Raw genomic sequence first — 144,179 nt, 5'->3', positions numbered from 1 at the left:
ACATTTACACAGAGACAATTGCTGTTAAACATTTATTAAATGATTGTTTTACATTGAGGTAGCATGAGCGTTGAAAAATTAAAAAGGAAAAATTATATATAATGTTTTTGAAACAATTTTATTTCACAAATTACTAAGGTGTCAAATGCCAATAGAACAAAACTCAGCTACAGTTTAAATCAGACGAAAAGTTGTCATTGCAGAAATAGAGGTTCACTGATTTATCTGAAAAAAAAAAAAGACTGAATTAGATAATCGTTGTTTCATTTACATTGAAACAATTAAGTTAGTAAGACTACCATATAAACTGTAATAAAATCTAATGGACTGCTATTATTTATTATAGAATAGAAATGCGAGGTAAGACAACTTAATTGTCGGAAAATCGGTGAGGTAGCGTTTCGGTGTTCAACAGTCATTTCTAATATGCCCATGTTTAACATTGGAGACTACATTTACATTTAGAGAAATTGCAGAGAAATTTACGTTCAGCAAAGGGAAGGGAGAATTGAAATTGGACAATCGAATAAATATGGTTCCATATTTGCCAAAGAATTTTGCTCCCCTCCCCCCAATCTACAAACTACCTAATAAAACTAATTAAACTACCTACATACTTTTTCTTGGTGGGATCACAACCCATCCCGAATCGTTCATATATGTGATGGATAGGAATGGCGAAAGAAGCCTTTAGGAGGAAGAAAAGTCTGTTTTGTGGGACCTTGAATAAAGAGTTGAGAAAAAGACTCATAAAATGCTTCGTGTGGAGTGTTGTAGTGTATGGGGTGGAAACGTGGACATTACGTAAAGGTGACGAAAATCGACTGGAAGCCTTCGAAATGTGGGTGTGGAGAAGAATGGAAAGAATTAATTGGGTAGAGCGGAAAACGAATGAGAGAGTGTTAGAAATGGTGGGTGAGAAAAGAACACTTTTAGATATTATTAGGAAGAGGAAGAGAAACTGGTTGGGACATTGCCTAAGAAGAGATTGTATCATGAGGGACGTCCTAGAGGGTATGGTGGGGGAGGAAAGAGAGGGAGGGGGCGAAGGAGACTACAATTAATGGATGATATTAAAACAGAAAGATCATACGCGTAGACGAAAAGGTTACCGGAGGACCGTGGAGCATGGAAGCTTCTCAGCTGCGGCAAGTGACCTGCCAATAAAGGCAGAATACCTATGATGATGATGATGATATATATATATATATATATATATATATATATATATAGGGTGTCCCAGATGGAAGGAGCAATAGTTCGGAAAGTGATAGGATGGATGATTTTTAGCACAAAGTTCATATGAACATAGGTCCTAATCTCAATGGTTTGAGAGCCACAGTTTGTGAACCATTTTTTGTTTTGTATTGATTAGTGCTCACCCTGTAGTTATTCTGCAGATGTCTTACATAGCGGATGTGAAAGGTGATGAAATGATCTTTCCAATGATATGCAATATGTGGCAGTGGTATTTTTGGAAGAGAAGTTATTGAGGGATATTTGGAAATCAGTGTTGCCATCAAATTTCTTTAAATAACTTTAACTTTACCAAATTTCCCTCAATAGCTTCCCTTCAAAAGACAACACTGCCACGTGTTGCATACCGTTGGAAAGGTCATTCCATCACCTTTCATATCAGCTATGTATCACCTCTGTAGAATAAATACAAGGTGAACGATACGAAACATTAAGTCAAAAATGGTTCACAAGTGAAGCTCTCAAACCTTTGAGATTAGGACCAATATTCATATCAACCTCTTTACTTAGAATCTCCCATTATACCATTTCCCAACATGCAATTTTGAACATTGTCAATAAACGTCTTCGATGTTATTTTGACCCAATTTAAACCTATTGCGATAGGTTCATTTTGCCTTATGGGGTGGATAAAATGATCTCTCCATTGAAGATAATAGAAAACTCCTGTGAACTTACAAAAATGGTTATATTTAAAAAATGGAGTGCAGAGTGTAGTAATATTGTGGTCAAGTATGTTATTATTAATAGTATTTATAGTTTGTTAACATAGGCTAATATATTATTCAATATAGAAAACGTTTTTTGAACACTTAGTTCTATTCTGCTTTTTTGGGATCAGCTTTCTTGTAGCCTAAGTGGCAGAACACATGTCACACACAAAGATATCTTTATCTTCATTAACACCAGCACACTGATCGTGGGCACATTCTTGGAACTGCTGACCTCCACCAGACTCTGAATAAAAGTCATGACGACAGATACCCTAGGTATCTATCATGGATTCATCGTCAAAAGCAGATGATACTTGATATTTCTTTTTTGCGCCTTGCAACTTCTTCGTATTAGAAATCATTGCCTTCCTTTTGTATTCCCTTAATTTTGGAACGCAGCAGGTTCCAGACCAGCAGGCCTAGAATGGTTCCATGGATTTTGCTGGACATCACTTAAAGTAGGCCTATTAATTATCCAAGGATTTCATTATCATGTTCATCTGGGTTATCTTGAGCCAAATAAACAAAAAATGGCCAAACGATCTCTAAGAAAATGGAATAATCCTAAGGTAAAATGATCCCGGGAACGTTTTGCCTTTTCATGTGGCTTCCATTAAATACGTTCTTGTGTGGGGTCGCGGTGAATCCGTGGTAGAGTGTTCACATCTGGTGCTTGCGGTCCCGGGTTCAATCCTAGCTCCCGCCAAGTGATCTTTGTAGTGGATAAACACCGTGTGTGAGGGTTTTCTCGGGGTTCTTCCGTTTCATGTCACTTTGTTCATTCCACCATTTTATTCATTATTTCATCATCAGCGTCTCCTTTAGCCTAACGTGGGACGTAAAACTCAAAGAATTCATTTCATTTTCATTTACGTTCTTGTGTGACAAATCACGAAAAAGACTTCCACCTCCATTGCTAAATGTATAGAGTCAAGAACTGACTTTTCAACAAATAGTGTCTCATTTACATTCTAATTCATGCGTTAGTACAAATACAGGAAAACAATGTTATGAAAATGTTATTTTTTCGTCTGGAAGACACAAGAATTTCTCATGCAAAAAGAACTGATGAACAAGGACATCTTATTTTGTGTGACCTAGCAACCACGTAATACAACAGGCAGTTTCGGCTGTAGGGAATCATTTTACCTGCAGAGATCATTTTACTCACCTCTCCTCTATATACAAGTATGTATAACGGGTCCTCGGACCTTCAATACCTTTATCAATAAGCTAAATAATTAAAATAATTGAATAAAATTAGAAATTCCGTGATATCATTTAGAAAAGCCAAAATTCAGTTGAGTTGGGTTGATTTTGAGTTTAAAGTCCCTTTCAGCAGTAAGGTTATATGAGACGGGACCGATCTCATATCAGATCTTCTGTATTAGCCCTTTGTTCTGTTCTTGTGGAGAGGGTAAATAATCTTCCAGCACACAGTAAAAAAATAAAACAACATTCAAACACTTTTAGTACAGATATTCAGGGGAAATATATCAAGTGTGTGTTTGTAAAGTGTGCTTCGCGTGCCCAAAAGCGTTCATTGACCGAAAATACTATTTAGTAGGACATATTTAAAACATTTCTTCTAGACAAACAGTTCTAAAACAATGTGATGACATACATTTTACACATTTTATACATACACATGGGTCATACTTGCACAACACAGTATCTACAAGAGGTGAAAATGTGCCATCTAGAGGTGTTCAAATAGTGTCGGTAATGTGTACAATGTCCTATTATGTCTAAAAGTACTGTGTATCCATCCAAAACCGAATATTACCGATTCAGATATTTTATCTTTTCGTTTATGTAGAACTGAATTCTTAGAAATCTCAGAACAATATACTTGCTGATCTGAATTTTTTTTAAAAACTGATCGTCTAATACCGGATTAATAACAACGGATTTAAAGAAATGAAGGTTGTATACACGTTTTGTGAAGCATTTCTTAACAAAGAAATAGAGACTGAAGATTGTACGCAAGTTTTTCGTTCCGAGTTTGTGTATTATAACGTCCATCACACTCGTCGGACGTATCCCAACACAAACTACAATATACAGACCGCAAACTCAGCGAAAAACTGGAAACTTAGCGCCAATAGCGCCCCTAACACGCGACGGCGGAACTAACAAATTGATCTGACGTCATCTACGTGGACATTTTGAAAGCAACCACAGACTAGATTTTCGTTCCTTTAGTTGCATTTGGGGAACAGCTTTTTCTGTTGACGTACTTTGCGGTACTTAGATATTTTCAAACTTAACTCTTTAAAAGAAAGAAAAACCTATTAATATTTAAAAACAAAAAAAAAAAACTGTAATTTAGCATCCAGTCCAGAGACAGTACAACAAAAAGTGAACGTTAGCTTATGTTTCTGCACTACATCTAACACTGAGATGCGAAGCAGACGAAAACAGTCCCGCACGTTACTATGACAACATATGACGTCACGTTCCAAGAGCGATGGCAGAGCCATTCACACACGACGATACTGATCCCGCCCACCGAGGGCGTTGATTGGTTCTTTCGCTGTGTAGATAATCCAAACTAATTTCAATAGCGCATATAAGAAGTTGCTCGTCTGTGTGTACTCTAGTCTGTATATCTCCATGTGATTACTTCCTTTTCCTCAAATTAAAAGCACCAATAAGAAATTGATGTTTTTGACAATATCCACCATTCAGATAGCAGTGGCGAGAATCTTGAATACAATTACAGTCCAGGAGCTTAAGAAATCATTCAGTGACTTCCTATATTATACAAAGCTTTATGTTGGCAAGGAGGTTCCTATCTTGAAAAAAGTAATAAAACGAACAAAATTGATTCCAACTGTTTTTCATTTAGTTCCTACAGATGCAGTCTTGTTTCCTGCCACAATGTGTATACAAGGAGAAAGAAACAAGGAAGTAACACACTATGTTCCTTTCTTCAGAGTTCAAGCAACATATTCTAAGAGAGCAGAAAAGTAGTTTAAAAGTCACCTAAGATCTGAATATTTTTTTCTTTATGCCCGACTTGTTGCGAGAAGTACAGGGTGGACATGAAGTCTCTCCCTGAAAACAAACATTAACAATAAGAAAACAAAAAATGATAGAAGCATGCGGTCTGAAAACATCGCTTGTATGAGACTTCAAGATTTTGCCACATTCTGTGCTGCCATCTACTGCAGTTGACTGCAGTGCGATAGTCATTTGTTTAAAAATGGCGTCAGTACAGTAGAAAGTGAAGTTTGTGTTGTGGAATAATGAAACAAAATCTTCCGTCACACTTCAACAAACATGCAGGAAAGAATACGAACAGCAGCCAGCAGATGTTAAGAGCATAAAGGACTAGTATAGCAAGTTGATTGGAACAAGAAGTGGTTTTGGTTCGTGATAAAGCGGTAGACCGATGAGGAATGTGTGGAAGCTGTTCGTGTTGCTTTAACCCGAAACTCAGTGAAATCCTTGACTTGCGCATCACGGGAACTGGACAACCCGAAGTCAACTCTGTTTAAAAAAATATACACAAACGCTTGAAGTTATAAGGTGCAGATTGTTCATGCGTTAACACAAGACCACCTTCCCCGACGCATAAGTTTCGCGTATGACATCGCATTTCCAGATAATGGAGCACTTGTGGAAATTCTCTAAATGAGGTAAAAAAAAAAATTCAGTTTTCCTATTATTTGCCTCAAAACCGCATGCTTGTATCATTCTTAGTTTTACCTTTGGCAATGCTAGACGATAGACTCGAGTTAATTTTGAGTTTAACGTCCCGTTCAGCAGCGAGACTAAATGAAACGTGGGCCTACTGATTAACGTGGACTCCGAACCACTTGAGCTCCCGCCGAGAATCGAACCCAGGTCTCCCGCGCTAAAGGCGCGTACGCTAACTGCTTAGCCACGAATGAGCTCTGCTCCGCGATAGATGTCAATAAAGTGTAAGAGTCTTAGGTTACTATGTTATTTCCCGACTATGGTCCTTGATCTTACTCCGAAAGTGAAGTAGCTTTTGCATGAGAAAAGCTTTGCCACCAAAGAGGACATCGTAACGGCGTGGTTGTGCGCATTAATGGAGCACACAGCTGACGTTTCCAACGCCTTCCGCAACGTTGATAAAGATGTGTATATGTCACGGGGGACTATTTTGAAGAATATTAGCTATTTGGTGTGCACTCTGCACCTTTCTTCATAGCTTTGTACTTTTTGCGTTGATTTGTGCTCATTAGATGATAAGCCATCAATGAATTTGTGTGTACACAAATTTCTATTGACTCTTGGCGTGAAATCTTGGCCACGGACACCACCATGTGCTAGTAGCATAGCATTTTCTTGTAAATGAAAAGAAATGAAATGTTTCAGTTTAGCGACCCACGATTATGCAGTTAGGATAAGTTAGACGAATGATTAAGGCAAGGAAATAATGATGGAATATTTGGTGGAATGAGATAGTGGGAGAAAACGGGAGTACCCCCGAGAAACCCCACGAACACGATGTTTTCCACCACAAACTTACTTGGCTTGGGATTGCGCCAGGGACCCCACACACCAGCAATTATGACTCTATCACTGAGTCACGGTACCCTCTCCCACGCATCCTCTTCTGACCTTCAAAAGCATATAATGGATTTCCATTGGTGTAAGCTTTCTGTCAACTGCAGCACAGTTAACAAAAAATATGAAATTACCATCATGTATACCCAGTGGCGTATTTAGGGAGGCTATCGGGCTCAAGTTTCCCCCTCGCCCCGAAATTGTTAGTCTTTCGCATTCCACGTAAACAATAATGCTTCTTACAATTTCTAAGACTCTCATTGACTTTTCAATTTTCTCATGCTGTTTGTTCAGAAATAATACTGTATTGCTCAGATTTCAGTCCATTCAGTTATTTCAGATCCTCCCCACTCTCACTCATACCCGGAAGTATCATTATACAAATATTAAAGGAAGGAAAATGAACTTCATTAAAATTTGTAGGCCCTCAAAAGGAAAAATGTAAGTGCTTATTCATATGTTGTGCATAGGTTTCCTGGAAACGAAATCCTAAATATGCCACTGTGCGTACTGTATTTATGTGAAGATAGAACAGGAAAAGTACTCAGTGAAGATTGCTATTAAAGTATACGGACAAGATATAGGGAATAATAAAATACTGCACAAGCAAATGAAGAATCTAGTTTATCATAGGCTAAGCCAACAGGGAAAACAGTGACCAAAGGAGAGTACATAACTTGATTGATTGCGTTTCCTAAGAGTAGTCACATAAGTGAAAATTTAAATGTTGTCGCTACATTTAAGGGAAGAAACTTTGCCTAATACATTCATTGTGGTATACAGCTTTCTGAAGCTATATAAAAATTTCTTCCCGTAGTCAATAACGACGAAATCTAATTTTTACCCCGATATAGCTTCCCTCAATAGACCCACACAATTTGATATAAAAAATGCTTTGAAAATATAAATTAACAAATATGTTAGTATTATAAAAAACATACAGACGTACCCTTCACGTATTATTTGTAGAAATTCCAGTTCTATGGGCTGCACAATTAACAGTCAATTACTTTTTCTTCATACTGTACATTGATAATCAATCAGATACATATTTTCCCCTTATGCTAAAGTTCCAATTCTAATTCTATTGGGTGCACAAGTTAGAGTCAACTTTAACACATACTTTTTCTAACGTTCCACGTTCAAAAACTAGTTCTAAGAGCTACACAGGTATTAGATATATATTTCTTTTCCCTATATTTTATGTCGAAAGTGAGTTCTGTGAGCTGAACAAATTACAATTAATTAGATATATATTAACATCATATATTATGTTGTGTCTTTATAATGGGATGTAGAATGTTGATTGATATGATATTAGTTGTTTTCATTTCTTATTTAGAATAGACAGGAGAGGTTGTAGATTAATTATGAGCTAAACATTATTGTTAAATTAGATATTTATTGTTATTAATATTGTAGAGTTATGTGTATGGTGTGTGTTAAGAGTAGTTAAGTTAAACTGCTTGATTGCATTAGGTAAATTGTTGGTGGTTTATTTATTTGAGAGTAATTAGAGATGTACTATTATATATTTTGATATTATTGGAGTGGTGATGAACCACAGTAGAAGGGTTTTCACTGAGAATTTGAAGTTGATTTTTTTGACTGGTTTTTAAGTATGATCCTTGAGAACTGATTTATTACGGATTTTTTGCAACTGATTTTGATTTAGTTTGACATAACCTTTTTATGTTATTTATTTTATGATGATTTTGTGGGTTTTTTCTACCAAATTTTGCAGTTAATATATTTTTTGCTGAAACTGTAGTTTTTACATTTTTTTAGTGACCAAATTTTTAGACAGTTTACGTTTGCGATTTTTATAATTTTATCCAACTTTTAGAATGTGTTGGTGTGAACATAAAATATACAAAGGTTTACATTTTCGTCTTGCTTTAATGTTTGTTTACAATGTTATGACACGTGCAGACTCGTGTTTGGATTGTTACTTAATTTAAAACAAACAATCATAAGCACAATGTAATATTATATATTAACTCGTTTGTGTGCATGATTTCTAATTTTTGAATGTAAGTTAATTTTTAAACAACAATTTAATTTTTATTTTCAGCCAAATGAATAAAATAAATTTTAATATAAAAATTTATATCTGAATTTGGCGTACCCTAACAATATATATATATATGTTTTTCTTATATTCTACGTTGAATTTCGAGCATTATGAGCTGTAAAAATCAGTAGCGTAGCGTGGTATTCCGAAATGGGGATGCCAAAGTTAGTCACTTGTACACAGATACAATACTACTGCAATCAGCAATACATAGCTATTTCGAGGGAAAATATAGGGTTATGAAGAAAATAGGGTGGCAGGCTCCCCTAATTGTGGGCCTAGTGGGGCATACATAAGTAATTTAATGGATTACGTTAGAAGCCAATAAGCAATTGTCTCAGCTTCTTCTTGTCACTACCGTTGTGATGAGAAAACTCTTCCCCACTGTTGTAGGAACATTGTTTCCAGTATAGTTCCCTTTACTTCTCTCTCATGAGCAGCTTACTTCTCCGCATAGCATACTTCAATCTCTTTTTTTTTTAAAAAAAACAAGATGCCCCTAGAAATTTGTCATCTTAGGTCCGGACCTCAGACGTCCGTTCGTGAATATGGGGCTGAAGGTATATATCATTTGAAGATGCAAATAGAAAGAACTTAAAAAAACTCTAGGGGCCTGTATTTGTATGCCTATTTCTTTGTCAGATATCCAGATACTGAAGGGCTCAAGCAATTTTTGCGAGGGGCGGAGCGTGCTGGCTCTCTTGACCTACAAGATCGGTGACCTTGATTATTCTTGGCTTTATATTAACGGTATGCTTGTGTGTATGAGTCCTCTCAAAGAGTTTCTGGCTACGCCACTGGGCATACAAAGTATTTATGATCAAGATTAATAGTTTAGCTTTAATTACGATTACAGTTACGATGTACGTATTTAATTACGATTAAAGCATAACTATTTTCATACTATCATTTACATAAGCGACATACTTCAAAAAGGCGTTGAACTAACAATTTCTGTTTTGTTCTATTTCCTTGACGTTAGCGCTCGTACGTTCTGTACAGAAACCATACCTTGGTTCTAAATAGAGTTGGTAATACTTGCGAATACGCCAGCTTATATCTAAAGCAAATGTAGGGGTGTAAGGGATACAGAGGGGTAAGAAACAAGTAGTTGGGCATGGGCATTCGACAGAAAGCAGACGAAAACTCTGATGCTTGCAGTAAGCCTGGATGCCAAAAGAACATAGCATATGACAAGAGGAAAGACAGAAAATGTGCATCTGAGTGACGCGCATGCGCAGGTTCCGCTTGTCAAAACAAGACGAGAGACCACATACAGAAGATTGCACTGAAAATAATTGTGATAATTACAAGCAAACAATTTATATATAATGAAATAAGAACTTTCTCTTATTAAGAGGGGATGCCGGGCATACCGGCGTTCCCTTATGCTACGCCGCTGGTAAAAATAACAGCTAATCAGGTACATAATTTTTCTCATGTTCTATTCTACACTGAAATTCCGAGTTCTATGAAGTGCAAAAGTAACAACCAGTCGGATGCATATTTTCTTCCCCCATATTCTACGTTGAAAGTCTTGTTCTATGGAATGCAAAAGTAACAGCCAATCAGATTCGGGCAATGTCGTGAAAGAGTGGCGTTCTTTGTGCTGTGCATCGTGACATCAAGAACAAAATATCAGTTGTTTTTTTAGGCTTAGCAGCTTTACAGGGAAAAAGAAGAAACTTAAAATATCATAATGAACAAACTCCATGGCTCTGGATAAGTAGAGTAACAAATAAAACACAGTTCTGACCAGAGCAGAATGAAATATATTAAAAACTATACTTACAATGTGTTACAGTTTCAAGGCCCTAACGTCCTCTTCATCAGACACAAACACTCATATTCTGTTTGTGTCTGATGAAGAGCACGTTAGGTCCTTGAAACTGAAACACATTGTAAGTATAGTTTTTAATATATTTCATTCTGCTCTGGTCAGAACTGTGTTTTATTTGTTAAAATATTATAAATACAGTAAGTTAATAAGCTGAAAACATATAGATCATTTCTATAAATTAATTGAAAAATATACTAAAACACTTTCCCTATAGCTTTTTTTGTACACTCCAAAAGATTTCTTTACGTCTATGGGGCTTCTTGTATGACTGCCAACCGCAGACAAGGTATTTCTTGCTCTGCGTCTTCAGCCGCCGTCCAGTCCCGCCCCTTAATATCAACTTTCTGATAGAGTATACTGATTGTATATTCTTTCTAATCGAAGGCTACCGGCTTCCCCAGGTCCTGACTCTTCCTAACTGCAGGGTATTAGAAAACTCAGACAAATGTATCTTATTGTACTCCTTTAGTAAATAAACAAATAAAGTTTGTAAAGACTTACTTGCCTTCGAAACTTATGAACACAGCAAAGTGATTTCTGCGCTGCTTACTCAGACATCTCTTATATAGCTCGCCGTTTTCTTCCACTTCCATTACCTTCTGAGCTATTATCGGCTGTTGAATCATCATCATTACCAGTACTAACGTCACCTCCTCCAACTTCAACCTTACTTCCCTCTTGTTCACCTTTGTTGTCTTCAGAGTTTCCTCCTTCATCTTTATTCACTTCTACATCTTGCCGTTTTCTTCTACTTTCTTTACCTTCTGAATTATTATCATTTGCTGAATCATCATCATTACCAGTACTAACGTCACCTCCTTCAACTTCAACCTTACTTCCCTCTTGTTCACCTTTGTTGTCTTCAGAGTTTCCTCCTTCATCCACTTCTACATCTTGCCGTTTTCTTCTACTTTCTTTACCTTCTGAATTATTATCATTTGCTGAACCACCATCATTACCAGTACTAACGTCACCTCCTTCAACTTCAACCTTACTTCCCTCTTGTTCACCTTTGTTGTCTTCAGAGTTTCCTCCTTCATCCACTTCTACATCTTGCCGTTTTCTTCTACTTTCTTTACCTTCTGAATTATTATCATTTGCTGAACCACCATCATTACCAGTACTAACGTCACCTCCTTCAACTTCAACCTTACTTCCCTCTTGTTCACCTTTGTTGTCTTCAGAGTTTCCTCCTTCATCCACTTCTACATCTTGCCGTTTTCTTCTACTTTCTTTACCTTCTGAATTATTATCATTTGCTGAACCACCATCATTACCAGTACTAACGTCACCTCCTTCAACTTCAACCTTACTTCCCTCTTGTTCACCTTTGTTGTCTTCAGAGTTTCCTTCTTCATCCACTTCTACATCTTGCCGTTTTCTTCTACTTTCTTTACCTTCTGAATTATTATCATTTGCTGAACCACCATCATTACCAGTACTAACGTCACCTCCTTCAACTTCAACCTTACTTCCCTCTTGTTCACCTTTGTTGTCTTCAGAGTTTCCTCCTTCATCCACTTCTACATCTTGCCGTTTTCTTCTACTTTCTTTACCTTCTGAATTATTATCATTTGCTGAACCACCATCATTACCAGTACTAACGTCACCTCCTTCAACTTCAACCTTACTTCCCTCTTGTTCACCTTTGTTGTCTTCAGAGTTTCCTCCTTCATCCACTTCTACATCTTGCCGTTTTCTTCTACTTTCTTTACCTTCTGAATTATTATCATTTGCTGAACCACCATCATTACCAGTACTAACGTCACCTCCTTCAACTTCAACCTTACTTCCCTCTTGTTCACCTTTGTTGTCTTCAGAGTTTCCTCCTTCATCCACTTCTACATCTTGCCGTTTTCTTCTACTTTCTTTACCTTCTGAATTATTATCATTTGCTGAACCACCATCATTACCAGTACTAACGTCACCTCCTTCAACTTCAACCTTACTTCCCTCTTGTTCACCTTTGTTGTCTTCAGAGTTTCCTCCTTCATCCACTTCTACATCTTGCCGTTTTCTTCTACTTTCTTTACCTTCTGAATTATTATCATTTGCTGAACCACCATCATTACCAGTACTAACGTCACCTCCTTCAACTTCAACCTTACTTCCCTCTTGTTCACCTTTGTTGTCTTCAGAGTTTCCTTCTTCATCCACTTCTACATCTTGCCGTTTTCTTCTACTTTCTTTACCTTCTGAATTATTATCATTTGCTGAATCATCATCATTACCAGTACTAACGTCACCTCCTTCAACTTCAACCTTACTTCCCTCTTGTTCACCTTTGTTGTCTTCAGAGTTTCCTCCTTCATCCACTTCTACATCTTGCCGTTTTCTTCTACTTTCTTTACCTTCTGAATTATTATCATTTGCTGAACCACCATCATTACCAGTACTAACGTCACCTCCTTCAACTTCAACCTTACTTCCCTCTTGTTCACCTTTGTTGTCTTCAGAGTTTCCTCCTTCATCCACTTCTACATCTTGCCGTTTTCTTCTACTTTCTTTACCTTCTGAATTATTATCATTTGCTGAACCACCATCATTACCAGTACTAACGTCACCTCCTTCAACTTCAACCTTACTTCCCTCTTGTTCATCTTTGTTGTCTTCTGTATTTCCTTTGTCATCTTTAGCTGGCTCTGCTTCAATGTCTCCTCCTGCTTCGCGTTGTTTCCGGCTTCTTTCTTCTCTACCTATAATAGTAGTAAGAATAAAAATGAAAATCAGAAAGTGAAGAAGAAAAATGTGGAGAAGATGAGAAACAGTAGAAAAGTTTGTTATCAAGAATTAGAAATGGAACATAGGTAAAGTAAAGTGAAAGATATACATGATCATTAATGTTCATAAGTACATGAAAATGAACGATTCAATCTTAGGTTTTCCACATATTGTTAAACAAATGATAGATGGAGAATCAAATGATAGTCCAAAGACATTCTTGGGGTTATACCACAATTAATGATTTCTAGCAATATATTGTCCTTCTTTATATATTCGACATTTTGTAACATTTCTGCAGCCGTAAAACTTAGAACAAATCAATTTTTTTTTCAGTTTAGTAGTATAATGTTGGTGAAGACTAATGGAATTATAAGTAATTCTATACAGGGCTGACCATTAATCTTCAACTGCTGTTGTAACTTCTAAACTAATAGATAAAATATAAAATGTAACCGAGTGATTCCCAACCTTGTTTACCTCGCGCCCCTCTTCAAATACCTTGCATACTTCACACCCCCTTTCCAGTCATTTTTGCTCGTTGGTCATACATTGTTTTTGTATGCCTTTTTTGCGACTTCAGATACCGTTTTCAGTTCTCAAATATTCAATAATAATAATAATAATAATAATAATAATAATAATAATAATAATAATAATAATAATAATAATAATAATCTGTTTTCACGAGTTTATATTTTTTCCTAGCAAGAGTTCTGCATACCATTGTAGTACATTATTATTATTATTATTATTATTATTATTATTATTATTATTATTATTATTATTATTATTATTATTATTATTATTATTATTATTTCAATCTCTAGACTTTAACATTGCTTACTATAATAGACGCATTTTTTAAAATGTGACTTTATTTTAGAATTGTAATTATATCTTAGGAGTAGTTTTTATCTTTACTTTTAATTTTTAAAGTGTCAGTGTTTTAGGAATTGACATAAACTACACTGTCAGAGTTTACATTACTATCAATACATGTTAAAAGATTACTCATTATTTATCTCTTTTACTATATTATAGTGTTAAAATGATGTTAAAAAATATGACGAAGTGCTTTGTGTTTGCTACATTTCAGTTGGTTCTTGCATGTAAAATTTAATTTATTATTATTATTGTTACCAAATTTGGTCTTTATGATACCACAGCTTTTACTTAATAGCTATTTCGCATTTGTGCGATATTTAATTGAATGCCTCTTTGTTATAACCTTCATAATATTTGTACGTAAAATAACCTATGAAAAACCGTAATTTAGCATATATCGTTGGTTCCTTGCATATTAATTATGAATTGTTTAAATATCGCTTTTAACTTTCTTTTCAGTACTTTCAAACACTCCGACAACCTCTTCGAGAATAAAAAATGTTTACTTGTTAATAAATAGCTTTTAAAACAAAGAGTTGCAGGTAATGTCGAAAGAGAGCAGATTCAGTATTAGTTTTTATTTATGGCACTGTTAGTAACAATTAATAAACGAAAAGCATACGTTACTTAGTTTGAAACTGATTAGTGATTGATTACTAGCGGGTCTTTCTGGTTGTTTCAATAGTGTCACAATTGTATCCACATTTGTAGGAATATGTACTGATGGACCTCCAGTAATTCTAGATTCGCTGTCTGGATTGATAAAACTGGCAAAGAACAGAAATCTCATAATTATTGGTTCGCACTGCTTAATTCACATATAAGCCTTAGCTGCAAAACCTTTACCACAAAACCTGAAGCAGGCATTAGCATTGACTATTAAAGTGTAATTTTGTAAAGACAAGTGCTCTGAATACTCGTCTCTCTGGGGGTTTGTATGATAACTTCAGTGCTAAACATAAAACTTAACTTTTCCATACCGAAGTTCGCTGGCTGTCGAAAGGTAATATATTGAGTAGGCTGTACGAGCTTAGCCAGATATGAAAATATTACTTCTAAGTGTAGGAAAAGATTGAATGTATATATCTTTTACTGATGATATATTTGTATTTTCTCTTTAAAATATTGCTTACTTTTTCCGAAATATGAAAGAATTCTATCTCAAACCCCAAAGTAGAGCGAGCATACTAACTTTTTGGAAACGATAAGAGCTTACATGAAAAAGATTCTACTATGGGAACGTCACCTGAATGCTTCGACGCCCAACTTTTTATCTTTTCCTCGATGGATTGAACTTTTTAGAAAAATAACTGTGATTTAACAATGGAGAGAAAATATCAACTCACACCTATACTAAATCTATGATGAATTCAAGCTATATTTTCCTGATTTTTGTGAATAAGATTGGTAATGCAAATTTACTTCCAGATGGTTCACCAATGATGTGGATTTACTTCCAGAAAAATTTCACGCGGAAGAAATTGAATTGAAGTGCAATTCAGGTACTAAAGAACTGTTTCAGTGAACGTCTTTGGAAGAATTTTGTTTCTTTACTATCTGTTTCGTTTCCTGTCTGCCTGCCTGCCCGTTTCTGTACATGTTTAATTATTTCATTATATCTTCATGTTTAAATAATAAATAAAAAAACATCTAAGACCTAGTTTCGAATTCTCGACCTTCAAGTTTCACAAGTACTTTAGGAAGACTTAATGCATGAACATGTTCGGCTACTGACAGTACAAGGACATTTTGCAGCTAATATCTATATAAGGGCAGAGAGAAAATGAAATTCCCTCTGTACATATCTGCGGGAATAGCAATGGATCTAGGCTCACGTTTTTGGAGTTAGTCTCTGAAGAGGTTACTAAATTATTCTGAATAGGAGTGTACTCTGGTAACTACTCCCCTGTATGTATAACGTATAAATACAAATACTTTCCCAATATCATAATGGTTATAGTGATTGAATGAAACACAATCTATGAAGAAAATTTTACCATCGCACTACTTGGCAGAAGTCACTTTGCTAATTTAACCGAGTGGATGACAAAATACTTTTTAACCAAGAATTGGAACAAACAGAAACTTTATCACCTCATTTTTCTTGCCTAAGATAACCGAGTAAATTGGTGAAAACATTTTTGCAAATTTTTCTTGGTAACTCGCGTCACAAAAATAGGTTACAAGAGCAAAGCATGATTTAACCGACTACTGCTCCGCTGTTAGTTTCCAAAGGGATGTCCTAACTGAGACTTGCCGACTTAAACCTTCATTCGGAAAGCGAAACGTGTCTTTGTTTATTTTTGTTATTTTTTCAGTCAAACAATTTTCCATTCTCTCTCTCTCTCTCTCTCTCTCTCTCTCTCTCTCTCTCTCTCTATATATATATATATATATATATATATATATATATATATATATATATATATCTGATCTACATACATTTTATAGAGATAACTGTGAACTTAGGAGACTTTGCCAAAGGTGGAAGAATAGAATAGAAAGAATAGGTATTATAGGCGCTGGTGTGCATGGTAAGCTCAAATCCCGTCCACTCCATTGCACTATACATTAATACTTTTAAATTTAACTTGTTCTTACACAGTGAATGATAAATTCTCTTTGCTGAAATTTCTCCATCTCAAGATGAGATGCAATAATCATGCACATATTAACCGACAGAATGGAGATACATCTTATTGAAATATTACAAGGATCAGTAATCCATATTCATATTTGGTTATGTTTTTTTTCTTTATTCTTCTTTACTAAATTACGGTTCTCGTTTACTTAGAATGCACCAAGGGATAGTGAATGATATGTTATGGTTTTCTACAAAAGAGAGCTTGTGTTCCTTTGCTCTCGTAAATGCTTGTAATGGAGACATGTGTGTGTTATTAACTGAAGATAAAATTACAGAAACTCATATTATGTGCTCACAAATACTCAAAGATATATATTTTTTTTTTTACTAAATTAACAGACAACTTCTGACCAAAGGATATATTAACTAATAAATAATAGCGTTACAGTTTCGGCAAATTAACTTTGCCTTCATCAGACACATTATGAAATACAATTTCTAAGATTACAGCTTATATACTACTCAAAATCAGAGGAGGTCATTCCATGAACCAATCATATTCGTCCTTTCCTTTAACAATTTTTAATTAATACATATGCAACTTTTAATGATCAACTTTCACTTAAGAGCTAAACTTTTAATTAGCACACCTGTGTATGAATAACTTTCTCTTTTGCAAAACATAAACTTTTAATTGTCTATCCGTTGTTCAATACACCTGTTTTTACCTCTTCTTTCTTCTCTGATTTATCCAATATCTTTCTCTATACATCATATATAATTAGTCCGCTATTCCAATTCATAAGTTTCTCGCTTCCTTCCTTTCTTATCCATTCTACCTCTTTCCATTTTCTTATAATGCTTCTTTTCTCCTTTTCCAGCCCCTCTACGCCTTCCCAGTCTATTTCATGTCCTGTCTCTCTTACATGTTTATATATAGCGTTACTATCTCTCTTCAATCGAACGTCGTCCCTGTGCTGTTTAATCCTTTCTTGTAACCTCTTTCCTGTTTTCCCTATATAACTCATATCACATTCTTTGCATTTAATTCTATATACAACCCCTTCATCACTTAATTGAATCTCTGTTACCTTCCTTTTCCTCGTTCGCAACGCATCAAACATTCTTTTGTGTACGTTCTTACTTCTTTTCTCAATATTTTTTAAAACTTCCGTTTTTTCTCCTATGCTCTCTATCCCGAACCATCTTATCTTTTCTTATTCTCTATCTTCTATCACTTTCTTCTGCCTTCTACCCTCTTCTTTCTTGCTATCCTTTTTCAATCTATCCTCACTATATCCATTCTGCATTAATTAACTGTCAAATTGATCCATGTCTTCTTTTCTCTTCTCGTCATCACTGTCTATCATTTTTATCCTTCTCTCCATGTTTCTAATAAAGTTCCTTTTAGTTCCTTCATCTACATCACTTCTTCTATGGTAGTACACACCTGCTGAACATTGTTTCCTATACCATGTTGTTTCGAATTTCCCTCCTACTTTCCTTATTGTCATATCTTAAAAAAATATTTTCCCCTTTTCCTCTAATTCTACCTCCAGGCTAATTCCTTTTTCTTTATCTTCTATCCTTCCCACAAATTGCTCGAACTGTCTCTTTGTTCCTTTCCAAATACCTAAGCAATCATCCACATACCTGCAAAACATAATCAGTCTTTCGCCTCCTTCTTCTTTAACTTCCTGTTCCCATTTATTCATCACAATTTCTGATAACACTGGGCTTAGTTTCGATCCTATACTTAGTCCTTCCTTTATTTTCACTAATTTTTCCTTCTATTGTACATACACTGTTCTCCCATATCAGTTTTAATGCTTTTATCACTTTCTCTTTCTTCCATTTCCTTATTGTTCTATTCTCCATTTCTTCTTCCAAGACCTTCCAAATATAACCCCTTCTTAAGCTGGAAAACATTGCTTTGACATCTACGCTAAACATCAGTGTTCTCTCATTTCTTCTTCCTACTTTCTCTATCATCCTCTTGACTTCTTCTGTATTCTTAACTCTATTACTTACTTGTTCCCTCCTTATTTCTTCTGCTATTATATTTATTTCCTCTTCTAATGGTTGAAAGATATTCTTTCTGCAATCCATTACTGGTCTGAACTTTACCTCTTTTTTGTGTCTTCGGGAATCCTTTCATATCCGGAATTCTTCCTTTTTCGTCTAATAACTTTCTAAAGCCGGCCATCTTCGCATTCATTTTCATCTCCTCTTTTACTTCTTCTTTCATCTTTCTCTCACCTATCACCTCTTATGTCTCGTCGCATAATTCATCTAATTTCTCTTTGTACCATTTTTCTTCCTTACTACTACTGCTCCTCCTTTATCGGCTTGTTGTATAACAATGTCTTTCCTTCGTCTCAAGCTCTTCAATCCTTCTTTCTCTTTTTTGTAAGATTCTCTATTTGCTTATCCATATTCTGTCTCACTATAACAGCAGCTTTTCTTCTTATCTTGTTCCTTTCTTCCTCTTCTTTTATGTTCATAATTGCTTGTTCCACTGAAAAAACTAATTCTCTTGTATCCGTCTTTCCTTTCCTTCACTTTGAACTTGTATCCCAAATCAAGGAACTTTTCTTCTTCTTCCTTTAATATTACGTTTCCTATCTTCACAACTCTATTTGCTTTTCCCTTTTTTCTTTCTTTCCATCCTAAATTCTTCCCTTTCTTCTCCAATCTTTGCCACTCTTTCTCTTCAAACCTTAGTTCTCATTCACTTAGGCTTTTCAATACTTCTTCTCTCACAAACACTAACAATGCATCTTCAATTTCTTCCTTTATCCTGTATATAGGGGAAGCAGGAAAGAGGTTACAAGAAAAGATTAAATAGCACAGGGACGACGTTCGATTGAAGAGAGGTAGTAACGCTATATATAAACATGTAAGGGAGACAGGACATGAAATAGACTGAGAAGGGCTGGAAAAGGAGAAAAGATGCATTATAAGAAAATGGAAAGAGGGAGAATGGATAAGAAAAGAAGGAAGCGAGAAACTTATGAATTGGAATAGCGGACTAAATATACATGATGTATGGAGAAAGATATTGGATAAATCAGAGAAGAAAGAAGAGGTAAAAACAGGTGTATTGAACAGCGGATAGACAATTAAAAGTTTATGTTTTGCAAAAGTGAAAGTTATTCATACACAGGTGTGCTAATTAAAAGTTTAGCTCTTAAGTGAAAGTTGATCATTAAAAGTTGCATATGTATTAATTAAAAATTGTTAAAGGAAAGGGGACGAATGTGATTGGTTCATCAAATGAACTCCTCTCATTTTGAGAAGTATATAAGCTGTAATCTTAGAAATTGTATTTCATAATGTGTCTGATGAAGGCAAAGTTAATTTGCCGAAACTGTAACGCTATTATTTATTAGTTAATATACGCTTTGGTCAAAATTTTTCTGTTAATTTATACATTTTTACTATTTGTCAAATTAGGAACGTATAGTTAGTTCTCTACTGATGCAATTATTTTCATAAATTAAAATGTCACACATTGCACATCTCGTTTTTACTTTCTTAGATTGTCCTTTTTTTTTCGATCACATTTTTCGAACACCCTGGATACCAATAATAGAACAACGGAAAATATCCATGTTAGCCTTAATGTCTAAATGATTTAACAATAATACTTATTTAAAAAACAAAAATGAAAAAATATGATAGCATAAATAAAATTTTCACAAAACTAAAATGAGTCAAACCCCACCGCACGACGTGAGTTTTCTTCATAAAGTTTCAGTAAATATATTAAAACTGAAAACTAACCAAAGGGAAGATAATATAGAAACAAATTATGTAAAACCTTAAAAGATTTTATAAAATATTGTATGCTTTGAAGGAAAAGTAAAGTTTGAACAACATTGATTTTTCTGGGTATGTCTAAGGTTAAATAAGATCACTTTGTAACTCTCCCATGATATCATTCGCTCTGTAGATACTAAATGTTGTGTTCTCTATTGTTTATTCGTTGCAGAGGCACTGATTTTATTCTACTTTTTTGTAGTTAACTACACTGACATCTTTTGAACACACTAGGGCACTTGCAGAATCGCCTTACCTAGTTCTCAACCCAGCCAACATCAGTGCGAAGTTGGTTGTCTAATGTTGAAGGATGTGAAAATTGGAACCGTGAATGCCTTTTCGTTCACATGTATACGTTATGGCTACACAGTACTCTTAGCGCTTCTGTCCTTTTTGTCCAGCCTCTGCTAACTCTGCTGTTTACACTCATACCTGTATTTTCCTGCATATTTTCCTAAGTTTCTTCGTGTTTCACACTTCTTGTTTGTCTAGATATATTCTTGTATTCTCGATGGCATTTTTCACTAAATGGACAGTGTAAACGTTATGCCATGCTTTTACTAATTCTAAACCCTTTGTTCTACAACGTTTCCTCTCTAGGTATCTAATTTTTCTTCCAATGCTGCCTTGGTCTCAGTCACCAGTATGATATCGTGGGCAAATACCATATTCCACGGTGCTAAATCTTGGATATCCTTCGTAAATTAGACCATCATAATTGAAGCGCTTGGAGGATAAAGGTGATATGTTACAATTTTTCAGACGTTGCATTCTGGCGGTTCATGCACGTGTTATGTTAATCATGCCACGTAACACCTTATTTAGTGAGTCCTCGTCTGGGTGCAGGCATTTAGAAAGGATAAAGGCGATATGTTAAGGAACAAAGTTGTGAAAGTCAATTTTCCCATCATATTCAATTTGTTACATAACACCTTTATCCTCCAAGCGATTCAATTGTAAAAATGTATGTGGTAAGACTAGATCCCTGCTGAAGTCCCACTTTAACTGTGAAATCTGTCATTTCCTCCTACCTTACATCTATTATACATATCTGTAACGGTAATATCTCTACAAGAAATTCATTAAAGCTACAGATTCCACTGCACCCAGTAATTTTTCCTTTTTTTCTTTCCTGTGAAATGATTAATTTTCAAAAATTTCTCCCTTGTTTCTTTTTCTTTATAACACAGTAATTTAATAATTGTCTTGTCATAATGGAAAGAGAAAGGTGAAAGTGTTGTTATTCTTTCGTTAAAATTGAAATGTATAAAAAGTTAAACTAATTCACCCCTAAAAAAGGTCATGGGTAAAAGTTAGGCTTTCTTTAATGTTTTTTTTTTTTTTTTTTTTTTTTTGGATACTAGCATCTTTAACTATCAATTAGCCAGCACATCAAAAGCTATGCAAGTCAGAGACTTATTTCTCAAAACTACTGTAACAAGTTATATTCTTTTAATATAAGTGAATTTTAAGAATTTATGTCTCTCAAATATATAAGACTAACTCATTAACCTAAGAACTAATACTAAACCTAACAGCTAATAGAATGAAGTTGAAAATTTGAAAGTTTCAGAGGACATGGAAAGTTTGTGTATCCTTAAGATTGGATTAGATTTTGAGGTTGGCGTCCCTTTCAGCAGCGAGGCTATACGAGGACTATTAAATAGCATGGAATCCGAACCACATAGGCTCCGCCGGGAGTCGAACCCGGTCTTCCACGTCAAAGGTTTGTACGCTAACCGCTTAGCCACGAGGGAGCTCTGTCTGCTCTTAGATAGCATCTATATAGTTAAGATGGTTATTGATAGATTGTGATAGAAATAGACTAAGTTAAAGAAGAAGCTCTATTTTGTATATAATAGCTACAGCAAGGAAGCACTCTATGAAGATATTTACATGTAATAGAGATGTCACATGTTACTGTGAAGTTGAATTTATAGGTGCAACAGGTAAAATAAGAAAACATAATTTATGAATTATAGATGCAACAGATAAAATAAAGATAGAAGTTATGAATTTATAGATGCAACAGGTAAAATAAACAAATAGAAGTTATGAATTTAGAGGTGCAACAGGTAAAATAAAGAAATAGAAGTTTTGAATTTATAAGTGCAACAGGTAAAATAAAGAAATAGAAGTTTTTAATTTATAGGTGCAATAGATAAAATAAAAAAGATAGAAGATCTGAATGTATAGCTGCAACAGGTAAAATAAAGAAGATGGAAATTATGAATGTATAGGTGCAACAGGTAAAATAAAGAAGATGGAAATTATGAATTAATAGGTGCAACAGCTAAAATAAAGGAGATAGAAGTTATGAATTTATACGTACAAGAGGTAAAATAAAAAGATAGAAGTTATGGATTTCTAGGTGCAAGAGGTAAAATAAAGAAGATAGTAGTTACTTCAAGATGTATGATTGTAATTAAGGCTAGAGAAGATACCTGTAACATAATACGAAAATACTTTCTATAATAATGAAGGTGCTCTCTGCCACAGAGCTTAGTTTGGTGATTCGCGGAGCACAGTCGAAATATTTGTTTAGAAATATTAACATCAGATCCAAACATCCTCTAAATTTATTACAACATATACTTACATCTTTATCGCGTTTTTTCCCAACTTACCTCTATTTTCGAACACAGGAGCAGCCTAGAAAAGAAAGAAAGATATCCATAAATAAAAAATTTTACCTATCAAGTGTATGATCTGTAAACTAAGTTTTTGTCGTCTTAGTACGTCAAAGCAGTGGAGGTATTCTCTTCCCATATCACCTAACGGCTTATCAGCCACTGATTTCTTCGAGACAAGCACTTCCTCCACTTTAGGCGGGATGAGAATTCCTATGTTGGCTAATCCCAACTCGCCTAAAATAGTGACAAGGACATTTCCGTAAAGAGGAAGTTTCTGCACTAGATTATTAACCAACAATACTACGAAATCGTGAAATCATAAAACGACATCACAAGGATTCATTGTCCTTTTATTGCGGTGATGAAATATTGCTTACAGATCATACGTAAATACCACAAATATAGATCGTAGCCCTCTCGAGAGCTAGTGCTAACATTGATTAAGAAATAAGTAAGTGTATTATATTCACAACCTACACTTGATTAGATTCGATTCTCAGCTTAACGTCTCTCAGCAGCGAGGCTATGTGAAACGTGGACCTATAGCTTAATATGGGATCAGAACTACATAAACACCCGCCGGGAATCGAAACCAGGTCTCTCACGCGAAAGGCGCGTACGCTACATAAATAACCTCTTCCACAACCTACATAAATAACGTATTTTTTTATATATCCGAAATAAACAATAGTTCAAATCACAGATTATGTTTAATTACAGGTGTCGGGACTTAATTACCAGTAACTTACATTACTAGAAACTCTTTGCTGAAATCGTTCAAAGGAATAAACAGGCACAAAGGGGCAAGTTGCTCCAAAGCTCGAAGTTGCCTTACTTAAATAAGTGAGCCTGGTTTTACGTTTGTGAAACTGATCCCTTCGAACTTCTATATATTTGGTTTTCTCTGCACTTACTTCTAAACCCATGTCTCTGCAAGCATTTCATAAGACCTCTGCATTTCTTTCTATTGTTCTCATATTATCCATCTATTATAGTACACCAACAACATACGCTATAACTTGGTGAATACCATTTAGCTCTAAGTCCTAATTTCTGACTTTGATTTCCCACTTCAAAAACGTAGGAAAATGTGAAAATGGCTCCTGCCAGGAATCGAACCCGGGTCTTCCATACAAAGGCGCGTATGCTAACCGCTTATTCACAAGGGAGCTCTCGCTTTAATGATTGAGGGACGGATAAACAGAGATGATGAAATAAAGAAACTTGAAGCTAAGTGGGAAAACAGGGGACTATATCCATAATTAGAGCTGATAACTTTGATCCGCATTTAACAAGGTCTGGACATTGATCTGTGAGGAGCTATTAATATAGTTCACGTTTCGATATTATAGTATCCAGTAGGAGTTTTAAAGTACCGGTAAATTCTATAGTACCTATGTAGTCAGCAACAGCGAAAAACTTGTGTTGACTGTTTTCCAGTGTCAAGTTACAATAGATATTTCTTGACTTCTAAAACATTCGGTGAAAATTACTTTAAATTGGAAAGAAACCGATACAAGAACTCACTGAATCTACATTAACGTATACATACTTCAGGATATCGCGAATTAATGTGATATTGAAAGTAGTAGAACACCGTCAGGGAAACACGGCGACGAAGCATGAGATGGGGGAAAAGCAAGAGCTAAAAGGAAAAGATGATAAATCCAACAGAGAACGCAGGAATGTATAGTAAGAAAATTAAATCATAAATAGCTCACATAAGATGTACTTCCTACACTGAGAAAAACATTGCGGGTGGCGTACTTAAAAAGATAGGTTACATGCGTAATTGCTGTAGTTTTTGGACTTAACGTACAGCAGACGTATATCAAAAACTCATGTTTTATAATACTTTCTGTATAAGTGTTCCATCTATACGTACTTTCTGTATGAAACAATGTAGGCGATCGGGATCTCACATACAAATGGACGTATATATTTGGTCTAGGAATTAATTCGTGCGGTTGGTACGCACACATTGAAGCTGTAGTACAAACACGAAATACATAAATACCTTAAGAAAAATATTGTCCATCGCTAGCCACCACTTTCGCCCATCTGTCAGGCAATGTACGGATTCCGTGGCGTAAGAAGTCCTCATCCTTGGAAGCGATCCAGTCAGAGACCCATGTTTCGATATCTTCTGAAGAAGTAAACCGCTGTCCAATCAAATCGTTGTTCATGCAATCGAACAAGTAGTAGTCCGAAGGAGCAACGTCTGGTGAATACGGCGGGTGGGGTAAAACTTCCTATCCGACATTTTCTAAATAGGTTTTGACCGGTTTTGCGACATGTGGGCGAGCGTTATCATGATGAACAATAAGTTTATCATGTCTGTTCTCCCATTCTGGTCGTGTTCTGGCCAGAGCTTGCTTCAAACGCATTAATTGTCGTCGATAACGTTCTCCATTCATAGTTTCACCCGGTTGCAGCAGCTCATAGTACACCACACCTTTCATATCCCACCATATGCACAGCATAACCTTTGCATAGTGAATATCTCGTTTTGGTTGTGATGGACCTGGTTCACCTGGTTTCACCCAGGCCTTTTTTCGTTTAGGGTTCTCGTAATGGATCCACTTCTCATCACCCATAATAATTCGATGCAGAAACCCCTTTCTGCTCTGTCGTTGAAGCAGCAATTCGCAAATGGTTTTTCGTCTTTCAACGTCTCTGTCTTTCAATTCATGTGGAACCCAATGTGACATCTTTTGAATCATTCCCATGGCTTTCAAGCGTTTGGAGACTGTTGTTTGATCAACGCCTAATGCTGCTGCAAGTTGTTCCTGCGTTTGACACGAATCCTGCTCGAGCAATGCTGTCAATTCTTCGTCTTGAAATTTTTTTGGCTGTACAGCTCGCTCTTGGTCTGCCAAGCCGAAATCACCACTTCTAAACCGTGCAAACCACTTCTGACACGTTCGCTCAGCTAAAGCATGGTCACCATACACTTCCACCAAAATACGATGACTTCCAGTCGCACTTTTCTGCATGTTAAAGTAATGCAGCAGGACACCCCGCAAAAACACTTTATCAGGCACAAATTGCGCCATGTTCACTTAACTACAAACTGGTGTTGTTGACGCTTTAATCCACTGCCCTATACTACGAACGATACGCGATGACAGGGGTTTGCAACACATGTGTGGATACACGGAACTGTGGGACGCTCCGTTCGTTGCGCCATCTCATGTCCACCCGCACGAATTAATTCCTAGACCAAATAACATATAGTTGACGAAGGTAAAATAAGTATATGCATGTGATATACGGAAAACTGTTAGATGTCAGACATCCTGCAACGGCATGATGTAACAGCTAAAGGCAGTGCCTATGTAACATACGAATAACGTATGCTCCGTACAGATTTCTATAGTAAGCAAGAGGATACCGTATATTTATACATATACCGCTGTCCGGAGAACGGATTTTTCTCTGTGTACAAGGAGATGAGAAGGACAGCTGAAAATAGGAAGCTGTGGCTTCAAATACAAGGCTTAGCTTTTTGAAAGATTAAGAAGAAGAGTTCAGGTATCTAAACAAACTAAGGATAGATGCCACAATATGAAATGCGAGGACATTGAAATTAGTAAAATGTGATGGGTTGTTTGTATTACAAAAGCTGCAATCTTCCACGCCAGATATATAATGCAATTTTTTTCGTTAATAGATAAGTTATGCACTCAAACACTGTGTACATCACAGTTACAGTTTTTCTTCTAAGAGTTTATTATATACAGAAACAAAGAAGATTAATGAAATACCTTTCTATACTTGCCTTCTAACAGTGTTTTTTTTTTTTTTTTTTTGTAACTAACAATATACTATAATTTTTACTTATTGAACATTTTGTACTTGTTATTTTCTTCTCGCTTCTTTGACAAAAATATCCCAGAAATTTTACAATTTCTTTTGAGATTCTACTTATGCCGTATCTGTACCCTAAGAACTTGTGAATTAATGGAGTCTATAGCTAAAACATAATCCTTTTTAACTGCGTTTAATCCGATATTTTGCTTACGAGTTTTCGCATTTTTTTCCGACAAATTTTTGCTTGGTCTCTAAGTCAAAAAGAAACATTGCTCACCATACATTTATCAAAAAATACGTTCGCTAACATGGTACATATTAATATAATAATAATAATAATAACATGGTGGTGTCATTTGGTGGTTGCTGACCAGGAAGGAAAATCCGATAAAAAGAACAATGTACAGGAAAACCAAATGATGTGCAAGAAACTGAAGAGGAGCTATGAAGAGAAACAATCAGAGCATGTGAAGAATTAGAAGTACAAAAATTAAATGTGGAAATACAGAGGAAGTTGAAGGAGTTGTAACAATAATAGTAGAAAATGAAAAGCAAATCGAGCAGTTTTCAGAAGATGAAATGAGTATGTTGAGAACATGTAAGAAAAGAAGTATGTAACGCGAGAAAAGAAGGTCCGTTGCACAAATGTTAGTAAATAAATAAATGAATAAATAAAATAAGCAAATATGACGAAGTTGTGATACTTCGTTGTGAGTTTGGAAAAGTAATATGAGAGATGAAGTGTTTGTAACTGAGATAGACCTATTCGTTATATTAAAACGTTGGATCAAATGAAAATAAGTAATTATTTCGACACTACCTATGTTTAATGTAGTACATGATATGGAAAAGGTACCAAGATCTTTACTAAAGACAGGAGCGATCACATTGAATATGGAATTAAGTTCTGAAAGTTGCTAGGATTACATTTCATCGAATGCAGCAAAACTTATAATTCAAACGCTTAACAAAATGCTGCGTAGAAGAACAGAATGAGGAAATTTAAAATAGTTTGGTTTCAGAGAGTGACAGTCACAAGGGATGCTGCTAGCTTGTTTAAATTATCTATGTCGTGCACTAGCAAAATATTGTATTTAGATATTAGGTAGAAGGATTCGGTATATAGAGGGATACGGAGGTTTAATGATAGAGTGATAACCTCTGGTGTGCGAGGTACCTTGTTGAATCCAAGATCGATCATGTGAATTGCTGATGGACAACATCCTGTCCGTAAGTTTTCTTGAAGTTCTTGTGTTTCCTCCCACATATACATTCCATCAATGTTTCCAAAAACATTCACTTTCATTAACAATCCATCACATTTATCCTACGGAACATAACTGGGTAATATAAACTAGATTTTTCAATTTCTATAATAATGATTGGATATATAGGTGCTTTTCATAGATAATACTGTTTGTTTTTTTTTTTTTTTTTTTTTTTTTTTTTTTTTTTGCGAAATTTGAACCCAAAAGTATTGAAAAATAAACAAAACCTGTGACGAATTTTGATAATAATAAACATTATAAACACAAAAGAAATTGTGAGTTGATAAAAGCAGTTATTACCAACTACGGAAGTAAAAGAGAAGAAAGGACGGTAGATTACTTGTTTTCGATATGCTGTAAGCAGCAGTTATTACTAGTGAACGTTTAAAGTGTGAATACCAATAAATACAATGATAAGAATTGCAAAAAGATCTACTCTGTAATTTTATAAAGGGGATGACTATGATGTCCTCAGGGGTAGATAATAGTTAATTTTACCATGATGTAATGACCACAGGGAAGAAAAGCAGAAGGTTTCTGAGAAAATTAAATTGTAAACAGTGAAACCAAAGCCTCTCAGTAAACAGTATGAACAAAGAGTATAGACTGCAAATAACATGTGAATTATTCATCTACAATATTACGATAGCAGATAGTACTCCTAAAGGCAGGGGCGGATTAAAGGGGGGCGAGGAGGCAATCTCCCCCTTCCCCCGAGAGCCCTCCAAAATATTAAAATTACACACACTGTTGCTTGTAGCTTACCACCACACGAACGAAAGTTTGGTATTGTTCTTGCGTTATTTCAAAAGAGGGTTAATTCTTTAAATTCTATTTAAAATGGTGTCTGTCCAGCATGCCGCGTTTACGCTAACGATAACTCGAGGCATAATATCAGATAAATTTCAGAAAGGACGATTTTACTTGAGGCCATAACATCAGGAGAACTATCCATGGCTAGTTCTTTCCCATGAGAAGGGTCCTTTTTTTAAAAAAAAATATTGCTCATTTTTTGCAACGGGTTTGGTTGGGAGCTATCGAATAAACATGCCTCTCCAAACTCTTGTGACTAAACCTTTGAAGAAATTCGCTACTTTCTACGGTATTTTAGGAACTCACAACAAGTCATAGTAGTACATTAACGCTCTTGAGGTCGGAAAAAGTTTCTGAAAAACTACTAGGAACCAGTGAAACCAGTCGAGAATCAAATCAACTCGTCAAGAAGACAAGTAATTCTAAATCGCGACAAACTGAAATTAATGTTGTAGAATGTGATATTCCTTGGAAGCCAAGGCATTGCTTTTCAAGGCCACAAGGAAGATGCTTGTGCGGATAATTGGAACTCAGATGGTGACGGTGTAGAAACTAAATTCAACGAGGGCAATTTTCGAGAATTGGGCAAATTTAGAATGACTTGTTGTAACGATGTCTTAAAGAATCACTGGAAGAAAGCACCGAAAAGGACAATATTTGCCAGTAAAACCACACAAAATGCCCTCATTGTGGGTTGTGGATGAGAAATCACGTCTATAATATTGTCAATCGAGTGCCGGAGGGTCAGTTTTATTCTATTATGTTTGATGAGACTACGGACGTTTCGCACACATCTCAGCTGTCTTTGATTCTAAGGTACGAACACATGGGTGAAATAAGAAAAGACTGCTTCAGTTTCATTGATCCTCGATCAGCAGAGCTGAAACGTGAGGACATTGGTTTTCGAACTCGGAATCCGAAGACGCAAAACTGCCCGAACTCTCACTGACTGGAGGGAAAATTGGAAAAATTGCTCTATCTTTGCTACGAGACTTCTCACTCAACCCGAAAACCTGTGTTGGTATTGGTACAGATGGTTGCGCCGTCATGACCTCTCAAAGTCGCGGGGCAGTGCAGGAGATCCAGAAGGAGGCTTCAAACGCGCTGTACTGTTCACATTGCAATCACAGCCTCAACTTGTCCATCTTCATGTCATCGTCAGTATAGTGCGTGAGGAAATTTCTAGGAACAATGAAAGAGATCATTGTGTTTTTCACCGCATCGTCAAAACCTAATACTGTCAACCTTACGCTTGGTGGCCAATTGGAGACATTTTGTGAAACGAGATGGGTTGAACGGAACGACATGGTGTTACAATTTCACTTGAAATTTCAAAAAAAAAAGAAAGAAAAGAAAAATAAAAATAAAGAAAAAGTGAGGCTCTACATTGTGTTCCAAGTGATCCAAGTTAGATACAGACAAAGCACGGGCACTTTCTTCTGCCATGCATGACAGCGAGTTTATCGTAACTATTACTTGTCTTCAGGATGTTCTCAGGATAACTCTCTCTTTCATCGACTTTTGCAAAAGACAGATTTAGACATGAACACAGCGTCAGATGTCATTCAGGACACTATCGCAGCATTAAACAAGAAGCGTTCAAACAGCAAAGAAGAATTCAAGGTAATTTTCGAAGCAATATCCAGAATGGCTGCCAGTGTCGACGTACAGATTCGAACTCCTCATCTCACCCAAAGACAAACATATCGTACTCACTTCAGAGCAGATGACACGACGTCTTACTACTGAAGAACTGTCTACATTCCGTTGATAGAGTCGGTCGTAGAAGACTTCAAAATTTGTCTTGCGCCGGAAGTTTTAAACGTATACGGACTCAACATTCTATTGCCAACAGGTACAACAGACAAAAGTCTGAGCAACACCTCCGCGTTCTAAAACTATCGGAACGGAAGGGAAAAAAATGCTGTTTTCCCTCCTTAGTTCTGAATTTGCAATATGTACTTCTAAATGGAAGAGAATTAAAGAGGAATGTGAAACTCTATCACGGACTGCGTTGGAAGCCTTGGCCACCAGTGACGAAAATCTTCGCATGACTATTCGAAAACTGCTGTGCATACTTGTAACCCTGCATTCGAGTGTGGCCAGTTCAGAACGATCTTAATCCACATTGCACCGACTGAAAACGTGGTTGCGATCTCGTTCTGGCGAAAAGCGGCTGAATGGAAAAAATGAAAATGAAATTTTTGAGTTTTACGTCCCATGGTTATGCGGACTAGGCTAAAGGAGACAGTGCTGATGAGCAATGAATGAAATGGTGGAATGGAGAAAGTAGGAGGACTAGCACTTTTGAATGTGTCAGGAATATTGTCGTAGATCGCGACAATATTATATTGACAGATACGCCTTGGGTGGTATTCACCAAAAAGCGCGTTTTGCGTTGTAACTTGTAATAAGTTCTTTTGTCTAATTCATTTTACCAGCGAAATATTTAGTAAAGCATAGCCACCACCAGGCCTGTAGACAAAATATCGTTTTGGGGGAGGGGGCATTGTGGTGAAAATTCCGTAGCAATTATATATTTTACCCTCTTTTCCTGAATCCATTTTACCTTTCTTTTTCTTGGGGGGGGGGTAATTTATGGGAACATATTCCACTCCACAACAAAGAGCCCCCCCAAGACGTTTGGTTTATTCCGCCAGTGCCTAAAGGCGTACATACTGTTGTTATCCATAACTTAATTTCGACTAAAAAGTAACATTTCACATTTCTTCCCTGTGGTCTACAAATACTACCTATTGATGTAGCACTTACTAAATTATTTTGCTTTTAATTTATTTATTATTGTTGGTTATGACACATCAATGTGCTGAAAGTTTCTCGACCATATCATAAGTTAATAACGGAAACCCAATCTCGAACTTCCATAACCTGAGATATGAAATTACATTTTCAGCCTAATTTAGATTTGTCATTACAACAAATCAATCTATATATTAAAATGCTAAAAAAAATATAGGTATGTGGACGTTTATATGTTTGTGGACAATCCTTCCGACAGTGAGTTCTCGGGAACCATAGGCTCTAAAAAGATACCGTTTTCACTGACTGATTGCAAATTTTGTGTAGATTGTTCAATTCTAATTTAATATTTAAAAAGTATGGCCGTTATTTCTTTATTGCATTTTTAGAGGTACACTGAAAGTTTTGATTTTTTAAAAAGTGTCACCCTGCGAGTTATACATTCCAACACTACATATTTATATTCAAGGGTTGTATATCTCTCAGGTGTCTGTTTCATGGCCGAATGATCATGAAAATCGAAGGATAACTATTTCTGAAATCTAAGATGAATCTGTATTGTTTTGAGCCTTTTGCTCAATGAACAACATATATCACTGACATAATTAATTCTGTCTATAAATGTATTTGCTTATTACATACTGCATGCAAGAAAAAAGAAAACACTGATCATACATGAATTAGAAACTTCAACCGGAAGTAGGCTCAAATCTTGCAAATGGTGCGAGATATTGAAAAAAAATCCCCTTTATATTACCCCTTGCCGATTGTTTTATTGTGTCCTTCACTTGTAATCCTAAAGGGACATGTAGAGATTATGTGAGGAATGACAAGGAGATTCATGCTCATATGTGAATGATGCGTTGTGTAGAGAACGCAAGTTCAGCTAATACATATTTAATTTTCTGTTATGTGGTGATGTGTCTAGCATGTGTCAGTTCTTGCCAATCCTGATCTATCTGAATACTTCAATACCCAATTCTGTCTATAAGATTTGAACTACAAGAAACGATGTAACATGCTTACCAAAACAGTAGTGGTCAATACCGTCAAAACTAAAACCAAACAGAACTTCATCTTACAAGTAGTACTAGTAGCTGTAACAGATTGTCTTGTGATCTGCTAACAAATAAGCATAGGCTTCACAACTACAATCTTTATAGAGACTACAGATCGAACCAGAAACTAATCTAGTTTTGTTTGATTGTGAATGTATATATATACATGCAGCATATATAAACACGCATACGTAACAAATCTCCTCCCTCATAACATGTATTTACATCACATTTTATGTTGATGTCGTAAATTTCACACGACATTCAATCATTTGACAATAAACTTCCCTTTTTGGTGTTGGTTGGGTGAGAAACATTGATAAGGTCGATAGGCCATGGCTTTCGGATATCAGTAGGAAGACCCTTAATTTAAATTTATTGTTAAAAATCTTTGGGAACTATCACTTTGTGATCAACCTTGAAAATTCAATTTTATGCTTTTGTTATTGGCGTTCATATGCACGATATAGGAAGTTCGAAAAAGAGACATTGTATCTTATTGACAAATGTGTTTCTCTACATTGTTCATTTTTTCTTGCGGAGCACATTGCATGTGTTAACTCCACACACTTAAATTCATACTCATGTACATACATACATATAAAAAAACAACTTATCCATAATTTAAGTAATTACTTTCTTCTTTATTCACTGAAGTTGTGAAGTTACGTTGACCAATGTGACCGAAAGGAAGTTACGTTTATGACGACCATCAGCAAGAGTATAGTTGAATAAACACGCAAACATTTCAATTAATTACCGTCATATGTTAACTTCTGTTATTCTGGCACGTGACAATCTACATACGACGTGCTCAGTTGTGCTAAATGTATGTAGCACTACTGAAGACATTATAACAGAGAAACTATGATCACGCTTTAGTCACTATGGGAGAGTTCACATGGTTTGTGAGTGTCTGTATGTGAATTAACTTTAGATAACAAATTTTATAGCTTAAGAGGCTTAATCACTGCGAAATTAAAGTACCGCTAATTTTACAGTAGTTATATGATATCTTCAAATAGATAAAAAAAAAAATCAAAATGTGGAACAAGAGCGCGTTAGACAATATTATTTTGCATGATGTACCGTTATCACGAATCACCTAGTAGCTTTTCGTTTGCAGCCATTTAGAAACGCGGAAATAAATGCCGATTTTCTAAATGGTTGGAAATCGAATCCAGATAAGTGAATCGTGATAACGGTATCTCATGTAAAATAATATTGTCTAGCGAGCTCTTGTTCCACTTTTCGATTAACTTTTATCTATTTGAAGATATCATATAACTACTGTAAAATTAGAGGTATTATAATTTCGCCAACAAAAGATTGTTTTCTCCATTTCTCCAGTAGCAATTTGGTAGTTTCTGTCTTGGTGATGGAATGTGATGATAAATTTCAATCAATCGTAAAACCCAACTGATTGACTGATTCTTTGAGATTTAATTGAAATGTCAGCATCGAAGAATTTAATAAATAAAAACCTATCAAGAAATAATGAGAAGATGGGGCCATCGAAGAACATCTTGGGCTTAAACGTAACTAAATACCCTATTTATAATACAAAAATAGCATCTAACTCTATGAATAACGCTAATATGCAAACTTCAAAGCACTTAAGAGTTGTGGGTTGTATAAACGTCTAGGTAAACAAATCTAGAGATTTTAAACCTTTATTATACACTAAGCAGGTCTAAGTCTGTTAATCACGCTAATTTGTAATAATTCATAAGCAGGCTAATAGGTGGTGCTAGTTGTGCTACCTCCTACTTGACGCCAATATACATCGCTAGCTTGCAGGTAATTTGCAGAAGAGCCTAAAGCTTGGAAGGGGGAGGGCAAAACAACGAGTGTTGCCTAATAAAAAGATACAATTATGTTCACTATGTTACCTAACTGATTGAGGAAATGAGATAAAAATCTTCACCTGTTACAGATGAAGTTCATAATAAAATGACCTTGACTTTGGGAAGAAAAGTGTGTACACGCACTTTCGATGTATATTACACATCACGTTGCCACACATCAATCATAATATGGGACAGAAAGGATACAAGCCCACCTACACGTAAACAGCATTCGCTATTGTTTCCTTCCTCCTTTCAGATTTCACAACAGACTTCACAAACATTTTGCCTGGTTGGTTATAATTTTACTATATAGTGTCCTTCTCCCTGCAAAGGATTTCAAAGTGTATTTTCATCTTCCTTAGTTCCCGATTTCAATCCCTGATGAAACATAGTAATTTTGCTATTGAACTAGAATTGTGTACCAATTAAAAGCTACTGAAAATAAGATGTACTTTACTTTTAGTTCCTTTCCTAGGAAGATTTCATTAGAAGCAGATATGGCAATTTATTCGTATTTCAGACATGAATATTTCACTAACAACTTTACAATACGACACGACTTTTTTAATCCCCTTACTTTACTTAACTTCTCAGCAACCAAAACTTCTTGGGCCTTATGCAGAGTCGAATTGAAGCATGATTAGCGTCATACTAAAGGCCTGACTACTGCAGAAAACATATGTTAGTCGAACTCTTTAGTATGGCACTAATAACGCTTTTTTAATCCCCTTACTTTACTTAACTCCTCAGCAACCAAAACTTCTTGGGCCTTATGCAGAGTCGAATTGAAGTATGATTAGCGTCATACTAAAGGCCTGACTACTGCAGAAAACATATGTTAGTCGAACTCTTTAGTATGGCACTAATAACGCTTCAAAACGACTCTGCATAAGGCCCCTTATGTCTGAGTTTTAGTCGGTTATTAAATAGAAAAAGAGATGTGGACAAAACCTGTTAAAGTCACCGTTACCCGTGGCCATGTTAACTAATTGACTTCATTAACGAACTCGGCAGAAAGAATCAATTACAAGAAAAAATAAAGAAAATTAAAATTGCTTTCGTTCCGGTGTTATTGTGTGGAGTAACGGGTGTACTAAAGCTAAAAGTTTCATAACGTTCACTGACGTGATCCTAATATCATTAGAATCTTATAAGGTTCATTAGGGTAGTGGAGAGTCAGCAAAGTTTTGAATGCTACTTATTGGAATATTACACGATCCTTCGTGGAGAGCATTAGTCAGTTCCGTAAGAGAGGATGGAGTTGAAGAAAATGGGTCCAATTCGTGTCTTCGTAACGTATCACAGATATCCAGTTATGTTCAGTTCTAAAGTTTGGGCGGTTCAACTTCATCTTGATGATTCTCAAATGGTACGCAACAGATGGGTATATTGCCTTCTTGGAATTTGGTATTTTTGCTTAGAAACAGCATCTGGATCATATATTGCAATGACCCGGAATATAATTATACTGCACGGGTAAAAATGACACGAGCAGTGGCGCGACTGGTAAGTATGGGACCCATTCAAAACCAACATATTGCGGCCAGAGCATCATAGAGCCACCGCCATGTATCACAGTTGGTCGTAGATACTGCGGAATATAAACTTCTTTGGATGTCTATCACATGTAAACCCCTCTTAGTGGTTTGATATAAGATGGAAGATTACTCATCCGAATTTTTTAGTCATAAGCGACTCATGTTACATATTCGAGGCATCATTGGCGTCTTGCTACAGCCTCAGAGTTTCTTTTCGTCGGTTTCACCAATCCAATTTTATACTCGGTGAGATCTGTCACTGAGAGTTTACTTCCGACCATTCTTCTTCGCCGATGTGATTTTGCTATGAGTTTTGTAGACTGTGACTGATTTGGGCACTGCCCTCACACACAACACACTTAGCATTTTCGTCACTCTCACAACACATAACCAAACGCTAACAATTTGTCCTCTTTGGAGATCAGAGGGTTCGCTCAATTTATACTACCACAGTCTGCTCATTCACTGCACACTACGTTCCACTACTCTTCACGTAGTACGAAGTTTTTCCTACCAGACTATCAGCAACAACCTGTTGTGCTATCCCCGCCTGACAATGCTTAACCTAGATGACGTTTTCAAACTCTAGATATTTCCATAAAATTGTTGAATCTCTATATATTTAATAATGTTATTGCGTAGCAGTCATTATAGAACTTTCCTTTCAGTGATATTTTATCTGTCATTTCTTTACTTTAATTCCTATTTCCCGATTTATGTATACATATGTATTATACGAGGGGTGACTGAAAAGCTTTGAGCCTAACATAGAAAATGAGTATCTAGAATAGAATAATTATATGTATTAGAATAGTACAACATTTGATATTAATATGAATCAAGCTCTTGGTTCTAAGTAATTTCTTTTGTCTTTTACCCAACTTCTGCCATCTTAAAGTGAGTGAGATGGCAGAAGTTGGGTAAATGGGAACAATCGAGTACAGGGCAGTCATCAATTATCTGCAATTAAAAGGAATGTCGGCGTCTGAGATCCACCAGGATATGGTCAATACCCTAGGGGAATCTGCCCCTTCATATGCCACCATCAAAAGATGGGTGCATTAATTCAAGCATGGTAAGTAGAGTCTTGAAGATAAGCTTAGGTTTGGGAGACCATCAAGTGCTACCACCACGGAAAACATTGGCCCGGTACTTGATATGATCATGGAAGATCGCCGATTATAAATTCAAGAGATAGCAGACAGCTGAGCATTAGGGTGTCCCTTATGCATATCCAAAAAAACGAAATTCGAGATAATCACTGGGCCACCTCTTATATTTTTTCCTTTCCATATAAAATGAATTTCAGCAAAATTTCAGTTTGATACGATAATAATTAGAGGTCGCTCAAGCTCAACAAAGTTTATTAGCTTTTTTTCCATTATAAGCCATTCATACAATTACAAGAGAGCCTTACCTGCGCAGGTCTACGTAACCGAATGGAAGAAAACATTTTATTCGTAACACATTTGGTGTAAATACCACTTTTTACACATACATTATATCCAATACATAATTACACACACTCATACATCCCTAGTGATTTTCTTTACTAAGAGTTTCTGTCTTGCAGTTGGGGAAATTTCGTCTGTGTCTGGGGAAGTTTATCAAAAAATTGTTGTAATGTCTCGAACAATGCGACTTTGGGCCCAGTCGTTGCACTACCACAAACGCAAATTTTAAATACATTAGCAAGCTTTAATTCCAAAATGTGATGACGACATGGTAAGTTAAGAAGTTTTTTTCTTTAAAAGACGCTTTAAGTGCGTGCAGGTACCCGATACGTTCCCTGTATTATTCGCATATGTGTCAAAACACAGTGCAGTTACTCTGTCGGCAATTTTCCAGTCCTTTAACAATTCAACAACTGCTGTAGTTTGTGCAAGACCAGTGGTTCTTTCTAATTTTGCGGCTCCTAGCACTTTGTCTTCAGTTTTACCAGACAAGCCCCTAACAACCACAGATAAACGTTCTGTTTTCTTATTGTTGTACTCGTCATCCATTAGTTTGCTGTCCCACTGAACCTGAAGTGGCCCCTCAGGTTGAAATTTGGCTTTCAACATTTCCGCTGATGCTTTACGATGATGTTGCCGATTACGTGAAACTGTTGAGCGTTTATAGCTAGTTTAGTTGTATCATGTCCTAAGCTCTGCAGTAGCAGTTATTAAATACGTTGCTTTCTTACGCTCACTTTAGTTCTATCTAATGTTGCAAACAATTCAGAAGTAAACACACTCTGTCTTGCTCGTTTCTTTGGTGTTACCTTCTGTAGAGTTGGTTGAAAGTTGTGAGTAAAAGTGTCATTAGAAATTGCATCTGAGTCGTCACCTTCGATTTTATCAGAACAAATACTTGCATCCAAAGTCACCACTGTTTCCTTGCTTTGACGTTCCAGTTCTTTCTGTTTAATTTTGTTAAATTTTTCCTTTCTATCTCTAGATCTCGACTCTCTCACGGCAAGTATTTTATCCACACCACCCATTGTTCCTGGACGGCCAGGTTGTCGCTGCGCTATGAGGAAGTCTTTGCCTTCTTTATTCTTCATCACATCCAAAGCATTAGCACAAGCGATATCAAACATTTTTTCTAATTCACCCACAAACTGTTTTTCATTATTCACTTGTGTATTAGTTTTCCTACTGGCATTTTTCTTTAATTTGCACCACTTCTCAAATAACTGTTTAACTTCGGTGACCGTGTGCCTCCTCGCACGAATTGGGATGCGTGCTCTTTCCCAAAATTCCTCAACTTCTTGCATTACACAGTGTGAACTTCTCGTACAGTATTTTTCAATACTGTGATGATGGAGAAACAATTTCAGGACCTGTTTATTGGAAGGGAGTTTGCTACCTAGTATCACGTGGTCTGTGCTGCCCAGCAAGTAAATTTTACTATTATTCCTAGTCGAGTAGGAGGTTTTCTTTTTCTGTTCCATTTCTCACTCAAAGTTAATGCACCGAGGTCCTCTCAAAGGTCTTACTGATTGATGGTACACCAAACACCACGATTTACTAACGCACAAGATACAGTAAAGAAAGCCAAAGCTTCCTTAACCAAGTTTAAATTCCCAGCTTGCACCTATACGACAACGGTAGTTTGGTTATTTAATAAGAGTAAGACCTTAAAATTGATCTTTAAATACAAATTGGAACAAAATCCTGAACACGGATTAACAAGACGTTAAACAGCAAGGCAATTTGTGCACATTGCACAAGAAATTATTGTCAATGGCTCTTTTCTTTTGTTACAATAGTGCTGCTATCTGTTAGTCATCTTGTGAAGTATATACGAATAGCAACATTCTGTATACCTGATTTCAAAAGGCTTGAGCGACCAGTAAATATTTGAATATTAAAGAAATTTTTGATGTGTAATCTATTCTAACGAAAAAGAAAAGAAATAACGGGTGGCCAGATAATTTTTCCAATTTTCGAAAATAAGGGACACCCTACTGAGCATATTATAGGAGTGAGCAGATCATATTCTGAAGAATAAGCTTGATCTATCAAAAGCTTTTGCTCAATGGGCCCCACGTCTTTTGACTCCCGAACAAAAATGCACTCGGTACCTCCTATATGTGGACAATTTGAAACTGTTAGAACGTGATGTGGACGATTTTCACTGTCGATTCATCACTATGGACGAGTGTTTGGTACACCATTACCAGCCAGAAACAAAACAACAATCCAAACAATGGAAGCACCTCTCCTCCCCTGCCCCAAAGAAGACAAAGGTGATTCTCTCCGCTGGCAAAGTGATGGCCTGTGTTTTGGGGATTCCTAAGGTGTGATATTCATTGATTATGTGATTACCATAAGAGAACAATACTATAGTGACCTTTTGAAAAACATTCTAGTGCAAATTCAAGAAAAAAAGACCCCAAATTATGTCCAGCGGTGTTCTCCACCATCATGACAATGCTTCCGGTCACACATCAGCAGTTGCTATTTCTACTATTCACGAATGCGGCTTTGAACTCATTCCTCATCCACCCTATTCTCCAGATCTGGCCTCCTCAGACTTCCACTTGCTCTCTAATCTTAAAAAGGCACTAACAGGACCACGTTTTGTAAGCGATAATGGCGTCATGACAGCCGTGGAGGAGTTTCTGTGGTCATAACCTAAGGAATTTTTTCCTACTGGAATAAGAGCACTCCAGCACCGTTGGAGCAAGTGTGTTGCTGTCCAAGGGGATTATGTTGAAAAATAAAGGTATTAGGAAATCTGTACTTCTTATAGTTTCCTCAAGGCTCAAAACTTTTCAATCACTCCTCGTAAGTTCTGCAAATATACCCAGTATGTGCTGATTATTTTTAATCATTTGCTAAAACTATGAGAGGGTCGTTTTGGATTTGGAGTTTTCTTGGATTCTGAAATATCTTTCTTAAAATTAAATTAGGTTATTAAAAATTAAAATTATATTCATATATATATCACAAATGTAATTTGCACAAGTAATGGGGCATTTAAACATATTTGATAAGGAAATCAATAAAATAATGTAATTGAAATTCGAGTTCACTTGAAAGAAAACAGACAAATTTATCCATATAAATCATTCGGCTATAGGGGAAAGATGCCGTTGTCATTTACTATCGTTAAGAACTAAACTACGTAGAGCATGTTCTCTTTCGCTACTCTGAGCTCTTACGTGGCTAAGTGGGAGACCCGGGTTCGATTCCACGTTAATGAGTAGGTTCACGTCTCACATAGCCTTGCTGCTGAAAAAGGACGTCAAACTTAAAATCAATTCAGCTATTTCGCTACTCTCATGGAAATTCTCAATGCATTCTCTCTATATTTATTCAACTTTGCTGTTTTTGGTATTTTCCCATATTTGAGTTACTGTTTCCAAGTTAGTGCCCTTCCTTTCGTATTTAACGTGCTCGGTTCCTGCAGGCGTGATTACGGGTCGAATTTCTCATTATGCTTGTCTCGTAAGCATGTAAGTCCTTACTGTAGTTCTTGGCGCACGGTGGCTCAGTGGTAGAGGTCTCACCTCTGGAGTGGTGCGTGGTTGGATCCCCTTCCAAGTTAGTATGTGGTGGTCAACATCGTGTCCATGTGTTTCTCGGGGTGTTCCCGTTTCCTCCCATTTTTCATTTCACCAATTATTTCCATCATCATTCACTTGCCTTAATCATCGTCTCCCTTAGCCCAAAGAGCATAATTACTGGACGTTAAACTGAAAGATTTCATTATAGTGGTTCCAATCTCACTTTAAACAATGGGGTATCATCTCATAGAGACTCCATGCTAAAATGCTACTTTATCTCTAATCGATAAGTCAGTAGACATATTTGAGTAAGTAATCGAACTGCAAGATGTGTGCAGCAGTGAATGAAATGAGACACGAAGTTCGTGACCTGTGAGCCGGAAAAGCTGAAAAAAAAATATCCGTAACCGGAATTTATCCAGTGTGATCCAGAGATAACGAAATATGTTCATACATATCGAGAGTACGTGATGTTGCTAATTTAATTATAACAAAGACGATTGTCCCCTCTCCTCTCTTTCGTTCTTCTCGCAGAATCATTTTCTCGGTTGTCGTCTTGTATGCGTCTGTATTTGTAGAAATATTGCACTGAATAATAACTTCAGGCTATATCAGAATAAACGCGTGAGAGCCACAGCAAAACTATACATTTTTTTCTCATGATTGGTCATCAACATTTAATCAAGCAAGCTTCCGCAAAGATTATGCTTTTAGTACTGAGTAAAATTTTGTATTGGAGAAGAAATGAAAAAGTTGAGGGGCAACAGTTCAGGTTTAGGAAAGGTAAGCGCACAAAAGATACAATTGTATTCTAAAGTGTAATTGGTGAAAGTTTTAAAGGAAAAAGAAACGTACGTGTTGCGTTTATTGATCTAGAAAAGGCTTTTTACCGCGTGAACTGTGAATTGTTATCGGAAGTTCTAAAGTAGCTAGAATTGGTATGAAAAGTTCGAGTTGGAAGGAAAAGATCTCCTTACCATTCCAGGCTCACTTTCTGTGTTAAACCTGTTTACAACGCTGCAGTCTTCAATCGCATAGGTTCTGTTTGATAAAACAGGCAATTTCATTTGTTCACACAGTCTGTTGTCCCTATGTTTATTATCTGCTGGGCACTTTTCTTGAAGAAGGAATTCATAACATACATTTTTTTCGACCTCCGCAAATTCTACTCTAAGGTTTCTACGGTCCTATTCTGGCGTTGAAATCTCCCATGGTAACCTTTACGTAATTTTTTGCTGTGGGTATAAAATGTTAGTGTTGTTCGAAAGTATATTTATAGTGAATAAAACTGTTGCGAAAAGAAGTAGAAGTCAATGCATAAAACGCATGACTTGATTCAACAATTTAATCAAAGATTACCAGATTTGAAGCAGACTGTTTGAATCAATCTTTTAATAATTAACAGTTGGAAACGTGGATATGAAGAAGTACAAAGAAAATTAAAATAGGGTAATAATAATTAAATGAAAAAGTGTTACTCGAAACGAAGGAGAGAACAACACAGGCGAAGTTAAAGAGAGGAATAGGAATCGGTTTGAGAATAAATTCAAATCTTAGGTGTGTAATAGAAGGTATAATGGAATTTAAGAGAAAGAGGGAAAGGTTAAATTTAAAACGGCCTTTTATTGTTTGTCAAAATAAGATTTGTTAGCTACGTAGTGATAAAATTATGACATCATCATATTTGACACATTGAGCTACAGGGTACCTATAAAGTTTGAAACAAATTGAAAGCTCGAGACGAGAAATGTATCATGAGACAAAATTGTGAGAGAGAAATCAACCTCATATGGATTTTTATTTATAAAAAAAAAATGAGTACACCACACTGAAAAGGTGTTTATCAAACGTTAATCTGAGAAACATGATAAAGGCTGAATGAGCCATTTTTGAGAAAATTGTTTGACAAAACTGACTTAAAAAGAATAAACCATTGCTTGTGAATTTTTTTCATCACAAGTGATTCATACTATGTTGTAGGGACGTTAATGATGTATTTATTTATGAAATATGAACAAAATGGAATGAGTTCGTTTTGAGAATCACCTAAAAATATCAACCGCAAAGAGTAAATTACTCTTTCTGGATATGTTTCTTCAGCAAAATTACTTAGACTAAGTTAAAGAATTGTTTTATAAAGTAATGAGCAAAATCATTAAGACTAGTTTGTAAAAGTTGCTTTTTTTCATCCTTCAGTAAACTATCTTTATTTTGAAGGATAGCAATAGAATTTTTGAAAATAACACTAGAGAATCTTATAAAAATCTTAAGTTTACAATCTGATTTGGATTTGTTGATCATTGTGGCCTTTAGTCGAATTCACATACATCGGGTTAAACGGATGATGGACATAGAGAAATTATATTTTTGATATGAAACGTGTAAATTCTTGAAATTTCGAATTCGATTCTTTTTCAGCTAATACTATACTTTTTCCCCTCTTGTCCTCGAAAGGAAAACAACGCAAGAAATTTAACATAATACTTCTTTTTCAGCATAGAAATAAACTCATGACGCAACACATTTTTGGGACCCTAAAGTGGTCACGGTAACTCAATGGTAGAATGCTTACTTCTGGTGTGTGGGATCTCTGGTTCAACCCCCGGCCAAATAAGTTTGTGGTGGACAGCGTCATTTCCGTAGGCTTTTAGTTTATTTGAATTTATATTAACAACTATCACTAGATACAGCTCAGAGACCATTTTATACTGGATATCTTGCAACAACAACAACAATGGAAAGGATTTGGGAAGGTATTGGCCAGGGTCTATTTAGTAGGTACCATTCCGGTATTTACCTGGTAGGACTGAGGAAAGCCCTGGAAAACCCCAGTCATGATGATCGGCAGCTTGAATCGAACTCACGACCTCCAGAATCCGAAGCCAACGTTCTAACATTTGAGCTACATCTAAGAGTATTCCCGTTTCCTCGCACATTCCCATTCTACTAATTCTTCCATGATCACTTAATTGCATTAATAATTGTCTCTCTGATTAAAGAGCATAATCGTGGAATGTTAAACTGAAATATTTCATTTCATTTCATGGGACGCTGTAACTATTTTTCTACATATAGCAAAGGAATTTGTCGCTATCTCTCAACGTTTTTTCTTTTTTCTGATGGGGGCGCGGTGGTTCAAAGGTAGAACGTTAACCTCCAGTGCTTGGTGTCCCTGATTCAATCCCAGCCCGCGCCGTATGGAATTTGTGGTGGACAAACACCGTGCTTGTAGGTTTTGTCGGGGCTCTTCCGTTTCCTCCCACTTTCTTCATTCCACAATTTTACTCATCTCTCACGATCACGTCTCCTTTAGCTTAACCAGTATAACCGTGGGACGTAAAATTGGAAGATTTCATTTCATTTTTTTTTTTTTTTTATTTTCTCTGCTGATGGTGCCTGTCAGCTAACATGAGAGACAGAGCTCATGTTCTTATTTCTGTAAAAGCTTTTTTTTTTTTTCAGAGTTCTCATAACTATGTACAGTCTGAAACAATGTTGCGTATAAGCTGGAACTATCATTTCTTATACCTACAATCTATACTTTACATCAGTAGTTGGCAGCCTATAAAACAATTTTGATAAAGCCAAAAGTAAAGTTTCTGTTTATCTTGCAGTTCTTCTGTAGAACAATATAAATTACAGAGAACGTTTTAGAAATACGTAGAACCAGATGTGAAATTATTACTAGCATACACGACGGAAATTTAATCTATGTATACCAAAATATTAATTTTACCTAAATTTTATTCAAAGAAACTATAGAGTTTACTTTTCCATTTCGTGTATTCGTTTCGTGTAATATCTCAATTGTTGTTTAAACCATGCATGTATATGTCTTCCTCATATCAACGCTAGCCAGTATTAAACACACACACGCACTACTTCCTATATTTAGTTCAATGCACTTATAGTTACTTTCCTCATTATTTTGTTGTATTTCAATAGATATCCTATTTAGAGAGAGAAAAGGTAACTGAACTCATGTGAATTTATATTTTAAACATTTCTACTTTTGACCTCTCTGTGTGTATATGCTTTTATTTTGTCAGGGCGTATTTTTCTAGCATTGTAAACTGACGTCTTTAACCTTCAGTGGATGTAACTTTCGCATAATACATTTAATTGTTCAATAACTGAAGTATTATTATTTAAATACATTTTTATTTCTATTGAATATTATATAAGACAGTTTTAAGTTCACCATCGGTCCCCGAATATTATCACCGCCAATCATTATGAGTCCCAGATTAACGAATTAATTGGGTCATTTGAGTCAAGACTTTTTTCCGTGTCATCCGGGTCTGAATCTCACTTAGCAGACCCAATCTGACGGACTGACCCCACGAAAAAGGGTTTTTCCATGTGAAATCAACTAAGCTCAAAGCCTCATGGTGTCAAATTTCCATGAAACCTGATGTACATGTAGGCCCCTATGATAGATGATTATACACCAAATTGTAGCCCTGTATCCCCTGAGCCCAGGGTGGTAAAAAAATGGACAAATTTGATATTTTTTGTAGAATCTTAACAGGTTCAATTGGTCATATTTCCCATAAATATTGAGCTACAGAGAAAAATAATATACCATTTTGAAGAGGAAACAATATGCTACAGGATATGTCAGGAACATTTATTTGAAAATCAAATATTTTCCGGGAAATTTCGGGAAAATTTTGGATCAGTTATATCTCAGAAAGTACCCATTTGATTTCCTTAAAATTGGTTACCAAGGTATCCCCGTGTGTCCGATATAAGTGAGCCAAATGTCAACTTGGGCCAAAAATGAGCCTGGAATCTACAATGATTTTCTTGTGACTATGTCGGGAGAGACACTTGGGGTGCCAATGTGGCAACTGACCAATTTATCAATACTGGTGAAGGAAGGTATAAGAAATATTTAGCTATTACTGATCTGCTGGAAGTAATCAATTGTCAGTGGTGCTTGTGTTGAAGCAGTCAACTGGCTTTCTTCCATCTCTTTTTGTTGCTGTGCGTGTGTGTACGGCCAGTTGCAGTTATGAAAACAACAAGATAGACGCTGCAAGCAGGCAGTGAGAGTACATATGGTATATCTGAATATACAGAGGAATGTTCTGGTCCATGAGGTCCCAGAAAACACAACTTTGCTGTTTCCTGTGTTTCGTCTACTTGCAGAACACAAATTAAGTCCCCAGAAGCCACCATAGGTAAAAGTAAGAGACCGCCTGATTCTATCAATGGTAATATCAGCTTGTGAGTCATCTGCTGCAATTACTAACTCTTCCTTAAAGTCTGGTTTAGAAGAATATTACTTCATTTGGACCTTTGAGACACAGGAACCACAAAGTGAAATTTACTGGTTTCGGGAATCTGTCGAACTGCATCAAATCTGTCCTTTAGGAAGGTGGCTTCTTCTTCATGTTCTCCCTCTGTGCAGTGAATACCGGTATGCACCATTTTAGAATCCTTGTTGTCATTCGAGGTCCAGTAGTACAATTGGCGTGGAGTCATGACCTAATTTGTGTACGGTAATTGAAGACTTGCTTTTGCAGCATTCCTTTGCAGTGTACCACCTATACCATCAAACACTCCCTTGCCATGTGAGGTTGCAAAGAAACGCTATGTTCCAAAAATCCCCAGAGGATTACTGAATTATGGATTGCAACAAAAAAACATTACTGCTAGGTCAGTGACACCTTACTTCACAAGTATTGATAAATTGTAAAATTACTACATTAGCACCCCAAGTGTCTCTCCCGACATGGTCACACGAAAATCGTTGTACACTCGAGACTCATTCTTGGCCCAAGTTGACATTCATCACACTTATGCCAGATATATGGTGCCCAATTTTAAGGAAATCAAATGGGCACTTTCTGAGATATCACTGATCCAAACCTTTCCCGGGTTTTCATAGAAAATGATATTTGATTTTCAAATAATTGTTCCTGACATATCTTGCAGCATATTCTCTCCTCTTCAAAATGATATATCACTTTTCTCTCTATCTCAATATTTACGGGAGATATGACCAATCGAATCTAACAAGGTTCTACAAAAACATCAAATTTGTCCATTTTTACCACCCTGTAATCTGAAACTATAAAGGGTACAGGGCTAAAATTTGGTGCATCATCATCTCTCATAGGGACCTACATGTACACCAAGTTTCATCGAATTTTGAGACAACGAGGTTTTTTTTTCTTGAAAATTTCGTTGATTTCAAATGGAATGGCTCAAAAGGAAAAGTATCAGCTCTACAGTATTACTACAGAATTTTAAACTGAATTAATAATGCCCAAAACACGAGCTCGAATATGCACACGATCGATACCCAGTGTGCAGTACGTATTTTGTATTCTACTCAGTAGGGTGTAACAAAAAAATTTTTTTTTCGAAATGTTAAGGTGAATAGTGCGGAAAAGTGGTCATTTGTGACCATAAAGACGATTTTTTTTTTTTAGATCGCTTAGATGGTGAGCATCGACCTTGAAGTTTTGATAGTAATTTGACTATGAAACATGCACAACAATTTCTCAAAAAAAAAGTCATTATTTAACAATTTTATGTATTTTTTTCCTGTATCATGCTCGTTTATTGTCTTGTTTAATAGAAATATGTTAAATTTGTGCCTCAGAAGTATTTTCCTATGCCATTTACTTATGTCTGTGGTGAAAAATTGTCAATTTTAGGATAAAATGCCTTTTTTCTATAGATGTTCTCCAATTATTTTTGACTATGAGTTTTATTCGAAATTTTTCCAATACAAAAGACTAAATAAAAGATTTGAATTTCTAATTGCTAACTTTGGATCTTATGATACTTTGAAAATAACCCAGAGCTCACTACAAGCTAATGAGAGTAGTTGCCAAAGGTGTTCCGTGCGATTATTTGCGTTCAAGTGTTCATCGAAAAGAATGGAACGCAAAATTTCGCACGGAACATCTTTGGCGACTACTGTCGACAAGCCCAAGATACGGACAAAAAAAAAATTTAAACCATTTACTATAGTCGACATTAGCTAGTCAGGAAAATTTTCTTTTCGTCTAAAAAAGTCGACTTACGCAATGAAAGGGTTAAATAAGGTCAATGACAGACAACATCCCTGTCGAATTTCCATTCTAAATGCACTCTCCTCTGTCATATCTTTCCCTTTTTGACCCCCTTCTCTTCTTTAAGATACGCATTTCAACAAATGCGTAATTATAAAAGGTCATAAGATACTCTATTTTCGACATAAATTTTCAAGTCCGATACCCCCTTAGAACTTACTCCTTTTGGTCAATGTAACGTTATATAAGTCCTTGAGATAACTATTATATTCCAAACTTTATTTCAAATGGGCAAGCCGTTTTCCACGTTGTGATCACAAACGTCTATTTCTGTATAAGGAGAAAATAAAGATTTTTTAATTTCTCTTTTAAAAGCCAAAGCTATTGTTTGCTGACGATCTAAAAATCTATCGCAGTATCTCCACAGAATTAGACGCTGTCTTTGCAAAGGGACATTAATTCTATTTTCCAATGGTGTGAATCAAACAAGTTGCTGCTAAATAATTAAGAAAATGAAAGCAGTGTCATACACTAGAAAAATTAACTGTGCGCAATGACTATGTACTATTACTACGCAAATGAACTATGTACTATTAGTCAAACACTAATTGAGAGAGTGAATTATATAACTGATCTTGGAGTCACTCTGCAGTCAAACCTATCATTCGGTATTCATGTCAACAGAGTAGTTGGTGAGGCCTTTAGGAACCTTGGCATTGTAATGAGATTAGGAAGCGATTTTTCTAACACTAATGTCCTCAAAACATTATACACTGCCTTTGAAGGTCTAAGGTGGAATATGCAGCGATAATATAGGGTTCTAATAGTAAAAATATGTAAAGAAATTCGAAAACATACAAAATAAATTTGTGCTCTTTTTAACACATAATGAAACAGGGTTATATCCAAGATTTAGAACTACGATCTTCGAAGCAAATATTCATTACAATAACTTGAAATCTGGAGAACTTATATATTTTTTTCTTTCTTACATAAAATAATAATCTAATAGATTCAGGATATTTGCTATCAGAAATCAAACTTCACGTCCCACATAGAACAACGAGATCTCATAATGGCATATTCCAACCATCAGCGCAAAGGACTAATGCATTGGATGTATTGCTTGTCAGAAAAATGTCTTCATTGTATAATAAGATGCCACAAGTACACCCAGATTTAGATATTTATAGTTATAGACAGAATTTTCATTCTATAATAAATTAGCTGTATACCGTGCTATGCATATTTTAACGTACAAAATATGTATTTTGCTATCTATTTTTATTTTATTATATATGTATTTTAAAGTACCGGTATGTTACCATACATTTGCTATCATATTATTATGTAAATTTAAAGTGTATTACCATACAAGCATTGAAAACTGTAATTAGGCATTAGCCTGTTTGTTTTTCCGAAATAAATAAATGAATAAAATTTTGGAGAATATTGAGTTACATATGCGTTATTTGTAATGAATATCTACCGAGTTTCATCTTTCTGACTTGAAAAGTAAATGAGATGTGTGTTTTTCGCATTCATTTTGAACCCTCTAGCCCCCTTTCGGATACACTCTTTAATCAAACTAATTATTGAAATCTATTATTACAAGGCATGCTTCGTCATTCATTTCGAATTTTTCAGCCATTTTTCCGTGACGTGAAATGGTCGTGTGGAATGTGAAGAGAAAAGACTATTTTTTTAAAAAAAAATAAACCTTTCCCCTTAAAATAGAAATGTTCAAAAAAGACTGGAACACTTCCCGCTTACTTTTGATGAAGTGTTCATTTGTGGAGTTTCATCCCTCATTTTCGGGAATTCATGGTACTCAATTCTGGGGAAAGTATTTTGGATGCCCTCTTCCTTATTATACGTACTTCAAAACAATCAAAACAATCATTTCTTCTTCATTCCTTGAGTAACAAATGGAGTTTTCTGTCCAGGTATCAGGTATCACGTTTCTAGATACATTAGTACGGCCAGGGAGTCTATTAGTGTGTAGTTTCATTCTTTCATATAATGGTTCCCGTTTCTCCTTTCAGGAGTGGAATTTTTACAAATGATAAAGTAAGTTTTTCCTTATTTTTTACTTAGTAGTATATACAACAAATTTCACAATTCTGTAACTTAAATGCATTCTTACATTAGTTATTTTTGAATAAATACTACGAAACATTATGGGAATTGCCCACCTTTCTTCCTTGACAAACGAAATTTTCTTAAACACTGAAAAACGTTTCAGTTAGTTTTATTTAAGAGTTTATATACTTATTTCCCCATTTCCAACTTCAGCAAATCCTCACATTGGATGTTTTCTCAATAAAGAAAGAGAAATTTGGATATATGACAGAAATTACTTCCTTTCTTCCTTACAAGCACAATTTTCGAAAATGCAGTAAGGCTATTTTTATTTAAGTGTTTATGTACCGAATTTCACATTCAAACTTAAGCTTTTGTACTTTGTAAATAAATAAAGAAAGAAAAAGGTCAATATTAAAGAAGTCGATCCCATTTTTCCCTTTAGGAGTGAAATTTTCAAAAACGCTGAATCATATATTCCCTTCTTTTTCGTGAACAAAGAACAGATTAATTTATTTCTTGCAATTTACACTAATTTTCAATAAGCCATCCAGTTAATAAGAAACTCTTATTTCCTCAAGTAGATAAGAAGTTACTTGTACATCAGTGAAATATTGACAGAATTTTAATGCCAAATTTGTTAATTTCATAGAGTGGGAAAGAAATGGCATAAATATTAAGTCTTCAGTTTTGCATACCACTACTCGTCAAATAAGTGTTCCGAGGATGTATAGAAGATACGATTGAATGAGAATAATAAAAAGAAATTACATATAGAAATAAAGTATGGAAAAGTATTTTTTTTAATTCTCCCCGCTGGCCTAGTGGGACATGTGCTTTTGGTGCACAGTATTCTGGGTTCGATTCACGGTGGGAGACCACTGACATTTCAAGGCATTCCATGATTCGGACTAAACTTAGAACTCTAGGTTCACGTTTCATACACCTTTAGCTTCGATGCTGAAACAAAATGTTAAATTTTCATACAATGAAGGGGAAGATACGACTGCATAGAGCACGACGGCTCAGTGATAGAGCGTTTATCTCTGGTGCGTGTGGTCCTTGGTTCGATTCTCGATCTAGTAAGTTTCTGGTAAACAACATCATGTTCTAAGGTTTTCTAGGGGTTCTCCCGTTTCTTTCCACTTTCTCATTCCACCAAGTCTTCCATCAGCATCACTCACTTGCCTTAATTACCGTCTACCTTAGCCTAAAGGACATAGGCGTGGGACGTTAAACTTAAATATTTCATATTCATTTTATATGACCCCATAGAAACATTTCAATTTGCGACAAGTAATTTCTTAGTGACAATACAATTCTCAGAATGAACTATATTTTTTTTACTAAAAAAACACCACTTATATAAGAAGATCTACGTAATGCACATGTGAACTTAATATTAAGGGGGCAGACTAGTAAATATTTTAACTACTTTTTAAATAATGTCTGCATTTATTTTGTAATAACTTATTTATTTTGTAATAATTTATGTAAGTTATTACGAAATAAATACAAACATTATTTAAAAAATAATTAAAAAGAAACCAAGATAACATAATAAGTCATCAATTACAGTTGAGTTCATTTTTCTAGTCGCTGCTTTAACCTAGATTTTTGGGTATTTCAAATTCTGAACACACTGTAGTTTATATGGATGGCAACACTGAAAATTCTTCCGATTCATATTTTCGGGTATAGAATAACATTATCTATTATTATGGTAAGTTACATTTCATTATCTCTTTTTACTTACGAAAAACGGACAAAAGAAAAATTATTAGCTTTTCAAAAATATTTTGTAGTCTGCCCCATTAACAACCTGGTCATCTGTGTAATTCTTATATCTTTGAATGAGGAAGCGATTATTAGAGTATTGATTAAGTCGTAAAAGTTGATGATTTCTACATAGATTATAACACAGTAATAGAAAATTATTAAATGAGAAATGTATTTCTATGCGTATTTTTAAATTCCAGTTTGATTAAGCATAGGTCAAAAATTTACGTAAGCAAAGCAAATAATAAAGTTTTATTTATTTACTTTGAGTCACAACTTACACAATAATGTTTATATATATTTTTTTTACCGGATTTCCTTATACGTAGATCTCTTTGTGTCCTCAATAATGATGTTCATGTTTCTATACAATTCCTTTTTCAAACTAGCCTTGAATTTGTTCACGTGAGGGTGAATTAGTTGGGAAACCTCCCGGAACCTTATTTAACTCGATTGTAACAACAGATTTTAGTTCATGGCATGTAGAACATCAATAAAGTTGGTATTAGATCTTTTCATGTCTCTCTTTTTTCAAGTTTCTGTAGCTTTTGCTACTCCACCAATAAAATGATGCCACTTCACAAAGTATTGTGTTTCATATCACAAAACTAAAAGTATTGCGTTAGGTCAAGAGAATTTATCACATATCATAGAGTCTATGTTATTAAAATGTAAATAGATAAATAGTTAGTAAGAAAGTATTTTTTTAAATTTTTTTCCTTATACTTAAATAACTCTATGACCTATGGAACCCGTAGATTCAACGCCGTGTTTACAAATGCTCTCCACTGACTTCTGTCCTTAGCCAACTGGATCCAGTTTCTATTTTGCATTCCTACTTCTGCGAGATATCTCAATATTGTCCTTCCATCTGAGCCTAGGTCTTCCTAATGGTCGTTTTCCGATAGGATTTCCAGTTAAAACTTTGAAAGCGTTTCTACTTTCTTCCATTGTGGCTACATGATCTGCCCACCTGAGCCTCCTAAACTTGATAACCTTAACAATATGTGGTAAACGGTATAAATTATGCAGTACCTCGTTTTCAAGTTTCAGCTATTCTCCATTTCCGTTCCTATTGTGTTCGAATATTCACTCAGTATTTTATTCTCAAATAATTTCAGTCTGTGCTCTTCCTTCACACTAAGTGAGCTCATGTTTTGCAACAATACAGCATAACAGGCATGATTATACTTTTATATATTTTAAACTTAAAATTTCTCGTCAGATTTCGCAACAAAAAAAGATTTTGAAGTGAATGAAATGAAATGAAATGAAATCCCTCAAATTTATAGAAAAAAATAATTATCGTTCATGATTTGAGGGCACATTGGCAAGAGGTATCGTAGCTATTTTCTAAAACATTCATGAGCTAGATACAGTGGCGTATTTACGATTTTCTTTCGGGCGGGTGGGATTTCCTAACTTTATTCCTGTAAATGTAAAAATTCTGTAAGATATTTTGTTTACTTTAAGACAGTAAATAAAATTTCGGAGGGCTTAAGCCCGGAAACCCACCTTAAATACGCCACTGGTTAGGAATTGATATATCTTTTTTTACATTGCTCGATGAAGTGTCAAATTGTATTATATTATTGCCAAATATCGACAAATAAAAGTTGACCAAAAATGAGACATCCCAATCCCCCAATGTCAACACAAACTACATGCGACATCGACTTCGTTGTGAGTGAAGCAAACTATCCGAATTGTTTTCTTCTATCCCTTAAAATCAGAATTTTGGAAAACGCCAAGACACGTATCCGCTTATTTGTAATAATAATAAATCTTGGGTTTGTGGGATATTTTATTTTTTACCTAAATTTTGAACCCTGTATTCCCCTTGGGATACGCCCTTTAATCAAGGTTACAGAATTAAAAACCGTGGAAACTAGTTATGTTACAAAATGAATTTCAAACTGTTCAGTCATTTTCTCATGATCCTTTCCCCTACATGGTCACTTTCAGTTTTATAATTTAGATTACCAAATGCACCCACAGCACACGCGTGACTGTGGCCAATATTTTGCGTTCTCTTTAATGTACTAATCATATACAGTAGAATGCGACCCAACGAGGAGGAAAGATGTGTCTTAGTGGTAGAACCCTTACCTCTGGTCCGTGGGGTTCCTGGTTCGATCACCGGCGAAGTAAGTGGGTTTTTCTCGGGGTATTCCCGTTTCCTACCACATTCTCATTCCACCAATTCTTCCATCATCATTCACTTTCGTTAATCATTGTCTCCCTTAGTCTAAAGTGCATAGTCATGAGACGTTAAAATGAAATATTTCGTTTTTTCTTCAAACGAGGTGTTTCCTTGAAATTCGAACGCCTCGTATGATCATCTTAGTGTGCTCCCAGGCAGCTTTTCTTCCATTCTAGGTCAATCACACGATGAAACACGAGATCTCCCTAACACAGGGATACTAACTCCCATCGGCTCGTTGATGTATTATTTATAAGTTGGGTTATATCTCTGCAGGCGTGTGATGCCAGCAAAAGTACTTGATCCTACAACCTAATAAGTATATATCAGTCAGTGTGGAAATACTTTGGATGGTTACTGTAGAAGTCAACTAAGAAAAACATAGAATAAACAAAAATACTTGAAGAATGCTATTTTTATTATTGAAGAAATTACAATAGCATTTGTATTTTTTCTATGATTTGTGTGTCCCTTTTCGTCCCCCAGTCGTGGCTACGGCCCAAGTTGTTTCTGTACACTTCAAAATACTTCAGGGGAAAATTTGATCGTGCAAATTCAGTTTTAAGTCGAATGGGTACTATAAATATTTCATGGCAATTAATTTTCGTTACACAACATATTTTTTGTATGGGTTTCATAAAGCGGAGGCAGAGTTGCCCTGCAGGTCAGTCCAACCCTGGTGTAATATAATTCTGAAGCTCTTGCAATTGTTACACTTTATCCAAATATAGAAGGTTTGTTCGGAAAGTAGTAGGATTGATTTGTTTTTTCAAAAAAACTTATTCACAATTTTGACACATCGACTTAATGGTTTTCTAAATATGCACCTTCTGCATCAAGAGAATTTTTCAGTGACTCTGTCAATCATTGAAGACTTACTGGAACGCAGAAATTGGAATCCTGTTCAGCTTCCTCGTTACGGCCTCTTGAATGGCCTGGCCTGAGACGTGGTGCCGTCCTTTCATGACCCTTGTCAGTCGGGAAAACAGGAAGAAGTCTACAAGAGCGACATCTCGGCTGTAGGGTGGCTGGGGAAGTTGTATGATGCTATGTTTGGTCAGGAGATCCATGATAACAAAGGCGGTGGGGCTCGGCGCATTGTCATGCTGAAGCTTCTATGATTGTTGGACGGACGCGAAAGATTTGTTTTCTGAGTTTTTCAAGTACTTCCGCGTAGAATGCAACATTTACAGTTTGACCAGGCGGTATAAACTCTCTGTGAACCAATCCTTTGTCGAGATGACAAGGCACCTTGAAAGGGGATCACCTTAACAGGTTTACTGCCATGAGCGTCATGGTGCTCACCTTATATCTCTGTGGGGCCATGAGCAACGTATATGATGCTCATGCTGGATATCACAAATTACTAACGTATTCAGGTTCTTGAGCATCATATATGATGCTCATTGTCACAAATTACTGTGCGACCATGAGCATGACATACATTGACATACATCCATTGGCACATTTTCGGAAAAGCAAAATATCTCGACAAAAATGTGACATGACTATCCATAATCGAGCCAAAGGTAAGAAGAAATTTATGGCCTCCTGGGACCAGTACCCTCAAATCACATTGCGTCAACCTGTTAAACTCAATTTACATTCCGTGAAAGCTTCGAGACGACTTTCGAATGGTGCGCTGGTAGCTAAAATCCCCAACCACCCAACCAGAGCAGTAACATCCCCCTCCTTCACGACATTTTGGCGGGAAAAATCAATCCTATTCCTTAGCAAACCTTGTATATCGGTCATGTTCTAATAAAAGTCGATTTGGACATTTCATAAATGGTCAAGTATTTTTCATTATTTCTGTATGAAAGACTATATTTGCATCATATATGTATTAAAGTTAGAGTTATATTTTCTTAAAATAACGAAACAGATTAGTAATTCGTTTCCAAATCATTTTATTTTAAACAGCTTAGTGTTACAGTTAATTTTTATTCAAACTACTATGGTATTAACTTGGAAGAAATATCTGAAAAAGAGAAAGAAAAAAGAAATTAAACACTAGTAAGAACTTAAATTCTATTTCATATGCATGCATTTGGTCTTTATGTTTTCTTTCTTTTTTCTCTCTTTCTCTTCCTCTTTTGTTTTCGTTTTGAGAAGGAAAAGAAGATAGACAAAGAGGTTACAAATTAAGAATATTAATACAGTTAAATTATCACTTTTTTATTTAGTTGTTGATATTAGAAGTAAATATTGAATGCTGATCTTTCAAATCAAATATAGCTTATTCAGAGACCTTCCAAGAATGTGTAATCACAAAAGAGATAAAGCCTAACTAGTGGTTCGGTTTCTACTTCAACTCACAAGACTCAGGTCTCGTCTCGTGTAGTCTGGTACCTAAAGGAAAAGTTGAACTTGTAACGATAACTTGTAGAAATCAGTCCTGTTATGTTATTAAGGATGATGGTGTGTATCTTACGATATCATTCCCTATGGTCTGTATCGTACGGTATCACTTTTGTTGTGGTAAACATGCAGAAACAGAGAAATGACTGTGTCACTGCCACTCAAGGGATTTTGTGAATTACTTTTTAAATAATACTTGTATTTAGTTTGCAATAAACAAAATAATTTTAACATACAATTACTTAAATTAAATAGTAATGTTATTTAAAAATACATATAGTAATGTATCTCGGAAGTAATTCACAGGACACCAAAACAACATGATACATAATCAAATGCAGTTGAGTTCATTCCTCTAGTCGCTGCTTTAACTTAGATTTTGAGGGAAATTTTATTCTGGCAACACTGTAATTTCTATGGATGGCAACTGTGTTCTTTGCGTACGTGTTTACGCACAGCGATCGGAATTCAGTTTCGAACATTAGGTTACGAGAGATCGAGGGTTTCACCCAAGTGGAAGCCTGCTGAAGTACACTATCATTGTGCATTTTTTGTTCATCATTTCATATCATTTAGCTTCGCTTTACACACTTCACTGTTAGTCCTGCAATCTTTCTCATCGTTTTTGGCATCCAGTTATGGATACCGGCCAGGCTTCAGAACCATCAGTTTCCCGGACATCCACTATATCTACGAAGGTAGAGAAGCGGAAGCCTTTTAAAGAAAAATCTAAATCTGAAATAAGCCCAGATCGATCGCGCTCGCCTATTAGCAGTCCAGTACCGTCATCACGATAGCCACCTCCCAAAAAACACCATACAGATGATCACAGCATCTCTAGTTTAGACAATGAACGTCTCATCATCGATGAGGATTTTCCTCCCTACCACCTCTGAAGCTACAACCGGAAGTCTATAGTTATCTTCTTCTAAACTATGATCCTAAATACTGGAATGCAAAACTGCTTCTCCAACAATTTCTGAAATAGCAACAATGCTCCGAGATATCTCAAATAGTAGAGACCAAGAACGGCTTCATCATCAAATCACCATCAGCGAACTTCTCTACCACAGTCCGCGATAAACATAGCTTTGAAATCTTCGGAAAAAAAGCAATCTTATTTCCGCTGACTAGTATCAAGCAGAAACAACGCCCACCCCCACGTCAGCCACCTATCATGTCGGTAGTGGTCCGCGGGGTTGATCCATCAATAACGGATGCAGAGATTGAAGAAGAACTCCGAGAAGAAGCCTATTCCTTCAAAAAAATATATCCGTATTCAGAATAATCAGGGACCTACTTACATGGTCGGGATGTTGACAACTTCGCAAGACACGATAAACGATCTTCTGGATAACGGTGTTTTCATCTTTAAAAACCGACATCGTGTCGAACTTCACGATCACCAGCACCACCTCCTCTTAGATGCGAAAGATGCCAGGAATACAACACGCACTCCACTGATCGCTGCCCAAACCAACTCAAATACGATTACTGCACTGGACCCCATTCAACTCCATCCTGCACTAATCTGCACCAAGCTTCTACTTGTAATACTTGCCACGAAAGATCTCACCCAACTTACATTTATAAATGTAAATCTCTGCCTACTCCGGAACAGACTAAACCAGAACTCGTAGTACCATTACGTACTCATGACGCCCAGAATCAAACAGTGGATATATCATTGGGACCCAAACAATTTGTTACCCTTCATCAATTATTAGCATTCATCAGTTTGACACTTCAGAACGTCCAAGCTCACTTGCCGTCTTCCAGGCTATCAAATCCTTCGCCAAGATAGTACCCTACCAACCCGCCGCGCCAATGGCGGTGTTGTTATAGGTTTCTCACCTCACATACCTTACCGTCTTCACTCTGCTCCAAAATCTACCAGAACACTTCACTACGACTCTCTATTATAAATCATTATGTGTAACACTATCCACCATTTATGTTCGGCCCGGTCACTCAATTCCACTGTCATTTTTTCACTACACCTCTAACACCTTCCGGCATTACATCGTCTTAGCGCATATAAACATTCACAGCCGCTCTGATAGAGTTAAAACAAATATCAGTAATTGCCACAATCACGTCTGGTATAATTCATCCTTTACCTAAACCCACCTGACCAGAATCCAAAGCTACTCCATACATCGCCATAACTTCATCCTCTTTATCACATCGTATTCTAGTCGATATCTTAGATCCTATAGGAAGCGATCATGTCCCAATTAAACTCAGCCTCCGAGTATCCACTACCTCTATCACCAACACACCACCCCCTCCCAGACTCATCCCCCGCTATGATAAAGCAGATTGGTCGAAATATCGAACTTACTTAAGTCACTCTCTTGAGCAATGCGTTCCTCCCACTACGGAAGATGAGTTATACTCTACCCTGGATCATATCACTAATCATATACAATTGCCTCCGAACAGTTCATTCCTCAATCTACCTAATTACCCCACAGACCCAAACTGCCCCCACAATATCTTGCTCTCATACAACGCTCCCGTCAGTTTTATAAAGAATGCATACGATCTGGAAACCGTGAAGCTCTTCAACGTCATTGAGCTCTCCACCGTACAGCCTCAAACTATATTAAAGCTTACAAATTAAGACAATGGATCAAGGCTTGCAATTCACTTTCTGATACATCCCATCCTACAAAATATTGGAAGCGTTTTAACGCACTCACCGCAAAATTCACCAGAACGTCCTATCCACTCACTCATCATGATCAAGTAGTCCACTCAGACCAAGATAAAGCTAATGCTTTCGCTACCTATTTACAGGATATCTTTACATCTTTATCAGCTACACGTCATTTTCGTCATCATCCTACAGAGCACTTTAACATTTGATCTCCACATCTTCAACCTGATGTAAATCACACAGCTCTCACTGCCCCCATCACTCCTGCTGAGATCACGCATGTAGTTACCCGCAAACGCAACACTGCTCCAGGCATCGATAACATCTCGTATCGCCATGTGAAAGAAAGTCCAAACGTTCTGATAAATCTTCTTGTCCTGATCTATACTTTTATTCTTCGTACTGGCTATATACCCACTCCATGGAAAACGTCTAAAGTTCTTATGTTTCGTAAACCAGAGAAACCTCCTGACCAAGTATCCTCTTACCGTCCCATTCAGCTAACCCCAGTTTTCACTAAAATTCTGGCAAAAATCATAGTACAACGCCTTCATCTCCATCTTTCACGATACAATCTTTTGCCACTACACCAAGCAGGATTCCGCCCACAATTCAGTATTAATGATCACCTCATGCGTCTTCTAAACTAATCAATACAATACGGTAAAACCATCCTGCCTGGTCCTTTTTGATCTGGAAAAGGCATTTGATAAAGTTTTGCATCAAGGACTTTTCTCTAAGTTACTCAATTTTCACCTTCCCCTCGCATACATACGATTCATTTATAATTTCTTGTCTGGTCGCCTCGTATACGTTTTCATCAATCAGCAATCATTTCATCCTATCTTTCTCCATTTCGATGTACCACAGGGCTCTTCTCTCTCTTCTCTACTATACCTGCTGTATGTCGCCGATATGCCTCCACTTCCTACCAACGTTCATTTATTCCAATACACTGACGACACAGCCTTTCTTGCGTGGGTCGCAGTGTTCACCAACTTAACACATCATTACAAGAGGCGATAGATACATTTGTCCTCTGGTGTGAGGATTGGAGACTCAAGGTCAATGCCAGTAAAACTCAAACTATAGTATTCCTACCACCCAACAAACGCTCCAAAGTACACCGCAATCCATCTCTATTGAACCTCACCGATAACGATACCCGTCTTCAGCTTTCTAATACAGTTAAGTACCTCGGCCTCACATTAGACAGACACCTTACTTGGAAAGCACACCTACAGGATGTGACAGCAGAAGCATATCGTCGACTTAACCTACTTAAAAGACTAACTTCACAACTTGAGGTCTTTATTCAGACCTTTTAAACACATACAAAGTATTCCTTCGCCCCGTGCTGACTTATGGTCATCCTGCCTGGAATGCAGCTCCCCCTTCCTATTATCACAAACTTAAAGTCCTTGAACGGCACGCCCTTCGTATTGCCTACCGCATCAAACTTCCCAGTCCAACTCAGATTCTGTACGATCGAATGCCTTTTCCTCACATCTTATTCCATCTCGAAAAACTTCGCCTTAAATACTTTCAGACACGTCTCAATTCTCATCACCCGCTCCTCCGAGATACTATTAACGCACATACCAACTTCGATTTTCCCCATCCCATCACGCATTCTCCTCTTTCCCTCCTTTTCACATTATATCATCAATCTCTATCACCCGACCACCCTGATCTTCCACTCACTCGTACTCTTCTCATCGGCCGTCCTCCATCTCACATCATACCGTCATATTCCGCACAGTAGTCCTCTGTTACTAACAGGGCTTCCTCTTGTCTCTCATCAATGCTTGGAGCAGTCCCCAAGCGAGAAGATTAACCTGCATCTGTTCTCTAACTCTCACCCTCGTGTTGTGATCTCAAGAGAACCTCATCTCATCATCATCCATCATATCACTTTGACCCCATAAAGAAAATAATGTCCAGTATTACAATGTACTAAAACAGAATTTGGTATACAATAATGAACCTTTCCCTATTCTTATGATTACTATAGCAAAGATAGCAATATCCACTTCCTGATTACCACAGTATTAAGAATATAGTTTTTAAATAAAATAATGAAACATCCCTTAGACCCTCCCCCAGTCCTTTTCCTCTCAATCTCAAAACTTATCTTTCCCCATGGAGGGCGTAACCCTCGAGCGGGTAGCTAGCCTCGGCTAGTAGAAAAGAAATAAAAATATATATGGTTGAATATAACAATACCATTCTTAGAATGACATAAGTCCTAAAAATATAGGCTCTAGACCTAAATTTTAGGTATTGTGCCGTTTAGGTCTTCTGCCTTCTTCATTCACTTGCCTTAGTTCTGAAATTTGCCACCACCACACTAAATTGCGACGATGCAGTAACTATGTTGGCAATAATGTTACGAACGTAGATAATTACAATGGTAACAGCTATATTTGTACTACTAAAATTATTATTATCATTATCTGATCTGCAGTTATACATTAATTGCATTATATGACTTATTTCATTCTAATAATTAATTATATAATTAGTTAAGAAATTCATTTCTTTCAATGGAGATAAGAGAATCCCATGACAAATTTCTAAACAAGAATTTAATAAAAATGTTTAAACAGCATATTTTACCAGACTTTTCTGAAACAAAGCAAGCATTCAGAATTGCAATATATATACTCTGTAGAATGTACTTTATTAAGAGTAGAATAAAAGCCCACTCTAACTTTCCAAAGCTAGGACAAAAGCCCACCAAAGTTTGCTTAATTAGGGCAAAAGTCCACTAGACATTTCACAAGTGAACATTAAATACCGACTATATACATTAAGAACTCAGACAGTTACTATATTTCATAGTGTGTTTTGATAGAGTTGATATGTATAATTAAGAAAAATCAACAAATAACGCTAAATTACTAATGTAATACGCGACACAATACCTTTGAAGAAACCAATACATACATAGTCATTTAGGGACGTAGCATGAAAACTTTTCCATGGGAGCAGGCTTTTTCATATTAAAAGCAAATCAAAAGTATATTTCCAAATTACGAAAGCTTCAATAAAACAATAAATATATACATATTACACACGTACATAAATACATATATGATTATTATTATTATTATTATTATTATTATTATTATTATTATTATTAGTAGTAGTAGTAGTAGTAGTAGTAGTAGTAGTAGTAGTAGTAGTAGTATATTTACAGTTTGTTACCTTTTCGAAACGTAAGTCTTGACAGTGCGTGAATTTAAAACTACAGCATGTGGGAAATGTACGAATAAGTTAGGCATAAGAAATCGGAAACTCTTCATGGAAGTTCATTTGTTTGAGTGTCTGCATCTTCTGTACTCTTATGTGAAAGAGTTAAGATAAGTGACTTTCTGGGCATACTACTACAAGTAGAGTTGTTAAATTTTAATTTAAAAAATCATTTTCTTACGAAATCAGGATATAAGAAATAATTTTTGGAAATACGTATCGTAAAAAGGATGATGTAAGATTTTTTAGAGTAGCGTAGCTCGCAAATCTCTGAAACTAGCAAAATGAAACTTTGTATATAAACTTTCTACTGTACAACAAACAAACAAACAAAAAAAAATGAAAATTCAACACATAAAAGGGAAAGAACAAAGGGTGCACTTTCTTCAATGTTCGAATTCCCCATTACTTATTCAGAAAATATTTATAAAGTAAAGAAGGATTTGATTAAGCTGGATGCGTGAAACTCGGTATTTCAACTTTTAACTAAAAGTAATAAAAATATATGTTTCAGCGTTTTGAGAATTAAATTTCCAAGAGGTTAGGAGGTTCAATTTCTATAATATTAAAATTTCCTACTGCTTACGAGATTTGGGCAGAAAACTCTTTTCCTTTAGATCTGGGTTCGTCCAGTTAAACAAATGAGAGTACAATGTGGATGATTAATTAGGTTCTTTAAATTATTTTAACATGTTGACGTAGTGTAATTTTTTAAACAGTGTTTCTTTCACATTCTGTTATAAACACTATCATTTTCTGTAATTATTAAACACAGACTAACCCTCACATGGGAGCCAAGAGTTTGTTTTGGGTGTTAAGCCATCAAATGCCATTCCTGACATAACATTTGATTTTAACTTCACATACAATTCAGGCTCAGGTCTCAAAATGTAGCATATCTGAATTATATTACTACTACTAGTAATAATAATAATAATAATAATAATAATAATAATAATAATAATAATAATAATAATAATAATAATAATAATAGTAATAGTAATAGTAATATAAGTAATTGCAACGATGAGCTCCTTCGTGGCTAAGCGGCTTTGGCGTGGGAGACCCTGGTTCAATTCCTGGCGGGAGTTCATGTGGTTCGGATTCCACGTTAATCAGTAGGTCCCGTCTCATATAGCCTCGCTGCTGAAAGGGACGTTAAACTCAAAATCAACTCAACTCAACTTAACTCAATTCCAACGATAACAGCTATGTTATTAATACTAAAACTATTGTTAATAATGGTAACGAGTAAAGAGTAGTTAATTACGACTGTAAATATTTGCTACGGAAAAAAAATTGAATATGATAAATATACGTATGTGTAAAAATAATTTACTTCAAATCAACACAAAGAAAGAAACATTTATGACGTATAACTAAAACACAACATTATGTTAGTAATACAAGGTCAATGGTGTGGAAGGAGAAAAAAGAACAGACATTGGGTGATATCAATAAAAATAAGTAACTACTCCTGAGAAGTCCTGCTCGAGAATCGGAGTAACTACGCCTGGAGTAATCTCCTCCCTCAATTTCGTATCAATAAAACAAGCCACTACTCAGGTCTAGTCTGCTCCAGATTTATGAACGTTTACTCGCGCTTCCTCTGCACGTACCACTGAGTCGTATCAATAAAAGAAGTGATTACTCATTTCTCCCATTCAAAGCGCAGTCATTTCGTTGTTTTAACCTATGGCGTAGTATCTTAAAAGCCATGAAACGGGCAAGTAGCAACGATAGCTTCAATCAAAGTGCATTTGTGGATATTCTAAAAGAGTTTCCAGGGGTACTTTCAAAGTCACAGCTACCAGAAAGTAAACGAAGGAAAGCCGAAACTTTGAAGGTAATTACAGTGAAATGAAACGAAATATCAAATACATCTACGACTGAGACACAAATTCAAAAGAGAGCTCCTTCGTGGCTAAGCGGTTAGCGTACGCGCCATTGGCGTGGGAGACCCGGGTTCGATTCCCGGCGGGAGCTCATGTGGTTCGGATTCCACGTTAATCAGTAGGTCCACGTCTCATATAGCCTCGCTGCTGAAAGGGACGCTAAACTAAAATCAACTCAACTCAACAAATTCAAAAGAGAATCTTTAATATTCGAGCGAGAATAAAACAAAAATAAAAAAGAAGAAAAAATAATAAAAAAAAAACGGGAAAGAAGAAAGTAATACTGAAACCATGGGAATGAACCTACTTGAGCTAACGGATGTTGATTGGAATCCAGCAATATCAAGATTAATACAAGCGCATATCACGTGTTGTCCAAGGTCTTTGTAGATTGTTTGGCTTTAAGAACGAAATCAGACACTTGGCTCCTTTGTTTTCTTTTTAATAAAGTCCAGCCAACCACGTCATAAATCACGTCCATCTGATTGCGTTTTCCACACCATACATGTCCCCTTTCGCCTTGACATAAACAAAATACATTCTCATGTATACACCCTTTCTATCAACGTTGAGTTGAGTTGATTATTAGTTTAACGTCTTTTTCAGTAGCGTGCCTATATGAGACAGAACCCACTGATTAACGTGGAATCCAAACCACATGAGCTCCTGCCGGGAATCGAACGCGGGTCTCCTATGCCAAAGGCATGTACGCTAACCGCTTAGCCATGAAATAGCTCTTCCTATTAACGTATTACTCTCCAAAATACTAGGTTTCTTTAATGCCACTTGTGTATAGTCAAGTGCTCCGATAGCACCCGGAAATGTATATTGTTCTTGCCACTCTGCCTTTGCTGTTTGTATATTACGCAGACTTCCGGAAACAATCCATTTTCAGGTAGTCATAGACAGTACTTTGAGCCACACCAGAATCCCCAGACATTCCGACCTGGAATCCCAGATCACTCACGTAACGCAAGAAAACCAAGGGCACCGATTTCTCTGTAAATTTGGGGGGAGGGCATTCAGATGCAGAAGATATATATATCAGGATTTTAAGACAAATTGCACTCTAATTATGCCAAATATTGTATATTCATAAATACAATAGGGGGCCCACATGAGCTTTGGGGGGACCGGGCCCCCTGGTCCCCACAGGATCGGCGCCCTTGAAGAAAACCCGCATCTTTTCTTCATTACGTAGTCCACCACCCCGAATTTCGGTTGATTCTCCTTTAAAAATGTTGTGCTAATCACTACATTTTCTTTCATAAACTTATAATGCTTTTTGTAATCTCCATTTCCAACATTTCTATGCAGTTTATAAGTTTTTCTACGTAGTAAAACAATCATATACTCTGCCATATTTCGCACGGAGTCACCTATTTAGCTTGCTCCACAAATTTGGAGAAGTTACTAGCATCACAGAGGAGTCTTTGATTTTTATTGATATCAAACGCGTAGTAGTTACTCGGCTCGAGAACAGAGGTGTGGTTACTTCAAAAGGGCGGGGCTTCTCCGAGGTCAGCCGAGACGACTAGTGCTCAGTTCTCTTTTTATTGATACTAATGCGAGTAACTACTTCAAAATTGGGCGTAATGAGTAACTTCTCCGTTTTATTGATATCACCCATTATGTAAGATCTGAGAATTACATTTGATGGGTAGTTAAAATTTTTTTGTCACCAAACAAATGCTATCATGCAAACAACAAGAAAGGACAATGGGTGATATACATAAAAGTGAGATCTTACTCTTTGATTAAGATTTTGAGATTAATCTCAAGGTTGTATGCATAAAAAGCGAGACAATGTGACGTCATTTGACTTTAATCTTAGGCGCCTGAGTAAATGCTCGGAACTTATGAATCGGAATCAAACTGTGATTTCTCACTTTTCGTACGCATAGAGTTGAATATAATCTCAACTAGCTGAGATTAATCTACAAATTTTGTGAACCACCTCAGTACATAGTTCACTTGTCCCTCAATCTGTTAGAGTGGGTCGAAATGGCTGAATTTATTGATGTGTAGCCAAGAAGAAAAGTGTACAGACTTCGAAGAGACTCTGATTTGCATGACTATAAAAGTCTAAATAGATCTGAAAAAATATTTACAATGGACGGCACAGCATTTGCTTGGGAATTTACTGAAACCCACAGGTGGGGCACTGAATAATGAAAAGAAGAAGAGAGTTTATCTCTCACGTTGCACTCTCAATGATAAAAAAAATACAATAAATAAACAAAAAACATGTTAAAAATAGTGGCCCCGCTTAGCGTAGCCGCTAACGCTCTCGCCTTCGGTGCGAGTGGTCCCGCGTTCGATTCCCGGTGGAAAGACTTGGTGGAAAGAGTGGAAAAGCTTTTTCAGGCCAGCCATCCTGAATTAGGTTTTCCTGGGTTTTTCACATTCACACCAGGCAAATGCCGGGGTGGTACGTAACTTATAGGTCCCAGGCTGCTTCCTTCCTTCCCCAATCCTTTCTTCCTTCCCTTTCCCCGGATTGTGTGCTCGCCGAGGGACGCCATCCCTCATGTACGTGACGGGCTAAATGGCCTTCGATGCCGAAAACTTAAAAATGTAAAATCCTAAATCCTAAATATTAAAAAATAAATATAATAAATAAATATGGTGATATACGGAGGAACCACGTCTTGTTCTTTAGTAATTCATAGTGGACTCCATTAGTCACTGGTGCCCCGTCCACTTCCGATTTCAACATGTTCTCTCTAATACTCGTTATGTGTGATTACATGTAACCTTTTATGAGGAACAAGATTGCACTTGATCATGTTTTCCCTTATTTCTTATAATTTGTGAGCTAATTGAATTTTTTCTGTTTATTTTAAAACTTTGATTTCCGTTCTTTAACCTCCTCTAGAAGTTTTCGGGATACCGAGATTGCCATTTCTTTCTCAAAATCCGCAGAAACCCCTAACACCGTTCCATAAGACGGTGGTACGGTGGCTCAGGGGTGCTCTCCCCGCTGGTCTGGTGGCTAGCACATGCGCTTTTGTTGTACGGAGTCCCGCGTTCGATTGCCGATGGAAGTGCTTTTGGAATTTTAACTATTCTCTATGTTTCTGTGTTTGTGCCCCTGTCGTTAAGGAAGTTACTGGAAAAACTGTACAATGAAGTAAAAATAGAGTAAAATAAGGAAATTAAGTTACTGAGACTCATTCAGTGAAACAGTTAACTTTTTTTTAAAAAAAAAAAAGCTGTAGAGCGCTTACCTCTGGCGCGTGAGGTCCCTGGTTCCATCCCCGGCCAAGTGAGGTTGTGGTGGACAACATCGTGTCTGGATTTTCTCGGAGTAATCTCACTTCCTCCCCCTTCCTTATTCCGCCAATTCTTCCAAAATCATTCATTTGTTTTAATTATCGTCTCCCTTATTCTAAAGGGTAATCGCGAGACGTTAAACTGACACATTTCATTTCATTTTTTTTTCTACTATTATATGAGTTAGTACTTCCGTTTTCTTTCCCTATCACAAATGCAAAAGTATTCCCAAATTGAAACAGAGTTCTGGCCGTATAGCGATAAGATCTTGGTTGGCACTGTTTTATATTGCTGGAATGCTGAAACGAAACTAGCTGTACTCAGGAACGGATTTAGGGTGTTACAAAGGTGCACGTGCACCTCCCCCCTTCGTTGTAAATGTACACTTCCTAAAGTGAGAATTTAAGAGTAAGCTTTGCAAAACCAATAGTTTAAGCCAATTTTCTGAAGGTTAAAGGAAAATAATTCATCGAGAGCAGATACTTAGCATTTCCAAAGGAATTCCTTATTCACATCACAGCTGCCTAAAGGCATTTAAAAAAAAAAACAAATTTAATTCAAATGTACAGGTAGTTATTGGTGGACCCCCGCTCAGAGAATCCTGGATTCGGCCCTGGCTGTACTTTAACCAATCTAATCCAACAGAAGAAAAGTCCTGCTTTTATACTGAATAAATAACGCTACTGATTTTAATTTTACTGACATGTTTACACTTGCTGCACACCTGGTGAATTCCTGATTTAGAAAAGGGAAGGAAATAAACATCGCTTGCATTACGTTATTTCTGTATGAAACGTCATCAAAATTAAGTTCACATGAGACGGAACTGCATGTCACAGTGAGAATAATTTCATTCCTATACGTTCTTTTTATGCATACGAATTACGAGTAAGAACTCACTTGTAGATTAATCTCGTTGAAGAGGTGAAATTATACTCATTAGTAATTACTCATCTTTATGTATATCACCCAATAGCCTTTGTTTATTTATTTATTTTTATTTCATAACGATAGAATATATATTTATACAAATTACTTGTAAGAACTAAGCTAGAATCTGGTTCTGTAGTACGAAACAGTATATCTAAAACTTTGACTAACAGATTGACAGTATTCTTGGCACGGACGCGATTGTAGCGCCACAAGAGATTTTTAGGTCCAGTGCCGTTTAAGATTTGTGCTGCTTAGGCCTTGTGCCGCGAAATGATTTTTAGGTCTTGTGCCGTTTAGGACTTGTGCCGCGAAATGAATTTTAGGTCTTGTGCCGTTTAGGACTACTGCCGTGTCCCACTTCTCCTAGGCTTTTAGGCTTGGTGACTTAGTGCGTATTTCCCATACAAGCAACATGTCATGCTTATCTTATACGTATTACTTTATTATTATATAATGCTCGGTGACTTATAGTTGTTGTGAAATAAAAGCTTGTATAGCGTTTTACTACACCCGAATGTTTGCCTCTTTCCCTCCAAATATTTTAATCAACATTTTTATTTTCAAAACCACGCAGTTCCCGTTCTTGTATTCATTTTGGGGATCACCTTCCACATTCATACAAAATTGGGTAGATTGAACTCTTATTGATTTTAATGTTTCCGATATTTGTTAAGACAATAAAATGTTTTACAGGATGTAAAACTTTAGTACATAAATAATCTACAATACTTTTCTACAAGACAAAAATTAAAAACAGTAATTGTTTGTTACTCGGGGTTGATAGCCAAAAGGAACGGCTCATGAGTCTCATGAGTGCTTTTTCAACATCAGGTGCGAGCGAATTAACGTACGAATTTCGAGTTTACACGATTCTATTTATTAGAAAAGCTTCCCTCCCTGTGAAGGTCAACGACTTGCTTTCCCCTTCTGCAGTGGTAAGTGGTGCGAGATAAGGCAGTTTTCTATCAGGTTGCCTGAAACAGACTTTAGCATTAACTATGTATTAAATTTTGGGTAATTTCTCTTAAAATAATGAAAACAATGAGTAATTCATTTTATAATAATTTTATTTCAACAACTTCACGTGACATTGAGTTACATTCAAAAACTAAGTGTAGTGCCCATCCATAACTTGACAATGTTATCTGAAAAAAAGGAAACGTACAAACATTAATAAGAATTTAATTTCTATTTTCATCTTAAATCTCTTATCATTTTATTTTTTCTCTCTTCCTCTCCAACTGTTTATTGCCTTTTTCTCCTTTCTTTTTTTCCATTGTGTGTGTGTGTGTATGTCTGTGTGTGTGTGTGAGAGAGAGAATATACAGTGTCACCACAAAAAGGCAGTAGATGTACCCCACTTGGGACGGCTGAGTCAGCGAAATTTGATCCTGTTTTCCTGGAATTGGGAGGCAAGTTTCGACAAGCCTTTAGTTGCTATGGTCATAGCCTTTTACGGCTACCAGAGAAGTGCGTGGGAAAATTTTGGTTTATCTGAACGTGTATGAGAACAGTTTGTTGTTGTTATGGTGATAGTCTTGGATGGGTTCATCGTCTTGGGTGGTCATACTCTTGGAGGGATCATAGTCCTATCAGTTATCATGATCGAAGCTTCATGATTGATTGATTGATTGATTTTTGCTTTTCGTTAGCTAGATGCTCTTGGCCTTCATAGTCTTGGATGTTCATACTGATGGACGGATCAGAGTCCTATTAGTTATCATGATCGAAGCTTCCCAATGGATTGATTGATTGATTTTTGTCTTTTCGTTATGAATTTGAATCCCAACCCCCTCCACTTCCTCCTGCGAAGAACGTAAGGGAACGTTGTTACTATGCTCATACTCTTGGACGGCGAAGCTTCCCAATTGGTTGATTGCTTTTCGCTATGTATTGAATAGTTAAATGCTCTTGGATGGATGAGAGTTCTATTAGTTATCATGATCGAAGCTTCCCAATGGATTGATTGATTTTTGTCTTTTCGTTATGGATTTGAACCTCCCAAACCCCTCCACTCCACTCCCTCCTGCGAAGAACGTAAGCGAACGTTGTTACTATGCTCATACTCTTGGGGCGGCTACCGGATCTTGATGAGAGTCCTTTTAGTTATCACGTTCGAAGCTTCCCAATTGATTGAATATCAAGTTCGAAGCTTCCCAATTGATTGATTGATTGATTTTCGTCTTTTCGTTATGTATTGAATAGCGAAGAGCATACTTAATGTCTTAAAATATTCAATGCTTTCTCATCGAGAATCGAACCTGTACACTAAACGCAAGACCGGTGCTTTACGATTTAGAGTTGAATTAATTCTTGCATGAAAAAAAAAAAGAATTTCATGTATTGGTTTTAGCGTAGCATATGATATGTACATTGTTCGAAGCTCTTCATTTCGAAGCACTATAATACTTTCAAGTGTTCAATGTCCCCTTTCTCTCTCTTTTTAACATCGAGAATCGAACCCGGACCAAAGTGGTATTAAAACATAAATAACAGCCATAAAAATAAATTTAAAAAATACAGCATTACATTATTATTATTATTATTTTGGGAGTGAAAGTGAAGCAGACAACTAACCTTGATTGTAGCTTCGTTAACTTATGAAATAAAGATTGTACATCGGAATCGAACGCGAGACCAGTACTTCACGATTTAGAGTTGAATTAATCCTCGCATGAAAAAAAAAAAAAGAATTTCACGGAGTAATCCAACTTGAGGTGGGCACTCTATCACTGAACGTCAGTGCCTCGCATATAGATTAGATTTTATTTAAAAAAAAACTTTTCGTCCTATTTTTTTCTAGTCGTCTTGTATTGGGTAGCTAGATTCCCCCTCCACCTTAACCCCACCAGACCCATCTTGTAATACTAAGAATAGAAGTTCCCAGATTTTCTGCGAAGAGTTTGAGAAGTTTCTTACGAAACGTCTGGAAAATTTTCGTCTGGAACCTTCTCAGGAAATTGAGTTGATAAGATGATTGTTGTAGTTCCTGGATGTTTTTTAAAGGTATTGGTAGCGGAAGCACTTCTCATAGCATATCATAATGTTTTAAAACGTAGGATGAAAAAATGTGTATGCTCAAATCAGCAGGGTTGATTGTATTGCATGTGAAAAGTATTATATGGATATTCACATGATGTTGTCTGCTATGACAAGTAATTAAAATCACTTAAGTTGAAGCCGTGATGAAATATTGCGCTATAACATTCCCATAGCACAAAAGATTACGCCCCACGAAATGTCTGTAGGTTATGAACTATTTGTTTTATCTAATTTGGTCTTGGGATTCTCACGAATTCACTTGTAAGTGTTCATGGGAATAGAATTTGTTTGCAGACTGTTCTTTGATCGAATAGACCTTAGTTGCTCAGGGGAATATCGCATTGCATGAATCGTGAATATCGTATTTTCAAACGTATACAGCATTTGAGATTACATGTATGTTTGTTGTCGTCTTCACATACGAACATACTCACGTGCGACTGAAGATAGTGTAATCTGAATGCGAAAACGCTGAGTTTGTGTAATGAAAAATAAGTCTGTTAATAGATAAGATTTACTAAAGATGATATTTTGATACATCTATCAAATAATGTGTGTGAATAAGGAAATGAAATTGAATAAGGATATTAAATGTAGCAGGGGAGAGGTGGGGAGATTTTATTCGTTTGGAAAAGCTCATATGTTTCTTGAAAACAGTTATCATAATAAACTTGCTTTATTTTTGACTTCCAATGCTCTCCCCATCCGTAAATCGAACTCAGGATCACGTTCACCACATGTCCGTGTTAGCTATTAGAACAGCTGGAGGTGCTGAAAAGATGAGCAGAAGGCACAGCGGCAAAGCGCTTACATTTGGTATATGATGGTCCCTAGCTCGACTACCGAATATATTAGCTCATGATGCCTTAGCATAATGGGCATAATCGTAGGACATTAAATAAATAAATTTGTGATGGACAACATCGTGTTCGTTGATTCTCATGTGGTATTTCCGCTTCATCTCATAATATCATTTCATTTAAAATACCTTAATCATCCTTTCATCTTAGCCTAAAATAGATATTCGTGGGGCATTAAACTGAAAGATTTCATCTTTATCGTTGCACACAATTGTTTTCCCGATCATCATGTGTAACATTCTACATTTAGTCGTGTTTCTGTTCTTATGGATAGGTTTGGAGATTTACATTTTAATAAAAAATAAAAGAAACGAAAAATCGTCTTAGACGTTCCTTAAGTAAAATTACTTTGAACAAGAAATCTTAATTCTGTGGCGAAGGGTACGTCCCTCATGATATAGTTCATTCTCGAGACGAGATAGAATACATCGAGAAGCAAGATCGACGATACTTTTACAAAAATTTATGATGAGATCCAATGTCGGACAGAACTCCTTATAAAAGTCATAGAAAAAGGATTCATTCTGTTTTCACTGTTGTAAATTAAGGCTTTAATTGGAAGATATCCGTTAAATCGTGTAATATGGCAACTCGACTTGGAAGTACAAGACATCACATACAAATTTTGCCTTCATGTGTTACTAGACTAGATGCTCAGTATAATAATAAGGGCGTCAACGCTTCTCTCTCTCTGTTTCAGACCAATCTCAAAGTTCGTGAAGAAAAATTTATTACTTTTAGATTCATTTAAATATATGTTAATTAGTTTAAATAACTTTTTTCGGTATTTCAAATTTTGTTTCCCACATATTCGAGTCGTAGGCCTTTCTCAAGTTAATAAATAATTGATATGTATGGATATAGCATTAGCCCTTGTTTAGTTGTAAAATTAGTGTAATAAATCTTTGGCGCCCATGATAAGTAAATTCTCTCATTACACTATTCGTTAACTTACTTAGTTGCAAATTTCATTATTTATACAATTCAGCTTATTTCGTTTACGATTTACTTCCTATGTGATCAAAGAAATGATCTTTGTTCGTGGGATTTCTTAAGACATCATGTTCTCACACAATGTTAAGGAAAATCGATGAGCTTGAAAATTTTCAATCCTGTGTGAATGTATTAAGTTTTGTGTCTCACGCAGGAGAGTCCTTTATTATTATTATTTCCATCGAGAGATAAGAAAGGTATCCTGTGATTTCTTAAGATAATGAGGACAAGGTGATTTAATGGTCATACATATAGAATACGTCTTCGAGAGTGAACATATTATTCATTAGTTAAAGATGGCATCAACGACAATGGTGACTAAGAGAGAGTGTTTGCTGTTAAGTGTCCAATATGGACTTAGTTCAATGAAAACAAAATTAATTTGTATTGGATTGGATAGTGATACATTTGAGCCAGTGATCCGTATTGGTAAAGGAATTATTTTTGGAGTCGAGTTAAATTTGTCGGAGTGGGGAAAACTTGTACATTTGATCCCATTTGTTTCGGATTATTTAAATTCGCAAGTTGAAAGTACATCTATAAATTCTCTTGGACGAAATAATGAACTGCTGTTGCGAAACTTGATGGGTGAGAAAATAGTTATAATAGAGAAAAAAGGTACACTTCATGCTCCTCGAAACAGTGTATACTTAAATTCAAGCGAATGGTTTCATTTTTTGGAAATATTACCATGTATTGAGCATGCTGTAAAAAAAAGTAAACTTTGCATTGAGGTGGTACGTGAATATTTTCAATTGTGTACAGTGACTATTCGCAATCATGTAGAATCGCAATGTCTTGCATGTACTGGACTTGAGGCAATTCATACGTGTGTAAATGAACAAAATATTACTAGTGAAATGAACAATAGTTTTCCGAATGTATCTCCGGCTTTGAAGAAGGACGGTGATATAATCATTGATGATGAAAGATTAAAATTGGAAATGAAAGTATTATGTAAACAAAAAATTATAGAAGCAATCAGGGATGAATTATTTGACACAATTCAAACACAATCATGGTGGGGGGAAACTGATACTCAACCTGTGGATGACATCGATGAGATGGATATGTGTTGATAAAAAAAGAAGAAAAAAATATTTTTCAGCGTAGTGGTTTTAGTGAAAAGTGATATATATTTTTATGACGTAAATTGAGTGACAAGAGGATATCTAACTGTCTGAAAATTATATACATTATCAAGTTTACTATACCAATAGTTAAATGAAACACGCAAAGAAAGAAAACATATGTTTCAGTCTAGTGATTTTATTAAAGTGATATATTTTATACATTTCTGAAAAATGTATCATTCATTAGTGAGTAATATTTTACGTTGTATGTAAAAATCGTATTTCAATTCATTATTATGAAAAGAAAAAAATATTTTTTTCAGTGTAGTGATTTTAGTGAAAGTGATATATTTTATACATATCCGATTATGTGTCATTCATTAGTTCACTAATATTTTACGTTGTATTAAAAATCGTATTTGAATTCATTCACCAATAAAAAACTAATTGAAGATAGAAAGAGAGAGAGAGAGAGAGAGAGAGAGAGAGAGAGAGAGCTAATAGGTTTAGATTTAATCTTGTACATTTGTTTGGAAGTTTTACATTTTAATAAAAGTAAAAGAAACGAAAAATCATCTCAGACTTTCCTTAGGTAGAATCACTTCGAGCAGGAAATCTTAATTTTGTGAAAAGTTATGTACTAAATTCACCGTTTGAATATTATTATTATTATTATTATTATTATTATTATTATTATTATTATTAATTTGGGGAGTAGATTCGTTTGATATAAATCGACAAGTACATTTTTTTTTCAAATTCGAAATGAAACAGAAACATCCGAGTCTCATAGACAATACTAGTTCACTCAAGTTTTAGTCCCAAGAAAACAGCAAATTGACGCTGGTTTAAGCCATATGAAGTTGATTTAAGAACATTGTCTATGTGAACTATCTTTGAACGTATCACAAAGTGACCCAAAGTAGGTATACATACCTGCATTGATCAAGTATGACATTATATGATTCGGTCTATTCCGAGTTTAGGCATAAGTGAAAAGGAATTAAGAGCAAATAATGGAGAAGCTAAGTCAATATACTGCAATGCAATAAGTAAATGAAAATTCCATGAGCTGATCAGTACGGGGATGTATATATACTTTTGGGTCATTATATATATATACGACTACTTCTTTCTTGTTTTCTGAAGGTGAACCAATGGTCACAAAGAAATGATTCAAGGGCCACATGCAACTCATAGTGATATATATTTTTATGACGTAAATTGAGTGACAAGAGGATATCTAACTGTCTGAAAATTATATACATTATCAAGTTTACTATACCAATAGTGAAATGAAACACGCAAAGAAAGAAAACATATGTTTCAGTCTAGTGATTTTATTAAAGTGATATATTTTATACATTTCTGAAAAATGTATCATTCATTAGTGAGTAATATTTTACGTTGTATGTAAAAATCGTATTTGAATTCATTATTATGAAAAGAAAAAAATATTTTTTTCAGTGTAGTGATTTTAGTGAAAGTGATATATTTTATACATATCCGATTATGTGTCATTCATTAGTTCACTAATATTTTACGTTGTATTAAAAATCGTATTTGAATTCATTCACCAATAAAAAACTAATTGAAGATAGAAAGAGAGAGAGAGAGAGAGAGAGAGAGAGAGAGAGAGCTAATAGGTTTAGATTTAATCTTGTACATTTGTTTGGAAGTTTTACATTTTAATAAAAGTAAAAGAAACGAAAAATCATCTCAGACTTTCCTTAGGTAGAATCACTTCGAGCAGGAAATCTTAATTTTGTGAAAAGTTATGTACTAAATTCACCGTTTGAATATTATTATTATTATTATTATTATTATTATTATTATTATTATTATTATTAATTTGGGGAGTAGATTCGTTTGATATAAATCGACAAGTACATTTTTTTTCAAATTCGAAATGAAACAGAAACATCCGAGTCTCATAGACAATACTAGTTCACTCAAGTTTTAGTCCCAAGAAAACAGCAAATTGACGCTGGTTTAAGCCATATGAAGTTGATTTAAGAACATTGTCTATGTGAACTATCTTTGAACGTATCACAAAGTGACCCAAAGTAGGTATACATACCTGCATTGATCAAGTATGACATTATATGATTCGGTCTATTCCGAGTTTAGGCATAAGTGAAAAGGAATTAAGAGCAAATAATGGAGAAGCTAAGTCAATATACTGCAATGCAATAAGTAAATGAAAATTCCATGAGCTGATCAGTACGGGGATGTATATATACTTTTGGGCCATTATATATATATACGACTACTTCTTTCTTGTTTTCTGAAGGTGAACCAATGGTCACAAAGAAATGATTCAAGGGCCACATGCAACTCACAAGTTTGAAATACTTGTTCTACAGTTACAGGTTAATTCTGTTACCGGAAAAATGGCAGATCATTTGTATTTGAAGTTTCATTGCGTTATTTTCAAATCACAAGTGTATTCTCAATTTTGAACTTCAAAGGACAATGCTTTTCAGACAACTGATATAGATCTACCAAAATTTAGTTTTATTAAGTAAGGAATATTTTAAGAAGATATTAGTAGAATAAATTATTAACATTCCAGTTCATTTCAAAGAAGAAAGAAAAATAAATCCTCTATAAGTCAATGGGTAAAAAAAGAAGATGACACACAACACTCAACATTATCCAACATTTCTCAAATTGGGTTAAATTTCCATTATATGGACTGAAGTTGAGGATTTTGAAAGACTTTGAGGCTCAATATGAACCAATTATATACAGACTTGATGCCACAAAGAAAAAATCTATGTAGCGTACGTAAAATCGTAGGTTACATGCGTAAATCTTAGGGATAGGCGTAAGTCGAGTCAAATGTAATTTTCTCGAGTTGAGTTTCGAGTCGAGTTACTGTTTTCAGGCCGAGTTTCGAGTCGAGTCGAGTTTCATAAATGGCTCGCTCCTTCAGTTCATTTTAAGTCGTTTTGGAATCATGGTCTTATTAGACTGGAAAAGGAAAACCATGAGAAATATAAGCAATAATGTGAAATACTTTTAGTGTTTCTCACGACTTTTTTTTATTAAATCCATGTTGATAGAGAGAAAGGCAGAAGGACGACCAAGCATAGAATATCTAGATCTTTGATAACGTCACAGATTATAATTCCTCTTTGTAAAATAATCCATTCAGTGGTTCCTTTGTTCCTATCTTCACTGTCTGACAAAATATGACACGATTCGAGAAACTTTTCGGTACGAAAAAGAGATAAGTCGCAAATCGACAAGTACATTTTTTTTTCAAATTCGAAATGAAACAGAAACATCCGAGACTCATAGACAATACTAGTTCACTGAAGTTTTAGTCCTCAGACACTGTTTTAATGTCACATGTGGTATATATAAAAGCTTTAAATTGATATAGTAATTGCACGAACACGATGTATTTTCAAACTCAAGACAATACAGAAACATCCGAGATTTATGAGCATTACTAATTCACACACATCCGAGACTTATGAGCAATACTAGTTCGCCCAAGTTTTTGTGATGAGGAAGATGCCCACATTAGACAAAATTTACAGAAAATTCGGAATATTAAGGAATGTTGGTGATCTGACCTAGAACATACCTTTTCATTACAGTAAACAAAGAACAGGAATGAACATGAATTGTACCTCAAATGATGTGTACGGGTTCGATTTTAATCACAGTTCCCATGAAGTGAACTTTGTAGTGTACAAACATCGTGTGTGCGTAAGTAGAGTTTATGTTTCTAACTTCTTATTCAAAGATTCACAAGATAGGTTATTTCTTATTTAAATGCTTCTTTCAATATTCCTACTCTATCTTTGTTTTTAAATCACGTTCACATTTTATGTTTTATCTAATAACTACAGAGATATAAAAGTAGAAACAAAATGTACAAATGAAGGGGGATTGAAAGATTTATTATGAAGATCTAACGCTGAAACCTCAAAATACTATTACTATGGTAACTAGTATTGCCAACAAAACGAGAGAAACTTCTCGATACAAAAAAGAGGCAAGTCTCAATTCAATAAGTACATTTTCAAATTCGAGATGATACAAAAACATAGGTACGTTCAAAAAAGTTTGCGATAACTTGATCCAAGATCCAATATATTTTAGAAAAAACGATATCGAAATTAGAAATTTGTACACGCAAGCCCATTATCAGCGATGATTTTTGATTTATATTACACCTGTTAGCAGTGACTTTCGGGAATTGCTAGAGTTAGGAGGATATAGATATTTTTTTATCCGTAGTGTCATCACTTATCAAAACTTGTTGACCATTACGTGATGTAACTTTTTTTCGCATTAAAGATTCATCTGAAAATTTCAGATTTGTGCAATTTTTCGAAGTGTAAGTGATCAGTTACAGTTACAGAATTGATTAACCGAATATAAGTCTAGGTACATCTTTAATAGCGTAATTCAAATTGTGGACCTGATGTCAACATGTGCAGAGTTATGAAAAATGCATCATGTATTATATCACAGAATACTACATTGCTAGATCTAATCACTTTCTCAGATTTGTTCAAAAAACGTAGCACAAGACTATTGTAATTCATCATCTGAATTACCTTTTCTTACTTGTCTTAAAAAAGCAACACATCTTCGCGGATAATCATTTAGCACCCATACAAACAGTTGAAAAAATTTCTTTTCCTATTACAGTACCGACTTGACAAGTTATCAAATTATAACTATTCCAAAGATAACGTGAAAACAGATTAATTCATTTGTTCACGAATTAATGCGAAAAAGAAAATTTGTCAACTGAAGAATACTTTCTTTTTCGTGTGTACAGGAAGATTATATGACTATACGTAATAATGATCTACTGTTTCTCCAACAAATATAGATCAAAACTTATTGGCCATTATGTGTTGCAATCTTTTTTCGCTAGTAATTCAAATTGTGGACCTGATGTCGACATGTGCAGAGTTATATAAAAATGCATCATGTATTATATCGCAGAATATTACATTGCTACTCCTTCTGTACATAGGATAGGTCAGTGTTTCTTTAGATATATGCTATCTTTTGCTGTTCAGCATTACGTCAGAACATCACGTTATCACTTCTCATTTTTGTTGATGAATGTCTTGGTTTAATATTTATCTTCACACGTATGTAGTTCATTCTTTTTTTTTAAAGTAAACTTGCGATGTTTAAAGATGATGATGGTGAACGTGTACATTAGATTTCAATCTTTTAATGAAGTCATTCGATTCATTTTTATTGTTAGACATTCGTTTTGAAAAGTAATTAATTTTCTAAGAAACGATTACATGTTACTCTTGTGTACATCACATCTTTGCAAATACTATCTAATGTAACCACTATCGTTTTGAATCAGGTCCAGTTGGAACAAAATTTTCTAAAAGGGAGCATGAACATGCCAATTTTTGGTTGCTAATCATTGGCCCCATGTTCGTCAAATATTAGTAATTTTAAGCATTACCTCAGTAGCCTCCTGTCTCCTTGTTATTATCACATTGGAAAGTTCACTGGCGATATTCGTAGCTTTTGTAAAAGATGATGAGTAATCACAATTTAGTTTTTAATGGTCATGATGGATCAATGGTTGAGTCCCAATGGTAGATTTGCAACAGTCAGCCCAAAATGTAGGGAGATGGGCAGTAGAAGTTAGGAAAGACCGAATTCAATCATATTTTAGTTCATTTGCAAGCCTACCGTGATAATTTTAGGGGCGCTCGTCATCCCTGTGGATAAGGGCATGGGTAAAGTGAATACTTCTGGTGCTTGTGGTTCCTGTCTCAATCCGAGTTCATGTTAATAGGTAATTGTGGTAAACAAAAAAAACTGTGAGTATTAGTTCCCCTGTTTACTTCTACTTTGTTATTTTTCTAAAGCAATTATGTCAGGTTAGAAGAACATGTATCTTTTCTTTTTAGTACGTGTATTGTTCTTCTACTCATAAATTCAATGGATTTCAGGATGCATGATGTCTCAGTGATATAACGTTTATTCACATTGTCATTCTATCAACTAATATTTTTTCGTCTTAATCATATGTCCTTTTACCGAGAAAGGGTATATTTGTGGGGGTATCTTTATTTCTCCGGGGGGGTTTGAGGAGCGTGCTGGCTCAGTGGTAAAGGATTTACAACCAGTACTTCGTTTTTCATATGCTGAAGCTTCTTGATATGCATCCTGTACAAAGCAAAGCAAGTGCTGGAACTTAATGGCGATCCGTGCCTCATTTTGTCAATCATCACACCTTCAGTTAATTACTTTAAAAAAAGAAAGATAACGAGTTCGGAATTTGCTATAACTTAGTAGAATGAGAATGTATGAGTAGATCATGAAAACTCACGGACATCATGTTCGGAGATGAAACTAGGGACTGCATGCACTTTGCTACAGTGCACGACAATTAGTAATAAATTATGCTCATTATGTTGAGGAAGACGAATGATTAAGACAAATGAATGAATGAATGAATGAATACTTAGTAAAATAAAAATATATAAGTAGACCATGAAAACTCACGGACACTATGTTCGGAAGTCGACCACACTGAGCGGCAATTAGTAATAAAAAATTATAAGCTTATTTGATCGGAGATCGAACTAGGGACCGCATGCACTGGGGGTTACGGAACAATGCTCTACTATACTAAGTATTCATCTGAAAGAATACGTCGTTGCTTTATCACTGAACCACACACACAAACTTTCACATATTTCTTACGTTCGAAACGTAAGAAAATATTTCAGTTTAACGTACCACGATTATGCTCATCATACAGATAGACAGACAGAAAGATATACACTTAGATAGTACTTATTGTCTTTTCGAGTATAGAATAATACGCGTTCAATACTACACAGATACTTGTAGTGTTTGAGCCTCGTCGCCCAAAGCTTGGACCTCTCCCAACAAAAAATTTCTTAATGTACGCCTGTGTACATAGCTAGTATACGAATTCTATGACGGGGGTTCTGAGCATTTTAAAAGAAATTGATGATAATAATAGGGAATATTTTAACTACTTTCGTCCTTTTAAAGTAATATCACATACAGCTTAGACTATAATATAGAGAAAACTGTATAAAGTTCAACTTCCTAGATCAACTTAAAGAAATGAAGAAATGTTCTCTTATTTGAGAATAGACAATTGTTTTAACTTGAAGATTTGTGCCCCATGTTGAAATCGTGGGGTGCTGTGGATCAGTGGTAAAGCGTTCACCTCCGGTGATTGGGGTCCCTGGTTCGATCCTAACTCTTGCCGTGTGAACTTTGTGGTGCATATAGCCTCGCTGCTGAACGGAACGTTAAACTCAAAAATCAATCAACATCATGTGTACATAGGTAACGGCATCCGAGATGAATAAGCAACACTAGTTTTGTCAAGTTTTAGATCTCAAACACTGTTTTAATATTACCTAAAACACACACACACACACACACATACATATCTTCGCTTCGTGTTGTCTGAAACCATGACCTAAGATAATGTTGACGCGACAGCTGGAGAACAACATTGAAATACAAAACATGTTCTGTTATCTTATTTTTCTGCTCTTTCCAAGTAGACATTGCAGATACAGAAACTCTCTCAGTTCGTTGACTTATGTATATGTATTTAACGTTAGATTTCACTCTTATTAACATTAGAAAATTATGAAATTAACTTGAGTGCCTCAGTGGTAGAGTGTTTACCTCTGGTGCATGAGGTCCCGTGTTCAAATCACATGTCTTTTTTCTATATACTTGTCATTAATTTTAGCGACCACAAATCCCCTGCTTCCTTTACAACTTAACGAAAAGATGCTATTGACTGTCCCCGGAAAACCGTCCTTATCATTTCATTTTTACGTTCCAGAGGGCACGGTGGGCTCAGTGCTTGGGTCCCTGATTCGATCCCAGTTCGTGCCCTATGAACTTTGTGGTGAACAAACATCATATGCGTGGATTTCCCTTCGGAGTTCACCAGTTTCCTTCCACTTTCTCCATTACATCATTTCATTCATTTTTTCATTATCACCTCTCCTTCATTAGCCTAGTAGACGTAAACGTAGGGCGTAAAACTCACTTTTCACTTGTCCCATCCACACAGATTATACTATTTTCATTTGCTAAAACGTACATATCTTCGCTTCGTCTGGACTCCACGTACTACAGATACATAGACAAACGGCGAAACAAGTAGACATATTATCAAAAAATTTAAGACACACAAGCTATGATTATTATTACATCATTCACATCATAAAGTTTCGTCTTTCAAAATCATTAGTTTAACAGTCATAATCGTGGAACGTAAAACTCACTTTGTGTGTTAGACAACATTGTATCTATGAGTTTTCTCTTTGGCTCTCTTGTCAAACTATGATTTGACCTCTCTCTCTCTCTCTCTCTCTCTCATCACAGGTGGGGGACCCTAGTGAATCAATGGTACAGCGATCATCTTTGATGTATGGTGTATCCAGATTGTAATCCAGCCTAGACAAGTGAATTTTCTGGTAGACAAAATTACTAGTTTAACAGACATAAAAATTGGACGTAAAACTATGATTTGACTCGAACGAATATTTCTGATGCATTGGGATCCCTAATTCGATCCTAGCTAACAACAAGTGAAATTTCTGGTGAACAAGAGCGTTCATCTTTTGTGCATAGGTCCTTGAGTTGAGCATGAAGCCCTCCTTCCCCCGTGTTCAACTTTTGCTTTCAACAAATGAATTTTAAGGTAGACAAACACCGTATGCGTGGATTTTCTTCGGAGTACTTCCGTTTCCTCCCACTTTTTGAGTGTACGTTGATTGAATGGTACAGCGTTCACCTCCGGTGTTTGAGGGGGGGCCCTGGTTTCAAACCCCTGCTCCCTCCGTCAAGTGAACTTTCTGTGTTGGACAAACAACACGTGCGTAGGTTTTTTTCGGTGTACTTTCGTTTCCTCCCACTTTCTTTATTCTATCATTTCATTCATTTCTCATCATCACCGTCTTCTTCAGTCTAGTCAATATATTCATGAAACTTAAAATTGGAAGTTATTATTATTATTATTATTATTATTATTATTATTATTATTATTATTATTATTATTATTATTATTACTAAAAATAAACCAAGAAGTTCCGTTACTAGTGATATACATATATCCTAATTACCAGTCTTATGGCGGCTCCCTTTCCTAAATTTAGGGGGACACAATGACTCATTGGTCTATTCATCTTCCTAGCATATGCTACAGACAGACAGACAGACAAACGTCAGCCGGTGTTCGCTGACATTTTGTCACTTCAATGCAACGTTTTCTTATCATCGCTTGGTTGATAAAACGGTAGATAGGTCAGTGTTTTGCTTTCCGATAAGCTAATCTTCTCTTCTCTTGAATACGAAGCAACAGACAAAGAAAAAAAAAAGATACTGGGAAAACACATTTCTTTGACGCTGTATATATGTATGACTGTCTGTGTCTGTAGAATCTGGTTTCTTTATCACACACGAAACAACTATGAATAAATACACTTTATAACTTTATTCTTTTTTTTTAAAGACAAAGACTAAAAAATAAAGACAAATATATTATTTTACTCTAGTTCGATTCTTAGTGAAAGAGCATTAAATAGTTTTATCTTGTTTATTCATGTACCATACACTTACGAAAGACCACGATCGTTTGGGATCCGGGTTCGATTCTCGATGAGAAAGCATTCTTTTTTTTTTCTTCGCAGAAAATCTGGGAGCTTAACAACATTAGTATACTAATTTAAAAATCCTACCGTATTGATCGATCACAAAATACAAATTTTATGTGAAAATAATAAAAGATTTCAATTTCACTATATTATTATTATTATTATTATTATTATTAAATTCACTAGAATTAGTACTACATTGTTCAGTATAAATGAAAAGTATTTTCTGCTTCTTTATGAACAGAAGTCCACTTCATTGACACCCATCAACTTTAAAGTTCGTTTTCCGTCAAACTTGACTGTGTTTGTACACTATCCAATAAATCAGTCATAATTGAATCTATGAGTTTTTTGTTTATAGTCTGAAAACAAGCGGAATCAAATGTACAAGTTTTCTTTCCCATTCCGTTAAAATTTCACTTAAATCCAAATACAAGGTCTTTAGCAACACGATTCACTTATTCAAATGTTCCACTTTTTAGTACAATACACATTAATTTGACTTTCATTAAATTAAGACCTTATGCACCATTTAATATGACAAGGAGGAGAAACAACCATGTTTCGTCTTGTTTATATATGTCCTATACACTTACGAATATGATATCAGTTCAGTAAATTCAAGATCGTGCATGTTACGTCCAAATAAATTAATCTTCATTCCTTTATATATTAAACATATATTTCCATTTTTCCAAATACGATGCTAATGCATATGGAAGTTATACATAATAGCACATACGTAAATTATTTGTATAAATACATATTGTTTTGGTAACTTTAGAATATGTACATGTACTTTTTACAGTTATATACAAAGAAAAAGTATGTAATGGAACTTTATTCAAGTTTCACTTCAAATTGTACCATATTGAAAATTATGTTCCTTATTGCAACTTTTACTGGCATTTTTATGTATATCATCATTCGGAGCACTACGAAATACTTGTATATCAGGGCACTTTTCCTGTATTTGTTTAATAAAAGCATATCCCTTCTTAAAGTAAAGAAATGGACAATTAGGAAACCATTTCGCATGTTCTATCCATGGAACATCGTTATCAGTCCAATCTTTTAATCCACCAGCACAATAAAAGCATATAGTTTGGTCTCTTGTCTTCGTGTAAAAAAATCCAGCATCACTTAATTGATCCGGGCATTGTTTTGATGAAATAGGCCAGTGTTCGAATGTTCTTAAACGTAATTCCTTTGTACAATACTGATTATATTGAGGGGCAAAACATTTATGTGCACCACTATATGGTAATTCTGACATTTGTTGAAGTGGTATCCTTTCAGATACAGAATTTGGTCGCAGTTCCATTCTTAAACTTCCACTATTCGTATTTTTCTAATCGTCTACTTCAATGAAATCTTGCTTACGTTTCTATGTTCAATTATGTTGGAAATCTATGGAAGTCAATATTATAAAGTAACTTATGATTTACACAGCCATGTTATTTCAGCAGATGATCAACAGAGACTAATGACACTATGCATACAAATATCTGTGCACACATGCATGATGCAAGAAGGGATGTCGATGAGGAAATCGTGTATCATCTTGTTTATACATATACCATACACTTACGAAAGACCACGATCGTTTGGGATCCGGGTTCGATTCTCGATGATAAAGTATTCTTTTTTCTTCGCAGAAAATCTGGGAACTTCTATTCTTAGTATTACAAGATGGGTCTGGTGGGGTTAAGGTGGAGGGGGAATCTAGCTACCCAATACAAGACGACTAGAAAAAAATAGGACGAAAAGTTTTTTTTTTAATAAAATCTAATCTATATGCGAGGCACTGACGTTCAGTGATAGAGTGCCCACCTCAAGTTGGATTACTCCGTGCGAGGATTAATTCAACTCTAAATCGTGAAGTACTGGTCTCGCGTTCGATTCCGATGTACAATCTTTATTTCATAAGTTAACGAAGCTACAATCAAGGTTAGTTGTCTGCTTCACTTTCACTCCCAAAATAATAATAATAATAATGTAATGCTGTATTTTTTAAATTTATTTTTATGGCTGTTATTTATGTTTTAATACCACTTTGGTCCGGGTTCGATTCTCGATGTTAAAAAGAGAGAGAAAGGGGACATTGAACACTTGAAAGTATTATAGTGCTTCGAAATGAAGAGCTTCGAACAATGTACATATCATATGCTACGCTAAAACCAATACATGAAATTCTTTTTTTTTTTCATGCAAGAATTAATTCAACTCTAAATCGTAAAGCACCGGTCTTGCGTTTAGTGTACAGGTTCGATTCTCGATGAGAAAGCATTGAATATTTTAAGACATTAAGTATGCTCTTCGCTATTCAATACATAACGAAAAGACGAAAATCAATCAATCAATCAATTGGGAAGCTTCGAACTTGATATTCAATCAATTGGGAAGCTTCGAACGTGATAACTAAAAGGACTCTCATCAAGATCCGGTAGCCGCCCCAAGAGTATGAGCATAGTAACAACGTTCGCTTACGTTCTTCGCAGGAGGGAGTGGAGTGGAGGGGTTTGGGAGGTTCAAATCCATAACGAAAAGACAAAAATCAATCAATCCATTGGGAAGCTTCGATCATGATAACTAATAGAACTCTCATCCATCCAAGAGCATTTAACTATTCAATACATAGCGAAAAGCAATCAACCAATTGGGAAGCTTCGCCGTCCAAGAGTATGAGCATAGTAACAACGTTCCCTTACGTTCTCGCAGGAGGAAGTGGAGGGGGTTGGGATTCAAATTCATAACGAAAAGACAAAAATCAATCAATCAATCCATTGGGAAGCTTCGATCATGATAACTAATAGGACTCTGATCCGTCCATCAGTATGAACATCCAAGACTATGAAGGCCAAGAGCATCTAGCTAACGAAAAGCAAAAATCAATCAATCAATCAATCATGAAGCTTCGATCATGATAACTGATAGGACTATGATCCCTCCAAGAGTATGACCACCCAAGACGATGAACCCATCCAAGACTATCACCATAACAACAAACTGTTCTCATACACGTTCAGATAAACCAAAATTTTCCCACGCACTTCTCTGGTAGCCGTAAAAGGCTATGACCATAGCAACTAAAGGCTTGTCGAAACTTGCCTCCCAATTCCAGGAAAACAGGATCAAATTTCGCTGACTCAGCCGTCCCAAGTGGGGTACATCTACTAAGGCACTCCTTGATATGAAGTTGTTATAAACTCAAAACTAACCGGAATGTGATAAAATATAAAATTTTCACCAAATACGTTACACAAAACACATATAATTTATTATTTTGACTCAGAATAATTCTACCATTAGAGGACAGTGAAAACCAATTTCAAGATGGCGTCCACCCGACATCGATGCAGCTAATGTGTGTTAGAATTTCATTAAATAGAATAGTACCGTGTGAAAATAATATGTAAACCTAAGAATACTAAGTGTGCCCCCCTCCTCCGGAACATTTTTTTTCTGAAAGAAACATTGGTCGTGTTGGAACTTCTATGCAGAAATTTAATATGAACTCATCTGAAAAAGAGTCAAATTTTAAGAGGGAGCAAAAGATAGTTATAAAAGAGCAACAAATAGGCCTACATGATTTTTTTTTTTTTTTTTTTGCATCAGAAGTATATTTGGTGGCTGTCCTTGCAAATCAAAAATGACTCGTTCAGAGAGTTAGTTTCCGACAATGTGTTAAGTGTATCTTCATGTCAAAGTGACTAAAACGCATGGTCATGATTTGAATCCCCGTTAGATTTAAAAAAAAAAAAAAAACTTAATTAGTGGCTTTGATCATACTTGAAGTCATAGACTTCATTTCTAATAGCTTGGAAAGAAACGTTAAACTCGAATTATTTATTGTTCAATCCAAGAATATGTATGTTCAAAGATGATTAACCGTAAGTATTCAGCATAAATGAAATTCTACATAAATTCAAATATATTGAACTATTTGACTATTTAAAACAACCAACATCTAAAACAAAACTCACAATCCATCATATTTTATTATATATGGCGATATAAAGCACTTGGGTGCCAAGTGGTAGAACTAGAAATTTGAAATTTTCTAGGACAAAAATTTGAATTTTAACATCGCATGTAAATCGCATCAAGAGAATATCACACATTATCAGCATAAAAAATAAACTATTCAATTATATGTTTTAGTTACGAGCATAAAAGAAATATGAATTAAAGAACAACTTGGCATCTGAGCTGAACACATGTATGTGAGTTAACACCCAACATATTCATTCTACCTTTTTTTCATATGAATATTGATTACCTTTGGTTGACTTTCCTTTTTTATTCAATAATCGACGTTACAGGATTTAAGATAGGAAATAAAACTCTATTATAATTTTAATTAAAAGACTAAGTGCAAAATTTGGAATCAAATGTTATAAATGATTCATCTGTTCCTGGCTTTCGTTAGCATTTTAATAGAATGTTACCGAAGATCTATTTTTACTATCTAAACTGATTAAAATCGTGGTTAGGTACAACAGCGCCGACTTTCCAAAATTATTTTAGAGGTGTTAGCCTATATGTTCTCAGGAAAGTCTTGATATTTGATTGATTTAATTTTAGTTAAAATCTTTTCTGGACACTGTCATAAAGGGCTGTGCTGTGATAAAGTAAAATATACAGGTACTATAAGGTTAAGTTAGGGCTGCCCTAGCTCATTCGGTAACACGGCTGACTTAAACGTAAGAGAAACGGGTTCAAACCCGGCTCCACACTAAAATCTTGTGAGTGCGCCGCACGCACAAGATTATTTGTGTGGGTGCCGGAGCCCCGGAGCACCCACTTAATCCGCGCGCATGGTTAGGTATGAAAACACAAATGACAAACAAGTTGACTTACAGAGCACTCGCTTGGTTTCCTGAGTGTTCACGTTTCGGATTTTGTATTGGGATCGCATCCCAGGTTTAGAAGCGATTAAGATATTCTAGAATCTCTTGAGAGTTTGTGTGTGAAATTACTTGTTTGTCAACCATCCCGGGATGCTTTAACAACAATAACGCTCACGTGCCGCTGTAACAAATCCATCAATAAATTGTTCCTCAAGTTTGCTGTCAAGTTTCACCTCAGTTCCATTCAGCTTTGAAAATGAAATCAGTCAGAACTTTGCAAAAGTAAGTATTATCAAATTTTAAAAATTGCTTTTACGTTGGTTTTTTTTTTTTTTTTTTTTCCTCGAAGTTTGTTGTCAGTTTCTACATATATGAGACGTCCACCTAAAGGTGGATTCCGAGGCATCGTAACACGTTCAAATTGTTGAACACTTTCCCATTGCGAATCGAGTCGGAGACCATATGCGCCAAAACCACACGAGTTATCTGTCTTCAGTTCTGGAATGTAAGTACCATCAGCTTTGCCAATTGAAGCAGTTGGAACTCCAGAAATCTAAAAATCATCAGCTTTGCAAATGGAACTAGTTGGAATTTCGGAATTATAAGAATCACCAGCTTTGCAACTAGAAGCAGTTGGAACTTTGAAAATGTAAAAATCATCAGCTTTGTAAATTGAAGCAGTTGGAACTTTTTGAAATGTAAAAATCATCAGCTTTGGAAATGGAAGCAATTAGAACTTAGGAAATGTAATTATCATCAGCTTTGCAAATCGGAGTTAAAGTAGCATCAGCTTTGTAAATGGAAGCAGTTAAAGAGTTTGGGAAACACGGTAGTCAAAAGTTAAAACACAGTCGGAAAACAAGGAACAAACTCATCGTTATTTTGTCTTCAGGTAGATTTGTGTTTATGTAGTGGGTTACAGTTTACTGTTTATAAGTGAATCGTAGCAGTGAGGAAAGGCGATCAAGTGCAGACAACATTTTTAAAATGAGAGGATATTACACAATTGGAAGTGGTGAATTAGTTTAAGAAGAAATACCCTAAGATAACAATAACTCATATTCCAGCTGGAGAATCTCTTTTAAAATGCAAAGAAGAACCAGTTCATGATTAGGAGCGCTGTAGAAGACCGCTGATTAGCTAAGATATCAAAACTGCAGTACTATCAAGCTCTGTATTAGCCCTATGAAATCAACAAAGAACAAAAGGTACTGTAATCAGCATTCTCTGGAGTGGTATTTGATAAGCGAAATTCTCATCATTATGAGACACACTTTCTGCTAACGAAGAAATGCCTAACCTCAATCTTACAGTAGGTGAATAGTTTTTGCTTCAAATTCGAAACACGTGATCTTTCTTAGAGAAAATGATGTTCCGCAAATAGATGAATATGGTAATAAATACTGTAATTTTATGTCTAGTACCAACAACTTTATTGCAATTCGTCAATTCGTATGGATGTTACTGACAAAAAATTGGATGAATCATGGAATCACTTTTGACAACACTTCAAGGAGGCAGCTCAATCAGTTCAGCACTCAAGGAGCAAACAACCAATAAGAGAGGACTATAAGCAGTTTAATTTCACCAATCAGGTTCAGGCTGCCTATTCACAACAAGGGATACCAGTAACAGAAATAATTGACTTTTCTGTTGACAGAAGCAAGTATTACAATAGACTTTTCAGGTTTCATATTTCTTTGCCAAGATGACTGCATATCAGAACCGAAAATATATCTTTACAAAGTTCGTTGAAAAATTACTGAACCGTGTTCCTCATGTTATAACGCATAGGGTCTATAATGCTAGAACAAAGCCTGAACTGATTTCTGCAAGTCCTAATTCTTATTCAGCAGTGTTGCCACACTTGATACAATTGTACCAAATTCAGCCCTTTTTGTTATTGATCAGCCCGTTGGTACCACACTGGCATTTTCAGCCCCTTTTGTGAAAAAGTTGGTACAATTCTACCCAATTCAGCATCATTTAACAAATACTTGTCACATTTTCAAGTGTCAGGAAGATTTTTCCTACATCTCACGTTACTCATACTGTGTCGGACTTAAAAAAAAATGCTCTTGAACATTCATTCTGTGACGGCATAACGCAACGAACTTTGTGTGGAAAATTCGTAATTCGAACTATACCAGGAAACAAATCGCGCTAGATGGACGCATCCGCGCCGCGCATGAAAGAGACGAGAAAGAAGCACTGTGGTGGAAATTTTAGCGTGAAATCTTTCAAAAAAAAACACAAATGTTGAATCAAGTGTTGAATATTCTGAAGAAGACCAGCATGTGCTCAAGTAAGTCTATAATTTATGTGTCGTTCCAAAGATTCTATACCAAAACGATAAGAGCACGAAAGAGCACATGCAAGTGGAAATTTTAGCGTGAAATCTTTCAAAAAAAAAAAACACAAATGTTGAATCAAGTGTTGAATATTCTGAAGAAGACCAGCATGTGCTCAAGTAAGTCTATAATTTATGTGTCGTTCCAAAGATTCTATACCAAAACGATAAGAGCACGAAAGAGCACATGCAAGTGGAAATTTTAGCGTGAAATCTTTCAAAAAAAAAAACACAAATGTTGAATCAAGTGTTGAATATTCTGAAGAAGACCAGCATGTGCTCAAGTAAGTCTATAATTTATGTGTCGTTCCAAAGATTCTATACCAAAACGATAAGAGCACGAAAGAGCACATGCAAGTGGAAATTTTAGCGTGAAATCTTTCAAAAAAAAAACACACAAATGTTGAATCAAGTGTTGAATATTCTGAAGAAGACCAGCATGTGCTCAAGTAAGTCTATAATTTATGTGTCGTTCCAAAGATTCTATACCAAAACGATAAGAGCACGAAAGAGCACATGCAAGTGGAAATTTTAGCGTGAAATCTTTCAAAAAAAAAAAAACACAAATGTTGAATCAAGTGTTGAATATTCTGAAGAAGACCAGCATGTGCTCAAGTAAGTCTATAATTTATGTGTCGTTCCAAAGATTCTATACCAAAACGATAAGAGCACGAAAGAGCACATGCAAGTGGAAATTTTAGCGTGAAATCTTTCAAAAAAAAAAACACAAATGTTGAATCAAGTGTTGAATATTCTGAAGAAGACCAGCATGTGCTCAAGTAAGTCTATAATTTATGTGTCGTTCCAAAGATTCTATACCAAAACGATAAGAGCACGAAAGAGCACATGCAAGTGGAAATTTTAGCGTGAAATCTTTCAAAAAAAAAACACAAATGTTGAATCAAGTGTTGAATATTCTGAAGAAGACCAGCATGTGCTCAAGTAAGTCTATAATTTATGTGTCGTTCCAAAGATTCTATACCAAAACGATAAGAGCACGAAAGAGCACATGCAAGTGGAAATTTTAGCGTGAAATCTTTCAAAAAAAAAAACACAAATGTTGAATCAAGTGTTGAATATTCTGAAGAAGACCAGCATGTGCTCAAGTAAGTCTATAATTTATGTGTCGTTCCAAAGATTCTATACCAAAACGATAAGAGCACGAAAGAGCACATGCAAGTAAAGATACAACCTACTTCCACGGTTGTTTTTTGTCCTCCTATTTAACTAAAAAACTAACTAACTGTATGGCCTATGGAACCCGGAGGTTCAATGCCGCGTTTACAAAAGCTCTCCACTGACTTCTATCCTTAGCTAACTGCATCCAGTTTCTACTTTGTATTCCTATCTCTGCGAGATCCATCTTAATATTGTCCTCCCATCTGCGTCTAGGTCTTCCTAATGATCGTTTTCCGATTGGTCTTCCTGTCAAGACTTTGAAAATGTTTCTACTTTCTTCCATTCTAGCTACATGACCTGCCCACCTAAGCCTCCTAGACTTGACGACCCTAACAATGTTGCGTAAACCATATAACTTATGTAGTTCCTCGTTATGAAGTTTCCGCCATTACCCATTCCCGTTCCTCTTGGGTCACAATATTCGTCCCAGGATCTTATTCTCAAATACTTTCAGTCTATGTTCTTCCCTCAGAGTAAGTGACCATGTTTCGCAACCATACACAACAACAGGCATGATTATCGTTAAGCTTCAAATTCTTCCACAGAATTCGCGACGACAAGAGATTTTGAACCCAATAGTAACACGAATTTCCTGCTTTTAGTCGACATTTAATTTCTCCGTGAATATGATTTTCCTCTGTCAATATTGATTCTAGATAATTGAAACTATCCACTTTATCAAAAGTATTATTTAATTTTTTAACGCATCCATAATTTGCTGTATTCCGGTCCCGACGCACTTCCACGTATTTGGTTTTCTCTGCATTTACTTCTAAACCCATGTCCCTGCAAGAGTTTAATAAGATCTCTGCATTTCTTTCTATTGTTCTCTTATCATCACCTATTAAATTTACATCATCAGCATATGCCATAACCGAAGTCTAGGCCCTGGTTGCTATCTTTGATTTTCCTTATAGCGTATTCCAGAACAAAGTTAAATAATAATGGCGACAACGCATCTGCTTGTTTCAGGCCATTCTCGACGTGAAAGATGGTGGACAAAAATTTTCCTACCCGGACTTTACTTTGGGATTTATTTAAACATATCTTAATTAATCTAATTAGCTTTCTCGGTATCCAAGTTCTGTAAGAACGTTGTATAATGTTTCTCTCCTAACCGAGTCATACGCCTTTCTAAAATCAATAAATAAGTGATATACGCACTATTGTATTCCCACTTTTTTTCGAGTATTTGGCGAATGGTAAATATTTGATCGATAGTTGATCGATTTCGTCTAAATCCGCACTGATAATCTCGAATAATTTCATCTGCGTAAGTTGTCAGTCTTGCTAATAGAATATTTGAAAGGATTTTATAGGATGTTGACAGAAGAGAAATGCCTCGATAATTATTACAGTCAGTTTTGTCGCCTTTCTTGTGAATTGGAACAATAATTGATTCTTTCCATTCTTGTGGCAATTCTTCCTTGTTCCGGATAAGGAGAATGAGTTTGTGTATCTTGTTCCACAATATTTCGCCTCCAGCTAAAATTAACTCAGTCGGAATTTCATCTACACCCGGAGATTTATGTTTCTTTAATTTCTTTATAGCGGTTTCTACTTCCATTCGGTTGGGTTCTGGAATGTACGGTTCTGCTGTGTGTATTTCCCTTTCTGCAAGCAAACTAGTTTCTGGTTGCGTGTTAAGCAAATCGTCAAAGAAATCTTTCCATCTTTTTAAGATGCTATCCGTATCAGTGAGAACTGTACCGTCACATTTCTTTAATATATAAGCACGAGGTTGATAGCCTTTCTTAAATTTGTTGATTCCCTTATACATGTCCTCCTATTCAAATGTTTTAAAAAAGTAATTTTCAGAAAGAGCATTTTCTTGATTTTGATTGGAGGAGAAGGGGGTGTTCTAGAACCTTACCTCTTTTAGTTTCGTGTTATAGAGCCACGTATTACATTGGCATAAAATAATCAATTCAGACCTTTTTGTTTCAATTTGGTACTAGTTTTCAGCCCACTTTAGAGCTAGTTTTCAGCTGGCAACAGAGTTACTCAGTATGCTGAGTTTCATCATATGATGTAGTACTCGCCAGTGAAGTCTAATAACTTATGCAACTACGGACAATTTGGAAGTTTTCAAAATTAATATTTGACTCACTGTCATAAACTCAAAACTCATAAATTTGCTTGGAAGTCATACAATATGAATACTACAAAGAAATGTCTTTCTTTTTCTTTTCTTTTTTGTTTGTTTGTTTGTAGCAGCTTACCTGAATTTTTCATCAAAGAGTCTACGTTGGGCAGAAGACTCGAATCTACTCTCTTCTCACAAAGCTGAAAAACAATTTTAAGAGTTACAAAAATTTTAAAAATGTATATACGGAAACATAACAGCTCAAAGATTATTAAAAATGATTGCCAACAGCTTTTCCATAATGTATGAGAAACTAGTATTTTAATTATCCGGTTCGTTTAACATAAATTTGAAACGTAAGATTTGAATTTTCGTATCAGACGGGGGCTAATTTACGAAAAACATGGTAATAATATCCAACCCATATTTTAAGTAATGTAGAAATGGAAGATTACAAGATTACAAAAATATCGTAATCTGACTAGATTTATTAATCATCCGAAAATTTTGCGAATCTTATTAAAAGTATTTATTTCAATTTAATAAATTGAATAAAAGAACATATCATATGCCTGACATAACCTAAAATTCTAGAATTGAATAAGATCTAATTAGTATTATTAAACAGGAACTTTTAAATTACTGTAAAACATATTCGGCGTGAAAGGCCATAGTTCGATTCCTGGTGCTAGCTCATGTGCTTTAAGTCCCACGTAAGATCCACGTCTCATATGGCCTCACTGTTGAAAAGACGCTAACGCCAAAATCAACTAACAATCTCACATCTTGCAACGACTAGCGGTAAAATAATCATATTCCGTAAATGAAAAAACAAAAACACAGCAATCATTAATAAGCATGAAATTGTAAAATAACTAACGTAATCAAACAATATAGCTACAATATTATAATGTACAACGTGTATTTGCATTATAGATACAAGGTCTTTCTCTGTAACGTTCTTGCTGGAGCGAGAATTTGCTCTGATAATCAATATATGATATACCCTAGATATTAAAAGGTAATCCAATATTTATTTTTTTATAAAATAAATACTTTCACTACCATACATCGTAGCTTTCTGTTTTCTTTAGGCTTTTTAAAGTGACACAGGTCACATCATAGTACAGTATTATATCGTCGCATGAGAGCCAGAAGAACGTAACTCCATTTTCGTAGGTTTACAGGCGAGAGGATAAAAATATTATTTTCTTAGAAAGATGTGTTTTTAATAAGATGGTAATTGAGTTACTTTGCAACAGATGATCAACAAGGAGAACAGATGGCGTTACGTTCCATTTACACCAAGTGAGGCTTTCAAAATTATGTCCAAACATGAAAAAAATGAAAACCGCTTTTCTGGAGTTACGTTCCTCTGGCTCTCATTCGACGATATGTATAGTGGACTATTACGCAAGCAGTCACTATCTTAGAGTAATAACGAAATGCAACAGAATACCTGTAGCCATATAGTGTTATAAGACTTGGCGTGATTGGAAAAATATATATTTAAGTGGCAGAGTAATTGAAAATTCTACCTCCTAAGAAAAATTGATAACATAGAAAACCGAAATTATGATTGGCCAATGGACATCACGCTTATCTGTAGTGGGCTCTATATGTTTGTAAGTTGTGACTGTAATAATACATCCATTTTGAGCTTTTACAGTTTTCTTTTAAATTATACATTTTCCAACAACACTGATTTCAACGTTATTATTGTATCTGGAGATTCACAACTTATTCAATTGAAATGCAATCTTTTAGTATTTCGTCCCACAATTATCACGTGTAGGCTAAAGGAGACGGTGATGACGAGAAATGAATGAAATGGTGGAATGAAGAAAGCAGGAGGAAACGGGAGAACCTCGAGTACTGCAAACTCATGCACACGGCGCTTGTCTAACACAAAGTTCACTTGCCCGAGCTGGGATCGAAATAGAAACCCCACACACAAGACGTGGACGCTCTACCACTGAGCCTGCCTCACAATTTACTGAAAACAGTAGAGAAAAAGAAGACAAGGTGTTCGAAAACAGCACAAAAAAACAACTTTTGGAAATGAGTCCCTACAGGAAAATATGCAGAAAATACGCATAAAGATGTGTGCAAAAAGAGTCATATCGGAGTTATAGGCATCCGAAAACTGGTTGAAAGGAGAAAACAAAGTGTTATAGCTCGAGAACAAAAATTCAGATGGAGGTCAAAGAAAGGAACATAGTAATTATTTTGACGTTATGTTTCGTTAATATAGATATAAACAATGTGCCAATTCTCGGGTCTCTACTTATCATATTTAGTTTGCACAGTACTTCATGAATTTCCTTCCATGTGTTGAGGCTAATCCAGTTCCTCATCCACTGGAACATTACTAGAATCTAAGCTCAAAATAATCACTTGTACTTTCCCCTGAACTCTATCCGACGTTTTGTTCTCGCCTGATGGAACTTCAATCTATCCTTCCCATCTATTACTGGTGGGCTATAACTCCGAAATGATGCATTTGTGCACTCAAGTTCGTATACGAGGGCTATCCAGAAAGTAACAGAGTAAACAAAAAAAAAAGTAACCGAGTGAACAAACCAAAGTGTGTTCTATACATCTGAAAGGTACACCCTTAAGCTATTTTCCACATAATCGCCATACAAATTAAGGCCCTTACCATATCGTGGCACAAGCTTTTCAATACCGTCGCGGTAGAAATCTACAGTCTGCGATTTCAACCTGGTTTACCTCGGCATACAGTTTGGCGTCAGTATTAAAGCGTTGCGTAGCGATCCATGTCTTCATCGCTGGGAAGAGGAGGTACTAGCTCGGCGCCAAATCCGGGGCTGTATGGTGAGTGATCGAACACCTCCCATTCAAAATCATCCAAGAGCTCTCGGGTAAGCTTGGTCGTGTGTGAAGGTGTCTTGTCGTGAAAAAGCAACGCCTTCGCGCTAAGTTTTCTCCGGCGGTTGTTTCTGAATCGCGCGCTTAACTTTCTCAGTGTTTCACAACAAAAACCTACTCACAGAACACACCTCACAAGAGGTGGGATTATCTATTGCAGCGCACATTGTAACACGTCACAAAAAGCACAGCAAGAGCGTCATAGTTCTCGTGCTGCAACAGCTGGATGCGTGTTGCTGTGTGGCAACGTTTCGACACAAAGATGACTACTCTAGCCCCGCCCAAGGCCGCGATAGGCCAAAACGTCTTGCCCCCATGTTGTGCTTTCCAAGGTTGGGGCAAGTATAAGCGACATTTCAAATATAGTTTCAAATTTTGATGTAACTGTTCTAAAAATTCTATTGGGTTTTCGATATTCCGAAGTAAAATTTCCTCTAGGGGGCGAGCGCCCAACCTTGCCCCCCCCCCGATAGGCATCCTTGACGTCTGGGACTTTCTGGACAGCCCTCGTATTTTCCATATTTTCGTGTGAAAACTAAATATTTAAACTTGCGTAATGTTGCTTCTGAACATTATGAATATATTAATCTTCAACTGTTTGTCATGTAAACCATTTACATCCAGATTGGAATAATACCAAGTTCCTTTGTGAAACATTTAAAATAAAATTTGTAGCCTCTGCTATAGGAAAATGGCGAAATGGACGAATTGAAAACACACGAAAAGAAATTCACAAACAAGAAGATCACTTACCTCTAATTTCAAGATCTCCAGCTTCTCTGCGCTTCCTTGCTGGCACTGCAAAATTAATTAAACGATTGGTAAGTTCACCAAGTAATCATAACAAATACAAAAGAAAACCTTACGTTTTTAGAAACATTTATCTAAGAAACTTTATGAAAATACAAAAATAACTCTGAATAGAAGTAGTCTGAACGACAGATTTTAAATCAAGTCAGGAACCAGATAAACAAAAAAATAAAATTATATGAAAAATTACTCGTCAATTGATTTGGCTTTCACCAATGCTGCATTGTAAGTTAGATAGTGGTAGTGAGTGGACGTGTTTTTCTCTTGCTCCTGAGTGGAGTGAACCGTGATGGCTGTTGAGCTTGGAATTTACAGGGTCAGAATAGGCTTATTCAGAATTGCCATGAACGAATCATCATGTTCCGTGTTAGTAAATACACCAGGCTATATGAAAGTATTTTTTGACTAAGGATTAATAATATTTACTTTGTTAATCATCGGGGGTGTAGAGCAGCATCCTTGTCCTCCTAGCACTCAACGTAATGACATTGCAGAAATCAAAGATATATATATTATCTTCTGTTCGCGCGTCCAATGAAAAAGTAGTGGTTGAAGTGGCATCTCTTTGTGCAGCTAATGAACGCTTAGCAACTGAAATCAAAACCTTAAGGGAAACAGTAACGAAACTGGTTGATAGAGTAGATACCATAGAAACGAAATTATTGGAAGTGACAAGTGAAGTAAGTGAACTACATCGGTATACGACGTTCTTAGAGCAAATAATTGATGATCTCAAGGACAGATCACGAAGAGAAAATTTAGTGTTTTATGGGGTGAAGGAAGAAGAGAATGAAGACTGGGCAACTACAGATAGAAAGTCGAGTTTTTGTCTCATTCTGATTTGACTAAATTATTTTAAAAATAGAAAAGAAGTATGTAGTTGGGAAATGACGCTATCAACATGCACGGCAGTGCATGGCAGCCAAGTTCCGCGAAGAAAATGAAAACTGTCCTGCATTGCCGTAAGCATATTATACACGAACAAGAGTTTTGGGTAAAATCGCCGATTTCGAGGTTTTGTAAAAACGATTCTATTAAGGGTAGAAACATGAAATTTAGAATGTAAGGAGGTATTCCAAAGATGTACTAATATGTTAAGTCTCAAATTCCTACCTTCAACCATATTTGAGTAATGGACCCCCAAAATATGCGGTTTTCAGGCTCACTGACTCACTGACTCACTCATCAAATTGATTAGGTACTTCCCAGTGAGACAGAGACGTGAAACTCTGCACAAAGATATCTTATAATGACTTGAGTATGAAAAAAGTCCAAAATTTGAGGAATGTACAATGGGTATCTTATAATGACTTGAGTATGAAAAAAGTCCAAAATTTGAGGAATATACAATGGGTATCTTATAATGACTTGAGTATGAAAAAAGTCCAAAATTTGAGGAATGTACAATGGGTATCTTATAATGACTTGAGTATGAAAAAAGTCCAAAATTTGAGGAATGTACAATGGGTATCTTATAATGACTTGAGTATGAAAAAAGTCCAAAATTTGAGGAATGTACAATGGGTATCTTATAATGACTTGAGTATGAAAAAAGTCCAAAATTTGAGGAATGTACAATGGGTATCTTATAATGACTTGAGTATGAAAAAAGTCCAAAATTTGAGGAATGTACAATGGGTATCTTATAATGACTTGAGTATGAAAAAAGTCCAAAATTTGAGGAATGTACAATGGGTATCTTATAATGACTTGAGTATGAAAAAAGTCCAAAATTTGAGGAATGTACAATGGGTATCTTATAATGACTTGAGTATGAAAAAAGTCCAAAATTTGAGGAATGTACAATGGGTATCTTATAATGACTTGAGTATGAAAAAAGTCCAAAATTTGAGGAATGTACAATGGGTATCTTATAATGACTTGAGTATGAAAAAAGTCCAAAATTTGAGGAATGTACAATGGGTATCTTATAATGACTTGAGTATGAAAAAAGTCCAAAATTTGAGGAATGTACAATGGGTATCTTATAATGACTTGAGTATGAAAAAAGTCCAAAATTTGAGGAATGTACAATGGGTATCTTATAATGACTTGAGTATGAAAAAAGTCCAAAATTTGAGGAATGTACAATGGGTATCTTATAATGACTTGAGTATGAAAAAAGTCCAAAATTTGAGGAATGTACAATGGGTATCTTATAATGACTTGAGTATGAAAAAAGTCCAAAATTTGAGGAATGTACAATGGGTATCTTATAATGACTTGAGTATGAAAAAAGTCCAAAATTTGAGGAATGTACAATGGGTATCTTATAATGACTTGAGTATGAAAAAAGTCCAAAATTTGAGGAATGTACAATGGGTATCTTATAATGACTTGAGTATGAAAAAAGTCCAAAATTTGAGGAATGTACAATGGGTATCTTATAATGACTTGAGTATGAAAAAAGTCCAAAATTTGAGGAATGTACAATGGGTATCTTATAATGACTTGAGTATGAAAAAAGTCCAAAATTTGAGGAATGTACAATGGGTATCTTATAATGACTTGAGTATGAAAAAAGTCCAAAATTTGAGGAATGTACAATAGGAAAGTTTTTATAGGCAAAAAACTGTCCTTAGCCTAGCAAGAAATCGTTTCACTACTCACTCATCAAATTAATTAAGTACTTCCCATTGAGATAGAAACGTGAAACTTTGCATAAAGATACCCTATAATGACTTGAGTATGGGAAAACGTCCTAAATCTAAGGAGTGTGCTATGGGAATTTTTATGGGCAAAAAACTGTCGTTAGCTAAGTAAGAAATCGTTTTTACTCACTCACTCTTTAAGTTAATTAGGTACTTCCCAATGGAATATAGACGTGAAATTTTGCATAGAAGTACCCCATAATGACTTGAATATGGGAAAAATCCAAAATGTGAGGAATGTGCTATGGGAGTTATTTATGCGCGAAAAACTGTCCTTCGTCAAACACAAATCGGTTCATTCTCTTCCACATCAAATTGATTAGATACTTCCCAATGAGATAGAAACGTGAAACTTTGCATAGAGGTATCCTATAATGACTTGAGCATTGAAAAATTCCGAAATGTGTGGCATGTATTATGATAATTTTTTTATTGGCGAAAAACTGTTCTTAGCCAAGTAGAAATCGGTTCATTCTTTCAAACATCAAATTGATTAGGTACTTCCGAATGAGATATAGACGTGAAACTTTGCATAGAAGCACCCTGTAATGACTCGAGTACAGAAAAAGTCCGAAATGTGATTAATGTGCTATGGGAATTTTTTATGAGCGAGAAACTGTCCTTAGCCAAACATAAATAGGTTCGTCCTCTCACTCATCAAATTGATTAGGTACTTCCCAATGAGATAGAAACGTGAAACTCTTCATAAAGTTACCTTATAGTGGCTTAAGTGTGAAAAAATTCCAAAATGTGAGAATGAGGAAATTTTTTTATGGGTGAAAAACGATTTTTAGCCAACCAGATTTCAGTTCATTCATTCACTCGTCACATTAATTAAGTACTTGTTTATGAAATATTGACGTAAAAGTCTGTATATTGGTAACTTATAATGACTTGAGTATGGAAAACGTCTGAAATTTAAGTAATGTACGAAAGGATTTTTTTATTGGTGAAAATTGTCCTTAGCCAAGCAGAAATCGGTTCACTCACTGACTCACTCACTCATAGCATTAATTAGGTACTTCCCAATGAGATAGAAGGATGAATCTCTGCATAAAGGTACCTTATAATGATTTGAGTATGGAAAATGTCCGAAATTAAAGAAGTGCTATGGAACAATTTTGTGGGTGAAAACTGTCCTTAGTCAAGCAGAAATTGGTTCACTTACTCGCTCATCACATTGATTTTATACTTCCCAAAGAGATAAGTCGTGAAACTCTGCATAAAGGTATCTTATAATGACCTGAGTATGTCACAATGTCACAATATTGGGCACATTTGGAAAAAGTCCTAAATGTGATGAAAGTGCTATGTGGTAAGGGAAATTGTCCGTAGCCATTAGGTACTTCCCATTGAGATAAAGATGTGAATGTCTACACGAAGGTAGCTTATAATGGCTTGAATATGAAAAAATCCGAAATTTAAGGAATGTGCTATGGAATTTTCTATGGGCGAAAAACTGTCCTTACTCAAACAGAGATCGGTTCATTTACTCACTCATTATTGATTAGGTGCTTCCACATGAGACAGAGAATTGAAACTCTGGTTAATGGTGCCTACTTTATGACTAATGACTTGTGTAAGTACAGGTTTCAAATTTAAGGAATGTACTGTGGGAATTTTTATGGGCGAAAAACTGTCCATAGCCATTAGGTACTTCTTAATGAGATAAAGATGCGAAACACTCCATAAAGGTACCCTATAACGGCTTGAAAATGAAATTTGAGGAATTTGCTATGGAAAATTTTTCATTAGCAAAAAAACTGTCCTTACAATCAGAAATCGGAAACGATCCCGTTATTGAATACAACATGTGCATACTGATAATGTTGTGAATCGTCTGAATGGTCGAGTTGGTGCCCTCCTCGCTGGTCTATTGGCTACCACGTGCGCCTTTGATGTATGGGGTCCTGGGTTCGATTCCCGGTGGAAGAGCCTTTGGAATCTTAACTCTCCTCGAAGTTTCTGTGTTCGTGTCCCTGTCGTTCTAGGTTAATTGAGAAACGAGCTAAGGTCACTGAGAAAAATCCGTTATCCGGACAGAGGTATAGTGTACAAATATACGGGATCCTTATGTTTACTACAGAAATCAATACTTAAATACGTTATCCACATGCTACATACGTACTGTCCTCTTTCCCGCTTAGATGTTACAAATGTCGTTGCAGGATGTCTGATATCTAACAGTCTTCCGTACATTACGTACGTCAGCTATAAGTTACATACGGCCATCTGTATGTGAGATCCTGACCGCCTACATACAGTCTTTTCGTTCGTGCGGAAAGTACGTTTATTCGGAACACTTATACGGAAAGTATGTTTAAAATATACAGTACTTCTTCAGTTATACGTTTAGTGTACGTTAAATCCAAAAACTACAGGATTTACACATATAACCAACGTTTTTACGTACGCCACATACATTTTTTCTCAGTGTGCTAGTAAAATAAGTGAAAGTTGCTGATAAGTAGTTAAGCAAGTTAATGGGGCACGTTCTGTGAATAAGTTAACTTGCAAAAACGTGGGCTAAGGCACGTACCTACTGCCGTAAATTTCGTGGTTGGAAACCCAGACAAGGAAAGCCAATATTATGTCTTTTTTATTTGGTGAATGTTTTTTCTTTATTGCAGTCATTGATATTAAATAGATATTGAAATTAATTTGATAAGAAAGATAACTAGAGGTGAGAATATTTAAAATTAATGAAGTTTTCGAAGAAATCCAATTGTTTGAATTTATGTGAGACTAGCAACAAAATGTAACCGATTTCGTAAATATATTGGTACCACGAGTTATATTATAGTTACCACAGTCGTTATGTAAATATGTTCTTGATGCTTAGTGTCTCTATCTGTGAACAGTGTGAGAATCTCTTAGGTATCAGCCTTTTTATCAACAGTGAATTTCGTGCCTTTGCTCTTCATATTTCCTGAATTTGCCCTCCTGGGGGTTCGCCCCCACACCCTCGCCTTTGCTCGGCCTACTTCCTCACACCACTTAAGCTTACAATTCCCGAATTTCAAGTTTCTTTTCCTATTTCAACTATCTAAAAGATAAGATTTTGTATTCCAGGAAAACGCCTATTTAAATAATATGGTGATTTCTTCATCTCCCTTTAGACTCCTTAAAAATTAAAAATATTCAATTTTAGCAATTTTCCTGTAGGTTAGTCCCGAGAGGCTAAAATCATGCCAAATTTCATCATTCTAATCCTAAACATTTTGGAGTGTCTAATCCGGAAGTGCCTAAACATTTTGGGGTGTAGAAGACGTCCAATATAAATAACATGGAAAAGGTTTTTCTGTTCCCCATAAAACAAATCTAAATTTGGAAATTTTCATTTTTACTGTCTTACTTAGGTAATACTAACGAAGAAGTTGAAGCATAAAGGATTTCACGTTTGTATTCCAATTTCAAGTACCTAAAATATGATATTATAAGTCCAAAAATGGCCTATTTAAATAGCATAGGGAATTTCTTCATCTCCCCTTTAGACTCCCTAAAAATTAAAAATATTCACTTTTGCAATTTTTCTGTCGGTTAGTTCCGAAAAACTACAATCATGTCAGATGAAATCATTGTAACCCTACAGGAAGTGCCCTATAATTTTGGGGTGTAAAAGGTGTCCCATATTAATACGTACCATGGAAAAGATTTTTCAGTTCCGCATAAAACCACTCTAAAGTTGGAATTGTTTATTTTTACTGATTTACTTAGGTAATACTAATGAAAACGTACAAGCATACCTAATTTCAATTTTTTATTCCAATTCCAAGTTCCTTAAACATGAGATTATATGTCAAAAAAAGACCCATTTAAATAAAATGGGAAAATTCTTCATCTCCCTTCATCATTTCAACTTTCCACGTCAAACGGAAGCACCCCTTTAATTTATGTCAGTTCATGTAGTTTTATATACAGTTAGGATAAGTTGGTGGCAAATATTATTAACTTTACAAGCTATTTGAAAGATGTATATCATTGGAAGGAAAATCCGAGGCAGTATGAAACTGCGCAACATGCGCGTCATGTAATGAACTCCGTAATTTCGCAATGTGAAAACGTAGAAAACAACTAAGTATATTAAAACACCAGCTATGTCTAGTGATGTAGCAGCGAGGATTCAGCATCAAGGGTTTTGGGCCCTGTTGATACTCTTCGTATTTAGGTAATGAAAAATGAGATGTTAGCGATCGTGATTTTTTAGTTCGGGTAAATGAATTAGAATCTCGTTTGGGCATAACTCTCTGACAGATATTTAATAGAATAAATCTTCCCGGCTGTTCTAGTGGCTAGCATATGCGCCATTCTTGTACAGGGTCTTGGGTTCTATTCCCGGTGGGAGAGCCCTTGGAAACTAATGTTGCATATGACACATTATGACTCCTTTAAAAAAGTACAATTTTCAATTTAAATCCAGCAATATGCCACAATTGAGAATCCCAATATACGATATTGACATGGTGAACTACAAAAAGAAGTGAAATATGAACAAAAACACCAGAGGTGCAAAAAGTGCAGCCAAGTTCGTCAGCCTCAAAAAGTGTTGAGATGAGGATGGATGAGCCAAGTTCTTTGGCCACTGCATCTGAAAGAAACACTGGAACTTGGCGCGAGGTGTCAAGTAAAATGATGCTAAGGAACCTTAGGGATAGTGGTGGTGGGATAGTGGGCCTGGTGGGTTTTGGACCACCACCAACCTTAGGAATATCAACTTTGCTAAAGCGCTAATTCACATATACAGTATACTACAGTACGATTGGTGGTTCGAAACCCAGACAAGGAAAACTTATATTCCTCCACGAAGTGTCAAAGTAAATTATGTTAACGAGCCTTAGAGATGGTGTTTGTGAGCGTGGTGGATTTGGGGGTTACCACTAGCCTTAGGGCTGAAATGTCCCGGCCGTGAAACTAAGAACAGACATCTTAATGTATTCGAATATGTTAGATACCTCGCGCGAAGTTCCAGTGTTCCTTTCAGATGCAGTGGCCAAAGAACTTGGCTCATCCATCCTCATCTCAACACTTTTTGAGGCTGACGAACTTGGCTGCACTTTTTGCACCTCTGGTGTTTTTGTTCATATAGTTCTTTCTCACGCGTCCAGTTAAGGCTTGATTATCAAATAGTAATTAACGTTTCAGTACTATAACGTGATAATTAGATTATAATTTAGCATTAGCTCATTATTTTTTTTTCGAGATTGTTAATCAGTGACTTATGAATACTAGAAAATTCTACTCTTTGGAAACTGTATTTAGTAAACCACTAACCCTTTTAAGATCTTGGGTTTTTGGGGTATTTTTTTACATTTTCAGTCAAGCAGCTACTGCATCGTCACTATTTATTCTAAGATCATGGTTTATACCTCATTCTCTTCAGAATGGAGCAGGCTTTCAAATGGTACCACTTACATTCCCATACAATATACCAGGAGAGGGAGAAAGGGATGTTAAAGGGAAAATTTCGGGGGAAAATATTTTTTTCACACTTTGGGCCCCTCTGGAACGGCCCTGTGTGAACATAGAGATCTCAAAAAATCTGACAAATACTACTCGGTAGACTGAATGTGTGTGTGCCAAATTTCTAGTTTCTATCTTGAATAGTAAGGGCGAGAGAAATTTTATCAAGAATCCCACAATGACCCAAATTACCGCAAAAGACCCTGATCTCAGGTAAAAAAAAAAAAATCCTGAGACATCTCTATTTAATCTAGGATTATAATCCGCCAATCATTCTCTTCAAAATAGAACTGCCTTTCAGACGATAGGACTCACGTGTCTCCATCATGCATCTGAGGCGGGAAAATCCCGAACAAAAGGCTTTTTGGGGTAAAATATCCCTTTTTTCCAACTTTTTGCCACTCTGGATCGCCCCCCTGTTTTAACGCAGAGATCTGAAAAAGAATCTGATAAATACTACACTGTGGACTGAATGTTTGTGCACAATTTCAATCTTCTAGGTGCAAAAGTAAGCCCGCCAAAAAGAATATACCAACAATGTCCCATATTCAAGTATACTGAAGGATTCTTTGTAAAAATTCCCTGAGGCATCCCTAATTACCTTAGGATCATGGATTGCACATCATTCTCTTCAGAATAGAACCGCCTTTCAGACGGTACCATTTACGTGTCTTCATCATGTATCTGAGGCGTAAAAATAGTGAAAAGGTGATTTTTTGGTAAAAAAATATCCCTTTTTTTACATTTTTGCTCCCGTGGACCCCCCTTCTGCTAACGCAGAAATCTCAAAAAAATCTGGTAAATCCTACTCGGTGGATTGAATGTTTGTGCACAATTTCAATCTTCTAGGTGCAAAAATAAGCCCGCCAAAAAATAATGAACATAGGCTTAATAAAATAAAATATATTGTTTAAAGTTATGTCTCGACGCAGAACGTCTTCTACAATGCCTCTGGACTTGAAAAAAAAAAAAAAAAAAAAACGGACGAAAAAGCTCAAACAGGAGAATTATAACGCAGTGTACCATGAAACAACCGTATGGTACAAATTGTACCGTAAGATCCCAAAAGGGCTCTAGAGAACTCTATTCTACGAAAATATAAATCTAAGCGGATTAAATCTATCGAAGTAATTTCTTTCCTGTGGAAAATTCCGATATTGTTCAAGGTAATGCTTGTCTTTGTGCTGCGAGATTCTTTCTAAAAGAAAGAGAAAATTTCGTTTTGAACCCTAATCTCTGAATTTGATTAGAGTTAGTTGTAATACATCTTGGTAAAAATAGAAATCAATTATTACTCTCATTAATCATATTGTTGGTATTATTAGTTGTATACATTGCTGTAACAGATAACACATACTAGGGTCATTTCAAAATTCTTGCACACAGCGCGTGCCCGACCATTTGAGTGTTGTGATCAAGTTCAAATTTATGCCAGTTGTGTGATCAAGTTCAAATTTATGCCAGTTGTAAGTCAGAGTTTGTGTTTGAAGGTTGTGTCTGTGTTTGCTGATTTGCGTGGCTGTATTGTGAGAATTCAGTGTTAAAATGCAAGGTGAGCCCGACTCTTCTCGGATTACACGTTGCGACCAGCGTTCCAATATTAAAATCGAAACTCTACGGGGAAAGAATCCAACTGAAATTTACAATGCTTTGCGAGAGCTTTGTGTAAATAGTGTAGTGGATCGTAGCATTTTATCACGGCTGTCAACTCGTTTCCGTGAAGGTCGTTTAAGCACTGTGGATAACCCAAGAAGTGGAAGACCACGGACAACTGCAACAGACTACAAATCTGAGATTATTGTGAATGGCATTTTGAGAAAGAGTCGACGAGTAACATGTAAGGAAATCTCATATGAGGCCAGAATGTCTGTCACGTCAGTTTACAGAATCATTACTGGAAAGTTAAAGGTGAGAAAAGTTATTGCCAGATGGGATTCGCATGATCTGAGTGAAGAGCAGAAAGCATGTCGTAAAAGAATCGCAGAAGAATTGCTTCAACGTTACCGAACAGAAATATATCAGTGTTTACAAAAGATTGTTCTAATTGATGAAACCTGGATACGATATTTTGAACCAGAACTGAAGTCTCAGTCGTCACAATGGAAAAGTTCAGACTCTCCAAGCCCTAAGAGATTCCGCCGCCAAGAATCAAAGGTTAAACTCACGCTAATCTTCGTGTGTGGCATGAATGGACTTGTAGCTACATATAGAGTACCACAGGGGATGTCTGTAACGGGTACATACTAGAAGCTGATTGTGAAAAATGTTTTGCGTCCTAAAATTTGTCAAAGAAGGCCTGACATGCTTACAGATGGTGTCCTAGTTTTGCACGACAATGGAAGACAACATACTCATCTACAAGTGAGAGAAAGAGTCGAGAAGCCTGGATAGGCAATACTACCCATCCATCATATAGTTTTGACTTGAGCCCACCAGACTTTGATTTGTTTCCGAAATTGAAGGAACCCCTCCGTGAAAAACATTTCAATGCAATTGACGAAGCTTCCAGTGAGGTGGCCCGATTGATTAGTCAGCTCAGCAACGAACGGGCTCTATCCGAAATACATAATTTACCAAAAGGTTGGAAAGCTGTCATACGCAAAAATGTAGATTATATTCAAGGCCTGTAAAAGTATTTTGTACAATAAGTTATTTGCTTCCATAATATCTTTCAGTGTACAGAACTTTCGAAATGAGCCTCATAAGAAGCTGGATTAGACACCTAAATGTTCTTCAATATTGCTAATGTAATTCAAAATGATACTTCTGATGTAATTTAGGAATCATTGTATAGATTAATACAGAAGTTAAAAACTTTATGAAATTTTTGGATTTTGAACACTGAGACTAGATCCGTGATATTTTCTAATAATACACTTTGGATTTTGAAACCTCAGGCTAGATCTGTTGCATTTTTTAAACAATTAGAATTTTTGATTCAAGTAAATTTCAACGGATGATCTGAATAAAAAAAAATAAGAATTTCATATTGCTCGAATTTTGTGTATGAAATATAATTTAATTTATATTAAATTGTGCATAAAATTTGGGTTGTTGTTACTTCTCACTAGTGTTAATTAATAACTTTCTATTCATTTTTATGATATGCATATACCGGTATAATATTTCCTAATTATAAGATAACATATCGGGCTATATTTAAACTGAATTAATCTCAATGCTTTTTTTTTTAATACTTCCTTGGCTCCCGTCCTAACAAGCACTCCCTTTGAAGTTGTGGTGTCGCTTCCTGCAATTATTATTAGAATTCGAAACTACCTTAAGCATAAGTGTTAGAATCTTATACATCGGCTTTATCCATTGTCCATCCGTCTGTCGACAAGTATCAGAACAAAAAAGGTAAAAACAAAAAAATATCGAAATGCGGTTTGTTGCAATCGATTCAGTGACCCAATAATAGATTAAGAAGTGTCCCAGCATCTCCTCCATTTGCTTTCGATTCAAACCGAAAGTGGTAGAAATAAACCATCATTGGTTTCAACGCTTATAACCGTAGAACAAAAGGAATAGGAGGCAGCGACCGAGTAAGAGTTTTTGATATGGACTCAGTGTTCGAGGAACAGCTTCAATCTTTGATTTTATTACTCTACTACTACGAGTACTTCTAGATGTACTACTTCAACGTTGAGTATTGAATTCATATAGTTTTGGGGTCTTAATTTATCACTGTGAAAAGATAGTAAGTTTTTTTTTTTTTTTTTTGGACAATTTGAATAATAAGAAATTGTGAGTCTGCACCGGCAACGACCGAGTGAACGAGCATTACAGACAAAAGATCCTGATTTGCCATGTGAACGTGTGAAATATTAACGTCTGCAAGCTTCTAGTTCATAAGTTACGCACACAAACTACGTGGGTCGTTCCGAAATTAATGTCTCCTATTTTTTGTGTGTCCGTGCCTGATGTCGTTGGTGTAGTGCTAATGCTTCAACATTCCTCTTTTATTTGCAGCTAGACCCTTGTTCTCCGGTAGTTGGCGCAGATGGGCAAGCATGCTGTTTCTTCTTTTTCCTATTATCTTCACGTTCTGTCGTCTTTCATCAGCTTCCTTTAGTACGTCTTCATTCCTTTTCCTTTCGGTCCATGATATGCGCAAAATTCTACGCCATCACCACATTTCACATGCTTCCATTTTGGTTATTTCAGCTTTTCTCAATGTCAATGTCTCTGATCTGGCAAAGCGTCACGCTTCATACCATAGCTCTTAATAAATCCTTTACGAAAATCTTACGACATATTTCTTGATCTTAGCAAACCTCTTTTCCTATTGAATGCTTGTTTATCGTGCGCTATTCTTGATATTACGTCATTTTTAATTCTTCTGTCTAAGGATATTAGGCTTCTTAAGTAGGGGAACGTCTTAACGTCTTCGATTTTCTCTCCCTCTAGCCATACGATTGTCCCTTCCTGTCCTGCTCTTGTGCACTTTATCACTTCGGTTTTCTTCTTATTTATCTTCATTTTGCACGTTTTCTTCTGTTAGTCGTTCAAGTTTGAATGTGCTTCCTGCAAGTCCTTTTCGCTCTCCGCTATCAATGCTATGTCATCAGAAAACATTATTCTGCTGAAAACCTGGCCATTCACTTTTACGCCTTTCTCGCTTTTATCAAAGAATTCTTTCATAGCCTCTTCTATATAGAGTTGAAGAGGAGGGTTGAAAGTCCATATCCTTGCCTTACTCCTTTATTTATTCTTGTTTCCTTCTGATCTCTTTCTATAACAGCTGTCTAGTTCCTGTGAAGTTGAGTATATTATGCTTCTGTCTCTGTAATCCAGTTTCAGATCCTTCAACGCTCTGAACATGATATTCCAATCTACGCTGTCAAAAGCTTTTTCTATATCTACAAATGCTATCGCAATCCTTTCGTTTATTCTGATTCAACCGTAGATGCAGTATTGCTTCCCTTATTCCCCTTTTTCATGAATCCAAACTGGTCCTCCGATAGCCGTTGTTGTATTTGCCCTTCTATCCGTTGTGCAATAATTTTGCACATTATCTTTGATGCATGGGAAAGCAAATTTAACGTTATGTGTTTTCTTTGCATTTCTGTGCACCTTTTCTTTCCGAGATAGGAGCCAATCTGCTTTTCTCGACGTCTCTTGGTATTTTCAGTGAGTAGTGAGATGTATATTTCATTAATAACTTAAATAGTTTATTCTTTGTTGCTATTCTGAGATTCTTAATCACTTCCGTTGCTATATTGTCTACTCCTGGGGCTTTACCATGTTGCATTAAATCCAACGTATTGTCAAATTCGCACTGTAAAATTGATGGTCCTAATTCATCTTAGGACCATGTGTATCTTCTTAGTGGTTGTTCGAAGAAAAATGAAATCTCTAAGTTTTACGTCCCACGATTATGCCAGTTAGGCTAAAGGAGACGGTGATGATTAGAGATGAGTGAAATCGTGGAATGAAGAAAGTGAGAGGAAACGGGACAACCCCCAAAAACCCACGAGCACGATGTTTGTTCACCACAAAGTCCACACGGCGCGATCTGGGATCGAACCAGGGCCCCAAGCACCGGAGGTGAACGCTATACCACTGAACCACTGCGCAACCGGTTGTTCGAAGAGTGTTCGTTACATACAGATTATGGGTTTTGCAGAATTCAACTAGCAATGCACTTGTCACATTCCTTTCTCCTAGGCCGAAATTACCAGTTACTTTCTCTTCAGTGCTTTTGCCGACTACTGCGTTCCAATCAACCATAATTATTAAACTGTCTTGGTCTTGAACTTTCATCAGTACTTCTTCCATTTGCTCATAGGTTTCTTCTACTTCCGCATCTGTGTATCTTGATGTAGGTATATGTACTTGGATTATAGTCACGTACCTCGATTCGTTGCTATCTTCAATATTACTATCCTTTCGTCAGCTCCAGGATAGTAATAATATCCAATTCATTCCTATCTTCTTATTCAATTGAAAACCGATTCGTGCCGAACCTTTTGCAGCTATTAAGTAAATCATTCTGAAGTCCCCACTCCACATGTCTACTCCATCAGGCCACATAACTTTGGTGATTCCCAAGATATGTATCTTCAAGCTTTTCATTTCTTTCTTCTGGTTTCCAGTTGTCCACACTGTAACAGCGATCATGCATTCCAGGTTTCAATCCTGCAGGGGGTGAATATAACATAATATTTCCTTAAACCAATGCTTTATCTTGATTTTGTCAGGGCGTGAAACACATACTCCCTTGAAAATCTTAGTATTTGAACTACACTAGTAATCTTGAAATTAAACACCATTGTTAACAATATAAATAAAGTAGTTACTTACCTTCTTCTGGTTTCTCTGGCCCATCCTCTGGAGACTGTCTTCGCCTACGTGCGGGCACTACAAAATTAATTAGATCATTACTACATTAAGTAATAATAATTAGTCCTAAATAAAAGTCATAAAAAATAAAAACGGCAGTTACCATTAATAAACGAGTGTGCCATGAATTATGTAGCATAATGAAAGTCAGAAACACGTGAAAGGAGAATGTGAAATTAATATAAAACACTATTTCTTTAAACGCATTACTTATTTTGATAGTGTCCTAGTGTCCGGGGTCAGAAACACATACTCCCTTGAAAATCTTAGTATTTGAACTACATTAGTAATCTTGAAATTAAACACCATTGTTAACAATATAAATAAAGTAGTTACTTACCTTCTTCTGGTTTTTCTGGCCCATCCTCTGGAGACTGTCTTCGCCTACGTGCGGGCACTACAAAATTAATTAGATCATTACTACATTAAGTAATAATAATTAGTCCTAAATAAAAGTCATAAAAAATAAAAACGGCAGTTACCATTAATAAACGAGTGTGCCCTGAATTACGTAGTATAATGAGTCAGAAACACGTGAAAGGAGGAAGTGAAATTAATAAAACACTATTTCTTTAAACGCATTACTTATCTTGATAGTGTCCGGGGTCAGAAACACATACTCCCTTGAAAATCTTAGTATTTGAACTACACTAGTAATCTTGAAATTAAACACCATTGTTAACAATATAAATAAAGTTGTTACTTACGTTCTTCTCCTTTTCCTTTCGCATCCTCTGGAGGGGGCACTACAAAATAAATAAGATCATTACTACATTAAGTAATAATAATTAGTCCTAAATAAAAGTCATAAAAAATAAAAACAGCAGTTACCATTAATAAACGAGTGTGCCCTGAATTACGTAGTATAATGAAAGTCAGAAACACGTGAAATGAGAAAGCGAAATTAATATAAAACACTATTTCTATAAACGCATTACTTATTTTGATAGTGTACGGGGTCAGAAACACATACTCCCTTGAAAATCTTAGTATTTGAACTACACTAGTAATCTTGAAATTAAACACCATTGTTAACAATATAAATAAAGTAGTTACTTACCTTCTTCTGGTTTTTCTGCCCCATCCTCTGGAGACTGTCTTCGCCTACGTGCGGGCACTACAAAATTAATTAGATCATTACTACATTAAGTAATAATAATTAGTCCTAAATAAAAGTCATAAAAAATAAAAACGGCAGTTACCATTAATAAACGAGTGTGCCCTGAATTACGTAGTATAATGAGTCAGAAACACGTGAAAGGAGGAAGTGAAATTAATAAAACACTATTTCTTTAAACGCATTACTTATCTTGATAGTGTCCGGGGTCAGAAACACATACTCCCTTGAAAATCTTAGTATTTGAACTACACTAGTAATCTTGAAATTAAACACCATTGTTAACAATATAAATAAAGTTGTTACTTACGTTCTTCTCCTTTTCCTTTCGCATCCTCTGGAGGGGGCACTACAAAATAAATAAGATCATTACTACATTAAGTAATAATAATTAGTCCTAAATAAAAGTCATAAAAAATAAAAACAGCAGTTACCATTAATAAACGAGTGTGCCTGAATTACGTAGTATAATGAAAGTCAGAAACACGTGAAATGAGAAAGCGAAATTAATATAAAACACTATTTCTATAAACGCATTACTTATTTTGATAGTGTACGGGGTCAGAAACACATACTCCCTTGAAAATCTTAGTATTTGAACTACACTAGTAATCTTGAAATTAAACACCATTGTTAACAATATAAATAAAGTAGTTACTTACCTTCTTCTGGTTTTTCTGCCCCATCCTCTGGAGACTGTCTTCGCCTACGTGCGGGCACTACAAAATTAATTAGATCATTACTACATTAAGTAATAATAATTAGTCCTAAATAAAAGTCATAAAAAATAAAAACGGCAGTTACCATTAATAAACGAGTGTGCCCTGAATTACGTAGTATAATGAGTCAGAAACACGTGAAAGGAGGAAGTGAAATTAATAAAACACTATTTCTTTAAACGCATTACTTATCTTGATAGTGTCCGGGGTCAGAAACACATACTCCCTTGAAAATCTTAGTATTTGAACTACACTAGTAATCTTGAAATTAAACACCATTGTTAACAATATAAATAAAGTTGTTACTTACGTTCTTCTCCTTTTCCTTTCGCATCCTCTGGAGGGGGCACTACAAAATAAATAAGATCATTACTACATTAAGTAATAATAATTAGTCCTAAATAAAAGTCATAAAAAATAAAAACCATTAATAAACGAGTGTGCAATGAATTATGTAGTATAATGAAAGTCAGAAACACGTGAAATGAGAAAGTGAAATTAATATAAAACACTATTTCTTTAAACGCATTACTTATTTTGATAGTGTCCTAGTGTCCGGGGTCAGAAACACATACTCCCTTGAAAATCTTAGTATTTGAACTACACTAGTAATCTTGAAATTAAACACCATTGTTAACAATATAAATAAAGTATTTACTTACCTTCTTCTGGTTTTTCTGCCCCATCCTCTGGAGACTGTCTTCGCCTACGTGCGGGCACTACAAAATTAATTAGATCATTACTACATTAAGTAATAATAATTAGTCCTAAATAAAAGTCATAAAAAATAAAAACGGCAGTTACCATTAATAAACGAGTGTGCCCTGAATTACGTAGTAAAATGAGTCAGAAACACGTGAAAGGAGGAAGTGAAATTAATAAAACACTATTTCTTTAAACGCATTACTTATCTTGATAGTGTCCGGGGTCTGAAACACATACTCTCTTGAAAATCTTAGTATTTGAACTACACTAGTAATCTTGAAATTAAACACCATTGTTAACAATATAAATAAAGTAGTTACTTACCTTCTTCTGGTTTTTCTGGCCCATCTTCTGGAGACTGTCTTCGCCTACGTGCGGGCACTACAAAATTAATTAGATCATTACTACATTAAGTAATAATAATTAGTCCTAAATAAAAGTCATAAAAAATAAAAACGGCAGTTACCATTAATAAACGAGTGTGCCCTGAATTATGTAGTATAATGAAAGTCAGAAACACGTGAAAGGAGAAAGTGAAATTAATATAAAACACTATTTCTTTAAACGCATTACTTATTTTGATAGTGTCCTAGTGTCCGGGGTCAGAAACACATACTCCCTTGAAAATCTTAGTATTTGAACTACACTAGTAATCTTGAAATTAAACACCATTGTTAACAATATAAATAAAGTAGTTACTTACCTTCTTCTGGTTTTTCTGGCCCATCTTCTGGAGACTGTCTTCGCCTACGTGCGGGCACTACAAAATTAATTAGATCATTACTACATTAAGTAATAATAATTAGTCCTAAATAAAAGTCATAAAAAATAAAAACGGCAGTTACCATTAATAAACGAGTGTGCCCTGAATTATGTAGTATAATGAAAGTCAGAAACACGTGAAAGGAGAAAGTGAAATTAATATAAAACACTATTTCTTTAAACGCATTACTTATTTTGATAGTGTCCTAGTGTCCGGGGTCAGAAACACATACTCCCTTGAAAATCTTAGTATTTGAACTACACTAGTAATCTTGAAATTAAACACCATTGTTAACAATATAAATAAAGTAGTTACTTACCTTCTTCTGGTTTTTCTGGCCCATCCTCTGGAGACTGTCTTCGCCTACGTGCGGGCACTACAAAATTAATTAGATCATTACTACATTAAGTAATAATAATTAGTCCTAAATAAAAGTCATAAAAAATAAAAACCATTAATAAACGAGTGTGCAATGAATTATGTAGTATAATGAAAGTCAGAAACACGTGAAATGAGAAAGTGAAATTAATATAAAAACACTATTTCTTTAAACGCATTACTTATTTTGATAGTGTCCTAGTGTCCGGGGTCAGAAACACATACTCCCTTGAAAATCTTAGTATTTGAACTACACTAGTAATCTTGAAATTAAACACCATTGTTAACAATATAAATAAAGTAGTTACTTACCTTCTTCTGGTTTTTCTGCCCCATCCTCTGGAGACTGTCTTCGCCTACGTGTGAGCACTACAAAATAAATTAGATTATTACTATGTTAAATAATAATAACTGTTGCAAATTAGTTTTTTTTAGATATGTTTTCTATTACGATAATTATATTCACAATTCATATAAAAGAAACAATGTATTGTGAATGATGAATTTAACAAAAGTCAGTTTTGGAAGCAAGTGGATTGTAAAAATGCTCACGTATAGCTTGTTAGTGGCTGTCTGGTTTTAGTTAATCAGGTGTGAACAAAAATTGATTTATAGATGTATTCAACATACTTAGGTAGTAACGATATCGAAAATGTGGAATTATAACAATTTTACTACTGTGATATGAATAATAGTGGTATGTTAATTGAAGGTATTTCTCGAATTAGTGTTAATGAAATCAGTAACATAAGACAGACTACTCCTAAAGTACAAGTAGATTCGAATAAGATTACTATTATGTGCTGACTATTTGATATATGGAAAAAATACTCAATATCAACACTCAGGCTTCTACTTTTTCCGTCCTTTTACATCACTAGTACTGTATATGAACAAGTGCAAAATCTGAAAACAAAACTGAATCTGAAACTAACAAGAGAACGCTTTCATTCTTCACTGACCCTTTTGAGTAATGCATATGTACACAAGAAACGGCATCAGACCAAACTATATTAGAAGGCAGGGTTTATCTACTGAGAGTACAACACGGAAAACGCGCGATGGCGGGTGACATCAAAGTGATTAATTAAAGGGAACATAGAAGAGTATTAAGTCAATAAGAAATAAGAAACTACGAAAATATTGGATCAAGTGGTAATGTAAATGAATCGCAAGCACAAAACAATTTTATTAGACGGATGAAGTTGAAGACGAAGAAATCGTTGTTTATTGTAATTATTGCAAAATTATATTTAGTTCACCAGGATCAGGTAAAGGAAAGAAGGCCAGTTATGATCAACCCAGAATTGGGGCAGTAACTCTGATCTATATCAGAATCACCATCCCAAACATTCTTTCAACTTATGCACTAATTATCTGCAACGCAAAGAAGACGCTTACGTCATCAACAAATGGAAGAGTCGCCACAGTCACCAGACTTGTTATCCATCAAGGTCTTGCAAGATGAAATTAACAAGACAGTACGTAAATAGATGCCAACGAATACTGAAAGTCTATGCAAGGCTCTTCAGAGCTACTAAAGCAGCATAGGCTCGCAAAAGTTGGATAAATTAATCTAATAAATGCCTGAAACTTGTAAAGCTTATATCAAGGGTAAGAGTCGATGCTTCATTGAACGCGAACACGCTAAATAAATTTGTCTCACTGAAACCAGGACCAAATATTTTAATATCTTTATATGATCATTCGTGTTTATTTTACACAGCAAGTTCAACAAACTGAATTTTATATTTAAATTAAGTCCTTTTCTCTCTGAAAATTCTAAAAAAAAATATATATATCAACAGTATACTTAGAGTTTTAACCATGACTGTATGTCGGAAAGATATCGAATATATTGTATTGTAAGAATACTAATAGTTTATAAAAGCAATGGTAATATATTAAATGAAGCTATTTCTTAAAATAGTGTTCGAGATTTCAGTAAAATAAGATTATGTAGATTATGCAGATTACTTCTATAGTACGAATGAATTCGTTTGAGACAGTTTTATAACGTTTATTTACTCGTATACGGTTAATGTGTAAATATTATGATTACTCGTTATCAAAACTCAGACTCTCCTCTTTTACATTACCAGTAATCAAAAATAAGTGAAACAGAAAAGTAAACGGAGTATTATTTAAACGTTTGCCCTTACTTGGTTGTATCTATAGCTCTTAATGCATTCTTTCATCAAGATTTTGCATTAGCTACATTCCTAGTCGCGAAATAATCTGGGTAATAACCAATATGGTATATATTTATATTCACTTGAAGCATGCATATCTTTTTCAAACTGTCCTTGTTTCAGTGTTTGAATTAGAAAATAAATGTGATGAAATAAATCTAATCCTTAGAGAAACCACCACTCTATATTTTCCTACTTTTCTGAGTGCAGAAAGATAACATATGTATGGTGGTCTCTCGCAGGTCAAAATATAGTTCCGGAGGTAAAATATCCCCCATTCAGATCTTCGAAAGGGGATGTCCTTAGAAGGACAATTGATCATGTGTGGAAGATTGCTAGAGAAAGGAGGACAAGCAAGAAGAAAATGTTTATTAGGGTAGGAACATGGAACGTATGCACCTTTTTATAGAGAGGAAGTTAGAAAATCTTAAAGTAGAAATGATAGAAAATAATCTAGATTTGATAGGAGTTTATAAGATTACATAGAAAGAAAATGAAGAGTTGAACCACGAAATATATAGAATGTTTCACTCAGGCAATGAAAATGGCGGTCATAATGGTATAGGAATAATTCTTGGTAAGCGCTTGAAAGCGAATGTAGAGAGAGTATAATTTGTTGATGATAAAGCTATAATGTTAAGACATAAAGAAAAAAAGAAGGATCTATTAGTGATGCAGACATATGCACCAATGACTGCATATAACTGAAAAAGTAAAGGAAAATTATGAGAAAATAGAGGAGACAATACATAAAGACAAGAAGAGTGGGTGCGTAAATCTAATGGGAGATCTCAATGCAGGTGTGAGAGGACAGAAATATTATTTCGTTAAAATAGTTGTAAATTATTTGCAGCAAATTACTAGACGTAACAAGCTAAAGTTATTTCCATACTTCTTTGTGGGTAGATACCCAGTGGTGTAGATGGAATAAGTGATTGAGGTGAGAAATGTTTCAAAATAAGATACTGTTCATGCAGGAGTGTGAGTTATTTGCAGTATTATATTCTAAGAGAGCTTGTAAATATGACCGCAATAATTGTCAATTGGCATTCTGGGAAGATGGCTGAGAGATAAGTACAGAGTTTCTTTTCTCAAATTCAATACATTTTTGTACTGTAAAACATTTGTACTTTATATCTTATGTGCATTAATATGATTTTTGATACTAAGAATTTTAAGTAAAACAATTCGGCGCCAGCCTCAAGATCCATTATATAACAATTCAAAGGCTTAAAAAATATCACTTTAATATAGTCAATGCCGGACCGCCATGTCCGTGCCATTTCGATTGCAGAATGTACTGTAACTACTGACAATTTGATACAATTCACTCTGACACAATTTTAACCTGATACACTCCGATACTGATTCATTCTGGCTGTCGATATGCATTTATATTCATGATAAAATAACAGCTTTCGTAGTTTAAGAAAGAATTATTATCAATGAATACTTGTAGATCTCTTTTAAAATAAAGTTATTTGAGCAGATAATTATATAGATTCAGCTAAAGGCTACTCAGAGCGAGCATCTCTAATGTAGAAGTCACAAGTTATAATTGAGAATCTGGATTTCAAATCACCTCCAGTCCAATTTTTCGTATTTTCTTTTTCTTCGGCATCTATGTTCAAAGGACTATTGATATGAATAATACTACACCACAAGTCCAACTAAAAATATTTTTTTTAAATACTCAGCTGTATAGTAAAAACCGCCAAATCGTATTGTCTTGACAAACGAAAGATACATAAGAAGTGGACCTGGAATATTTAACAAACGGGTTCACACTAAATCTCACGTGCTTTACCAAAAGCCAATAGTTCGAGAAACCACATTTTTCACACGCTAAGCATAGCTAACGAAGACATCTCCATTATTGCTGAAACTTACGTTCGGTATTGGGCTCTTCTTCAGGCAGAGGTACGGCCTGAAAAATAAATAATCGACACATTAGAATAAAAGCACAATTTAAAATAAATAAACCCTTCATCTACGACGGATATTCAAAGCAGAAGGGAACCAAGTCCAAATACCAAATTTGTAAGAAAAGAGGCTTAAAATTTGTACAATATGTTTAAGTAAATAAAAAGTTAGCATTATTTTTAATCTTTCAAGTTCTATAAAGATCTCTAAATAGAGATCTTAAAGATGAAATGTACAAAATGACAAACAAGTGGACTTGATTAATTTGTGCGCTGAGTAAGTCATATATATACTTAGGCCTATATACATACAAAACTAACCTTCGACCAGGTGGGGACTTCGCCCTCAAACCCCTGCATTTGCTCGATCTAAGGCCTTATACTTGTCATACCCTAATATACACAGGTGTCCAAAACTTAAGCATAATGACTGTTCGAGTACATAGGGAACGAAGATCTCAAGAAGGCACACCAAATGGAACCACCATACCAACATATCACACGTAAAGGCCACAGGCCAAATTGGAAAGAAAACATGCTAGAAGGGGTCATAAAACACAAATTCACAACGTGATACCATAATAGATATATCACAAAAACAATGCGAGACGCACTGGCGGCATCGAAAACAGGTTAATATGGGATATGGTCAATCCGAACAGCCATATATGTCTGGCAGTGACGTCCATGCTCAAGATCAAGTTGTTGAAGAGCTCTTGGGGTAGCTGGTTCCAGTCCTAACGAAAAGCAGTACAGAGCTCCTGCCGTAATCTGGGGGCGGCTGGCGGGTTGCAACACGCCTTCCTAATGCGTCCCACGCATGTTCAATTGGGTTGAAGTCCGGAGAACTTGCTGGCCACTCGATACGTTGGATGTCTTCTGTCTCGAGGTATTCTTCCACCAGTTTGGACCTATGGAAACTGACATTGTCACCCATGAGCAGAAACTGTGGGCCCACTGCGCCCCTAGAAAGCAGCACATGGGCATGCAGAACCTCGTCTCTGTACCTCTGACCATTGATAGACCCAGCATCGAAGATGTCAGGTCAGTATGACCATTCGTCATAATGCCTGCCCAGACTCCACTATCACCATATCGATGCCGTTCCACAATGTTCGTGGGATGTAAGCGAGTGCCCTGTTCGCGGCAGATCAGAGTGCGATGGGAACCGCTCTGGGAACTGTATCGGGATTCATCAGTGAACAGAACGCTGCTCCATTCTTTGGGGGTTCACTGGTGATGTTCCCGACACCACTGTAAACAGGCTCTTTTGCGTGCCTGCGTCAGTGAAACACATATTGCTGGCCGTCGGGCATACAGACCACTGGCACGCAGTCTTTGGTACACAGTTTGGCGTGACACTTGCACCCCTGAGGTGGCTGTAAGCTCCACTGACAGTTGTCTTGCAGGCAGGGCCGGTTCCGACGCGCAGTTATTGTTAAGTAGCCGTCCTGTTGTGGAGTTGTAACCCATGGACGTCCCCCACCAGGCCTACGGTGGTAGTCTCCGATGTCGCAAAACTGTTTCCACAACCTAGACACGACACTTTGTGGCAGATTGATGGCTCGTGCTACTGCTGTCTGTGTGTCAGCTTTTTCCAAGCGCCCAATGATTCGACCTTTGGTAAACGCATCCAACTGACGTCTTTGTGTCATATTTCATTATTATCTTGCTATATACAACTCAGCAGTGCCTTCCGCTCACTACAACACTGCACTCACTGCACACACAGAAGGCACCTTTTTCGCATCCAAAAACTAGATTTCGATTTTTTCTCACAGAGGTCCTGGCGAATGTTCGTCATAGCTGGTTCAATGCTTCTTACAAACAATACACGCCACCCACCAAAACTCCTGTGCTCGCGATGACCTTCCCGCCTTTTACATGCAACTTCTTGCATTATGCTTAAGTTTTGGACACGTGTGTATTTCTAACATAAAGGCCCAAAGGGGTATTCCAAGAGCTGGTAAAAATTTAAACAGAACCAACTTGACCATCTTGACCTCCCTTATTTTACAAACCACCTTGATCACCTCTTATATGTATTCAGTTTTAAAAACCAATACATACATTTAGATTAACTCAATTATATATACACAAATATCAGTGATAAAGTACAATAGTAGTTCGTAAGAGGAATCTGTATAGGAGGATAGGTTTGTGTATAGATTCATTGTTTTACTTCTCCTACTTCCTACCTTCTTTTTGGCTGTTAATTCCATTACAACTCTTATCATACAATCTTTTAGTAGGCCCCATCACGGCGAAATTAAAATACCTCTAATTTTACAGTAATTATATGATGTCTTCAAACAGATAAAAGATCATCTAAAATTGGAACAAGAACTCGTTAGACAATATTATTTTACATGAGATACCGTTATCACGACTCACATATCTGCTTTCGATTTCCGGCAATTTAGAAAATCGGCATTTATTTTCGCGTTTATAAATGGCTGCAAACGGAGAGCTACTAGATGACTCATGATAACAGTGGTACCTCATGCAAAATAATATTGTCTAGCGCGCTCTTGTTCCACATTTCGATCTTTTATCTATTTAAAGATATCACATCTATATATTAAAATGCTACATAACCAACTTAGAGGGACCGAGCTCTAACATATAACCTCAGCTTTCAAACCTTTGATTTACGGTTGTTTGTAATTTCACGTTTATAACAAAGACAATATTTTTAAAAGAGTGTACTTAAAATAAATTGCCGAAAGAAATATTTTTCAAAAAATTTTTATCCTTTTAAATTATTGTTCGAAGGCCTTTGCCTTTAATAAGCCTTCTCCGAAATAAATGCAAATGAAATGTGGTGCCATCTTTGGAGCTCTTTTAAAATACGCGTATATGTATGTGTCCTATTCTTTCGACAATAAGATCTCGGAAACTACAAGCTCTAGAAAGATGACGTTTTCACTGATCGATTGCAAATTTCATGTAGATTGTTCAGTTCTACTTGAATATTTAAAAAACATGGGCACTATTGCTTTATTTTTATTTTTTTCGCCCGACTTTTTGCTCATAATTGCCGACTCTTACTTTGTTTTTTTTTCGCACTTGCTCATAATTGCCGACTTTTTGCTCATAATTGCCGACTTTTACTTTGCTTTTTTCGCACTTGCTCATAATTGCCGACTTTTTGCTCATAACTGCCGACTTTTACTTTATTTTTTCCCACTCACTCACACTTGCCCATCTTTACTTGACTTTTTCCCCATGTATAAATGGGTTAGTAAGGAAGGGGGACCACGTCCCCCTCTCCGGCCGCTTTTTACTGCCATTCGTTTGATCATTCCTCTCACGCGCACGTGTCTGACTCGTGTCTGACCCGCGCGTGTTTCGCGGGTAAGCGGTCTTACAGGAGATGGAAGGACCTCGCAGCAAGTGTGGGCGAGATCTTCAAAGAGAACCTACTTTACACAGGGGCGACCTCGTACGTCAATTCCCTACCCCAGTCCGTACTGCCTGCGTGACACCAGATACCACAGTAGTCTTACTATCACCGACAAGTACACGTGGCATACACCTCCATATAATGTGTCCGTTCCCAGAAATAGTACATTTATCTCATTATAAGCAGGGGCTCCTCTGTATGACGGCAACTAAGCCATCCATCACCGACATGGTTTAGCTTCTTGCTCCCGTTAAACTTAAGCGTGGACGGACTCGTTTACATGACGATAACTGCGCCCTCCATCACCGCCACAATTTACCGTATGCTATTTTTTTTTTTTTTTTTTTTTTTTGTTGAATTTCATTAGTTTACAGTTATGTGGTGATTTTTTTTCTTAAGTTTGTTGTTTTCGCTCACAGTTGTGTACTTTCCAGATGAGGTATAAATATATATCTTCTCTTAAGAGTGCAACAAGTGTCTTATGTGGAAGGTTCCAAATGCTCATAATTGCCGACTTTTTTTCATTTGCTCACAATTGCCGACTTTACCTTTTCCCATTCGCTCACACTTGCCAATCTTTACTTCTTTTCACATACATAATAGTGTTAGCAAGGGGAACATGGATCTCATGATAGGCAGGGGCTCCTCTGTATGACGACAACTAAGCCATCCATCACCGACATGGTTTAGCTTCTCGCTCCCGTTAAACTTAAGCGTGGACGGACTTGTTTACATGACAGTAACTGCGCCCTACATCACCGCCACAATTTACCGTATGCTTTCTTTTGTTGAACTTCATTAGCTTACACTTATGTGGTGATTTCGTTTTAAATTTGGTTGTTTTAGCTCACAGTTGTGAGCTTTCTATCGACTCAAATTTCCAGACGATGTGTGTATCTTCTCTTGAGAGTACAACAAAGGTCTTATCACAACGTTTTCTTTTATTTTTACCACATATTTTTAAGTATGATAATGGTTTATTTATTTTGAACTTAACAGCTCTGTATTTCAATTTGGAATTTTTACCTACCTCTTCATTCATTTGCTGTGTTCTTCCCTTAGAAGTATTTAATTTTATTAAATTATTTATTTATTTAATCTCGTTGAGAAAAATTCGTGTTCACAGAAAGAAATTCTTCTTTCACTACCGTGGTGGCACACGCCAGCACCGCTTTTATCGGATTTCTGCCGTTCCTTCGCATATACTTTGCTGTTCCTATAGTGTGCACGAAGTCCCATGAAATTTTAACCTATCTCCTACGATTATGCACCGGACCGGAGAGATGCAATAAACCTATATTTTCTTTCGGGGGGGGGAGTTGGGTTTGTGAGAAAAAACATGGATGAGTTTTTACGTATATTCCGTGTCACTCCGGTTAAATATTTTTTTTTTTTTATTTCTATACATAGTGGTTTGCCATGGTTTGGGTTGAAATTTCACTCCTGTAGTTAGAACAGTTTTGTTAAAAACGTCACTTGCAATAACAGCAATTTCAAACGTGGGCGAAAAGTAAAAATATTGGAATTTGCTTTATTTCTGTATCAGCCACCTCGTGGCTAAGCCGTTAATATATGCGCTTCTGGTGTTAGGGATACGAGTTTTTTTTTTTCGGCAAACAGCCTGGGTGGTTCGCCTCCCGTATTAAGCCAATTCAACTTTCTTGCACATATTTATTATTATGATTATTATTATTATCTATCTGTCTATTAAAATGCTACAATAGCAATTAAAAGCGCCCGAGCTCCAACGTATAACTATGGCTTTCAAAACTTTCATTTACGATTATGAGTGATTTCACGTTTAACAGAGACATTTTAAGTACGAGTATTTAAATAAATAAGTTAACTTGATCTTTTTCATAAAGTTTGTGATATAAAATTGTTTTTCAAAGCCTTTGTAATTTAATAAGCCTTCTCTAAAATCAATGCACATGAATTGTGCTTCTACAGGGTGCGGCACGTAAAACCGGCCCGTAAAGTGAACACATAAAATGAAATGTAATGTATTGAATATGATTAACTACAACACATAAATGAAATGTAACGTATTGAATATGACTACTCACCTTCACAGCAGCCTTTACAGCAGGTGCTGAAAGTGTCACAGCAGGTGAATATTGAGGAGATTCATATATACCCTTGACAGTTCTTGTGTTGTAATGCCATTGGTGACATCCTGGATTCTGGTCTTGAGTTCTTCAATTGTGTGTGGATTTGTTTCGTATACTCTTCCCTTTAACAGTCCCCATAAGTAAAAGTCACACGTGGACAAGTCTGGTGACCGAGGAGGCCACAAGCCTTTGCTGATTGTCCTCTCTGGTGTAAACATCTCATGCACAAGGGAAAATGATGCAGCTGATGTGTGGCATGTTGCACCGTCCTGCTGAAAGTAACATAACTGACGCTCCTCTTCTGTCAAGTGTGTATAAAACTCCTCCAGGATTCCCATATACACGTCACTGTTCACTGTCGTCTCAAAAAATATGGGCCCAATAACGCGTGTGGCGGAAATGGCACACCAAACACCAATCTTCTCATCATGCAAGGGTATCTGGTGGATTGCGTGTGGATTTTCTGTCGACCAATACCGGTTGTTTTGGGAATTTACGTACCCAGACAGGTGGAACCACGCCTCGTCACTCATGATGAGCATTAGTGGATCCAAGAAACCACTGGCAACATTGCTCAACAGCCATGAACAGAAATGCACTCTCTTCTGCAGGTCAGGCTCCTTCAGTTCTTGCACAACACTTATCCGGTACGGTTTTAACTTCAGTCCCCTTAAAACACGTCTGCAACTTTTCTCACTCGCATGAACCTGTTGACTCAATCTCCTGGTTGACTTTCGAGGACTTCTTGTCATTATCTCCTCCACCTGCATCTTTAATTCAGGTGTGCAGACAGATGGTCGTCTGTTCCTGGGAGCATTTTGAACCGATCCTGTACGCCGCCATTTTTCAATCAATTCCTGAATGGCGCTTTTTGCTGGCACAGAACGTCCTGGAAATTTCTCCCGAAACAAATTCTTTGTTTTCACAAAAGATCCAGTGAGAATGGACCCTTCAACAATGGCAACACGCTCGGGTATCGAATACGGCATTATCACACACTGACACTCACCCGGCTTAACACAACGAGGCCTTTTTCTCAACTGGTTTCGACAAGTTTCACTGGCTGCGGCTGCACGTGACAGCTGCAGGTCACGTAAGTCGACCCGACCTCGACACGAAATCTCTTGGTAGGAAGGTAGATTATTTAAGTGTTGCCAAAAACACAATATACCAGAATATTACGACAGGCCGGTTTTACGTGCCTCACCCTGTATCTTCCGAGTTCTTTTAAACTATATGTTGTGGAAATTTATATGTTTGTGGCCAATCCTTTCGACAATGAGATCTCGGAAACTACAGGCTCTAGAAAGATGACGTTTTCATTGATCGATTGGAAATTTTGCGTAGATTGTCCACTTCTAATTGAATATTTTAAAAACATGGCCGTTATTTCTTTATTACATTTTTCAGGGTACGCATGGAAGCGTTGAATTAAAAAAACTAAAGCACCATATCCTACGCGTAATACATTCCAACAACACGCTGTTGTATATAGGGGTTGCATATGTCTCAGGCGTTTATTTCATTGCCAAATAATAATGAAAAAGGGACGATAACCATTTCTCCAGTTTAACCAGTAAAATAAATCTTTATTTTTGGAGCGATTTGCCCAATGAACACCATATATAACTGCGATTATAATTAATTGCGTCTGTAGACCATATATAACTGCTTATTACGTACTGCATGGACAAAGAAAGAAAAAACTGGTCATACATGAATTAGAAACTCCAACCGGAAGTAGGCTCAACTCTTGCAAACGGTGCGAAATATTGAGGTCCCCTTTATGATACGCCTTGCCATTTTTTTTTAAATCAAGACTTTATTCACTTGTGTCTGTAAAGGGACATGTACAGATGTGAGGAATGAGAAGGATATTTATGCTCATATGCGAATGATGCGCTGTGTATACAGCGCAGGTTCAGCTAGTAGTTACTGTAAAATTAGCAGTATTTTAATTTCGAAGGATTAGATCTCTTAATACTCATATTCATACTTGCGTAACACTAAATAAAATAGAAAGTTTTAATAATACAGACAATTCAACAGCTAACAAACATTATGAAACACACCACAGACTAAGTTAAAAAAGATAAAACATAAATAATAACAATAACAAAAAGCACTATCTAAAATCGAAAGTCAAAAAAACTCTGAAATATGTGTCTAATCATTTTAAATGAGAAGACCAAAAACTGAATTTTGTTTCTAAATTTTCAGACGGCATTGGCATTCTGGTAGAACTGCGGTGTTTTCCGAATCATGCGTTCTTACGTCATTGAAAGTACTCACAGATTACAAATATATATATATATATATATATATATATATATATATATATATATATATAACAATAACAATATAGTCTACACGAACATACTAAAATTAACTTTACATTTTAAACTTTATGCTCAAATAACACAAACAAGTAAAATCACATTGACATTTAAATAAACGCAATTGAAAATGATGATTCACGTACAAAACCGAATTTAATAGTTTGTAGCCATCTCAAAACTATAAAGTTTCTAATAGTGTACGTTCGTATTATATAGCTAAAAACTTTTATTACTATGTTCAACTGTAATTACTTCTTACAACTGTAATTAATCTTTAACCGTGATTTGAATTATGTTTCTTCTGGCTATATTAAAATATCGTGTTATTTAGCTTGTTTTTGAGTCAAAAGATCCAATATATTTCAATCAAAAATTTTCTTGTAGGCCTTGTAGGAGAACTACATATGGTGTAGCCAAAAACAAACTATCACTTAACTCAGTATGATGTGTTCACTCCGTACAGAATACGAAAACTTGATTTAGAGACCGTTCAAAAATTTTGTAGCCTCTGATCCAATTGGCTCAAAAGATCCATTATATTTCAATAAAAAAAATTCTTGTGGGCTTTATATCTGGAGAACTCATATAGTGGACCGAACCTAAACTATCAGTTCACTTAGTATGATGTGCTTATTCCGCAGAAAATACGGAAACTCAAATTGGGAGCCGTTCAAAAATTTGTGGGGCCTGATCCAAAAACTAACTATTGGCCAAGTTCGCAATCTTTTGATCAATTTTTTGGTTTTCTTAAAATTCTTGTTTTTAAATAATATTAACAGGGCGACTAGCTCTCCAAAGTGTTATTCTCTATATTTTGGGATGTTTTTTTTTTCTTTACTTACAATTGTTATGTTTATTCATTCCAGCAAGTGGTGAATTCATTTCAGCAGTAACAAAGAAAAGGCAGCCAATGATTATGATTTTGCTTTGTGATTTCACGATTACTTAGCGCTTGTGGCTAATAACCTAGTACAAAAATTCCCACCTTAAAACACAGAATTTCCGTTGTTGTCTTTTTAAGTGAGTTGAAATTTAATTGGGCAAGATTGGCATTCAGTATAATAGTGAAAATTCTTATCATGGAGACCAGTGTTCGTGGTTTGAGGAAAAGTTCCCTAATCTAAGGAAATTTCGTAGGTAAATTTGGGAAAAGTTGAAAAAAGGAATTTTTTTGATAAAACGTGAAAATCCAAGGAAATTTTCGCGCTGACTGATTAACCAATAGCAAGTAGTGCACGAGTGTTCATTATGCAATATCATATACAGCGATCCTCCAACAGAAGAATGGATCCAGAGCGCAAGATGCAATGAATGGTGGCATGAACAATGCATATCATATGAAGGAGTGAGAACTTCATCTGTGATAATTGTTAATGCTCCTTTGACTACTGCATACTCTTGCCCCTTTGATTTCGTACTCTTGCCCCATATGGGGCCGCGGTGGCTCAGTGGTAGAGCGTTCACCTCTGGTACTTGGGGTCCCGGGTTCTATCCCAGCCCCCGCCAAGTGAACTTTGTGGTGGACAGACGCCGTGTGCGTGGGTTTTCTCGGGGTTCTCCCGTTTCCTCCCACTTTCTTCATTCCACCATTTCATCCATTACTCATCATCACCGTCTCCTTTAGCCTAACCGGCATAACCGTACGACGTAAAACTCAAAGATTTCATTTCATTTTCTTGCCCCATATACAGGGGCAAGAGTACAAATTTGAATATTTTCATTTTATGAGTTCTAGTTCCTCCAAGAATAGAGGTATATAAAAGTTGAGTTCACATTTCGTAAACCAGAGTTCAAGTTTCGTGCTCCATGTAAAAGTTTTCTATTGTAACTAATTTTTTTTTCTTACGAATACTGATGGAGACATGTGTGGGGTTATGAATCGTTAAGACGAGACGAAACGATAGTTGTAGACCCTGACGCGTTTGGTACATATCGAGAATATTACAATTCGCAGACCTTTGATCTTAAATTTATGTAACGTCAAATAGGAGAGTTAAGTCTTCGAAAAAAAAAAAAAAGATAAAGAAATAGCTAGGTGATCAACGAAAATCTTTTGATTTCGATCACACTTGTCACACTAGCATATCCTGAAGAGCTTAGTAAGCATTCAAGTATTATGGTCTGCAGGTTTATGAGTTATAGAGGATCAAAGTTATGATTTAGACTTAATCAAATTTTTGAATATTTAGAACAAAATTATATTGAGCAAATATTATTAAAATCACATAAGTGGAATTTAAACTATCATAAAGATAGGAGCTTCGTACGTCCGCTACTACACATGATAATTATTGAGCACATAATTTTTGAGCTCTTTTTACAATACATAGCTGGAATGAAGTATTCCGGCAGAGTTTGCTAATGTAATCAGTCCATTAACATCATAACGGTTAACGGAGACTTACATACATCCGTTAGTTCACAAGATAACTTTTAAACGAAAGTGAAATGTTAATATTCTATGTTTGGCAATACATCGCTGGATTATATTGACCGAGTTCGTTAATTAGGTCAATCCATTAATATATTAACGGATAACGGAGATTTACGTCCGTCCGTTGCTCCACACTAAACATCTTAAACAAAACAATTTGTTTCTAATTCTCTTTTTTAAAGAGATAGCTAGAGCGATTCTCTCGACCGAGTTTGTTGATGGTGTCAATCCGTTAACATCTTAATGGGTAACGGTGAATTTAACGGTAGCTATCCATATCCGATTTAAAATTTATAAAATTCCCTAGCTTCTATGCAACCTGCAAAGTAACAAAGCTATGTTGGTTGCCTATAATTAAAGGATATGTAGCTTTTCTTACAGCAATTATCTCGTCCAAGTTCATTAATGGAATCAATTCCTTAAGAGTCTTCATCCCGGCGAAATTAAAATAACGCTAATTTTACAGTAATTATGTGATATCTTCAAATAGATAAAAGATAATCAAAATGTGGAAGAAGAGCGCCCTAGACAATATTATTTTACATGAGAAAACCGTTATCACGGCTCACTTATCTGCTTTCGATTTCGAGCCATTTTGAAAATCGGCATTTATTTTCGCGTTTCTAAATAGCTGAAAACGGAAAGCCACTAGGTGACTTGTGATAACGATACGTCACGCAAAATAATATTATCTAGGGCGCTCTTGTTTCATATTTCAATTATCTTTTATCTGTTTGAATATATCACATAATTACTGTAAAATTAGCGGTATTCTAATTTCGCCGGGATGAAGACTCTTAATATCTTAATGCTGGGACGCAAATAATCACTCTCCCGGGGTGAGTGGTTCATCGGTGCGGGCGAGAATTTATCATCGTACCGAAAGTAAGTAAATGATCTCTATTGTGAGGTGTGGACTAGTAGCTTTTCTTCTTGGGCTAGTGAAATTTTTTTGCTTATTTGCATTCCTGTCTTAATGTGTAACTGTGACTTTAATGGTAACTATGGACATCCCATTTTCAATTATTGAAACAAAGGTAATAGAAGTTATACATCTCACCGTTAGATGGCAGCGCGAACATCCTCCAACAACTGACATCTAACGACATTTAATTGAAGCTTGTAGTAGCCTTACTCTATACTTATTACTATCTACGAGAGTTTATTGAACATTAATTTCAACCATAAGAAAATAAATAATGAGATGATTAATTTAGCTGTATTCTAAACGTATTATATTAGAGGTTTGTTTTAAAAAAAACACACACAATGAAACACGAATTATTTTCCGGAATTTGAAAACAAAAAATATTGTACTACCTTCTATCTAATTGACACTTTGCAGACTCAGAAGATAAAGTAAGTAATTTACCGAGCGAAGTAGCTCAAGTGGTAGAGCGTTGGCTTCGCATTCGAAAGGTCGTGGGTTCGATTCCCGCTGCCGAACATCATAAGTGGTGTTTTCTAGCGTTTGTCTCACTTGTCAGTCCTACCAGGCAAGTGTCGGGATGGTACCTACTAAACAGGCCCTGGCCGATTACCTTCCCAAATCCTTTCCATTGTTATTGTTGTTGTTGGATATCCAGTGTAAAATGGCCTCTGAGCTGTATCTGGTGATTCTTCAATAAATAAATAAATAAATTAATTAATTAATTAATAGACGAGTCTCTTCATTCCAATTTTGATACTCTTCCGTTCAAGATACCTATGAATTATTTGATGCACGTATTTTATTTCCATTGTTTAAGAAAATATGAATATTTAATAATTATACACTGCAAAATTTATATTTAAAAAAAAAAAACTACTTTTAGACACAGCAGGACACTTTACAGATTACCGACACTCTTTGACCACCTCTAGAACTCACATATTCACCTCTTTTAGATACTGTGTTGTTCAAGTTATGTCCCAGATGTAATTGCAATATGTGTCATCACTTTGTTTTTCGAACTGTTTGCCGAGAAGAAGTGTTTTAATTTTTTAAAAATATGTCATATTAGATACTGCTGTTTGAGAATTAACGCTTATGGGCACGCGAAGCACACTTTATGAACACTATTTCATCAATTTTACCCGCAACACCGGTACCAAAAGTGTTTTAAATGGTGTTTATTTTTTTACAGTGTATATTAAATCTCTTTCGACAAAGTAGATACTTTCAAATATCTATGATCAATGTTACCAGACCAAAGCCATATCCACGATGAAATTAAATGTCGACTAAAAGCAGGGAATTTTTGCTATTATTACTCAGTTCAAAATCTTTTTGTCGTCACGAATTCTGTCGAGAAATGTGAAAACTTAAAATACATAAAATCATAATCATGCGTATTGTGCTGTGTGGTTGAGAAACATGGTCGCTTGCTCTGAAGAAAGAACGCAGATTGAAAGTATTTGGGAATGAAATCGTGAGACCCAAAAGGACCCAAGAGGAATCGTGAGAGTATTCGGGACCCAAGAGGAACGGGAATGGGAAATGGCAGAAATTTCGTAACGATGAACTACATGACTTGTACCGTTTTAGTAGTAATATACCCTAATAATAATATTAGTAGTAAATGTTTTATTCACGTATTTTGCTAACTGAAAAATAAGTCGAATTTCATCCAACTTTTAGTTACTCAAAAGCAAGTTGCAGTAATTATAAACTGATTATTTTATTGTACGTTTTTTTTTAAAAAAAAGCCGAAATTAGAAACCTTATTTTTAGAAGGAAAAGCAAATTATTCAACAACTAGATTGAATATTAAAACACTGTGCTTACCCAGGCAAGAGTGCCTAAAACGGCCAGGCACAAAATTAGAGTCAACTTCATACTGATAGTGGTAGGACTTTCTCACAATACTGCAGCAACTATGAAACACTATAACTTGGAAACTCCAGAGACTGATGTTAGGGTTAGAATGGCCTAAGGGAGAATTTGCCTTCACATATATATATATATGCCTATAAATATATAAAACTATATATACATAAAATTATTTCATGTACTTTTTGGTCATACTCTCTTAAAACGTTCAGGAATCAGTAACAATTAACAAATAACTTCCGCCCAAACTTAGCGTGCATCTATTGAAACTATACGTATTTACAGGTTATAGGTGAAGGTTTTTCCATATGGGAACAAATAACATGCATAGATACTTTACATTTAACTTTGAATTTATTTCCGCAATATTTTCCTTCAATTCAAATGAATCTATGAAGGTTACTCCGTAATAGATTTCGAGAAATGAAAAAAAGAATTTGATATCCATCTCTCTACATATATGCACACACACGATATTAGTTCCTTCCAGGAAGATCTTACATAACCTTGCATTTTTTTTTTTTTTTTTTTTTTTTTTTTTTGCCAGATATATCTTTAATCACTAAAATATTAACTTCGTCATACAGATTTGAGATAGGAGAAAAATATAATTTATTTAATGCAAAAGGAAATACATTGTTTCTTTGTTAAAACGTATCCTGAAGTTAAATTGTATAAAACCCAGTTTAGTAGTTACATATTATATTGTACTAAAATTGATTTTGTCCTATTATATTCATGGATTGAAGTATGGTTTAATTAATGTTCATAATTTACCTTTCGAGATACTGGAAGCATAAGACAAAATGATATATTTTATTAAAAAACATGCTTTTGTTATTTGAATTTAAAAATACAAAAAAAACCAGCTCATTTGCTAGATCATGTGATCAAAAATGTTGTTGTTTAACTTGCAAAGCATAAGTTTCGGAAGACGTACAGACCAGATAACGTATAACAGTGGTTCTCAACCTTTTCTGACTGACGGCACACTTTATTAAACGCCCAGGACGCATCGCGACACACTTGTTTGATATTTTTTATTATAAATAATAATAATAATAATAATAATAATAATAATAATAATAATAATAATAATAATAATAATAATAATATCTATTATAATATTGAAACCAATTAGTTTTTATAATGACTCTATATAGCACTGAGCATTATTGCCACCGCTAGAGGTGTTGACTGATACAGTCTATCTTGATTTTAACTAATTATTTTTAAACTCTTCATGATTTGTAAAATCCTAAAATTTCATGACACATCGGTTGGAACCACTGCCGTCTATACTCGAATCTAAGACGCACCCCCATTTCTGAACTTCAAAAGTTGTGCTAGTTTCTTGTATTCAATTCTGAGATGCATCCTGAATATTCAATGAAGCAACTCAGAAGGGACTCCAAGGAGTACCCCCCCCCCCTCTTTTTTATATCTGAAATTTTGGAAGAAAAAGTGCGTCTTGGATTCGAATATACCGTCTGTCTTCTGTTGACAGTTATCAGAGTAAAAACAATAAGGGATATTCAGAAGCGGTTTTACTGGAATCGACACTATATCCCAAGAATAGATTCTGCCTCCTCTGTTAACCATGTAACGAATTTGGAAATGGGAGAAATCAACAGTTTCCACTTTCAACATTGATCACTAGACATCGAATTTTTATGCATTTAAAATTCATGAAATATGCATACAAGTATGTGTTAAAATAAGCAATTGCACAACGGAATAAAAGAGAGCATTTTCAAACATGCAGCAAAATTGTGAAAGTTTTGTAGGTGAAATATAACATCGAAACCTTTACCTTTGAAGGTGAAATATTACATCGAAACCTTTACCGTTGTAGATGAAATATAACATCCAAACCTTTACCGTTGTAGGTGAAATGTAACGTTAGATCTCAGGGACTTCTCAGGGACTGACACAGTTTATATATTCCTAACTTTTTAAAACACACCCACACAGAGAGGGAGAGAGAGAGAGAGAGAGAGATTATGAGATGAAAATAAACACAATGATATAAGAACACGATTTCTAGTTTTTCTTCGCATTTATATTTTTAGAGCATATTTACTTTACACGAAATAATACAAGCCTCACTTTTCTACACGTTTCCACTGTACAAATAAAATCACATTTAAAGATTTACTTCTTTCCATAATTGTGTAGTGGAAATGGAAAAGGCTGAAAGTGCCAAAAAATAAAAAAAAATCGATTTTTTGCATGGAATGTGTTGTAAACGACATCGCCAATAACCTAGAGAAGGTCCAAAGTGACAGAAAAATTCCTACTAGTTTCTAGAGCAGTCGCAAGGAGCAGCACCTTAAAGGATAAAGTACAGTTTTAGGAAGTTTTTATTGAATACTGGAAATTTTACTTTGTGGCACTTTCAGCCTTTACCATTATCATTACACAATTAGCCTTACAGTATATAAAATGCTTTTCTTCATTTTTTTGGTGCCAGTTGTGACATTTGTAACCCATGAAATGGCACTGTTAACATCAATAGATGTTACTGGACAATATTTACAGAGAGAAACAAGTTTCCTAGCTATATAATCTGGCAAGTTGAAATATAACTCTTGAAGATATTTTCCCATGTCTGCAATTGTTTTGTATTCAAAGTTTCTGGCAATAACATCCGTCAATTTCTTTTCCATACAGCGCCCGAAATTACCAGGAACTCACTAAAGCTGGTGCCGAACTTCATTCACTAAAGCTAAACATTCACTGAACAGCACTCCTCGCGTCTCGAATTTCTGAATTAATGTCGACATGATATTTTAATGTATTAACCATTATCAGCTTTCTTTTAACGCCTTGACAATTGTATGCGTCTTTGCTCTGCTAATCGGTTGATACCACTATTGATCTCTATAAACTAGGCATTCTTCCATCCTCCCATGGAAAAAAAAAGTTCTGTTTCCTAGACTTGTAAATGCATTGAAAATACGAACTAACACTGAGTTTATTCAATGCTATAACCGTGCATCTAAAATAGGAAATTATAGAATGTGCTGAATATGTTCTTAAGCAGTATACTAATAAATGCTCTAACCTTTGAAATATGTATTTATATGCATTATAAAACTTCGAGTCATATTATTGTTGTAGAAACCTCTACTAAATTTAATAGAGATGCATATAAGCAAACTAAATATGCATTTACATAAAAATCCAATGTCCACTGGTCACTATTAGAACAAAGATGTCAACAGAGAGACAGACCAGCAGTTTTTTTTGGAATCGGTTCATCATCTCTAGAAAATATACTATAAGTATCCGTAATAATCTACCAAAACCGGAAGTGGTTGCAAATGACTACTACTTCAGGTTTCAATATTTATTTATATAGAGCAAAATGGTAAGAGATATTGAGCAGCAATTTTTTTTTTAACCTATTGAGCGTGCAGCGTTCCAAGAATCGGGTTCATGTCCTCCATTAACTCTCCATTGAAGCCGAAAGTGAAAGAAATCAACAGCTTCCTATTTTAACGTTAATAATAATAATAATAATAATAATAATAATAATAATAATAATAATAATAATAATAATAATAAAACAAAATCTATAACAGGTAGCAACAACCGATTTTTTTCAGACTATTCAATGTGTTAAGGAAACACTACTTCCAATCGTATAACTCTGTTAAACTGGAGATGATAACAATTTACTAGTTCTTCCAGTTGCAAGGTTGATTGTCATACTAGTACGGAAATATATAGCGATAAGCACACCAAGGAATCGCTTCAGTATCAAGGAATCGGAATCGATTCAGTATATCAAGGACAGAACCATCACTATTCGCATTACTGTTCTCAGACCATCTATCTATTAAAATGCTACAATAGCTTAAAAAACACTTTTTTTAAGGTAAGGGATTAGGTTTAGGAAATTTCTTTAATCATCTATTTTGTTTATTTCGTGATACTTCGTTTCATATCAAACAAACTAACCTCAGCCATTAGAGGGTTACGCTCTCTCTTTGGCATAGGTTTCAATGCATGTTGATGTTGCTAATAGATACAATAGATGATCTAAGTACAATGCTTAAAAAACGCCTGAACTCCAACCTGTAACTTTGGATTTCAAATCTTTGATTTACGGTTATTTGTGATTTCACGTTTATAACAAAGACAATTATTTTAAAATGTGTGTACTCGTATTTTAAATAAATTATTTAAATAGGTCTTTTTCATAAAGTTTATGTATGAAAATTATTGTTCAAAACCTTTGTATTTTAATAAGCCTTCTCCAAAATCAATGCAACTGAATTGTGCTGCCATCTTCGGAGTTCGTTTAAACTATATGTTGTGGACGTTTATATGTTTGTGGTCAATCCTTTCGACAATGAGATCTCGGGAACTACAGGCGCTAGAAAGTTGGCGTTTTCACTGATCAATTGTAAATTGTGCATAGATTGTCCAGTTCTAATTGAATATTTAAAAAACATGGCCATTATTTCTTTATTATATTTTTACGGGTACACTGGAAGTGTTGAATTTAAAAAAAAAAAACTAAGCATCATATCCTACGCATTATACATTCCAACACCACATGGTTATATATAGGGGTTGTATATGCCTGAGGCGTTTGATTCATGGACAATTGGTAATGAAAACGAAGGATAATCATTTCTCGAGTATAAGACGAATCTTTTAGTTTTGGAGTGTTTTACCCAATGAACACCACATACAACTGACATAATAATTAATTGTGTATGTAATGTATTTGTTTATTATATACTGTATGCAAGAAGAAAGAAAACACTGATCATACATGAATTAGAAACTTCAACCGGAAGTAGGCTCAAATCTTGCAAACGGTGCGAGATATTGAATAATCGAAAAAATCTCCCCTTTATAGTATCCTTTGGCGATTTTTAGCACGACGTCTTTAACTTTTGTCTGTAAAGGGACAAGTACAGATGTGAGGAATGGCTAGGAGATTCATGCTCATATGTGAATGATGCTCTGTGTAGAGAGAGAGCAGGTTCAGCTAGTCTATATATTAAAATGCTAGGTTTATCTGTTTGGGTCAAGAAAAGTTTATGTTTGTGGCCAATCCTATCGACAATGAGATCTCAAAAACCACAAGTGCTACAAACGTGGCGCTCTCACTGGTCGATTCCAAATTTTGTGTAGATTTGTCAGTTCTCATTCAAATTTTCAAAACAAAAAAAAAAGTCGTCTTTATTTTCCTATTCCACATTGTAGGCGTCCTTTTGATCTATTAGTTTAATATTGCCACTAGACGTTAAGCTTGATACCCTTATGAAAAGCAACCAGTAGAGGAGCTACGTATAGCGGGTTGATGGACATTTCAGGCGCTTTGCTTTAATCTGAAAGACAAAACCTATTGCGAGCTGGCAACTTCGAAGGCTTGTGGACGCACAATAAAGCGAATTCGGATATGGAATTATAATAAAACAAAATATTTACATTTGGTATCATCTATTACTTATCCAAATTTGACACAAACTCCACCCAGCATTCATTATATTAAAATACTATATTTATATGTTTGTCTATAGCAATTCACACCCTTTGAGAATCTTCCTGTCCTTTACTTGTGTTCATAAAGGGACTTGTACAGATATAGGGAAAAGTGGGAAGGAGATTCGCGCTCATATTAGAATTGTGCGCTATGTAAATTCACTATTCAGCTAGTAGTAGTAAAAATTTACTAACATTTTTGGTTTGAATTCTGGTCGCCAAAGGATAATAACTGTAACAGACAGCGATAAGCGGTTTTTCTGAAGTCAATACAACGGCTCAGGAAAAGATACCATTTTACCCATAACACTCTACTAAAACGGAATGGTTAGGGACGAAAGCAAGACGTGGGATCCTGTAAATTTAGTTTAATTTTTAGAATATTTTTATAAATTTTAATACAATTTATCACCGTATTAATTAGGATCCTCACAAAATAAATGAATAAAAATATATGCCTGCTTCTTAGTACTTCCAGCTTCAGTTTTGATCTTCACAAAGGAAATAAGAAAAGAGATCCTAAGAAGTGTTTTTATTTTAAAAAGGCTCCGCGTCCCAAAATTAGGTTTTATCTCCTCCGTTAAACTTCTATATAAACCGGAAGTGGTAGAAATCAACCATTTATGGTTTGAGCGCTGAGCACTGTAGAACAAAAAACGGTCATTCATAAAGGCAAGTGGTTTTCTGAAATCGATTCAGCGTCTTAAGAAGACATACCACGCCTACCCGTAACACTATCCCAAAACCGGAAGTGATTAAAATTTACTAGCATTTCTGGTTCCAATATTGATTTTTCATAATGTAAAAACATGTTTGTTTAAAATCGATTCAGCGTCCCAGAAATATGGTTCATCTTCAAATGGAAGTGATAAAAATAGGGATGCGCACGAGACGAGTCGAGACAGGATTTTCCCGACAAAATTCGAGTCGAGACACGGCTCTTCCAATAGAAAAATATACATTTTTCGAGTCGAGACATCAATTTTACAGCACATTTTCGAGACGAGACAGCCACAAATCTTGTCTCGTGCGCATCCCTAGATAAAAATCGTCCGTTTTCGGTTTAAATCTTTAACATTATAGAAAAAGGAAAAAAAAGACAATAGACAACGAGTAACGCTTTTTTTTCTGCGTCTTCACGGTCTTAAGGACAAATTCCATCCTCTTCTGGGTCTCTCTTCTAAGAACAGAAATGGTAGAAATTTACTGCTAAACAGGTTCCATCGTTTATTATCCCTTTATTAGAGCCCGAAGTTATAGATCTGTTCCCAATATTGAATTTCCATAGTTTCAAATTATACAGTAGTTTCAAAACCGTGAAACGATTTTTTTTTAGTCCGTTGTTCCGTGATGATGATCTTGAGGATGAAGAAGCGGTAATGAATGCAAATAAACCATAATGAGAGAACTGGTGAAATTAAGGTAGTGCAGTTAGTGACAATTAACCACAGAGACAACTCACTGATATATGATCTGCAGTCAAACCATTGATCCATTTACAAGAATTAAACGCACTACCACTGATCCATTGCGCTACTACGTAATCAGGTAATAAAATAATATGTAGGCCTAAACACATATTTAAAGCTAAATGACCAAGAAACATGCTTTCTGTATACATGCTACACTGTATGAACTGAGAAAAAAATTGTATGTGGCGTACGTGAAAACGTATGTTACATTTCTAAATCCTGTAGTTTTTTGGACTTAGCGTACAGCAAACGTATAACTCAAAACGTATGGTTTATAATACTTTCCTTATAAGTGTTCCATCTATACGTGCTTTCCGTATGAAACAATATATGCGGTCAGGATAACACATACAAATCGACGCATATAACTCACAAAGGTAACATATATACGTATATGTATGTAATATGAGGAAGACTGCTAGATATCAGACATCCTGCAACGGCATGATGTAACATCTAAAGGCAATGTTTGTGTAGCATATGGATAACGTATGCTCCGTATTGATTTCTGTAGTAAGCAAGAGGATTCCGTATATTTGTGTAATATACCGCTGTATGGATAACGGACTTTTCTCAGTGTCCTTGTCTCAGATGCAAATCCGAATAGTGATTTGGATCAAACTTTAAGCAATATTTCTTGTATCATGTGGTTTCAATGTTGGAAAAGAAGGTTAAAATTCAATCAATCAATCAACAAATAGTGAACTCAGATTTTATTTTACCAGAGGGGGCACGGTGGATTAGTGTTAGAGCCATTATATCTGATACGTAAGGTCCCTGGTTCGATCCGGGGTAAGTAAGTTTGTGGTGGACAACATTGTGTCTGCATGTTTTCTCTAGGTGCTCACATTTCCTCCCACATTTTCATTCCATTACGTTTTCCAACATCCGTCTGTCTTAGCCTAAAAGGCATAACAGTTCTACGTTAAACTGAAATATTTCCTTTTAAATTATAACACTCATGACAAGGTTGAAGAAGTAAGAGCTGAGCTCTGGTGTAATATACCCTAAACAGGAATTTAGCGTGTAAATCCTACATTACTTTTTACTTGGGTCACAGCTTCTGTATATACAGGATGTTTCAAAACAACACCGACAACGTTTGGGAGGTTATTCCTGACTCCAAGATAAGACAAAAAGTATAGACCAACTTGGGCGCACAACATGTTTTAAACATAAAAAACGTTCCTTGTGTTTTTTTTTTAAATTTTTTTCAACCCTGGGTGCAACGTTTGTGATATTTTCTCTTTTTGCATCAAAAGATCCAATATATCTCAGGCAAAAATTTTCTTGTAGGCCTTATATCTGGAGAACTACATATAGTGTTGCCAAACCTAAACTATTGCTTAACTCAGTATGATGGTCTAAAACGAAAACTCGATTTAGGGAGCTTACAAAAATGTTGTGATCCTTGATCCAAAAAATCAAATATATTTCATTCAATCAAAAAAATTCTTGTAGGTCTTACAACTGGAGAACTACACATAGTGTAGCCAAATCAAAACTATCACTTAACCTGCATGATGTGCTTATTTCGTCTCGATTTAGGGACCGTTCAAAAATGTTGTGTTCCCTGATCCAAAAACTATACATTGTCCAAGATCGCAATCTTTTGGTCCATTTTTCGATCATCCCTAAAATTCTTATTTTTTTTACATTTCTCTTCTGTCAACATCCTATAAAATCCTCTGAAACATTCTATTAGCAAGATTGACCCCATACGCAGATAAAATTATTGGTGCTTATCAGTGTAGATTTAGGCGAAAGCGATCAACTATTGACCAGATATTTACCATTTGCCAAATACTCGAAAAGAAGTGGGGATATAATACCCCAGTACATCAATCATATATTGATTTTAGAAAGATTATATTCTTACAGAACGTGGCGTACGGAAAGAGCAAGTTAAAATAATTAAGTTATGTTTAAATGAATCACAAACTAAAGTTCATGAGCGAAAATTCTTGTCCACGAGCTTTCACTTCGAAAATGGCATGAAACAAAATGTGTTGTCGCCATTATTATTCAGTTTTGTGCTCGAGTACGTTATAAGGGAAATCAAAGATAGCAACCAGGACCTAGAGCTAAATGGTATTCACCAGGTTATGGTGTTTGCTCATGTAAATTTAATAGAGAATGATAGGAGAACAATGGACAGAAATGCAGAAGAGGTCTTATTAAACGCTTGCAGGGACATGGGTTTAGAAATAAATGGAAAGAAAACTAAATATATGGATCGGGTTCGATAAAGTGAATACTTTCAAATATCTAGGATCAATATTAACAGACCATATCATATTCACGAAGAAATTAAATGTCGATTGAAAGCATGGGATTCGTGTTATTATTCAGTTCTAAATCTCTTGTGTCGAGGAATTTGAAGCTTAAAATATATAAAACGACAATCATGCCTGTTGCTCTGTATGGTTGCAAAACATGGTCTCTTACTCTGAGGGAAGAACGTAGACTGAAAGTACTAGAGAACAAGATCCTAAGACGAATATTCGGGCCAAAGGGAACGGAAATGGGGAATGGCAGAAATTTCATAACGAGGAACTACCTCATTCATACGGTTTACCAAACATTGTAAGGGTAATCAAATCTTAGAGACTCAGGCGGGCAGGTCATGTAGCCAGAATCGAAGAAAATAGGAACACTTTCAAAGTTTTAACTGGAAACCCTATCGGAAAACGACCTTTAGCAAGACCTAGACGCAGACGGGAGGACAATATTAAGAGGGATCTCGTAGAAATAGGAATACAAAGTAGAAACTGGAACCAGTAGGCTAAGGACAAAAGTCAATGGAGAGCTTTTGTGAATGCAACATTGAACCTTAGTGAGGCCATACATATTCGGTGAGAAAACATTTATCACTAAAATCTATCTTCTACTAGTATTACTATAGCAAAACGAAAAAAAAAAAAAACATTTGACTAAGGCCTGGGAAACGAAGGATGGATCAGTTAGTTAGAACCATGATATCATAATGGGAACAGAGAAAAACCTATATTAGTTTCACAATATTAGAGTCGTGTTTAAAGAAAGGAAGCTCTATTTTTTCTTTTTAACATTTTTTTTACAATGTTGCGTGTGAATGTGACAATAGTATTGAGGACTCGTTTACCAATAAAAGAGGTTTGACCTCGCATGATTTTGGAAACAAAGAGAGCCAAAACGTACAATATCGTTATCTACACATAATTTCAGTATAACATTTTGGGTTTTTCCTATCTTTTAGTATTGTTCGTTTTTTTTCCTTTATTTCCATTCTATTTTGGGACTATTCTTCTCAGTTGACCAATGATATACTGCCACAGGGATTAAACAGAAGCGTTGGTTATATATATTAACCTTTGTCTGTTTCTAAGTGAAGAACTAGTTAAACTTTCATC

The 144,179-nt window shown here is 35.6% G+C and overlaps 2 protein-coding genes and 1 long non-coding RNA gene across 4 annotated transcripts; all 3 read right to left on the bottom strand.

Annotated features, from left to right (window-relative positions):
* Positions 1-10,933: 10,933 nt before the first annotated feature.
* On the bottom strand, positions 10,934-32,889 carry LOC145667471 (uncharacterized). The gene is made up of 3 exons (XM_081734949.1): positions 32,755-32,889; positions 23,069-23,093; positions 10,934-13,122 (listed from the first exon to the last, which is right to left on the bottom strand). Exons 1-3 carry the CDS (start codon positions 32,803-32,805, stop codon positions 10,988-10,990), a joined length of 2,211 nt encoding a protein of 736 aa, XP_081591075.1. The 5' UTR covers positions 32,806-32,889; the 3' UTR covers positions 10,934-10,987.
* Positions 32,890-69,696: 36,807 nt separating this feature from the next.
* On the bottom strand, positions 69,697-115,947 carry LOC145667470 (uncharacterized). Of its 2 annotated transcripts, XM_081734947.1 has the most exons (12): positions 115,778-115,947; positions 115,411-115,467; positions 115,059-115,097; positions 114,692-114,748; positions 114,340-114,378; positions 113,973-114,029; positions 113,620-113,658; positions 113,253-113,309; positions 112,874-112,930; positions 98,400-98,444; positions 94,891-94,954; positions 69,697-69,792 (listed from the first exon to the last, which is right to left on the bottom strand). In XM_081734947.1, the coding sequence occupies exons 1-12, from the start codon at positions 115,799-115,801 to the stop codon at positions 69,749-69,751; spliced, it is 579 nt and encodes a 192-aa protein (XP_081591073.1). In that variant the 5' UTR covers positions 115,802-115,947; the 3' UTR covers positions 69,697-69,748. The 2 variants fall into 2 exon arrangements, with proteins under 2 accessions (XP_081591073.1, XP_081591074.1); XM_081734948.1 differs by lacking the exon at positions 114,340-114,378.
* Positions 115,948-116,148: 201 nt separating this feature from the next.
* Positions 116,149-133,912, bottom strand: LOC145667955 (uncharacterized). The gene is made up of 5 exons (XR_014127929.1): positions 133,766-133,912; positions 120,677-120,713; positions 116,907-116,963; positions 116,536-116,592; positions 116,149-116,213 (listed from the first exon to the last, which is right to left on the bottom strand). It is a non-coding gene; the product is annotated as an uncharacterized LOC145667955 (long non-coding RNA).
* Between the last annotated feature and the right edge of the window lie 10,267 nt (positions 133,913-144,179).

Source organism: Thermobia domestica, chromosome 13, assembly GCF_964235325.1.
Source record: "Thermobia domestica chromosome 13, izTheDome1.hap1.1, whole genome shotgun sequence".
NCBI lineage: Eukaryota > Metazoa > Arthropoda > Insecta > Zygentoma > Lepismatidae > Thermobia > Thermobia domestica.
This window is presented reverse-complemented; position numbering and strand designations above follow the sequence as displayed.

Bases quoted from the DNA above. Each gene is read 5' to 3' on its own strand.
- LOC145667470 (XM_081734947.1), bottom strand. From the start codon at position 115,801: ATGGGCCAGAAAAACCAGAAGAAG. The intron at 114,749-115,058 runs GTAAGTAACAAC...TTAATTTTGTAG, and splicing joins GAAAGGAAAAGGAGAAGAAC to TGCCCGCACGTAGGCGAAGA. The intron at 113,659-113,972 runs GTAAGTAACTAC...TTTATTTTGTAG, and splicing joins GGCAGAAAAACCAGAAGAAG to TGCCCCCTCCAGAGGATGCG.
- LOC145667471 (XM_081734949.1), bottom strand. From the start codon at position 32,805: ATGAAGTTCTGTTTGGTTTTAGTTTTGACGGTATTGACCACTACTGTT. The intron at 23,094-32,754 runs GTAAGCATGTTA...TTTCTTTTCTAG, and splicing joins TATTGACCACTACTGTTTTG to GCTGCTCCTGTGTTCGAAAA. The intron at 13,123-23,068 runs GTAAGTTGGGAA...CTACTATTATAG, and splicing joins TCCTGTGTTCGAAAATAGAG to GTAGAGAAGAAAGAAGCCGG.